At 45.7% G+C, this 121,896-nt stretch overlaps 6 protein-coding genes and 1 non-coding gene across 11 annotated transcripts; all 7 read right to left on the bottom strand.

Annotated features, from left to right (window-relative positions):
- Positions 1–1,295: 1,295 nt before the first annotated feature.
- Positions 1,296–4,442, bottom strand: crebl2 (cAMP responsive element binding protein-like 2). The gene is made up of 3 exons (XM_026327469.1): positions 4,223–4,442; positions 3,398–3,595; positions 1,296–2,785 (listed from the first exon to the last, which is right to left on the bottom strand). Exons 1-3 carry the CDS (start codon positions 4,235–4,237, stop codon positions 2,633–2,635), a joined length of 366 nt encoding a protein of 121 aa, XP_026183254.1. The 5' UTR covers positions 4,238–4,442; the 3' UTR covers positions 1,296–2,632.
- Positions 4,443–4,965: 523 nt separating this feature from the next.
- tbk1 (TANK-binding kinase 1) lies at positions 4,966–13,749 on the bottom strand. 3 transcript variants are annotated; one of them, XM_026327144.1, is made up of 21 exons: positions 13,668–13,749; positions 12,702–12,807; positions 11,630–11,770; positions 11,271–11,400; positions 10,975–11,156; positions 10,719–10,879; positions 10,529–10,639; positions 9,968–10,147; positions 9,380–9,576; positions 9,214–9,272; positions 8,633–8,724; positions 8,420–8,521; positions 8,254–8,332; positions 7,819–7,940; positions 7,663–7,739; positions 7,520–7,559; positions 7,340–7,441; positions 7,163–7,262; positions 6,813–6,913; positions 6,643–6,714; positions 4,966–6,245 (listed from the first exon to the last, which is right to left on the bottom strand). In XM_026327144.1, the coding sequence occupies exons 2-21, from the start codon at positions 12,786–12,788 to the stop codon at positions 6,206–6,208; spliced, it is 2,175 nt and encodes a 724-aa protein (XP_026182929.1). In that variant the 5' UTR covers positions 12,789–12,807; positions 13,668–13,749; the 3' UTR covers positions 4,966–6,205. The 3 variants fall into 3 exon arrangements, with proteins under 3 accessions (XP_026182929.1, XP_026182931.1, XP_026182930.1); XM_026327146.1 differs by having other exon boundaries at positions 11,630–11,767; XM_026327145.1 differs by lacking the exon at positions 13,668–13,749 and adding an exon at positions 13,550–13,568.
- A 497-nt stretch (positions 13,750–14,246) lies between these two features.
- Positions 14,247–41,650, bottom strand: lrp6 (low density lipoprotein receptor-related protein 6). Its single transcript, XM_026326998.1, has 23 exons — positions 41,176–41,650; positions 38,017–38,413; positions 33,379–33,576; positions 32,875–33,071; positions 32,627–32,758; positions 30,394–30,790; positions 29,931–30,102; positions 27,384–27,600; positions 26,479–26,768; positions 26,043–26,269; positions 25,659–25,843; positions 25,019–25,345; positions 24,479–24,681; positions 24,188–24,399; positions 23,030–23,220; positions 21,267–21,476; positions 20,776–20,901; positions 20,451–20,687; positions 19,923–20,033; positions 19,423–19,653; positions 19,209–19,345; positions 18,967–19,064; positions 14,247–17,986 (listed from the first exon to the last, which is right to left on the bottom strand). The coding sequence occupies exons 1-23, from the start codon at positions 41,228–41,230 to the stop codon at positions 17,686–17,688; spliced, it is 4,851 nt and encodes a 1,616-aa protein (XP_026182783.1). The 5' UTR covers positions 41,231–41,650; the 3' UTR covers positions 14,247–17,685.
- A 3,209-nt stretch (positions 41,651–44,859) lies between these two features.
- mansc1 (MANSC domain containing 1) lies at positions 44,860–47,262 on the bottom strand. The gene is made up of 4 exons (XM_033325064.1): positions 47,028–47,262; positions 46,657–46,797; positions 45,309–45,860; positions 44,860–45,080 (listed from the first exon to the last, which is right to left on the bottom strand). The coding sequence occupies exons 1-4, from the start codon at positions 47,260–47,262 to the stop codon at positions 44,860–44,862; spliced, it is 1,149 nt and encodes a 382-aa protein (XP_033180955.1).
- A 2,664-nt stretch (positions 47,263–49,926) lies between these two features.
- Positions 49,927–51,779, bottom strand: c4h11orf98 (chromosome 4 C11orf98 homolog). Its single transcript, XM_026327489.1, has 4 exons — positions 51,694–51,779; positions 51,172–51,296; positions 50,541–50,638; positions 49,927–50,464 (listed from the first exon to the last, which is right to left on the bottom strand). The coding sequence occupies exons 1-4, from the start codon at positions 51,730–51,732 to the stop codon at positions 50,355–50,357; spliced, it is 372 nt and encodes a 123-aa protein (XP_026183274.1). The 5' UTR covers positions 51,733–51,779; the 3' UTR covers positions 49,927–50,354.
- Positions 51,780–53,022: 1,243 nt separating this feature from the next.
- pthlha (parathyroid hormone-like hormone a) lies at positions 53,023–87,241 on the bottom strand. 3 transcript variants are annotated; one of them, XM_026326993.1, is made up of 4 exons: positions 87,122–87,241; positions 57,745–57,866; positions 54,100–54,629; positions 53,023–53,579 (listed from the first exon to the last, which is right to left on the bottom strand). In XM_026326993.1, the coding sequence occupies exons 2-3, from the start codon at positions 57,849–57,851 to the stop codon at positions 54,122–54,124; spliced, it is 615 nt and encodes a 204-aa protein (XP_026182778.1). In that variant the 5' UTR covers positions 57,852–57,866; positions 87,122–87,241; the 3' UTR covers positions 53,023–53,579; positions 54,100–54,121. The 3 variants fall into 3 exon arrangements, with proteins under 3 accessions (XP_026182778.1, XP_026182777.1, XP_026182776.1); XM_026326992.1 differs by lacking the exon at positions 87,122–87,241 and adding an exon at positions 64,776–64,998; XM_026326991.1 differs by lacking the exon at positions 87,122–87,241 and adding an exon at positions 58,090–58,549.
- On the bottom strand, positions 55,551–55,623 carry trnat-ugu (transfer RNA threonine (anticodon UGU)). Its single transcript has one exon. It is a non-coding gene; the product is annotated as a tRNA-Thr (tRNA).
- Positions 87,242–121,896: the final 34,655 nt, after the last annotated feature.

Below are 121,896 nucleotides of genomic sequence, written 5' to 3'. Positions count from 1 at the left end.
CTAGGAGGGTCCCACTAGCTTAGCATTGTTTAGGTCAAAGTCACATGACCAGTAAAACCCCAAGCTTAGCATTGTTTAGGTCAAAGTCACATGACCAGTAAAACCGCAGGTATGAACTTCACCTGAGGTTTGGTGTAAACAAGCTGCTGTGTCCTGTAACCCCAACAATCGCCAGCAGGGGTCACTGTGTGTGAGTTTACACTGGAAAGTTCAGTCTGTCCATTAAAACTGGTTTTCTAAAGTTGTTTTTGGATATAACAAGATATTCCAAGTAAAAGTCCTGCATTCAAATGTTACTGCAGTAAAAGCCCAAAAGTACCATCATCCAAATGTACTTGAAGAATCCAAAGTAAAAGTACTCACTGTGCAGAATGGCCCATTCCACATGAATGGATCTGACATTATTGGATTCTAATTATTGATGATTATTGTGTTGATCACTTTAATGTTGGAGCTGATGTTAACTACCTTATATACTTCTAATTTGAAGTACTTTATATACCGCTGGGTAGCTGACGTTGACTACCTTATATACTTCTAATTTGAAGTACTTTATATACCGCTGGGTAGCTGACGTTAACTACCTTATATACTTCTAATTTGAAGTACTTTATATACCGCCGGGTAGCTGACGTCAACTACCTTATATACTTCTAATTTGAAGTACTTTATATACCGCTGGGTAGCTGACGTTAACTACCTTATATACTTCTAATTTGAAGTACTTTATATACCTCTGGGTAGCTGACGTTAACTACCTTATATACTTCTAATTTGAAGTACTTTATATACCGCCGGGTAGCTGACGTTAACTACCTTATATACTTCTAATTTGAAGTACTTTATATACCGCCGGGTAGCTGACGTTAACTACCTTATATACTTCTAATTTGAAGTACTTTATATACCGCTGGGTAGCTGATGTTAACTACCTTATATACTTCTAATTTGAAGTACTTTATATACTGCTGGGTAGCTGACGTTAACCACCTTATATACTTCTGATTTGAAGTACTTTATATACCGCTGGGTATCTTGGGAATTTCCCCCCAGGGATCAATAAAGTTTGATGATCAGTCTGTATTTTGTTGGATCCATCTGATTCTGAAAAGGAACTAAAGTTATCAGATAAATGTAGAGAAGGAAAAAGTACAAGGTTTGATTCTGACATGTAGTAAAGTCCAAGGAGTACAAAAGTACAAATACTTTAGAACTGAAGTACTTGAGTAAATGAGTTAGGTCTTAGTAAGAATATATTTAGTATCATGTATGTGAGCTAAATAAAAGATCATCAGTCCTGTAGACTCACATTTTTATTTACACTGAGACACAAAAGTTCAGACGGTGAAAATCATCAAAGTGCATCTGCCAAAGTTATGAAAGTGCTTTTTTATGTTTTTTATCACTTCAGTGGGGGAAAAAAGCTAAACAGGTGGTTAGACATGAAATGAAAGGGCAACTTTCATAAAAGAAGCTGCAGGAGGAAGAAAAAACAAAGTTTACATACGAAATAATCAGGAGCTGCTAACATAACATTCATTGTTCACAAATCCAGTCTGGATGATGTGTCCACCTCACTTCTCAACACGACTGAACATGCAACAGAAGAAATGGGTGAAAATGTAGAACTGACAGAACAGCACCACAGGATTTCTTCTCCACCTGGTTTTGGCTTCATCACATGCAAAGCTGTTCTCAGTTTTCTTACACAAACTCCATCCATCAGGTCACTTAGCAATCACTATACACAATAAGTACACAACATGTTTCAGTTTTACCAGCGTTGCACTCTGAACTACATGTTTCACACACTTTGAACATTTTGTCTGCAGATTGCCTCAGAGTTGAATGATAAACTATGAAGTGCTAGTAAAAGTCATAATATATTACATAAATAAAGTGCTTTTCAGGATACTGAAGAGAGAGTCGAGATTAGGAAATGATAGTGGTTTGAAAAATGGGTTATAATGAGCTGAGTTTGCTGTTTGATTGGAAAGTCTTCTGTTTAATGACTTATAATCAATAAAAGACTTAGGTAATTGGAGGGTAATGTGATTGGCTGAAAAGAGTTAGGAATTGGATGATGCACCACTAACTGTGTACAAACAGGAGGCAGTGTGTTTCCAACAGAGTGAACATCCTGTCTCTTTGCATGTTGGTTTCAGGAGTCACATCCTCCAGTTAAACTTTCATTCACATCAGATCAATAATTTAAACTGATCAGCTTCATAGGTTTGACTCAGAAGCTTCAGTGTTTGAAAAACTCAGGGAGTCAGTTTCAGCAGCTGCAGCCGTTATTAAAACATCAAAGGTTCAGATCGGACTCACTACCAGTCCAGCAGACACACTGAGTTAAAGGACTCGGGCCGAACAGATCCTTTAGCAGGACGTGAATAAGTCATGAGAATGTGGCTAAGACAGAAACAACCTCAAACCCCTGATGGAGGCCTGGCAGCTGAATAAAATGTGATGTAGGGGAGGCTGGTCTCACTGGCATCAAGGAAAGTTCGAGGAATTACAGCTGCAGCTTCGTGTGGAACAAGCAGGAAAAAACATGCGAGTCTGCAAATACATTGATGTTCAGTCACAGCAGCAGCTTCACATCATCAGTCTTTGCTCGGCGTCACTCAGACTAACCCTGACTGCCGCTGCTGATGCCGTTCTTGTTCTTCGACGTCTTGGTGCTGCTGCCACCCTGAGGCGTTTTCTGGTCGTCTCCGGTCAGCAGAGCTTTGATCTCTGAGGGGATCTTCCCCTGATCCATGGCCGAACACCACTGCTTGTACTGCAGGAGGAAACAAACGCCACGCTCAGAGTTTAACTCACGGCTGCAAACACGATCTTCCATCATGACTGGGTTCACAGCACATTCATTGTTGCCGTCAGTCTCTGGATGGGACTTGGACTTAGTAACACACACAGAACCAGCTGTGAAATTCAACAGGCTCCTCTCATCAGTTTGAAATATGTGTATTTAAATACACACTGTGTTTGAAGTAAGAAATCTGCTCCGACTCAACCAGCTGCACATTAACATGCATCAGTACTATAAATATCATGGTTCATTCTGCCCAAGGCGTGTTTTCACTCCAACTACATTTTCTGATAAACGACAGTTCACACAGCGGCTTGGTTCAAACGTGAGAGCTGGCACCGGTCCGAGTTTGGGAAAATGAATGTTCCTTAATCAGGTAATTATTTGGTTTTCAACATGTCAGAAAACATTTTAAAATGGAAAAACAGTCTAAAACCATTTGCTGTTATGAAAGACCAAGAAAATATATTCACATTTGAAGCGATTAAAGACTTGTAAACACATGTAGAGGTCTGTTGTGAGAAAACTAAGGTTTTTCTGAGCGAAACCATTTCCTGACCACATGAACAGACGTTTCCTTACCATCTCCAGCTCCTCCCGCAGGGCACAGATAGCCCTCTCCTTACTGGAAACCAGTTCCTCCAGGTACTGGTATCTCAGCTTCTTCCTGGCTCTGCACTCTCTGGCACTCTGACGGCTTCGCTCCAGTTTAGCCTTCAGATCGATTTTTGCAGGTTTACGGCCACGTTTCCCTGGCTTCTTCACTTTGCCAGCCACCATCTGACAACAAGGGAAATATATAAGTCAAACAAGATGGAATCACAAAAAGAAGAGAATGAGGTTTCCCAGCTCTTAGACTTAGTTTGCAGAAATAAATACCACTTTATCAAGCTCCTTCTGTTTAATGACAAATATCACAGAGCATATGACCAGTGCTCGTATTATAGTATTATTATATTGTGATTTGAATATTTTATTACACATCATTTCTTGGACAGTCATGTCTTAGCCTAATCAGCTAACTAGTGTTAGCCTAGTCAGCTAACTAGCTAAGCACTCTTACAGCGAGCACCAACTTGTTTCTGGCTTTTGGTCGACGTGTCCTTTCTGTCAAGAGTTAGAAACGAAGCCACAAAATTGGTAACAGAAATTCTCCACAGGTGAAAAGAAAATTTCAGACCTTTGTTCAATTGGACTTTAACACCTGCAGCTAGCGTTAGCTTGCTAGCATTAGCCACGGTTAGCTCCGTAAAAACATATCATTATACCCATCCAACCAGCCCGAGCCTCGGAAGGTAAAATGTTAAGACAGTTATTAACCTCAATGAATGGGTGTCAATTAACGATAAATAAACAAATTACTGATCGAATTATCGTTCATCGCCAAACAACCGATAGCGTTCTTACCTTGCTGTCATCCATTTTGGCCAAAGCTAACGTGCTAGCTTGCGTTAGCTCCACGCAGCTAACAGCTTTAAGATATAAATAGATATATAACAGATAGAAAAGTAGTTTTTCAGCTACAAAGAAAAGTTAAAGTTAACGAAAAACTAGCGCTAACCGAGCTAATCCCCACTAGTTGAGCTCGTTGTCTTGTTTACATCCCGTTTCCTGTGCGTGTAACGTCATGACGTCAGCCTCGAGTCCCAACGAATCTTTATTGAACTAAAGGAAAGTGACAATGTACAATCGCGAGAGCAAACGGAAAAATAAACAAAAAATCGAATAAAACAAATCACACAAATTAGAATAAATGACCTACAGCCTCATAATTGACTCCTAAAATAAAATGTTGACCGAAGTCAAATTATTACTTGATAATTCAGGGTCTAGAACAGAAAGTGGAAATGACATCTCAATAATTTTAGTTCACTTCATATCACATAATTATAACATATTGCTTTGTAATCCTGACCTAAAAATTTACATTTGAGACTAAAATGCTGAGTTGTGAGTTTTACATAATCTTTATTTATCTTTAATTGTTTTCCTCATACTTTGATTTTATACGGGAAAAACAAACTTGCAGAGAAATACAGTTGGAGTTTTAGCAACTACAAGAACTTTTATTTTCTTAAACTAGGTGAAGCCTGAGGAGACCATGACAGAGGGGAAGGGAATATGAAAGAAATAAACATAACACCTACAGCTTGATATGGCTCTATCATTTATTATTTATTTATTTACAGGCTTTTCAAACATGTGAATGCTGAATTCTGACAAAACATTAACTAAACATCTTCTGAACAAAGATGATAGATTGATATCTTCCTTTAGTCATGAACAAAGAGGTGTTTCTGCACATCTGTGATGTACTAACCAGAGAAAATAAGCATCCAGAAAAAGAACTGACCGTGACGGTTGACCGGCCTCAAAGAACCAAAACTGCTTAATTCTGCTTAGCCCCTTAAATTTCTTCATTCAAATCCAGCACATTACCAGCTAAGTCATATAATTAAGGTATTTTAATGAGATTTTAAATAATAATTAGAGGTTTGGGATATATTATGGTATTTTTAATAGATCATCTGCATAGATCTTTTTAAGGGAAAAAGTCATTAAGGACATTGATGTTATATGTGCTCAATTTTAACAGGTTGTAACTTTAATTTAATAGAAATTTTGAGCTCCTTTTAAGGTGCAAATCAATGGGTACAATCTTAAAATTCCCATAACCGATACAGATACTCCATTAAAAACACCATAATGCATTACAAAAGGACAATCCCTTAAATGACCTTTATTTAACCCTTAATTTACCCCTGTAAACATAAATTTGCCTTGTAAAAACCCTTTTATTACCAAATTAAGATTTTTAAAGACACCCAACAAAATTAAAAATTTATGTTTAAATATGTAGGAAATCCATTATAGATGAGTTAAAAATTTTGAGTTCATTGGGCTATACGTCAAAAAATTAAGGGACAAATGAATGGATTCCTGAAATGTTTTGGTCACAGACCTTTTAGCCTTTAAAAAAACTTTAAAATCCCTTAATGTAATTAATCGAAAAACAGGACCACACATTTTTCCAAATATGAATACGATGTAAGACTAACGTCAACAAAACCCTCTTAATATCTCCTTAAACCGACTTGTGTCTCCTGTGATATTTGGTTCATTTGTCAAAGTCTTGCCGGCTCTGCGGGGACCAAACAACTTATTCAGATCAGTATTTCTCAGGTAACTTAAGGATTAATGAAAGGACATTTTTCACAGCTCCTCAGGTAAAACATTCTGCAGCTGATTCTAATGCCATGGACAGTAAAGGTATGTTGGTTACAGACTCAGAGGCTCGTTCATACAGAACTTCATCTTACAGCCGGACATTATTTACAACATAAAGACAAAATATGTACAAAGGATGCCGCAAGTCTCAGGTTCTGGTTCTTAGCCTCTCAGGCCCCCGTCAAGAGTCAAAGTCCCGAACCTGAAAGACAGAGAGAGGCACAACTTAATGCAGATTAAAGGAATGTTCTGGCGTTTCTCTGCTCTGCTTCATGAAGGAGGAATAAACACAGGACTGTTGAATCAGACAGGTGTTCCTAATAAACTGAACACTTCTCAGTAGTGCACCTTTAATGTGACAGCATCTGTGGTGTCTTCTTCACGTCCCACGTCACATTTCAGTATAAGTGGGGATGGGGATCTTATGATTAACTCCTTTAACATGTCATTCGACACTTCAGCAGGCTGAACTACACGAAGTCGTATGATGTCGTGACGTGTAGTGAAATTATCGTCAACGTACAGACTGTCCAGCGCTTGGACTGTTAAACGGGCACAAAGTTATCACCGCCTGACCCTGAGGTGAGGTGCTGTCTGACCTTTCTAAGAAGTGGTTGTTCTCTGCCAGCTCTTTGACCACACCCTCCATCTCCTCCTTCAGCTTCTTCATCCTGACAAACAGCAGAGTCAGAAACTGGTTTATTAAAGCCTGCAAACGATGATGATGATGATGATGATGATGATGATGATGAGGAAGGCAAACACCTACCCAAGTGTCATCTCCACCAGGGTGTTCTGGCTCAGGTAGGCCTGAGGTTTCAACCCGCTGGACACCAGAGGGAGGACTTTCTGAGGCAGCTGTTCCTGCAGCTGTGACACACACACACACACACACAGCTGTAATTAGCATGGTTCTTCCTCACCAACAATGGGCGGCCCGTCTTTTTCACAAAAACCAGCTCCAGATGCTGAGAACAGTCGTCATCGTTTACAGTCTATGAAGGAACAAAGAGTCCATTGGCCTCTGGTTCCACTGCTCCAAAATCGGCACGTGTCTGTGGTCACCTGACCCTTCGTTCACACCGATGTAAAACGTGTGTTTGTCAGTTTGTTGTTTACCTTGATGGCTCTCTCCATCAGCATGGTCACCTCCTTCTCGATGCTGATCAGCTGACCGGAGGACAGGCCGAGCAGCTGCTTCCTCACGAGGTGAACCTTCCTGAAAACACAACACCTCACTGAGCACCGAGCGCTAACACCGCGAGCCGAGCCCCGTCATCTTCATCAGTACTTTACCTCATCCACTCTTCACTCTTGGAGATGAAGAGACGATACTTCATGGCGCACTCTTCCGTGAACAGAGATCTGGCTTTGCTGGCATGAAGCACCAACTTCTGTCTGTCAAGGAACGAGATTCAGGTCAGAACTTCAAATTAAAAGTCCAGAAACAGCTTCAGAGCCAGTGATAAAACCTACTTGTCAAATTTATGGATCTGTTCCTCGTTGTATGGCAGGCCTAAAACAGAACGTGAGAACAGAAAATGTGACAGTGGGGTTCGACATTTCGTTACCACTTGAAAAATCACGGAGCTGATGTTTACATGTGGCGACAAACTCACGTCTCTCTGCCTTGTCCTTCTTGAACTGCTGGTAGATGGCCGTGATGGCGTCCAGCAGCACTTTGATTTTCTCCACACTGTAGAGACAAGCCACCATCACACACTGGTTTATGACACACACACCACCAGTGGGTTTTCTGTGTGTAAACAACTCACTTCCGGTCCTCGGGGTGCGTCCCCACTTGTTGTGTCCAGGTGTCGGTCAACGGGCCTCCTGGGAGAAATTTACTCTTCATGTCTTGTGTTGCTCGTTCGATGGGCTCCAAAGAGCTGGAGATCTGCACACAAACCCGAAATGATTAGGAGCAACATGGTCGCAGTGCAACAAAATCAGCATGGCAGCTTTGGAAACATTCATCTCGTCCGACACTTCATTCTGCTGCTTTCACTGGCACTAACCGAAGCAGCTGTGACCTTAAACAGGTGTAACAGCCTTTAAAACCAGCTTAAACCACATACTGATACTTGAGGAACCACGTGGAACACCTCAGAACACAGATGCTAAGGGCTTAGGTAGTTTGAGGTAGTTCCTAAGTTAATTCTCTGTGGTCACTATGACGTTTCAGGTTGGGGAGTAAAGCAAGTACTCACTCTGAGAACTTTCTTGTGCATGTCTGAGATCTCGTCGTACTCTGTCGACAGCACGTTGGCCTGCATCAGCACCTCAAACCTGTGGAGCAACACAGACCTGATTATTATATTTCTTCAGCTGAATATCTGACATGTCTGTGACTAACGTGATTAATGCGTCTCTCACAGCTGTTCTGTTTTCTCCAGGATCTGCGTACAGTAGCTACACAGGTGGAAAACCTCCGACTTCTTGTGTTGGATCTCAGAGTAGTCCTCCTTCATCAGCTCTCTGGATACGAACGAGAGGAGAGCATGTTTTCACTGACCTCCAGTTTACACTGCTCCTCACTGGTTTTATAAGACGGTGGTTCGTGTCACAGACCGTCTGACATTTACTTACATTAAACCTCGAACTCCTTTTCGAACCAGCTCCTGATAGACCAGCAGAGACTCAGAGGTTTTCCATAAATGTCCAACGTCACCTGCAAAAGTCTGAGCAGCATCAGAAAAGTCAGCATGTCCGTTCACATATGTATGAATAACAAGTGACACCAAAGAAACAAGCTGCTCCTCCATGTTACAGCGTGTTGGCTGTAGCCAACACATCCTGAGTGTAGATTAGCACCAGACTTGTTGAGTTAAGAAGAAATGAAGAATATCAGACTGATCTGTTACTGACCAGTTGGGTGGAGGGTGAGCAGCTGCAGTTTTTACACCAGTATCTGAGGTCAAATTACAGTATTATCTGTTTATTTACTGATGATTACTGCAAACGTTTCTGGGCTTCAATTAGCACTTTGAATTTGAAGCCACGGCCACATGACAGCTGGAGTTTCCCAGATCACACAGAGCTGGATACATGTCACTTACAAACACAAACATCAGGTTCTGGGATGTGGGTGAAATCCCTGCTGGTTACACAGAAAGTTTCTCTCTTCCCGAATCGGCATTAATGTGACTTTTATTTTGTTAAATCAGCACCTTTGCGTAGCTGGCGTCCAGGTCGAGGTCATAGCGAGGCTGCACTTTAGGTGGACTGGCTGTGAAGACAAAGAAACCCCAAAAAGTTTAAAATATGTTCGAGAGTCTCTTCTTTGACTTGTTTCAAGGCTTCAACTGTTCTGGCGCCCCCTGCAGGTCTACGTACGGTCTTCAAAGATGAGTCCCACGGTGGCGACGGACTCGCGGCTGACGAGCATGATGGGATTGTCTCTGGAGGTCTTGGGGAAGGTCTTGGCCTGGCGGTTGGGGTCAAGGACGAGGCGGCGGCCTTCGTACAGCAGCTCCTGGTTGTGCAGGGGAATGCTGGTCCTGCGGGACAGCAGCTCCTGGAACAGTGCCGCCCTGTGGAGACACGAGGAGCAGCAGGGGAGGGAGTCAGCTTCCTCTCTGGGGATTAACAGGCTTATGCACATAGAAAATGTATCTACAGGCCGAGAAGAGAAAACGACAAAATCCGACCCAGTTCCAAACCAGACGCCAGTCTAAAAAATAAATAAATCACTGTCTTGCTTAACAACACGGCTCGAATCACCTGACGATACTTTAATTCTGGAATGAATGTGCTGTAAAGGTGTGACCTCCTGAAGGCTTCACCTTTTTACAGCACACAACAGAAACAAAACTAAAAGCCTTCACGATTAATCAGAAAGGATGTCAGGTCAAAATCTAAACCAATCAGCTCTGAGGTGAGGAGAGTGCCAGGTCCTTCCCATCATGCCCTTTTTGTTCTTACGTGTTGTACTCGTGGATGTAGACGTGGTGCAGCGTGGCCTGCTGCAGACTGAAGACGTAGACCACGGTCCGGTGCAGGATGTCGTTGGTCTCGGCGAAGAATTGGTCAAAACCCCAACATTTTTCCTGATCCGCTTCCAAAATGTTGGCGAGAACCGGTGTCAGGAGGCTCTGCAGACCCCTGAAACACGAGAATGACACACTCAGCTCACGTGCAATAAGGAAACGTACGTTTGATACGTGGTCCCTTAAAAATAAATGCAGATCAATAAATCGCTGTGGATCCTGGAAGGAACAGTGGAGGCTTTGGTGAGATTTCATTCTAATGACAGCGGTTCTGCTCATCTAACACTGTATAAACGTGTGTTTAGTGGTTTTATAGTTTGAACTCAAATTAAGTGACAACATCATGACGTCAAATTTCACAGATGTCACAACCAACATTTCCCTGCTAAAGAACAGGTCCAGTAAAAACAACTGAACTCTAACACAACGTTCTGTAATTCATGTGATTACAAACGGAGCTGCAGGAGGAGGAACCTGGAGCAGATTTGGTTCTTACTTGGACAGACTGCAGGACACCGGCATCTCTGTGCTCCACTCGATCTTCCCGTTCTCACATTTCTGATGACCGGAGATCGTCCCCGACGGCTTCTCCGTGATGATTTTATACCTGCAGCAAACAAACCGCTGAGTTTAGAGTTTGACTCTTCTCCCACAGAAACAGGCTGAGGTGAGTGTTGTGCTCTCACATGACTTCTTTGTTCCTGCGTGGTCCTTCAAACGGCCTGAAGGGCAGGCTGCCGGTGGCGGCGTGGTAAAACGTGACCCCGATGCTCCACAGATCCACCGTGGCGCCGTATTTCTTCTGGTGGTCTTTTCTCAGCACGGCTCGCTCGTACATGTCAGGGTGCTGCACAGGAAACACGTGAAGAAGAGTGAGCGGCTCCTAGAAACGATTAAAGGCCTTGGACAGAGCAGCAGAGACAGATCGTTGAACGTCCTCACCAAATATTCCTCTGTGCCGTACAGGGACACAAACTGCTCGTCGTCCTCCAGCTCTCTGGCTGCTCCGAAGTCCGTCAGTTTGTAGACGGAGCGTCCGTCCTCTCCGATCACCCTCATGATGTTTCCTGGTTTGATGTCCCGATGGACGATGCCATACTCTCTCAGGTGGTTCATACCTGCCACTGCAGGAGGGACAACAGCCAATCAGAGATCACCTCAGACACAGCAGAGAGAAGTGCAAAGGAAACAATCTGCTTTCTTCTTAAACTGCTTCACAGGGTCAGACTGTTCCTCACCCACATCATGGAGAACTATGAGGAACTCGTCCTCCGGGAGTCCGTAAGCGTTGGACGACTCCTCCAGCACCGTGTAGAGACTTCCACAGGGACAGTACTCCATCACCAGCACCTTGTGTCGGGTGTTGGACTGAGAGGGAGAGGAGGTCAGAACTCTGCTGAGACTTCAGGAAGAACATTACTACTGTTTCTGGCACAAACCATCACACGTCACATTGTTAGACATGAGCATAGTATCAGCTGAACCATGTTTAAAGAAGAGCCTGCATTAACAGCATTAACACTTCTGTCACCGACAAAGCCACAGCAGGACCTTTGTTAAGTCTGGAAAAGTCGTGTGAACCCAGACGGTTTCTGACCTCTTCCTCCACAGCGAAGAGCTTGACGATGTTCTTGTGGTTCAGTTTCTTCAGAACCTCGAACTCTCTCATCTGGACGTCGAGGGGCCTCAAGAAACTCAGGTTGTTAAAGACTTTGACAGCGTACAGGTCGCCCGTCTTCTACACACAGACACACACAGTTTAGTTATACCAAGGTTCATGTGGACTAAATGTCAAATTTGACAATTATGCAGCAGATCTTTTAACAGGCAGTGGTGAGTTTTGAAATTCGATTCTTCAGGCACTTTGGAAAACTAAGAGGATTTTGGTCCTTAAACTCTTTGGGTTTAGACATTTTTACTGTTTCTGTGTAATCCCCAAACTTTCACAAGACGGGGACACTGATCCAATAACCCGTGTACGTGTAGAGACACACCACCCCCTCACAAAAGCCCCTTAAACTGAATCACATGACAGAGCTGAGGTTAATGAGTCATTTGATCCTGAATCCAAACAAAAAGCTCAGGTTCAGACTTATCCTCTCACTTAAAGATTTTTGGGAAATCCCCCCTGAACAGTTCACAACCTGAAGCTTTGAAATCAACTTTAAAACACAAAGTGAGGAAAAAAAAAACTGAACCAAAACCTGAGCTGCAAACGTACAAGATCTGGTTCCAGGCCTTTTTACTCATTAATTTAACCCTGAGGATCCTTCAGAACAAAGCAACATCCAAATCAAACTGACATCCACATTAAAGTCAAATATCTGTGGAGTCTGGTTTATGACAGGCCTCTGACAGTGAGATTCTTGTTGAACAGGTTTGCATTAAAACACATTCAAGTCTGTCTAACCCTCTGGCTGGTTCTGTGTAAATTCACCTGTAAAACCTTTCTGGAGATTCAGCTCAGAAAGACTTTAAAGATAAAGTCACCAAACCAAGGAAATCTGTTTTTCACAGGTTTTTAGTGACCTGACCTGCAGTCCTTTCACTATTTCTATCAGAAGTATCATTTTTGAACCACATTTGGACCAAGTGGTGCCTGAAGTTAGACTTTTGGTAAAACCAGAGCTACAAGACTCGACCTCCTCCTGCAGCTGCTCACTGCGTACCTTGTGTCGCCCGCGGTAAACGTTGGCTGTTGCTCCCTGACCCAGCAGGTCTGAGATGAGCCACAGGTAGTTGGTGGTGCTCTGCATCCTGAGGCTGCAACTGATCCTGAAAACACAGAACAGATCTTCAACAAACCAGCAACAGATCCAGTAACTCATACAGTTCCTGTAGTGACTTGGTTTAACTCCAAATAATAACACGATACTAAACCTGGACCTTCCTGAGCCTGGTCCAGTCCATGTACATGTGGTCCAGAGAAAGCAAATATGTGTGTATATGTATGTGTGTATATTTCGTGTATGTGTGTGTGTGTATATATATATATATATATGTGTGTGTGTGTGTATGTGTGTATATTTCGTGTATGCGTGTACATTTTGTGTAGATATATATATGTATGTGTGTATATTTTGTATATATGTATGTTGCATACGTTTTAGAGACGTAATATATTTGACGTCTGTACGTCATTACGTCACCGGGCGTCGGGAAATTCCCGTTTGAGGCCTGAAACAACAAAAAAGCTGATAAACGCGACTCACCTGGACGATTTTACTGGTTTCAAAGATTTTACTGGGACTGGTTCCGCTGAGTTTAACCCCCTGCTGACATTTAACACCCAAACCTCGAAATAAATCAACCGTCGGGCCTCCGTACCGAACCGAACATCGAACCAGACACACAACCTGCTAACCATACAAACACACGGCGGAATTATCCGGCGGTTCGAGTCTCGAGTGTCAGAACCGAGCCAGAAATCGGCTCCATGTTCGAGCCTGATCCTAATTTCACTTTCTGCCGCCGACACTTACGTCGCACAAACACCAAGCCAGCCGTTCAAACTCACCGCCAACAGCGGGTGTGTCAGCTAAAACCTCGAGCTACAAAACGCCAACCGTGAAAAAGGTCTTATTATTATTTACCTCAAATAAACTTCATTATATGTGTGTTGTTTATTTCCTCACCCTTCCTTCGGCGGCCGAGTCCTCCGCTTCCTGCTGTTCCCTGGTCATGTGACGTGACGGGTCCAACCAGCGCGGAGAAGGCGTCCGCTATGTGACCGTAATACCCAGAAAAGCAGCGGCAGTTAAACAGCGGACACCCGTCAGCAAAATCTAATCATCCACGCTCCTTTTATTTGTCAAACCCTTGTTGATCCTAATTATAGCAGGCTTATACTTATAAACTACTAAAATTACTGTCAGCTGAGAACTGCACTACATTAGTGACATTAGTGTGCTCACTTCGGGCTGTGTTTCGTTATTACGGTAGTTGAAAAGCTGCCTCTTCAGGAAAATTCAGAAAACAATTCAATCTTTAGAAAACACAAATAAGAGATTAAGTGAACAAACTTAAATTATCGTAAAATAAACTAAAATAAAATTGTATTTTTTAATTATATTCTGTTCAATTCTGCTTTGATTATGACTCAGTGTTTTTAAGGGTTAAAATGATTTGTATTAATCAGGAGGAGTGATCACAAAGTTCTTTATATAAACATCAACATTACACTTAAGAACAGCGTTGAAAAGAAACGACCTGCACAAACTAAACGTGACGTCTGGGAATTAAATAATTTTTTCACACTGCTCCTCAGTACAAGTTCAGATTCATGGCGATCAGGACTGAAGATATATTTCTCTGCACCAGTGCTGTCATCCTTGCAGGATTATATGGTAAACCGTAAATAATAATTAGCCTATACATCCCATATCCAAATATCAATCAGCACACAGTCACTGAGGTTTTAAAGTTCACTCACTTTATAATTAACAGAAAGAAAAAACAAAAAAAAACAAAAAAAAAAAATCAGCATTTCATGAGTTAAAACAGCTTATGGTGGCAGGCTGTACAGGTCCATCTGATCCTCTGGTTTACGGGCAAAGCAGTCATCATATAAAAACACAGAGTTAGTGGTTGGTCATCTCCACAAAGCACCATGAGATCAAAACGGACGAAGGACAACATTTAAAAAAAAAAAAAAAAAAGACAAACCTCTCTTTTCTGTTCGAACCTCCGATAAACCTGGAGACAAAAGTGCTTTTTTTAAAAAAATGACAGCCTTTTTCAATCTTTTTACATTTCCACTTTCTTTAAACCTTTTCACCCACATTGCTCAGAATCTGTACAAACAACTCAGCCTCACATTTCTGTGTTTGATTAGTTTCTGACCGACTGCACCTTCTTACCAAAGCTTTACTGGAGTCTGGACGAACATCTTTTGGTAAATTATTCCCACAAATGAGCAGAGCTGGGCGTCAAACCTTGATACAAAAACCTTCTGTTGGACTTCGAAAACTGTAACTGTAAATCTGTGTTTTCAGATCGAACTCTACATCAAAGTTTCAGGTGCCCACTGTGAACTGTACTTGTTAAGAAAAGCTAATCTCATGCTTTGTGTTTGGCCAGCAAAGCTCTTGGACACCTGCTTGTGTATAGAGAACATGGAAAACATGTCAAATTCAGGTTTTTAATGTTAGTATGAATTATGCAATCATCCCCAGCCCTGCAAACCAGCCACTTTTGTTCTTCACCTGCTTTATTTCACTCATTTATTTAGTACCCTTGAACATCTCAGTTCCCTCACATCACTCATCTGCTGATTCTGAACTGACTTAAGTACCTCAGATTATTTCAGTTTGTCAGAAATGCATGGAGGCTGCATGTTTGCCATCACATAACACAAAGTTAAGCAGACGATGCTCAGATGGGAGGAGGGGACAAAGATCATCATTTAGTCTTTAGAAAGTGGAACAAAAGCCCAATCTGAGGGAACAGACGAGGTAAAAAGACGTGAGCGTCATACACGTCATCTGAAGGAACAAATCACCCAAAACACTCCCTGAAACCAGCCAGACCTGATGTTTACAGTCAGAAATCTCCTCTTTACCACCTCAGTCATCATTTTAGACTCTTCTAGTCACAAATCAAACGTCCACCTTACACAAGTTCAGCTGAACAAGTGAAGAAGTTCTGTACCGGAAATCAGCAAAAAAAAAAACAAAACAAAAAAAAACAAAAAAAAAAAAAAAAAACAACAGTCCTGTAAAGTGCAGTTAGAGAATGAGAACGTCTCCCAAAATGTTTTCGTCTGAAGAGGACGTGTGTGTGCGCAGCCGGCCTGAAAACACCTGCGTGTGTGGAGAAGTGATTGTAGCACAGGTAGCTCTCGGCCGGCTGACAGGTGTGCACGAAGCGGCCAGATATTGACGGAGCACGGAGGCAGCAGGAAGCCAGAAATGTGTTTGTGTACTGGACCGAGACCGACTGGACGTCAGGCAGCGTCACTGACATTTAGTGGTTTCTCTTCAGAGAAGTGAGATTTGAATTTTCACTCAGAATCTACACTTCAATCTTCTAAAAGGGGTCGGATTGTTACACTGGGGTCTGTAGCAGGTCTGTTCTGAGAAGGAAGTCTTAAAGTAAAGGACAGTTTGGGGACACATTTGGCCTCTGCACAGCTGGAAATGCTGCAGATGTGTTTGTAAAGCATTCGATTGTCTTCAGATTCATGCTGGTGGTGTTCTTCCTCTTCCGACAAACAAACCCAACGTTTGACGACAGCGAGGGAACAGGAAAACTCTCCTCCGACATCAGACGACAACAGGGTGTGTTAGGAAAGAAAACAACAAAAAAAAAAAAACACACACGTTTGTACTCGTCACGAGAAACTCAAAGACAAGAACAGATTTACAAAGAACCGGCTGCCTCCACTGTGTTCAAACATCAGGTCGACTTGACATGAACAGACACTGAAAACCTGAATATGTTCTTGGATCTGACGGGTCTGAGATTGTCGCTGTACGTTCCGACTGATATTCTGTAGAAAAATATAATGAGGCAATATAAAAAAAGACAGAATGAAAAGTACTGCAAGAACTCAATGGATAGATTTACAATGACTTTCTATATAGCTTATAAATATGTTATCTACACAATATGTGGTACAAAAATACTATATAGCATTTAGTGGGCACTGGTTTTTCCTCTGTCTTTCCCTCAGAGTAACAACAACTACAATAAAAAATGATATGAACATGTAACTGGTCAGGCACAAGGTCGTGTTCTTGCTGGGATACACAGCTTCCTCCACGGGTAGAAAGTGAGAGAAAACCAGTGTGAAGGAGCGGAGGGACAGCCACGACTGCCCCGTGTCGGATCCACTGGACCCAGCTGCAGTCAGAACAAACACGAGCGTAGGTTTTGGTTTAAATCCTGTCTGAGCGTCATCACGTCACACCGTCCTGACCTCTGCTTTAGTGTTTGGTACCGAGGTCCCAAGGGGACACGAGTGGACTTGGGTCCTAATGAGCACGAGAAGAAGAAGAAAGCCGCTGTGCTCGTCTTTGTTGGGTTTTGTAGTGATTCATCAGGCCTGTTGGACACTGGCTGATGAGTATGTGCCGTGAAGTGTTATTGCTTCAGTCCTGGCGTCACGACTCACGCTCGCAGCGAACAGAACAGCAGGCCATCACCTCAGCACCACATTCTGTCCCCAGCCGCTGCCGATCCAATTTATGTGTGTGAGAACGCCGTGCGGCGCCGCAGCTGGGTGGAACCTCGGGGGTGGGGGGGTGGTCCAGCTGTTTTTCATATTTGGCATCAGATAAGTTCATCGTCCCGCTGTTCACGCTCCATCATGTGCTCTTTGTCCTTCAGCCTCCTCGTCTCCTGCGTTAAGGCAACTTATATTTGTGTTGTTTTTAATAAAACCTTTTCTTAGAAAATGTACAAATTTCTTAATACAAACCTCTATGGCATTATCAGTAAACACTGTATAGAAAATATATAAATATGATTTTCTCTTTTTCAATGTACAAATGTTCTGCAGCTTCCGTTTCTCCTTTGTTTCCTTTTTCCTCCTGGACTCGCTCCTCGTCTGTCACATTTAGTAAACGTAAGTCTCGTTCCCATTTTTAACCTCATATATGCACAATTGCTATTTACAGTGAGGGGGCGGAGCTGTGCGGAGGAGGGTGTGGCTCACGAGGAGTCCGTGCAGGGTGACGGCGGCGGCGGGTACAGGTGGTGGGAGTAGCTGCGCTCGGTGTAAGGCGACGGCGGGCAGCTCTCACAGTTCTCCTCCGCCGACAGGTACTGGCTGCGGGGCGTCGGCGGCGGCGGGAAAGGCTCCGAGTCATAGTTGAGGTCGCTGGTGTAGCCCTTGGCGGCGGTGCTGGACTTTAGCGGAGCCCGGCGTCCCGGCGTGTAGTCGCTGTCACACACGTCGGTGCTGCAGGGGGTGGTGGGCGGGGCAAAGTGGCGGTAGGTATAGGGCCGGTAGCTGAGAGAGAGAAAGAGAGAGAGAGGAACGCTTTAGGAGGATTTAAAGAACCACAAACTGTTTAAAAGACAAATATCTGCAGTAAAACCCCCAGTTTGGTTTCAGTGCGTGTTCAGTGAAACACACTCAACATTCACTCAGCTGATTAGAGTTTGTCAAACGAGAGGAGTCAGTCCGACCATCGACTCAGCAGGAAGTGGCCTTCACTGAATGTTGAACTGTTCCTTTAAAGGGGAACAGGAAGTTGTGTGTATGTGCATGTGCGGTTAAAACAGGTCACTAATTCAACATTACCTGCACTGAATGTTGTCAATGTTAAACAACAGCGGTTAGCCTGGTTCTGTCCACAGGGAACAGAACCCTGACTAACAGGTTCTGTCGTAGCTCAAACATCTCAAACCCAAAGACAACAAAGCAGCAGACACGGCAGCTCACAGCTGAACGTGTGTTGTTGAAATCAGCGACGCCCTTTGACACAATTTCCAGGCATGAAGAAACATCTCAGTGTTGTTGTTGCACTTCCTGCGGACTGAACCATGACTGACACTGCTGCAGCTCTCTGGCCCTCACACATCAAACTATGTTCAGTCCCTGCTTCCTGCAGTGGAAATGCAGGTGAAGATGCTGGATCCCTGTAAAAACACTTTTCCTCCATAAGCAGGCGACGGCGACCAACGAGCCGACAGTCGACCTGACGACAGTTTAACATTTCACATGGTTGTGGGGGAGAAAAACTAAGAACTCAAGACTTTGAAAGCAGCTTGTGTTTGAACTCGGAGGGATTGTTGTAAATGTTCATGTGCTGCAGGAATTCCTCCGCTTCACAACATGGCACACTGGGAACCCACAGCGATTACACTCAAAACCAGATTCATTACTCTGGTATTCTCCTAAACACCATGGAGACCAGAGACATTTAGGATTTGAGTGATTCGGTGAGGCAGAGGCTGATGAGCGGAGCTGGCCCTGGGCGAGCGTACCTGTATGAGCGATGTGTGGAGGGGCTGTTGGACGAATAGCCGAACTCCATGGTGTACTGCGAGCGCACCGTGGCAGGAGACGGAGGAGGGTTCAGGATCTGTGGAAACACAAATTACAACAGTTTCTCCTCTGGACAAAAATGAAAAGCAGCAGGACTTTTCCCTGTAATCAAACCAAAATGAAGTCTGGTCACTACAGAACCAGATTCCGTGCAGTAAAAAAGAGGAAGTGCGGCACTCACCGGGGGGAAGTAGGTGCCCTTGGTGCTGGACGAGCTGCTGGACGAGGCTCCGGTGACGTGGGCGCGGTCGTATGGCGGTCCACTGCTCCCACCCATGATGCTGAGGGAGCCGATCACAGACTTCCCTCTGGACATACCTGTGGACAGGACAAATGTCAGTGTGGTGTTTGTTAAAGAGGGCATGGCGAGCGCAGCCTCATGCCGTGCATCTGACCTGGCAGCGAGCTGGACAGCGAGCTCGGGTGTGGCACGTATCCCAGCGGCACCGACGAAGGCCCGTGCACCACGAAGTCAGTGGTGACCGTCTCGCCGTCGTCCTTCATCTGTGGACAGAGGACACGCTGGCACACGAAATACACGGCGCCCACCACGAACAACGCCATGACCACGCCCACGATGGAGCCGATGGTGTTGTTGGGCGGAGGAGGTGGCTCCTCTGTCGGATCTGAAACCACAGAAGAAGAATGATGTTAATGCAAATATGAGCTGCAGCTGAAACTCAAACCTTCATTTGACAAGTTCCTTATTCAAAGGGTCCAAACAGAGACGATTTCTGTTTCTGTCGCTTATGATTCTATGAAGGTTCATAACCCCAGAGGAAAAAACGATGGCATAGGTAATAATACTCAAAACACTATTTATAAAGAAAAAAAAAAAAAAAAAAAGGGAGCTCCAATCAGTTTAAGGCAGGAAGACGAGCAGCGTTTGACTCACAGCAGCCGATTTCATCAGAGTTGTCCGTACAGTCCATGTTGTTGTCGCACTTCTTGTGTTTCCCAATGCACTGACCGTTGGAGCAGGTGAACTGGTCAGGAGGACAGGGCACTGCAAGAAAACATCCAGAATCAACTTCAGACTCCTTCACACACACACACACACACACACACACGCACACACACACCACACACACACACACACACACACACACACACACACACACACACACACACACACACACACACACCACAACACCAACAACACTCTCTGGGCATCGTCACCAGCACTGAATTTCTGACACGTTCCCAGTGTTTCTGCAGCTTTGCATCTTTAATAATCTGTGACAGGTCTTTGCTGCTTTCAGCCTCAGTACCTGCAACTGCCAGAAAAGTTAATATTTCATTTGTAAATTAAACTTTCAGACTAAATTTGCTAATTTTTAAATTAATGCCTGCAAACATTTAGACCATAGGACCTGCAGAAATAATAGTAAATTACTCCGATATCCAAGCTGGGCAGTCTCACCGTCACACTTGTTCTCGTCGGAGCGGTCCTGACAGTTGATCTCCCCGTTGCAGCGGAGGCTCAGGTCGATGCATTGCCGGCTGTCGCACTGGAACTCGGACTTGGAGCATACGGGACAGTTCACCTCGTCGCTGCTGTCATCGCACTCCGGGAAACCGTCGCACCTCCATGCCTTGGGAATACAGTCCACCTCGCCGGACGTGCAAGAGAACTGCTCCGGGGAGCAGGTGGGGGGCTCTGAGGGCGACACACACCGGGACGCTCACACATTCGCCCTGGAAAAGCAGGTTCTGAGCTATAGTAGGTTCTGTTCCACAGCACTCACCTCCACAGGAGAGCTCGTCCTGCAGCAGCACCAGGTGGACGGGACACGAGCAGCGGGTCGTCCCGTCGCCCTTCACGATGCAGATGTGGGAGCAGCCACCGTTGTCCCAAGTGCACGGGTGTTTACCTGGAAGAACAAAGCTCAGGTGAGTCAGAGAGACAGGGTCCTACAAATCCACCTGAGACACCTGGATGATGCACCATTGGCAGGAGGAATCTGTTTTTAATCGGCTTTCATTGTTTACATCAGGTGCAACGTGCCAAATACTGTGGAACCATTTCAGACTCAGTCAGTCAAGCTATTCTTCAATGAACCTCAACGTTCCAGTTTATTTTATATACTTGATTTTATATCCTTATATTTTCATGTGCTGTGTAGTTTGGAAAAACTAAAAGGAGACTTTCATACACGTGGTTTTATGCAAGAAGCAGAAACCCGACTGATAAAAACGTTCAGTGTGTTTGTATGAACAGCTGTGTGTCTGAACTCACTGTACTCCCTCATGTCGAGCTCGTGCACAGCGTGGATGTCACTCAGGTACGCGATCCGCGCCTGGACCTTGGTGCGTCCCTCCCGCGTCGTCTTATCGATTCGTTCGATCATCTGCTGCTGTTTGTCGATCCAGTACAGGTGGTTCCCGAAGACCGTCAGGCCGACCGGCTGCAGGATGTTGGAGTCTGCGATCACGATGCGATTGGCTCCTGGATTTGAAAAACAGCACCAGGGAAAAAGCAAAACAAGGTTGTAGGGCAAAGCCTTCAGGAGCCAAGGTAACAAAACAGGTGAGGAACCAAGGGGTGAGGCAGGGGGAGGCAGGAGGAGTGGACAGGGACACACAAGGTCAGCTCAAGATTATACAAACATAGCACAGCTGGAAACTGCTAGCCTAGCTTAGCACAAAGACTGGAAACAAGTGGAAACCGCTAGCCTAGCTTAGCACAAAGACTGGAAACAAGTGGAAACCGCTAGCCTAGCTTAGCACAAAGACTGGAAACAAGTGGAAACCGCTAGCCTAGCTTAGCACAAAGACTGGAAACAAGTGGAAACCGCTAGCCTAGCTTAGCACAAAGACTGGAAACAAGTGGAAACCGCTAGCCTAGCTTAGCACAAAGACTGGAAACAAGTGGAAACCGCTAGCCTAGCTTAGCACAAAGACTGGAAACAAGTGGAAACCGCTAGCCTAGCTTAGCACAAAGACTGGAAACAAGTGGAAACCGCTAGCCTAGCTTAGCACAAAGACTGGAAACAAGTGGAAACCGCTAGCCTAGCTTAGCACAAAGACTGGAAACAAGTGGAAACCGCTAGCCTAGCTTAGCACAAAGACTGGAAACAAGTGGAAACCGCTATCCTAGCTTAGCACAAAGACTGGAAACAAGTGGAAACAGCTAGCCTAGCTTAGCACAAAGATTGGAAACAAGTGGAAACCGCTAGCCTAGCTTAGCACAAAGACTGGAAACAAGTGGAAACCGCTAGCCTAGCTTAGCACAAATACTGGAAACGGGTGGAAACAGCTAGCCTAGCTTAGCACAAAGATTGGAAACAAGTGGAAACCGCTAGCCTAGCTTAGCACAAAGACTGGAAACAAGTGGAAACTGGCTAGCCTAGCTTAGCACAAAGACTGGAAACAAGTGGAAACCGCTAGCCTAGCTTAGCACAAAGACTGGAAACAAGTGGAAACCGCTAGCCTAGCTTAGCACAAATACTGGAAACGGGTGGAAACAGCTAGCCTAGCTTAGCACAAAGACTGGAAACAAGTGGAAACCGCTAGCCTAGCTTAGCACAAAGACTGGAAACAAGTGGAAACCGCTAGCCTAGCTTAGCACAAAGACTGGAAACAAGTGGAAACCGCTAGCCTAGCTTAGCACAAAGACTGGAAACAAGTGGAAACCGCTAGCCTAGCTTAGCACAAAGACGAAACAAGTGGAAACTGCTAGCCTAGCTTAGCACAAAGACTGGAAACAAGTGGAAACCGCTAGCCTAGCTTAGCACAAAGACTGGAAACAAGTGGAAACCGCTAGCCTAGCTTAGCACAAAGACGAAACAAGTGGAAACCGCTAGCCTAGCTTAGCACAAAGACGAAACAAGTGGAAACTGCTAGCCTGGCTCTGTCCAAAGGGAAAAAACACCTCCCAGCTCCTCTGAAAGTCACTGATGTCAATGAAGTCATGTTGCTTAAGTCTGATTTGCTTAATCTGTACAAAAACAGGGAAAAATTCTTTCTACCTTCAAGCTGCAGTTTTGCCGTCACACTCACCGGAGAGGTCGCTGCTCTCGATGCGGCGCAGGTCCGAGTCCACCCAGAACAATTTCCCCACTTCGTTGTCGATGGCAAGAGCAACGGGCTTCCCCAGACCGCTGAAGAACAACACCTCCCGCTCCGTACCGTCCAACGCCGCGCGCTCGATCTTCGGGGAGCGCTCCAGCAGGTTGGTGAAGTACATGTACCTGCAGGAGCCAAGGAGGAGACGGCGTCAGACCAACCCGCCTGAAAACGCCCTGACTGCTGCTAACCGTCTTCTCATTCATTCACAGTGTCAGTGGATGTTTGTTTCTCGTGTGTTTTCCTCTCCGGGCTCTAAAGGAACCAGAACATCTGCAGACTTCATTTCTCAACCACACAATGACCCAGAGATTACTGCACAAACCCCGGCCTGAAGGAAACCCTGCAATTATGGCTCCAAACAAGCAACTCTGCACCGCCGAGCTTAAAGAGCTTCATGAGCCGGAGAGAAACAACAACAAGAACAAATTACTGTGTGATCAGAAACAAGATGCAGACAAACAAAACGCTCCTCACGTCCTGTTGTCCTCGTCAGGATTTGTCCAGCCTTCAGAGCTACCTGCCCGTGTCTGCAGAGCTCACAGCAACATCTGAAGCTCTTTAATGTTTCCTGGAACTGGATTTAACTCCAGCTTCAATGCTCAATTACAGAGGAAATCTGGCAAAACAGCAAATAAAGTCAATCTTCTGATAAAATGTAACAGCACGCAGCCATGCATCACTCCTGCCTCCCAAAACCTAAATGTGATTAATGTGCACAAGGCAGAGTGTTGGTTTGGACCCAGCAGCAGCTGAATATATCCAGTTAAAATGATCCTGAGCACATTAATCACAGATATACGGGTCATCCCAGGCTGTAACTCTTACAATGAAGACTGCATTCACACCGAGCAGGGGCGTCCAGATACATCTGGCCAGTCATAGAAAGTAATGCTGCACGTATCATCAAGTACTTAAGTCCAACTCTGAGGTATTAGTACTTTACCTGAGTGTTTCCATGTAGTGCTACTTCATCCTTGACTTTTTCCTGCTCTACATTTATCTGATAACTTTAGTTCCTGTTCAGGATCAGATGGATCCAACAAAACACGGTCTGATCATCAAACTGGCTGCTGCTATGAAAACACTGACCCTCTCTCCGGGTTGACCACGATGGCTCTGGGCTTGTCGTGCTCCCCCCTCAGCACCACCCCCACTCTGCTGCCGTCCGTGCGGGTGACATTGATGACGTTGGTGACCTCGCTGGTCCAGTAGATGAAGCGGCTGTAGATGTCGATGCTCAGGTCGTACATCTGCAGGCCCTGAGTGGGTCCGCTCACAGAGCTCGACACCACCGTCATACTCTGAGAGCAGAGACACGGCGTCAGTGGACAAAACAGCTCGATTTGAAACCAACCGCCGCCGCCGCCGACAGACACTGACCTGGTTCCCGTCTTCCTGCGCTCGGCGGATGACGTTCTGCTTGGAGTCGATCCAGTACAGCTGCTTGTCCAGCGGGTCGTAGTCGATGGCGCGGACGTTCCTCAGGCTGTGGATCGGCAGAATGATGTCCGGACTCTGCTGCTCGTCGATCACCATGCGATTAATGGCTGTTTTCTGGCTGAACAGCAGGAACGAAGTAGGAGCTGAAAGAAAGACAAAAACAGAAGAGAAATAAAACATCTGCACGGAGCAACGTCCGACTGACTTCTGGATGTTTTAGACTTTATCTGAAGCCAATTTCATTGCCAGGTGGATCTTTTTAATGGTGCTGTGGCTTCATTCATAATTCTTACTATTTTAGCAACTGTTTCCAAAGTGCGTGTCCGTCCCTTCCCACTAATATCAGAGGGGGGAGGAGCCTGAATAGAATTAACAACCATTTTCTAGTTTGTGCTGAGGAATCAGCAGCAGAATGTGTTTGCTGACGTTACGCAGATCACAAAGCTCTGCTCAGCTCAGGTGGGACCTGGCGCTGCTCACCGCTGCAGGTCTTGTTGTCGTAGTTGAGGGAGAAGTGTGCAGGGCAGCCGCAGACGAAGCTGCTGACGGGGACGGCGAGGCACAGGTGGGAACAGTGTCCGTTGGTGGAGGCGCAGGCGTTCCAGCCTCCCTGCCTGGACGAGTGAAACACCAGGATGTCCATGACGTAGTCCAGGTGGCCCTGGATGACGGTGCGGTTCTGACCGCTCGTCTTGTTGGCGCGCTCGATGCTGCGCTGGCTCCAGTCGGTCCAGTAGATGTAGTCCTGGTACTGGGTGAGGCCGAAAGGGTGCGGGAGGTCGTCGGCTATCACCTCCCTGTCCTGACCTGAAGGGGAAACAGAAAAACAACCGGAGATAAAACCCACAGAAATGTTCCCTTTGAAATCCAAAGCCATGAGAAAATTATCTGAATAAGAAAGTTGAAAGACAAACATCCTGCTGTCTCAGTGACAGCAGGTTGGTTCAGAGGAGTCTAGTGTACACAGGGCGCTGCGGCCGAGCTGCTGAAACTTGTATGAAACACTGACGCGGTGTCGCAGCCAGCCAGGACTATTTTGTGATATCAGAGCAGAACGATTAGCTGATGGGAACATTTACAACGTAAAGACCATCAGTGTGTCAGGAGATGCATTTATTACCCAGCATGTTGGACGACTCGATGAGCGTCGTGTCCAGGTCGGTCCAGTACAGACGGCGTTCTGCATAGTCGATGGTCAGTCCGTTGGCCCGGCCCACGTCTGCCACCAGAGTGATCCTTCCCGTCCCGTCCATCGCTGCCCGGTCGATCTTGGGCTTCCCGCCCCACTCGGTCCAGTACATGTACCTGTGGAGAGTGGACGGGTGACGTTGCTAACTTCCACCTGAAATGCTTTTTCAATACTCCACATGTTGTTTTTGTCTTTAGCAGTGACTGCCTGTCATGGCAGTTCTTTACGTTTCATCTCAGCTTTTCTAGTTTTTCAGGTTTTATTCTGTTTTTCATTCCTTATAAATCCTAATGGAGAATCAGCCCGAGTTCTCACCCTTCAGCAGGATCCAGAGCCAGAGCTCGTGGACTGTCCAGATCCTTCCAGACCAGGACCTGCCGGTGTTGCCCGTCCAGTTTGGCCACCTCGATGCGGTTGGTGCCGGTGTCGGCCCAGTACAGGTTCTTCCCCAGCCAGTCCACTGCCATCCCCTCAGGATAGTCCAGACCGAACTCCACCACGTGTTCCAGTGCACTGCCATTCATAAAGGCCCGACTGATGGTCTGCAGGGGGAGACAAAAGGTCCGATTCAGTCTGGTTATCAGACTCAGCTGCTGCCGACATCTGGGATTTACAACATCTGATCATGTCGGCTCTTTTTTACATAAACGAACAACCATGAGACAAGTTCCATGAATTTTTAAACGACTCTGCTCAGACTGAACCGACATTCACTGACAGATCAATTATTTCCCACCTATCAGAAACCCACCTTCAGAGTGATGTCGGTCCAGTAGATGCGGTTGTCAGTGATGTCGAAGTCGAGCGCTGAGGCCTCCTTGACACCGGTCAGCGGGATGGCCACGTTATTGTTGTTGGTCTCCAGGGAGATGCGGCGGATGTCGGTGTGGCGGGAGAAGAGCAGGAAGGCCTCGGGCACGATGCAGGTCCGCATGTCGGCGATGAGCTCGAGGCCGATGGGACAACCGCACTGAACGCCCAGAGGCTTGTAGAGGCAGAGGTGGCTGCAACCGCCGTTATTCTCTGCACACGGGTTGGTACCTGAGCAGGGAGGCAGAAAGTTAAGTTAATATGGTTCGGGTCAACACTGGCGTCGTTTTCAGGGACCAGCGCGGACATCTGCAGTTTGACTGGAGAACAACAACCTAATACCAGAGGTCAAGTTTAAACAATGAGTACTGTCCTGGTCCTGTTAGCACCGACAGAACAAACAGCAGCTAGAGAGTTTTACGGGGACGTCCTGCTCAGTATGAAGCAGACTGGTGGGGGGCGCTGCGATCCACTGTTAGCTGACTGTGAGCTGCCTCAACTAGCAAAAAATATAAAAACCCCAAACACATAAACAGATAAATTAGTTCAAAGTGGATAAATGAAAAAGGACAGTGCAGCAAAGGTTTGGAGCCTCCTCTCACCTGCCCCTGCTGGAAACATCACGTCTGTGCAGATAAACAGAAAACCAATGGAAAGAGAGCGCAGTGGTTTTTCCCTACTGACTCAGACACGAGCACTTAAAACCAAACTCAAAATTCATCCGGTAAAACCAAAAATGACAATAATAAAGCAGTGAAACATTTTTTAGGCCATAACCGTTTGTTGAAGTTGGAAAATCAAAGCCTGGACCCCTTCCAGCTGGTCTGTAATGCTGTTTGGACTCACCGAAGGACTCGTGCACGTAAGTGGCTTTGAGTCCCATGAGGTCGGGCAGCTGGTCGATGATGAACTCCCTCTCTGCGGTGTGTTTGTGCACGCGCTCGATGCTGCGCCGCTGCCAGTCGGTCCAGTAGATGTAGTCGCCCAGCAGGGTGAACCCAAAGATGTGAGGGAGTTTGTCCTCCACCAGCACCCGCCTCTCTGTCCCGTCCATGTTCATCACCTGGACACAGACAGAGGGTGAGACAGCGTGCACGAGACTGACTGAACCATGGACGTAATGCTAATTAAACCTCGATAATGGCGCCTGGAGCTGGATTCAACGCTGGAATCCAGATGTTAATACCAGGATTCAAAGTATTTAGAGGAAGCAGTGCAGTAAAGTGGAGAAGCAGCAGTGGTGCAATGTGTGATGTGCAGAATAAAAACACAGTGACAGGTATCGTTTCCTGCCCCTCAGCTCCCATCATGCCCGGTGCTGCGGACACACACACACTGATGGAAAGCAGCACATCGCAGCACCGCTAATTAGAAGCAACAGCCGGAGCAAACAAACGATGGCAGCACATGGCCGCCACATTTCCTCCTCCTCCTCCTTCTTCTTCTCCTCTCACACAGTTGGACGTGTCAGAGCTACAGAGCTCCTACAGGCCGGACCCAGAGCTTCAAAACAGCTGATGGAAAAAACATTCAACGACCCGAGTGCTGACTTCAGTCTTTGGGTACGTGCTGTCGTCATTAATTTCAACCCTGAGGAGCCCTCGCCTCTGGTTTTATGTGTTGTGTGTTTTAGTGTTCGTCAAGATATGGTAGATATGTTTTCTTTCATCTAAATGGAGTTAAAATAAGTCAATTAAATGTTCAAACAGCCAAAATATCCCCAAACTTGGCATCTTGTCTGCACACAGCAAGATTCCCGTCATTCATTCATTGATTGATCGATTCACCCCGTCTCTGTGGGAAACTACAATACCATTTTGGACTTTTTTAGACCAAATATCAGATTAAAAATAATCTGCACATTAATCAGCGAGGAAACGGATCCAGACCTGTTTCAGTCCATGTTTCGTTGATATTTTGGTGAAACTGTTGAAATGTGATTCTCATTTGCACAGACTGACGTGTTTCAACATATCTTTTCCCAAACCAGTCAAATTTTCCTTTCGGTGTAAATGTTATCTGTCCTGTGAATGTGGCTCAGGAAAAAAGGAACAGATCCTGGATCTGAACATTTTGTCCGATCTGCAGACACAAAAGCAGACAGAAAAAAGGGAAAATAAAAATTCCATGAAGTTTTGCATGTCTGACTGCTTCCCCCCACGTGAACATGTGTGACGGGCCTGATGGTGACCCACGCAGCGGGACCTGAAGTGTCAACAGTGGAGAAATGTGAGGAATCTACAGCGAGGACACAAACAGAGAAGCCTGTAATCTGCTCGCTCCTGACACTGATCAGCACAGCGTGGAGCGACGCTATTCGCTGCTCCCAGAACAGCCTCTGCCTGGCCGGCCGCCATCTTTGGAAACATCGTCCACACACACACTGCGAGTCGTGTATAAATATAAAATGAAGTTTCCATCCTCAGCGCGGTGGCCTCAGCCAAAAGGTCTCCGCTGGTTTGGGAGTTGTGACCGCAGTGCGGCGACGGTTTCAGATTCTGGGCCTATTCTAAACAGAGCCGACCGCAGCTGGAGTGCAGGCCACAATCGGAACCAGATGTGGGATCTCGCCGCAAAAACCGGGTCCTCAGAGAAAGCTGAAGGAGGGAGGCCCCTCAGCCCCTGCAGCCTCCCAGCCCCACTGAAGGACACCAGGACCAGCACCGCCACCTTCACATTCACAGGGTTTGCCGCCTCTGTGGGGACCGGACAGGCGGTTCGGGTGGGGTGGGGTCGCGCCTCCCCCCAGAGGAGGCCTAGAAAATCAAGCCCCTAAGGACGTGGTTAGATGGCGTGAGGATGCAAACCGCAGAGTAAGAGAAAGCTCGAGCTATATTTTCATCCCTAACTGGACTGTCAGCCCCGTTTAGCCTCCCGATGTTTAACAGTCGTGTTCGCAGCTTTGATGTGGGTTTGAACACATGATGTGGAAAAAGTTTAACAGCTTTGTGAACGACCGAGGACGAAACAGGAAGACGAGCCGCTCAGACTGACAAGTGTCAAACTAGGAAAAAAAAAACACAAACTCATCCCAGAGTATGCAGAGTTTTCTCTTTTCACACACGTGACGAGAAAATATGTGACAATGTTATGAAATATTAGGAGTAAAGCTCTGATATGTTCTTGCCTCGTACCGGCAGCCTGTGTGTTCCGGCCAAACGTGCAGTAAACACTCTGGACTGCTGCTGCTGCAACTTTATTTTGAGGACTGACAGGAAGTATCGACGTGTCTCCGGGCCGTCGTGTTCAGCAGTTAACAGCGAGGAGCCGGCGTGAACGCAGCAGGTGGTCGAGAACGACAATTCCCAGCATTCATTGCGCTCACGAGCGCACACCCACACAATGTCAAAACTCATCTCAGCAGAGCCAGAACAGTAAAAACAAAACACAAACCTCGATCTTATCTGTCTTGGCATCTCCCCAGTAGATTTTGCGTTCGTCATAGTCGAGTGCCAGGCCGTTGGGCCAGCCCAGAGAGGTATTCACCATCACCACTCGCTCCGTGCCATCCAGATCAGCTCGCTCGATCTTTGGCACCTCGCCCCAGTCGGTCCAGTACATGTACCTGAACAGAGAAGAAGGTCAACGCCGCAGGTTTGTGGCATGAATCATCTGCCTGCACTAAAAACAAACAGCAGCTACTTTATCAGACGAGTCTGGCGGTGAAGCCAGGGCTCAGCTCCTTTCCTAATCATCTGATGAGTCTCTTCTCTAATAACGGCCTGAGCCGTCGTCCTACAATCCCAAACCTGAAGAGCTTCTGTTTTCTGACAAATCCTGAATTGTTTCCTGCACTAACCAGTGTTTACAGACAAACGGCTCATTACCAGAATGATCCTGCTGTAACCAGACTCACCCGGCCACTGGGTCCAGTACGATGGCTCTGGGCTCGTCCAGGTCTTCAGATATCAAAATCTTGCGCATGGTGCCGTTGAGCCGTGTCACCTCGATGCGGTCGGTGCCGGTGTCGGTCCAGTAAAGGTTCCGGGCGATCCAGTCCACAGCGATGCCGTCGGGGTGGTTCACCTGAGACGTCACCACGAACTGGGCGTCGCTGCCGTCCGGCAGGGAGCGGCGGATGGCCTTCACGTCATCGTCAGTCCAGTAGATGTACCCTTCCACCGGGTCATAGTCGATGGCGATGGCGTGGCGGATGTCGTCCACCTGCAGGATGATGTCCGTGAAGTCCGGAGTGTCCAGAGAGATTCGCCGCAGGTCTGTTCGCCGAGCCAGCAGCAGCATCTGCGTCGCACCTGAAGAAGAACGGAAAGATGAAGACTCAGAACCAGGTGAGGAAAAAACAGACGGTGCGTTAAAGGCTCAGTTCACCCAAACACATTTTACTGCCAACAGTTTGGACTGTGAGTCAAGACAAACTGAAAACTGCCAGGTAGAATTTCACACTGCAACGACGTTTGTCCAAGACCGTCTGATACCTGGTCACAAGGCATCAGAGCTGGTGGACAGACGAAACCTTCGATGGTTTGGCTTTAAAAACGACCATATGAAATATTATGAGTTTACCTGTGACACATGATTTGGGATTTTTTATGTCATGAAGTTTTAATGCGTCACTTATCATTTCATACATTTCCCCCTGCGGCTTCTCTTGATGGAGCGAGTTACTGTGGACTGGAAGACGTGTGTCACCAACTGGACAAACTGGATAATTTACATCTGAACCTTCAAACCAGCCTTTGAGTTAATGTGTAGCAGAAACACATTCCAGTGTAATCTGTCTGTGCATGTTTGGTCCTCGTGTTCATTTGTTATCTCGTCGTTGTTCACGCCCTCGTTAACAGCAACAGTCTGTGTCTCTGCAGAAACAAACTCTGGACCATCATCAGTTTCTTTAGTAGAACCCTTGTGTTAATGGAAATACTGTTATGGTAAAAAACAAATGGCCATACCACAGAAGCACTGTAACATAAACACAAGAAGTACATGTACAAAAATGAGTAAATAAAGTTAAATACTTCTCAGATTGTCCCTTTAAATCCCTGAATCCAAATCATCCGTTCACTGAGTTCAAACCGTTTTTTGTGGCTGAACAAAAGCAACAAATGAGAAAAGTTTGAACATGCCAGAAAGAGCGTGGTGTGGTCAGCTGGTGGAGAGACGTGGCTGCAGCCAAACTATAAACGTCAACCCCTCCGGTCAGACCGTGGCCACGCTCTCACTCACACACACCCTGGGTTAAGAAACAAACACACGCGGCTGAAATGGTTAAAGTGTGGCAGTGAAAGGAAGCATTGTGTGCAGGGGGGCATGTGATCCCGTCTTTCACTAAAACGTCTCCGCCTCCCGTCCTCCATCGAACCAAAAATGTCAATAAAACAGCCAGACGGAGGGACACGTCCAGGGCTGCCGTTCAAAGAGCCCGCCCGGTGATGGGGTGGGGTTACTATGGCAACCGCAGGTCAGTCCAACATCAGCTTGAGCTGCTCAGACCGCCGGGAGATGACGGCGGCAAAGATGATGATGATGATGATGATGATGAGGGGGAGCAAAGCGAAGCAGACACGTCATCAGACTTTTTAAATTAGAGAAAAAGAAAATGAGGTTTGGTGCCAGTTTGAAACAGACAAAATCTGCTGCAGGAACACGACGCTCACCCACGATAATGAATTCAATCTGGGCGTTTGGGCCAATTCTTCTGAAATGTTACACAAGCAGGACTTTTTGTGTTTTTCTTTTTCTTCATGTAAATAAAAGATAATCTACAACTTTCTACATCTTTCACTGACGCACTTGAGGAAATTTGGGATTTTTTCTGGTTCCACTCGAGTGTTTCCACTCCAGAGGAGATAACCATCAGAATCTGAAGATCCAAATTGGTGTGTCCATAACCAAAACTTTGATCTGGAGCTAAAGGAAACAGACTAGCTTTAGATTCTTGAATCCATGGAAGAGGCTTTGGATTTCCACAAATGTTTCAAAGCAAAAGCCTCCTCCAACAACGAACTTTAAAAGCCTCCATTCCTAAAATTCCAGACATTCAACAATTCTTAGAGCCCAGCAACAAACCTGGACCCTGAACTGAAACTAAAGGGCCACAGATGATTTAGCAACAGAGACCGACCGCTCACCATCTCTGCAGGTCTTCCCGTCCTCCAGCAGCTGGACTCCGGTGGGACAGGCACACTGATAGTAGGGCTTCACCGGAGAGAGGAGGCAGAGGTGGGAACACCCTCCGTTCTTCACTACGCACGGGCTGCTCACTGGTGACAGAACAAACACACTCGAGTTAACTGAAGCTTAAAACCTTGGAATCCAACTCCGGACTACAGCTCTCTGTAGAGCTTTCAAAGCCCTGGGCTCGGACGCCAGAACTCACAGGCGTGTTGTCTCTCGGGGCTGAAGACGTGGATGTCCATGGGGGAGAAGATGTCCGAGTGGACGACGCGCTGCTCGCCTCCGGTCTGTTTCCTGCAGGAGTGGATGGAGTGGGTGGTCCAGTCCGTCCAGAACAGCGTGTCTTCATACAGCGTCAGGGCGAAGGGGTGAGGCAGCTCTCCTTTCACCACCACCTCCCTGAAAACACACAAGACAGGTTTAGGTTTGACCCTCCTCTTGGGGCCTTCAAACCAGGAAGCACCTGATGCCTAACTGAACAACGGGTAACCTGGACGGGTAAGACTTACAGCAGCAGGTCACACAGTAGGAAACATTGGACCAGAACCAGGCCACTATTCATTAAAAACATGTGAGCTCTTGCTTGAAACTCTGCACTGATAACATCACACTGGTTAGCATGCTAGCCTGTAGCGTCCTTGGCCGACTTTGTTTGTTGTTAGTTTAACCAGCGGTAACGATCGCTCTCAGGTGGGGCTGTGTGTACCTGGAGGAGCCGTCCAGGTTGGACCGGTGGATGAAGTTGTGCTTGGCATCGGCCCAGTACAGTTTCTGCTGGCTGTAGTCCAGAGTCAGCCCGTTGGGCCAGTAGATCTCCTTATCGATGATCATGGAGCGATTGGTGCCGTCCATCCCCGCCCGCTCGATCTTTGGGACCTCCCCCCAGTCTGTCCAGTACATGTACCTGAGGACACAGCAAACAAACAGGTATTTATTATTATTCAGGTCTCATTTATCCACAGGTGTAAAGAATGGAGTTAGAAAGTTTATTATTTATTGATTTTACCCAGAAACCCCAGTGGGATCAAAGCTCTCCAAGTTTTAGACGCAACATAAAAACAACAAGAAACCCAAACTAAAATAAACAAGCAGGTGAGCTACCAGGTGTGTGATCACATGACTCTTTCCCAAGACTGGAGTACGATCAGGCACTAACAGGTTTCACAACAAACTTTTCCTCTCACACACGCACACACACTCACCGCGGCGACGGCCGTGGATTCAGACATTTACTGATGCTGCTGTTGCTAGGCGACCGACACGAGAGCTGGTGTTGACGCCGACGCCGGGACGAACAGAGAGAAACGCTGATGTTTCAACTGCAGAAATGGATTTTTATGGTTTTTATTGTTATTGTGTTACTGGAGAACTGATTTGGTTTCCAGCTGCTGCTTCCATTAACATCAAGAGGTAGTCAATACATGTAGGTGACCAACAAAAAGCTTCGCAGGTGAAGACAGGAACAAAAACAGCCTGGTCGCCTGTTGATACCGTGACAAACACTTTCTGTCCATTTTGACACCAACTCATTCCAGCTCGGAATAAACGGAATTCTTCACAAAACAGGACAGAAAACACACAAACCACGAAATGACTTTATAGAAACTTCACTGAGAATCAGCTGCTCACTCACCAGACACCGGTGTGAAACACAAAAGCTGAATTTTGTAGAACCAGTGTCACGCCATGATGGCAAAGCTCGGCCTGAGACGTCCTGCTGATTGAGCCTCAGCCCAAACCGTTTGTGCAATAATCAGCTGTGGGGGTGTTACGGGGGCGGGGGTCACTGCTGAGCAGCTAATTCTCCTCTTTGTTTGCCTTAATTACCATCACAGCTGGACGGCCCCTCTGTCCTCCCCCACCAGCGGGCTCCGTCCTCCCCTCCCCCCACAGCCTCTCATGGGGAGCTTCAAACACAAACAGAGCTGGAGCCCGAGCGAGGTGAAGACCCCGGCAGACATGAAAACCACATCCAGCAGAGGCTGAGGCCGTCGCCAGAGCTGCACATCAGACACCGCAACTGCCCTCCACCCTCAGCGCTGCCACTACAGACCCAAAGTTTGGACCACCCCCATTTCTTCAGCTGTTACTGACATGGAAGCAGCTCAGGTCCAGGGCTGAAGTTGAACTGGTCCAAAGCAAAGTGGTAACGTGCCAGAGGGAAAGCAAAGAAAAGGTGCAACACATTGGTGGGAACTTGTGCAGCAGTGCTGTCTATCCCGACTATATTTGGTTTCAGCCACAGGGTGTTATTCCAGCACACTTACTGAGACCTGGAGAGTTTTCACCTGCACAGGTTGGTTTGTTTGTTGCTTATATTTCAGATGTCACAGGAAACCACAGACATTTTTATAAGAGCTGGGAACTGAGCTGACCCCAAAACCTCTGGCTCTGGTGTTTGTATCTGACTGGTCCAGCTTGACTCAGATCAACATCTGCTCTGCAGGACAGACCTGAAAACTAATTACACATAAACAAACAAGATCATAACAACAAACTTCACCCTAATTTATTCAATCACTAGTATCATTACGTGACACGAGACAGCAAAGCTTCAGAGCGTGTGCTGCAGCTCATTCCAGCAGTGAGGTGTAACTGAAACCAGTTCAGAGCTGGTTAAAGCCAGTCTGTGAGCTCTGGCCCTACAGATGTTGAATCTCCCCAGTTATCAGGAGTGACGGTGTGTAACTTCACGTTCCCGATAAAAAAACGACCCACTGACTGAGCTGCTGGGCCAGTCCACATCATCCCATTGAGTCCAGGACAAAAGCTTGAACTGCCCAGGAGCGACGACTCCACTGCTTCAAACACAGCAGCTGGTTGGGTTTCACTGCAAACAAAGCAAATGAGCAGTAAGCTGTGACTAACGTGCACACCATGACTGAAGGTCCGCTGTCTGCGTCACACAGACACGGAAACTACGCCTCGGCATTCTGCTGGTTCCTACAGGTGTGATCTCTGCACTGCAAACGCTCGTTTCCCAGCCGGAACAATGTGGCCCAGGCCGGGCAGAAAAAAGCAGCAGTGAAATGGCGTGCTCACAGCACACCCCCTCACCACAAGAGCTGCATTGTGTTTGGTACCTGATGCATTAATCATCCCGGTTGAACCGAGTCCAGCTCTGCGTTCCACCGTGGATTTGGAGAACCAGTTTTCCTCGAAGAGACTGAGCCTGCGGACTGACATGACTGACTCCTGAACTGAACCATTTTTAAAACGGTCCCGAAGCTGACGGCTGTTTATGACCAGTCTGAAAATGAGTCTAGTGTTTGCCTTTTTCCATCATGGTAAATGTGGTATCTCATGGTTTTTACTCTCGGCCGCAACACACGATCATCAAAGCGTCTGTTTTGTTCAGGCAGCAGCTCCACAGATACTCACTGACTGCGGAGCGACACAACCTACACGGCTGATTTTTCAACCAACGTTCTTGTAAAATGACTAATGTTCTATCGATAATCCGAATATTTGCAGGCCTGCATGTTTCTCAGGTGTTACTGCACAGACTGCAGAAAAGAAGGCAGAGAGGTTTTCGTCTCCCACAGCCATGGAAGTGTACTGTTGCTGCTGCAGTACCTTCCTCTGGCTCGGTGACCGCTGGAAAAACAAAACAGCTGCTGTGGCAACAATGAGCCTTTGTGAAACGCACGCAACTAAACAAAACAGCAGAAAACAGAACGTATGCAACCCATTTCATGCCTCAGCGACGGGCCTCGGTTTGTGCTGCACTCATGCTAATGAGACGGAGGACGGACACACAGCGGGGGATGCGAGGCAGAGGCCGGAGGAGGAGCTGGCACCTCAACAAAGTGAAGAAGGTCAAACACCGTTTCTTCAGCTTCACCGTCGTTCTGTAACCTCACTAACAGGTGCAAATATGAAGTCACCTGGACTGACACGCAGCTCACTGTAGACCATTCGGGTGACATCATCAGTGCTACGTGGACCCAGGACCGGGGACAGCGTTCCCACTTTGAGCTGCAGAGACTCCTCCATGGCTGCTGTTGGAAACCACTACTGGCTTCTTCTGACCTTGGCCAGGCGGCAGGGGGGGGGGCTCATTGATGGAGCGGACTTTACCAAAACAAGGTAGAGAAGCTGGAATAACAACAGAAGGACTGTAGGTAGCACAGAGTCCTGGGGGGGTCGTATAGCTGAGAGACACCTGGGCCTGGATTTGGGTACCAAATCAAATGCACCTTTAAATTCTTTATATTACCAATATCCCCTTATTGACCCTTTAAAGACTCAAAGACACACAGGAAGGCTCAGAGCTTTATGTAGGAGGTAACGGCTGACACTGAGCTTTAGTGAAAGACTCAACATGAACGTGCTCGCGTTTGTTTCATATCGGACTAAACGCCAAAACAAGGCTGAGAAAAACAAGCGCACAGCTCGGAACAAACTATCCGGGTGACATCAGCCGCCGGCTCGGTGTGACTTTTATCTGCGATACCGTGGTGGATCAAACACTGAGGAGGGAGAGTTTCCATGAATAGCAGCCCAGGAGAGAAGAGGAAGAAAGAGCGCCAGCCTCAAATTTAAATAAAACTAATGAATACATTACAGGCCTCTTTTATCTGAGTCCTAATGGATTTCCACCCTAGTCCGACGGGGCCCGACGCCGATGAAGGACAGGAAGAGGAGTGTGTGCTGTGGACGCTGAGCACAGTGTGACGGTCTCCAGCAGGTGGAACCAAGCCTGAAATAAACATCACCTACTCCCCATTTTACTCCTGAGAAAACTGTTCAGCAGCACGTTCCCCTGCCTGCAGGGGGTTTATGGGTAACTGTCATCAACTCATCTAACCATGTTCACACAGAACAGCACAACACACACAGCAAACTACAGCCCCGTCCAGGTGGCTGAACACAACCTGAACATTACCACCTGCTGGGACTCGCTGACTTAGCAAGCTTTTGTATCGGCAGCATTAGTTTGCATGTCGATCCATCCAAGGGCCATGCTGCCCCTGCAGCCAACCTCAGTGTTTATCATCCCTCCCTCTCGAGCCGATACCAGACATTCCTGAGCTGCAGACACCGAGCTCCTCGTCCTCACAACACAGGAGAAAAATCCCAACACTGCCGCTGTTCAGCTTCCAGAAGGATCCTGTGGACAACGGCCGCCCTGCAACCCAATCTGATCCAGGACGAGCTCCAAACAAAGCAGCAGAAACACACCCTCCTCCTCTTGTTCAGGAGTCAGAGCCTGAAGCTGCGTTCAGGACATTTTCTTTCAGTATTCTCACAGATCTGACCGGCACAGGCGGCTCCACCACAGACACACACAGAAAACGGGGGTTTCACATGAAAACAACTAACTGCTGGGAGTCGGACTCACCCTCGTTCCGGATCCAGAGCGATGGCTCTCGGCTGGTCCAGCTCCTGCCAGAACAAAACTTTCCTCAAGGACCCGTCCAGTTCTGCCACCTCGATCCGATTGGTTTCTGAGTCCGTCCAATAAAGTTTACTCGCTAACCAATCACAGGCCAGGCCATCTGGAGAGGCCAGACCCGGGACCACCGTCTGGACCGTGCTGGCCCCCGACTGGTTAAACACTGTGCGTTTGATGGCCTCCTCACTCACATCGCTCCAGTAGATGAGGCCCTTGGAGTAAACGTAGTCCACAGCGGCGGCGTCCTCCAGCCCTCCCACCACCACGGTGGCATTGGCCTTTTCATGTGCCGCATCCACGAGCCGAAGATCCCGCCGGTTCGCATAGAGTAGCAAAGGCACGCCTGGAAGAGACAGAAAAACATAATTTACACAATGGATCATACGGCAAAGTTCCCTACTTGAACTGTGAAAACCCTTAAAAACACCTTTAAATGGTGGAAAACCCTTAAAACACACCACTTAACCTGTGGAAACCCTTAATATAGACCATTTACAGAAAACCCTTAAAACACAACATTTAAACTGGAAACCCTTAATATACACCACTTAAACTGCAAGAAAACCCTTAAAACACATTTAAATGGTGTAAACCCTTAAAATACACCATTTAAACGGTGTAAACCCGTAAAATACGCCAACTTTAACTGCATGAAAACCTTTAAAACACCATTTAAACAGAAGAAAACACAAAAATACACAATGTAATCCGTGGAAACCCTTAAAATACACCATTTAAAGTGTGAAACACACCATTTAATTGTAGTTTTTTAGGTGGAAAATAAACAGACTAAAAAGACTAAATCAGACAGAACTCTCACTTTATCTGCTGTTATATATTATTTATATAACCTTAATATTTACTCCAATTCTTTTACAATCAGCTTTATTTATTAAAAAGCCTTAAAATTAAACTCCGAAAATCCTATAATCTAATTCTTGATATGTTTTCTGCCCCTTTGCTTTTGTCATGTTCGTCTGGTTTCTGGGTGAAAACAGCAGCTCTGTTAAAGCTGAAGACAAACAAATGAATGAAGTTTATCCTGGATCTTTGTCATTCGTACTGGGACCAGTCCGTCCCTCCATTGATCCATCCTGTAGAGCTCCATCTGTAGAGTCGCTCCCCTGTCCCAGGACCAGGGCAGAATCCTTACTGCTCATCCAGGATCTGAGGGAGCCTCCTGTCCAGCTCCGTGACATGAGGCTGGCGGCCTGAATCCGCTTTAAGAAAAAGCCCGTAGTCAGTGTGGACTCGGGTCTGGGTGACGTGATGCTGAGGAGGAAAGATCAGCCGCAGACTCTCTGCTGGATCTTGGATCTTGGCCTAAACCACAATTTGACACATCCAGAGCTACACCCCGCCGTGGGATCAGAGAGGGGGCCGCCGCGAGCCCCCCAGTCGGCCTGCTTTCACTGCACTCCACAGGAACTTCCCTTTCCAAATATTTACTGAATCACAGCATCAAAAACCTCAAAGTCAGGTCCTTCCAGGCTGTTTACAGCCCAAACTGTGCCAGGAGGAAACATCCGCAAATCTGATTCTCACCACTCTTTGAATTCACACACATTACTGGTTTAATCAGAGGCACCGACCTGAAGGACTTTCTGATTAACCCTGTCCTCACTGTGGGGGGGTCACATTCAGCCAGTTTCAGCTTGATAAATCTCTGCAGAAACGTTTGTCGTCGAGTTATCAGGAGCCTGTTTACGCCTGATTCTCAGGAGGCTCCACTAAACAGTGAAGGACGGACCCAACACGGACTCGTTCGGCCACGGAGCTTCATGAATCCTTGGAACTGGATCCATCTGGCACCAATCCCTGGCTAATGATCTATTATCTATCTACATCTATTAATTAGCTGGCAATAGCCAGTACACACGTACACACAAGTTCAACCAAACCCTGATTATTTTCTATCAATAAACTGAATCTCTGGAATCAGCTCAGACAAAACGACTCCCTGATGTTCTTCACTTCAAAAACACTTAATAAAAACAACAGAAGAAGTAACTAACAATGACTCCTGCTCCTTATTGTCTTACTGATTATCAATATTAGTATTGTCTTATTGATTAGTATCGTCTTATTGATTAGTATCATTATTACTATCGTCTTATTGATTAGTCTTGTCTTATTGATTAGTATCGTTATTAGTACTGTCTTTTTCATCTCGTTCCCTCACAGGATCAGTGAAGACGCAAACAACTATAATGTTTGAAACCTGGAACTGGACATTTGGTGACAAACCATGAATCAATGATCAGATCAATAACATGTTTTAATCTGAGCTCTGGTCCACATTGTTACTTTCTGACAGAACTGATCTTATTGTGTTTGTGTCTCTGACAATCTGATCAGCATCAGCTCAGGGTGATTGATCATCGACAACAAACATGAGGATTTTCTACTGATTTATCATGTGAAGCTGCCACCAATAATCAATAATCCTCAGCTGTCAAAACTCATCAAACAGAGCTGGTCTCCACTTCTGCCCGAGTCCTTCCAGGCTCATGTCCGGTTCTTTCTCTGGACAGAACCAGGGACAGACAGAAACAAGTTCGGAGTTTTTAATCCAACCCTGCGTTTCTGGCTCCGACAGTCCAGTCAAACCAAGAAACCGGGTTTTTAATGGAGCAGTGCGGGACCTGAGGCACATGGCCGCAGCCCAACAGGAAGCAGGACCGTGCCGAGATTTGTGCAGGTAAAGGTGAATCAGACCAGGCTAGCTAGCAGGCAGCTAGCGTAGCATTTGTTGTGCTAACTGCGGCGGCTCCGTCGACCCGAGGCTCCTCCGAGCCCGTTTCAAAACCCAAACTTGCTTCAAAAACCAAGCCCTCTCTGAAAAGGCCGGACGGTTGCGGGGAGTCCAGCTAACCCGGGCTCCGTGCGGTTTCCCTGCTCCGTCAGCACCGGGAGGGGAAGCACGCACAGCCGCCTGCTAACGTTAGCTTGGATCCGAGCGGAGCCAGCCCCGGACCGCGGGCCCGGGCCGGGACACAGCTCCACGTACCCCCCGCTAAAGCCGCTTCCCCCGACACTTTTCTCCACCCGCGCCGCTCACGGGACGGAAAACCGAAGCCAGGCCCAGTTTGGACGGAAACTCACCTCGGACGAGGAGACAAAAACTCCACAACAACAGGCTCCGCAGCGCGACTCCCATCTTTCTCCCGTTTCGTGGCCCAGCCGCCGCTTCGCCTCAGCGCCGGCTTCCCATCGCTGCGGCCGCTTCCTTGGGCAGAAAATGCGGGTTCAAACACGAAAGTCCGGCTGTGATTCCGCTGCGGTTTGCGTTAAACGATCCCCGCATCCATCCTGGCTGCTCGCTAACTGCGTCGGATCAACTCTCGGTCTCACATTGTCCTGCGGGATCCGCCGTCTCCTTCCGCTGCGAGGAAGCTGCTCCCCCCGCCTCCGCCTCCGCCTCCGCCGCGCTGCTTCTATTGTTGTTCTGATTTCACGCTCCCGAGCCAAACACAACGTCGAGCAGGGAAAACGCCCCGCTGCCCGCACGGTACACTGCTGCCGGGCCCGAGGACAGCACAGGCCGCGGCCCAGAGCGGCACCAAGCCCCGGGAGCCGAAGTTCAGCCGCACATTCCTGCGGGACTACTTTATCACAGCAGCCCGCACAGCCTGACCGGGAGGAAGTACAAGTACTGATAGTACTGATACTGCTTTGTAGAAGTACTGATACTGCTTTGTAGAAGTACTGATACTGTTCTATAAAAGTACTGATACTGCTTTATAGAAGTACTGATACTGTTCTGTAAAAGCACTGATACTGCTCTGTAAAAATACTGATACTGCTCTGTAAAAGTACTGATACTGCTTTGTAAAAGTACTGATACCGCACTGTAAAAGTACTGATACTGCACTGTTAAAGTACTGATACTGCTCTATAAAAGTACTGATACTGTTCTGTAAAAGTACTGATATTGCTCTGTAAAAGTACTGATACTGCTCTGTAAAAGTACTGATACTGCTCTATAAAAATACTGATACTGCTCTGTAAAAGTACTGATACTGCTTTGTAAAAGTACTGATACTGCTCTATAAAAGTACTGATACTGCTTTGTAAAAGTACTGATACTGCTCTATAAAAGTACTGATACTGCACTGTAAAAGTACTGATACTACACTGTTAAAGTACTGATACTGCTCTATAAAAGTACTGATATTGCTCTGTAAAAGCACTGATACTGCTCTGTAAAAATACTGATACTGCTCTGTAAAAGTACTGATACTGCTTTGTAAAAGTACTGATACCGCACTGTAAAAGTACTGATACTGCACTGTTAAAGTACTGATACTGCTCTATAAATGTACTGATATTGTTCTGTAAAAGTACTGATATTGCTCTGTAAAAGTACTGATACTGCTCTGTAAAAGTACTGATACTGCTCTATAAAAATACTGATACTGCTCTGTAAAAGTACTGATACTGCTTTGTAAAAGTACTGATACTGCTCTATAAAAGTACTGATACTGCACTGTAAAAGTACTGATACTACACTGTTAAAGTACTGATACTGCTCTATAAAAGTACTGATATTGCTCTGTAAAAGTACTGATACTGCTCTGTAGAGGTACTGATACTACACTGTTAAAGTACTGATACTGCTCTATAAAAGTACTGATACTGCTCTGTAAAAGTACTGATCTGTAAAAGTACTGATACTGCTCTGTAAAAATACTGATATTGCTCTGTAAAAGTACTGATATTACTCTGTAAAAGTACTGATACTGCTCTATAAAAGTACTGATATTACTCTGTAAAAGTACTGATACTGCTCTATAAAACTACTGATATTGCTCTGTAAAATTACTGATACTGCTCTGTAAAAGTATTGATACTGCACTGTAAGAGTATTGATCTGTAAAAGTACAGATACTGGATTGAAAGCACCGGTTGTAAACGTGGTTTCATCCTGGACCTTACACAAACCTTTCCATCACACTGCAGCTGATGAGGCCCCAGAGAAACTAGAGCTAAATATTAGATATTAGAAACATGTGGTCAGGAAACAAAGAACTGGACAAACGAAAATGTCGACCTGAGGATGGAGAAAGTCAGACCTGCAGGAGGTAGTGCTTTCTAAAACCCTCAACGACGTTTTGAGACCAGATTGAGTTCAGGGTTTGTTGGGAGCTCAGGAAAACAGAAACACATTGAAAAATCTTTTTTTTTTTTAATTTTGACAAGACCAAAACATCAAATTCCAAACTTATGCAAAAGCATCACTTCACAAAACAAGACCAAACTATTTCCATCCATGGAATTTACTAGAGTAAAAATCAAAGAGCAGTGAAAGTGCAGCTTCATCGGGCCGACGCCGCCACCTGCTGCTGGGCCGCCGCCGCAGCAGCTGCAGTACAAACATCATAGGAAAAGGTGCGATCGATCAAAAACACTGTCCGATTCAAAAAGAAGCAGGTCGTAGTTATCAAAAAACGCAGGTGACAGTAGTGCAGCAATTTTCAAAGATTTGCATCGTGTCGTTCTCTCCACACAAAACAAGAAAAAAACAGCACAGTGGCCGAGCGAGGAGGTAAAAAGACATGCAGGTGTCTATTCACACAGGGTCGGGTCACCCCGGGGTCACGAGGCCTCGACAGGCCCCGTGTACGTGTGTGTGTGTGTCCCTGTGTGTGTGTGTCCCTGTGTGTGTGTGTCCCTGTGTGTGTCCCTGTGTGTGTGTCCTTGTGTGTGTGTGTGTCTGTGTGTGTGTGTCCCTGTGTGTGTGTCCTTGTGTGTGTGTGTCTGTGTGTGTCCCTGGGTGTGTGTGTCCCTGTGTGTATGTCCTTGTGTGTGTGTCCCTGTGTGTGTCTTTGTGTGTGTGTGTATCTGTGTGTGTCCCTGGGTGTGTGTGTCACTGTGTGTGTCCCTGGGTGTGTGTGTATGTGTCCCTGTGTCTATGTGTGTCCCTGTGTGTGTGTGTCCACACTCGTCTCACAGTCCAGCTCCAGGTCAGACGCTTCCTGAGTTTGGGGAATAAAAATATTGCTGTTTGTTCCTGTTTTTCCGTCGACAGCTGGAGTTTTCGGGCCTGGTCATTTCAGGCCATTGAGACGTTTGAAACTCACTTTCTGGTTCAAGCTTCAAAACAACTGTCAGGAATAAAATGTGACTAAAAGCAAATTCAGACAAAATCAGGTTTTGAAACTGAAAACTGTCAAAAATGAGAAACTGCTGCCAAAGGTTCAGAGAATTTTAAGAAGGAAATGACGTGAAGCTGAGATGAATCGAAGACGTTGTTCAGAAAAGTACCAGCTGTGTCCTTAATAACAGCTTGTTGTTCGATGCACAAGAAAAATATCAGCAGAGTCTCATTTCTGAGATAAGTGTTTAAAAATGTAAAAAAGCTCAGACTGATATCTGGAGAAGTTTAGGATTTAAAATAAAGGTGTGATCTGAATGATGTTTTAGGAAACATGGAATCATTCTGAGGCAAATCTGAAATTTTCAGGTGAGAATCTAAAGACGAGACTCAGCAGCTCTGGCCCACACAGCAAGTCAAATGGTTTCTCATGTACAAGACAAAGAGTCGGACGTTTCAGTTTGACATGCTCATGTGTGGGCCAGAGTGCGTTCTCCTTCGTTTACTGCAGGGCAACAAACAAACAAACAAACGCTCAAGGTTTGGGCACTAAGTTAGAGCCGTGCGGATGCACACCCTCGGACCAATCAGAATGCAGGATTTTGGTGTTATCGTGTGACTGTGATGTTTACAAATTAATGGGATCCACTGAACGTTAAATGAACTGACTGCTAATTGTCCTGAAAATCCCCTCACACCTCGTAGTGCAGGTCATTGAGCTCCAGTCTCGTGTAATGGCGCCTGTCGAACGACTCCATCGCCTTACGGCCGCCCACGGCCAGAGCCAGCGTGAGCACAGCGAGCCCCAGCACCATGAATGCCACCACGCCGCTCTTCACCGCCCCCTGCGCCGCGAACGCCTTCCCCCTGGTCATACTTGAGTTCTGGAGGGCGTGGTCAGCCTGGACGGCATCTTTGGGGACGATGACCAGACTCGATGCTGGAGTCGTCCTCGTGGTGGAGGGTTCAGTGGTGGTGGTGGTGGTAGGAAGAGTTGTAGTAGTTGTAGTAGTTGTAGTAGTGGTAGTAGTAGTAGTAGTAGTAGTAGTAGTGGTGGTGGTGGTGGTGGTGGTGGGAGTTGTAGTAGGTGGACGAGTAGGAGTAGTAGTAGTAGTAGTTTTAGTAGTAGTAGGAGTAGTACTTTTAGTAGTCGTGGCAGTAGTCGAAGTAGTGGTGGTAGTAGCTGTGGTAGTTGCAGTCCTCGGCTGTGGTTTGCCAGTGGTTTTATATTCAGCCTCTTTGATCGCCGTGGCAACAGGAAGTGATGTGGTGGAGCGTGGAGGCGGCCGGGTGGTGGTGGTGGTGGTGACAGGATGTGGTTTGACCTTCTTGGTGGTTTTATTTGGCTTTTTGCTGGTTTTGTTTGTTTTTTTCGTCACGGTGGTCGTCGCAGTAGAAGCTGCGGGGGTGGTGGTGGTGGCGGAGGGGGCCGCGGTCACCGCCGGCGTCGGGGCGATGATGATGATGGCTGGAGGGGCTGAGGCGGTGGCTGGTGGCGGTGTGGTGGCTGTGGTGGTGGTTGGTGGTGAGGGTGTGGTGGGCTGTGTGGGTGCTGTGGTGGTGGGTGCTGCTGTGGTGGTGGGTGCTGCTGTCGTACTGTGGGTGGTGGTGGTCCTTGGCTGAGGGGTGCCAGGTCTAGTTGGGGCTCGTGTGGTGGTGGTGACAGGCCTCACTGTGGTCGGATGAACTAAACCTGTGCAGGAGAAGAGATGAAGCACAGGAAGTAGTTTGTTATTCAGGCAGCAGGGGGCAGCAGAGCGACACCTCCACCCTGGACTAACTGACAAACACAAATACAAACATGGCAGCTCTTCCTGTCCGTGAGCTCTAGGACTCAGTTCAAGACTTTACTGCCTGTTTTGAAGCCTGTCCTGATTTAATCTGTGATCTGGGCCTCGCTAACATTTCCACTGTCTCGACATTCGATTTTTTACTGGGAAGCACCTTGCGCCTTTATTTTGAAAGGTGCACACACACAAAAAAAATCTCCTACCAGACTGAACCTGGACTATCAGGTACCTCAGGTTTCAATGTTCTTATAGGAAGTGGTCTTACACCTTTCATTAGGGTTTTTAGGAAAACTTAATGTGAACACAAACAGTAAATGTGGATAAGGCTGTAAGGAACGTTGTCCAAAGTTTAGGAGAAAAACAGCCTGAACTTTATTCCAACTCAGTTAAATAAAAATGAACTGAGCAGAAAACCATCAGGCAGCACAGTTTGTGTCAGAGCTGCTAGAAATGTGCCAGAAAAACCAAAACTAGAAGCTAAAAGAGGCTAAAAAAGTTTTGTTGGATTGTGAGCGAGGCCCTTTTCACATTACACAAGAACATATTCATTATTATTTAAGAGAACCGGACTTATGAGAAACTGGCTGTGAATGAAAATGAACTGGTTTTAATTTGAGCCAGTGAAGTGGACTGGGCTGAAGTCAAAGAACAGTCCGACCCTAATGCAGCAGAGAAGAGGAGCAGCTGTGATGGATTTACCTTTGTAGATGTCGTACGTGTTGATGCCGCTCTGGGCCTTCATCAGAGGACAGTCCTGCTCCGTCTGACAGTGGAACAGGAAGCAGTTATCGTCACCGGCGTGTTTGTTGGCATTGAACACGGCCATGTTGCACTTGGCGCCTTTGGAAACACAGAACCAAGACAAAGAAGAACTTTAGTAGATAATTAGAACTTCAGTTTTTAACACGGTGCAGGTCTACGGACCAATAAGCTAAACCAGGTTCTGGAGTCACCACATTGTTGCTGTCAGTCTCTGGATGGGATTTAGACTCACAGTCCTGGCAGATCACAGTTTCTTAGGCTAAGTGTGTTATGGTGAACTGAAATGACTGCGAGTGTCCAGTATCCACCTGGTTTGACTTCCTCTGAGCAGCAGGCGAGGACACAGTCCCGCTCGGACCGGACCACCCGGGCATCCATGGCGGTCGTCGCTTTGTTTAAGGCCAGTCTGACGTTGACTATAACGTTCTGGTGTTGTCTGGAGAAGCACGTCTCTGGTTCCACAGCTGACACAAGATGTGATGTCATCGTCACCATCATGGCGGCGGCGGTGGAGACGAGCAGCGTCCACGTGGGTGGAGACATGGCTGCAGCAGATCTACACCTTCTGATCAGAAATGTCTCGGTGTCCACAGGAGGAGGATCCACTCAGATGATCTGCAGGACAAAAACACTTTTTACTTTACACCAAAGGGTTTAAAGGGTCACAGCCTGTTCCAAAGGGAAGGACCTGTTAGAGTCCTCCAACCGGCCCCGGGGGGCGACAGACTTCTCCGTTTACAGACTGTGGGACCAGCTGGACTTTACAGCTCCGGTCGCCACCACATCGACATGAAGTGACAAAAACCTGAATGGGACATCATGTGTAGTCCAGCAGGTAGAAACCAGGCTCACACCTGCTGAAGGTCGATGTCTGATTGTCGATGCCGTCAGGAAAATGTGCGGAGAAGTCAGAAACTCAGGACTCCCAGCAGCTTGTTCAAAACAGTGAAGGACAGAAAACGTGTCCAGAACGCTGCTGGACTCTGATTAGGGGTCTGATTAAACACTGACACACACCGACAGAAAACCTCACGTCACAGCATTAGAGACTGCAGACTGTAGACCAGGTTCCAAAGAAAACAACATGAAGCCGTTTGTTCAACCTGATCAAAACCTGATCAGAGTCTCAGTGACAGCTCCTGTGCTGACCCCGAGGCCCAGATCTGTCTAAAGCGACGACGACAGAACAAAAAGGGGATGAAATTAGAAACGGAGAGCGAAAATAGAAATCTAAAAATGGAAGCAGTTCTTGAAGGGGCCGACAGACGAGCTTCCTTTTTTAGATTCCTGTCGCAGTCGTGATTTAAACTCCTAAAATATGTTCAAACTGAGTTTACAACAATCCAACATTTTCAATTTCGTTCCAAACCTTAAATGTGGAATTTAGCCAGAACTATTTCCTCCAATCTCTGGGTCTTGGTGGACACACGAAGTCAGATTTCTGAGGAAAAAGCCAAATGTCTTTCCCCGGACCTCAGTTGGACCAGTCCTCCATCAGACGTCGACTGGTTCTTAGGGTCACAGTCCACAGAGCTGGACTTTAGCCCGGCTCCAGCAGGGGACAGGGAGGGATTAGTTCACCTTATCTCCTTTATGACCCACTATCACTGGACTCAGACCAGCTGCACCCAGATCCTGCCTGTGGCCCAGTCTGACCCAGCTGAGGTGACAAAGTCCTAAATATTAAACACACTGAGCTGCTGTGAAATGAATTAATCAATTAACTAATGAATTAATAGAAACACTTCAGACTTTTTACTTTTCAATGATGAAACATGAAACGTCGATTTAACTGGAACCGAAATGTTCGTCTCGGCGGCGCGAACCGGAGGCGAAGACGCGTCCGAACCTTAAAACTGAGCTGCGGTTCGGGGATCCCGGGGCACCGGGTTCTGTTAGCTGTTTGTGGCTAATACGAACTTCGGCCAAAAGCGAAGCTAAAGCCGCTTCGTGTTTAGTGTGAACGGCGGCTCTTTAAACCGGAATCAGCAGCGAAGGCCACACACACATCTGTAACGCACATCTGTATCCTAAACGTCCAGAACATTTGATCTGGACCTGTTCGCTGCTGGACCTGCTGCGAACATGTCGTGGTTTTAACTGGGCCCATGTTCGCAGATAATTCAGCCCGAACTGGGACACACAGGACCCTGGTTTAATCCGGGTCATGGTGGTTTTTGTTTCCCCTGCTCCACATCGGTACCTGGATTTCCACTGAGGACGCGGATTAAGTGTGCGCGGCGTCCAGCATCCCTCCGTCGGCCGCGGGGCAGTCTGAGGACTCGGTGTTGGACTGGAAACCGGAACCCCACCAGCAGCGGCTCAGTCAAACCAGTTCAGTCCCAGTAAGCAACAAGGAGCTTCGTCCATCCCGAGAGGACATGTCGGTATGAAAACAGCTGCCGGTGTTTTCCGCCTGAGCCAAATAGAAATAAACGTCAAATGTCTTTAAGAAACCGCCAGAACCGGAGACACGTTCGGCTCCGAGGAAAAAGGGATCGGATCTTCGGGGACCGGGATTCTGAAGCGCATCACAGCGCGGCTGGTGCGGGAGATGCGCCGCTCTCCGGAGTCTGACCCATTTTAGTCTTTGTCTTCTGGTAGGGGGGGGGAGGGACGGAGCTGCGTCCCAAAACAGGTCTAATTCTCAGACCCGCTTCCGACGCACAGACCCAGAACAAACAGGAACCGCAGAAAAACAGACCCAGTTCCCTTGAAAACGGGTCTCATGAAGAAAAACCGTATTATTGTCAGTTCATCAATAATTGAAGACGCAGAAGAAGAAGAAAGAAAAATGTGTCAGATGAAAATAAAGTCACGTGTCAGCTGCTTTAACACATTTATGCATATTATCAATTATCAGTTATCAATGATCAATTATTATCAAACATCAGTTAAATGTTGTCAATTATGTTATAAAAGACCAAACATGATCGAATATGATCAATTATCAAATTGAATTATTATATATATATTTTATATTTGGGTGTGTGACACTAAAAACAACTGAAATCTAAATTCAGTCTAGATTTTATTAGAAAATCTCAACTTTCATCCTTTATCAATATTTAACCTGTTTGGATTTTAAAGTCCATATCAAGTCAACAGAATATTCATCCGCCGTAGAAAATAGTCCCCAACAATATTTGCACCTGATAGTTAGAAACTGCAGTGAAACCTTGAAAAACAACAACTGTACTTTCAGAATAAGAGCAGGACACTTTATCTTTTTAATCTGCATCAATGTGGTCACACTGAAACAAAGGGCAGGGGGTGAAAGGTCAGGGGTCATCTGCGGTTTCAGAAACCTGAATGTGGTGGAGCTGCAGGATCTATTTTACGTGTGTGTCAGTGAAAACCACAGACAGATATTTACTGATGTCAGTGACTCTTCGCTTCTTCAGTGTGAATTTTAACTCTGGATCTTAAAATCACTGCAAATCATTTCAAGCAGAATCTTTCCTGCGTCAGTTTCTCTTCCTGTAAAATCAAACACTCACATCTCAAATACTCTGCACCTTTGAACATCTGGTCACAGCTTCACCAGCTGTGACCAGATGTTTTTGATTGTACTTTTATAAGTGACGTTATTTCTCTCAGTTTGTGAGCTCACGATGAAACAGCCCGACGTCTCTTCACTCCACATCTGCCATCTCCACGTCCTCCTGGGATCCAGCTGTCTTCTTCCTCCTGCTCGGAGCTGACGCCGAGTCCTGCTTCTTTGGCGGCGCCGCCGTCGACTCGACTGAGCGGAAAGACCGAGACTTTAGAGAAGCACAACGACAGACACCGCAGACGTAACAAAGACGAGGCTCAGGTACCTTCCATCCCGGCCTTCTCCTGCTGCAGGTGCTGCAGCTGCTTCAGCAGCTTCCTCCTCTTCTTCCCGGACAGAGTGATGTTGGCCCGGGGACTCGACCTGGGGGGAAGAGCACAGACTCAGCGTCTCCACGGTAACCACCTTTCACATCTCAGTCGGTGATTTGTTAAAAACGGTTCAAGCACAATGAGGAATGAGGATTAGTGGTTAGCACTGTGGCCTCACAGCAAGAAGGTTCCTGGGTTGAAACCCATCAGGGGCCTTTCTGTGTGGAGTCTGCATGTTCTCCCTGTGCTTGCGTGGGTTTTCTCCAGGTACTCTGGTTTCCTCCCACAGTCCAAAAACATGTATGTCAGGTTGATTGGTGACTCTAAATTGCCCATAGGAGTGAGTGTGAGTGTGTGAGGTTGTTTGTCTCTATGTGGCCCTGTGATGGACTGGGGACCTGTCCAGGGTGGACCCTGCCTTTCACCCAGAGAGAGCTGGGATAGGCTCCAGCAGGTCCCTGGGACCCTAAATAGGGGATCAATGAACTCATGTTCGTTTTCTTTCTGACCCAGTAAAAGGCTGCAAAGACCTTCCAGGCTTTTTAGATGAGAGGTGGCTCAAATCTGACCCGTTCGCTCACTGACCTTCTCTTCTTCAGGTGATGGGCGGTGATCAGACCCTGGTCGACCACGGCTCCGACTATCTGACGTTTCTTCTTCTTCTCTCGGCTCAGAACCCGCCGCCTCTTGAACAGCTTCTTCCCCAGCTCCTGCACAAAGCACCAAACAACCCAGATGTTCACAGCTGGCTCACACTCAGGTAAAGGTCCAAATGAAGCAACAGAGGACAAACTGGGAGCAGCTGGATCCGAACTTTATCAGTCCGCTCCAGGAATCACGTGAGGACCCTCTGGAGGGGCCTGGACCCCGGGTCGGGAACCCCCGGACTAAACTACCAGCTGCCTTTAACTGCATGGAGACGATGGTACTCGTGTACTTGTACCACAGATACTCTGAAAACACTTCTGTACTCGAACCATCTTTGTTCTGATCGCTAAAGAGCCCGACCGGAACCGGAACCAGCTGCTCGTGCTAACGTTAGCCGCTAACTACAACACATAAACGTTCTGATTCACTGGTTCTGATTCTAGACCCGAAGTTTCTTACAGTTTTTGGTCTGTTGATCTTTCCCCCTGGAGGAGACATGCTGACCCTCGCACATGCGCAAAAAACTTCTTCTTCTTCTAAGTCTTTTCTTCTTCTTCTTCGCCCAATTTAACGGCGGTTGGCAACCAGCTTTAGGTGCATTAGCGCCACCTTTTGTTGTAAAGTTATTAATTTTATTTCCGCTGTTTTTAATATTTCTGACGTGTTTTAAAGACACGTGTTCTTAACATATGTCATATTTTTATTCACCTTTACATCAGTCAGAGCATATTAAGACTGATATCTGTTCGGAATATTTCTGCCGTACAGACCTGGGTGACCTCCAGGTGAAGCATCGTCACCACTAACCGGTAAAATTCAGTGTCTGTGTTACTCTGAGAAACGAAACGCTGTTTGTTTTAAACTGGAAACATCTGGAAACAAAGATGCAGCAAACAACCAGTGATCAGATCAACACAAAGGTCAAATCAAGACAAAGCAGAATCTGGTCAGAAGCTGACACCTGGTGGCCACGTGTTGTTACTACAACTCCATCTACTTTTGGACTTTACTTTTATTCCAGCATGTTTATGTTGGACCTGTCCAGGGTGTACCCCTGCCTTCCACCCGAGAGAGAGCTGGGATAGGCTCCAGCAGATCCCCGTGCCCCTGAGCCAGGAAAAGCGGGTATAGAAGATGGATGGATGGATGTTTATGTTGGTGAATCTAGAAGTAAATGCAGTTTTTTTACAAGTAAACTACATATTTACTGTGTGTGACGTCACATTTATAACCAGAGAATATTAACATTCACCCTGTGGTGTTTCTACCATTACTGACTGAAACTGCTCCTGGTTCTGGTCTTTCCCAGGCTGTTGGCCTCCTTCAGCTCATTTCTCCTGGATCAGCCACCACTCAGGTCCTGTGGCAGCGTTTGTTCAGATCCTGAGAGTCTGGGATCACTTTTACATGTTTCAGGAAGTATTTCTGGTGATTATTCAGGTTTTTCTATTTTGGCTCTGGAAGAGTCTGAACTTTTCATTAGATTTGAAGCCAGAATGAAAATTAAACCAAATGCTGAACAAGAAGAGAGAGGACGCCAGAATCTGGTCCCATTAGGTTATGGAAAAGTTCCTGGTAAGATTTCCAGTATGTTTTCTGCAAAATCTGCCAAACGTTCTGTAACAGATCTCCTGGTGAGGAGCGTGTGCAGCTTTGAGTACCTGATGAGTTGTTTCCACCATCCAGATGTGCAATGGTCACTGAAGTGAATGTTCTTATTCCCAGTAACAGGACAGAGACACGAGAGACACAGGAGACCGAGAGCAGTTACTGTTTAATCCGTTCAGTACAGGCTGTTTATCTCAGTGCAAGTGGCAAAAACAACAACATGGAGCCGTGTTTGGTTTATGTACAGATGTGAGTCTGGCGATGGGAAGCAGAGCAGGCCGTGGAGGCACCAGGAGGGTGGAACGTCCCGAGAGCAGCAGCAGAAAAGAGAACGGTGTGAAACGCAGACAGAGTGACGACCGTTGTTCTTCATTTCAATCAACCACAAAAACAATGAACAAAATTAATGGTATAGATATTTCTATTTATATATCTAAAGTGCATTATGGTACAAAAATATAGAGGGTCAGCAGCACCTCGATACATTTACAAAATAAATACACCATTCAGACAAAATAAATTACTGCAAAAATCTGACATAACTGGATAAAAAAAGAAACAAGCAGGGATTCACAAAGATTAAAATCCGGGGTTTTGAATCATATTCTGCCATCTGTTCTGCTAGATTTAGAATATTTACAGACAATAAATATTTTCCACTTTCTTTCCAAACAGTCAGTATTACAGGAGACTGTAACATGAGTATTTAGGAGTCCGCTCCAACTGTCCGCAGGTTTCTGAAACACAGAGGAGAAACAGGTCAGTTGCTTTTCCTGCCGTTCACAGTGGGAGGGACATGAAAGCTGCAGTGGGACCAGTCCGTCTGTTTCTAACGTTAAAGTCCTCCCATCAGTGATTTTGTCGGTTCAGTCGCAGCTGCACCTTTAAACCAAACTCCACTGGCATTTTCCATGTTTCTGAGATTCCTTCTCATAAACCAGTGACTTGACTTGCATAATGGTCTAAAACCACAGCCCTGTTGTCAGAGACGACTCAGAAATGTACTTTGATTCTTCTTTCCATTTTTACATATTTGGAAAACCAGACTATATTTTATTGGTCTCTACTTTTACACTTTTGTATTTTTACGTATGTTAGGCTCAAACTGGGTAAAGAACCAGTGAAACAGCTGGAAACATCTGACTGTACCTGCGGGTCAGAACCGTCTCAGAACCCTGCAGGAACCGAACTAATGAAACAGAATTTGCAGCGTTCTGACTGATCATGTGACCTCATCACTGCGACATGTGGACTCACCTTTGTCAGAGACTGACAGCGTTTAAAGCAGCGCCCTCTGCAGGCCAAGCAGAGACCTCCACTCCGGGTGGAGTCCACTCCCGGGTTCATTGTCCAGGCTCCACACCAACGAACGCGCCCTCCTCTTCCTCTTCTCTCCTTCCCGCCTCTTCCCGGACCTCCCTTTCTTCTTCTTCTTGCTGGGAGTTTTGAGGACGCTCCCGTTATATGTCTCGGACTTGTTGGTCTCCTGCGGCAGGTTGGTACCCTGCTCCTCCTCCAACCTGAAGCTGATGGGGATGTTCTTGGTTCCCCCAGGGGGTTTGGAGTGCAGGGTGCTGCCGGTGGTGCTCAGGTTGATGCCCAGGCTGACCCCTGGCAGCCCGACGCCACTGCTGCTTCCACCTCCGCCGGTGGTCCGGACAGGAAGCTCACGGATGTCCGCGGTGTGGACTTCGTCCAAAAGCTCCTGCAGCCACATGCGGCGCTTAAAGTCCTGCAGCGTCCGGCCTTTGTCGTGCATCAGCTGAGCGTGGGTCACGGACCGTTTTCTGCAAGAAATCACACAAGACTGGATTCAGCTCCTGCACGTGTGTCGTACATTTACTTCCTACTGACACTGTTTTCACTGAGGTGTGTAGAAGCACTACAAAGGTTATGTGTTTATTTAGACATACGATTTATTGTGGGACCTTTTGTAACGGGGCCTGTGCACGGAGCATCTGGAGTTCCTGCAGTCAGCAGCAGAGGGCAGCACGAGCAAAAGAACGAGTGAAAGCTGCAGCAAAAATGAGGAGTTTTCAGAAGAATGTTTGCTCCTTCCTGGTGTTTTGTGTTCTCTCAAACACCTTCTTGTTTCTTACATGTAGATAAAGTCAGAGCTCCCTGCTGAGCTTCCTCTCACGCCCTTGTTTCTCCTCAGTTAAATAGGTTAAAGAAACCTTGGCCCTGCTGCATCCCTGCAGTCAAATGATTCATGGAACCGCAGGAGCCGACTCTGGTTCCAGGGCTGTTAAAACTGATACAGAGGATCTGGGTCCTGCCTGAGGAGCTCCAGATGACTTTTCTCTCTTTTCCTTTTCACAGGAAAATGCCAGGTTTCCTTTTCATTCTTCATTATTACGACCATGGCACTGGTGAGCAAAGCAAAACCTTTGGCCCTTTACTTTTCATTAATAATGATGTTAACTGACAGATTCATGGCACTCGGGGCCAGGAGGGTAAAGAGCCAATTAGCTGTGCTCCAACAGAAAAAAAGAGGTGGTGATTTTTGAATTTCAAATGAAACTGACTCCAAACACATCACACAGCAAAATCTGTTACTTTAACTATTGTTTTCACACTTTTAATCTGTATCTGGCTCCAAACCCGGATAAGTCAGGGAGAAACATCAGTCCTGCTCATTTTAAGGTGTTAAGACGTCATCAGGATCCAGACTGGACGGACGGGTGGGAATTTCTTAAAATACATCAAGGCCCCAGTGAGATTTGAACTCACGACCCCTGGTTTACAAGACCAGTGCTCTAACCCCTGAGCTATGAAGCCCTGCATGAGTCACCACCACCCCCACCCAGAGTGAGGCCACTGGTCAGGCCCTGATGCACCGTCTTCATCTGTCAGAGGTGACAAATCTGTTTGTTTTAGGGACAGAGCTTCAAACCCTCATGACGACGCTGCAGCGACACCTGGAACTACGATGGCATCGAACCGCTGGGGTCTGACGTGAACGTGGTCACCGGTGTGACCTCGCTAACCCTGGCGCCACGTCACGAGGAGCAGCTCGCGGTGCTGCTACCCCAGCTGAGCTGAACAAACGTGATGTAGAAAACAGATCAGCGGGAGTGAAAGATGCTCCCCCTGCACTCAGAGGTGTTGTGTTACTCAGAGTCTTAACTCTTAGACAAACAAAGAGGCAGGGGGCACGGCCCGGAGCCTGGGAACAGCCGAAGCCCGGCCAGGTGTCCGAGCACACAAAGAGCCGCTCGGTTGTTTCCCATGATGCAGTGCTCCTCCCTCTGCAGAGGTCCATTTATCTGTAGCTGCAGGTTCACGTATGGAGGCTTCAGAGCGAAACGCTCATCTCTCCCACACTCAAAGTCTAATAATAATATCCTGAACAAAAGTGGCCTCCCAGACACAGAGGGAGCCCTGAGAGCGGCTCTTGTTTATACGCATACAGATATTTCCTGTAAATCTCAGGCCTGACGAGAAGAAAACACAGAGCGGCTTTGAAAACCGATCTCTGTGTTTTTACCTTTAATGAAGCTCACATCAAACCTCTGCAGCCGCAGGCAGGAGGGAAACGGCGCTCACACATCCTGAGGTGGCAGCGCTCCAACGCCCCCGGCCCACCTGACGCTCGCTGTTCCAGTCTGTGTCCAGCACGACCCGCTGGTGGATCTGAGCTCACAACAAGCTCCAGTTACTGCTGTCTGATGGGGCGGCTCAGAACCACCATCCCTCCCATAAAACTCATCACATAAAGGCTAAGTGGAAATTTCCGAACCAGTAAAGTACCAAACTTCTTTGATCAGATCCTGATTTAAATTGAAATTTCAGCTGGACCAATCAAATGTCAGGAAACAGTGAATCACTTAGATCACCAGGTGAAGCCCTCAAATGTCCAGAGTCCACAACAAATCCTCAGAACCCACAAACATGAAACTGTGTAAAATGATCTTGAGGCCAAATCATTTCCTTTCTATCTGCTACTGGTACCAGACGGGTCTGCAGGGAGTCCCAGCCCGGTCTGACCTCTAAGAGCTTGTCAACACGAGTAAAAAACAACCACAGGGCTCTTCCTACTGAGGAGGGTCAGAGGTCAGGCTGACCTGCCTGAAACCCTGCCCAGCACCGGGCCCCACACACTGACTGCAAAGTGCTGCAGTTCCCGATCACCTAAACCTGGACAACACACGCTCTGATTCACTGTAAAGACTCTTCCTGCAGCAGCCGCACTCCAAACACTCTGCCGCCCCCGAAATGCATTTCAGATGTGATCTCTGTCCCCTGAGACTCAGCCCAGCCTGCTGTTACAGCATCTTCCCTCTGCTTCATTAAAAACTGATTACATCCAAAAACTGCCTCGGCCATATCATCTTTCCAGAGGAAAAAGTCTCGAAGTGTGTTTAGCATTCTGGCTTAAGAACTTAAAAGAACATTTCTCCTGCTTGGCATCAAACACCTCAGCAGGAGCAGCAAGTTTGGTTTGGTCCACGGCCGAGCCAAACATCAGCATTATTCATTTCCCCCCTTTGCAAAGACTTAAAGTCTTTGTTCAGAGATGCTGGGCAGGAGGCGGCGGGTGTTCGAAAGCTACGAGGACAGTGGTCGGGGCAGTGGGAACTCCCGTCCAGGTCCCGGCAGATCGAAGCCTGTGAGTCCGGAAAGAAGCAGCAGCAGCAGAGAACAGGAGCGGAGGCGTTTCAGTTCGTCGCACAGAGACGCTCTCTGCTTTAGGTAAACACACAGGTGGGCCAGGGCTAACCAAACAGCTGCCGGCACATTTTCCAGCCTGCGCTCTCCCACCGTGCAGGCGGAGAGCGCAGGCTGGAGTAAATGAAACTTACAACTATCAAATCAAAAAGATCATGTGTACGTTTGATCCACAGGCTTTCAGGAGGGGCGAAAGTTAGAAGGCTGAGAAGTGAAAACAATCAGACTTACATTCTGCTGCTCAGGGCATCCATCGGCCGTCCGTCGTGGGGCACCGGGGAGCAGAGCAGGAAAAGAGCGAAGCACCACTGCTGCAGGACTCTCCTGGAGCAGAACATCGCGGAGGCAAGTTTCTGCAAAGAAACAAACAAGAACAACCACGGCTGAGTTCTACCTGAACAAGCTGTGTGGGAGCTGCTCTCGGCCCCACTTGTTGAAACGATTAACACTCATTCACTTCACCCTGCGGACGAGACGAGGCGGCTGCAGAAAGCTGCCCAGCATGTTTCAGAGCAAATTCCAAATTAGCCACAACAAAGGGTGGGGGGAGAAGAAGACTAGTTAATGGGAACTTACTTTCCCAGGGCAGAGTCTGTGCCACACGAAAAAAGATAAAGTCTCACAGAAAATAAATTCACTTATGTCCTTTCTCAAAGTTTCCAGTCTGACTTTCCACCTCAAATGAAAAACGTCTCAGGAGCCAATCCAGGTGAAGACACCTTCAGAACAGAAAAAAAGCCCAGGAACCAACAGACATCCAGCAGTTCGTCAGGAGCTTTTCCTGTGAGTTCCCCAGTTTACTAAGTCCTCGGGGGGCGGGCCGGCCGCGGGTGGCGGGCAGCGTTACAGGGATGGCGGGTCAGGCAGCTGCTCTGCGGCTGCTGCAGGTCGCTCTGATGGGAACGCTGGCTGCATGCTGAGTGCAGAGCAGGTCACAGGGAAGGGGAGGACTCCTCCACAGAGGAGGGCCTCCAGGACGGCTCTGCCCACCGAGTCTGCTGAGAGCTGGCAGGAAGGTGGCGCTGGAGCAGCACAGTGAGTCAGCCCTCAGCTGGATCTACGGGGGTCAGGCAGCGCCAAAAAACAACTGTCTGTCCTCTCATCTGCTGGTATGCAGTCTGTAGGCTGGAAAACAGCTGTGTATTATCATGGACACATCTGCTTTAGGTTAGACACTTAAATCATTGTGATTGTTATAATAATTCTTATTTTTCACTTTCTTGTAACTGTGAGCTGCATTGTGGGAGTTACAGTGAAACATAAAAATATTATGTTCTAAAGACGACACAAAGAAAAGCAAAACTGATAAATACCATCCTGACTGGAGAAAAAAAGGTCGTCATGTCTAAAGCGACACCAGGAGCCACCTGGTGTTTACGTACGACACAGTTTGGACCATGGGCTGAAACCGAGTGCTGAAGTTTCACCAAAGCTAAAAAAATGACAGCAGTTTTTCAGTCCAGCGGTTTGCAGTGGTCATGTTAACATCAAGGTGTGGAAATGTCCAATGGAATATCCAAGAAAAGTGAATTTAACTAAAAGTACCACGGCTGACCTCCATAGGCCCAATAACCAATAAGAATCTGTCAATAAGGAACCAATAAGAATCTGTCAGTATGGAACCAATAAGAATCTGTCAATAAGGAACCAATAAGAATCTGTCAGTAAGGAACCAATAAGAATCTGTCAGTAAGGAACCAATAAGAATCTGTCAATAAGGAACCAATAAGAATCTGTCAATAAGGAACCAATAAGAATCTGTCAGTAAGGAACCAATAAGAATCTGTCAATAAGGAACCAATAAGAATCTGTCAATAAGGAACCAATAAGAATCTGTCAATAAGGAACCAATAAGAATCTGTCAGTAAGGAACCAATAAGAATCTGTCAATAAGGAACCAATAAGAATCTGTCAATAAGGAACCAATAAGAATCTGTCAATAAGGAACCAATAAGAATCTGTCAATAAGGAACCAATAAGAATCTGTCAATAAGGAACCAATAAGAATCTGTCAATAAGGAACCAATAAGAATCTGTCAATAAGGAACCAATAAGAATCTGTCAGTAAGGAACCAATAAGAATCTGTCAATAAGGAACCAATAAGAATCTGTCAGTAAGGAACCAATAAGAATCTGTCAGTAAGGAACCAATAAGAATCTGTCAGTAAGGAACCAATAAGAATCTGTCAATAAGGAACCAATAAGAATCTGTCAATAAGGAACCAATGTGAATCTGATTCATTTCACTGTAAATGCGGTTCTGACTGTAAACCTGCCAACAGGCTGCTGTCACTTGCTCTTGTCGTGATGATGAGCTTTTAATCATCTTCAGTTTTTAACCCAGATTTCCATGTGCCGGTTTACAGGAATCTGATGTGATCTAATCGGATCATGCTCAGTCAGTCGAGCTGGAAACTTTCCTCCTGTGGATCAAACGGCTTCACACTTAAAAGCCTCAGACCACCAACACTGTCACTGCTCTGTGGCTCAGCCGGCGCTTATGTAACCTCCTCTGCTGCTGCTTTTATTAGCTGCTGCTGAAACTCTTCCCTGGTGAGTTTATTAACCTGAAACAGAAAGAATCAGTTTCCCGATCTGTCGTCACCGAGGTCCAGATTTAGTTCCGATACACGTTAGTAACACACGTGTATTTTGGAAACTGTATATATGGACATTTACAAAGGTTTGAGTACCGTGGAAGTTGGCGTTAAACTCAACTACAATGGACGGGACACTGGGATGCACCAGGTACAATGCATCCTGGGTGTTTTTCACCTTTTGGGAATAAGACGTCCTTTGACAGTTTTGTCCAGTCACAGAACAGTTAAGTCCAGTTAAGAACATTTTCTGGATGTTTGACACATAAAGGCCCGAGCAGTGAAATGTTCCTTTAATCTGAACTAATTGTTTCTATTAGACCAGCACTCATGCCCTGAGGTGACATGTTGACGTCGCCTGTGTTGCTCCGTCACCCGAAGGTTTTTCAGTTTATTATTAGAAATGATGAGGAACAGCAGACAGAATCTCCACGTTTGGTAGTTTTGGCTTCAAAAGCAATGAATTAAAGCAGCTGCCAATTAATTTTCATCCAATCAACCAATTGATTAGCTGGTTCAGTAATCAAGATATGTTATAATATCCCAAGTGGTCTCATCCAGGATCCATAAAACCACAAGTCCAGCTGTGGGTTCAAAGCCAAGGAGTGAATGACCTCGACAGGTTGTACTGACAATGAGGCATTTTGCTGCAAGAATCGGAGACAAACAAAGAAAACAGCTGCCATCAGAATAGACTGAAAAGTAATCACATAAAAATCCACACAGAGTGGCGTTAAGTAACACAAATGAGTTTCCTGAGTTAACCCCACACATGGGAGCCGGGTCTGCCCTCCACAGAGCAAATAACAGTAAGTCAGACAAACACTGCGGGCAGCAGCGCCGTTCCCCTGCACCGCTCTGACTGACACGTGTTGAAATCCCAGCAATGTGTTCCAGCTGTCGCCTCTTACAATTAACAACAGATCTGTGAGAGAGAGGCAGCCCAGCACACACTGGGCAGGACCCCCCAAAAATAGTGTGGAAATCTTTGTGGGGAGAAATGTTTACACAAGTATGTGGCATCCATATTTGACATGTTGGAGCTGAGATTTATATGTAATTGTACATTGTTTTAGGTCCCGGTACCATATGAGCACCGGGTTTGAAGCCTGTTTAGAAACTACAGATGTGTGATTAATGGTACTGATATTTTTGTTTACTTGATGCCGACTTCACAGAAAGATGTTTCCTGGTTTGGAGCATGGATTGGTTTTCAACTGGACTCAGTCTGAGACCTTGGGGGGGGGGGCAGTCACACCAACAATAGCATCTGAGGCTGCTGCACCAACACCACCTGCTCTATGAAAACTACTTATAAATAATTAAACCTGCACTAACTATGTTCCTGGGTACATTGGCCCAGTGTTCAGTTTTAGCTCTGGGTTTGGTCTCCACCACCTTCTGAGGGAAATCTCTGGTTCTTTAGCTGCTAAATGCTCCATTGTGATCAGCCTGGACACTGATCACTGAGCTAAAAGAAGCTGAAAATATGCAGCAGAGTTGAAACGTTATTGTCTGTGCAGCATTAAAGGCAGAGGGTTCGCCCACTTCCAAACGCTTAGGTAACGTTACGGACGGCCTGCTCCACAAACGGCTCCCGAGAACCTTGTCAGGTAATGACAACTATACTTCTTGGGGGATCCTAAACAGTTATCAGCTTGGACTCTGACTCCACACTCTCAACTGGCTGAGTAGAGTCAGACTGTGTTTTCAATTTACTCAATTATCTGAAATATTCTGTCTTGGCGACTGTGGTCTATGGATGCGTCCTTGATTTCTACCCAGCATCAGCAGCTTCACTCTAAAGGTCACTGTGTGAACATGAAAAGCACACAATGAACACATTATTGAAAACCTGCACGCTGCCAACATCCAATCTGGATGAGGTGATGCAACACTCACTTCCTTCATTAATGATCAAAACCAGAATCTGCTGCTCCTGCCCAGTCATCGTTCCGCGATGGTGAGTGATCAGTGCCAGGGAGAATCATGGGAGTAGTTTTCCCCCCAGTTTGTCTGCAAATTGGTCAAGTTCCTTCCAGTTTATGAGGTCCTCTGGTTGGAGTCGCTTCAGGAACACGAAGTCCAGGGAGGTTTTTGGAGAACAAATGTAACACTACCTGTCTGTGACTCTCCACCTCCTCCTGGAAAGAAAGATCTCATGTGCTTCAGCCCAGTGAAGCTACTTTACCTGCACATAAACAGGTACAAGAAAAAAGTCTCTTCCTGGCAGCGGGCGGCATGTGGGTTCGGGGCCAGGAAAGCTGGTTTAGATTCATAGAAAATTGCTGCGCTTTGGCAGAGCACGACATACACAAAACAAACGTCCGCTTTTAATCTCTGTGACCGCACCCCCCACCTCTCCTGCCTCCCTGCTTTTGAAAACAATTCTCAACACAAAGGCACGCACTGTTAGCCCCCACCTCCGTTAGTGGTCCAGGCTCTGCCACCCGCTCCGTCCTGAGGGCCCCACACCGACACCACCAGGTCCCAGCTTCCAATTACAGCGCGTGCTCACTGCTCACTATGTCATGCAGAATCAGACCTTTTCTAGGCCTTTAAGCGTCATCAATACTGTATGGATTCAGGCTGGGGCCTTTAGGATGGATAGAACAAGACTTGAGGACTGGGACAGTTCTGGGACTCATTGAAAACAAACTGCCTGGTGTTACAGCATGGGGTGTTTGCAGCGCCAGATGTGTCATTTTTGTGAAATTTATCATTAAATGCTGTGCAATCCCAAACTAACATGACTGTCACTGTTATCATTGCTAACCCTAATCACAAACAGGAAACAAACGAGTGAGCTGAACCAGACCAGGCTTGTAAATATGAAGTGAATGTTGGAGTCCTCCGGCAGCCGAACACAATGTGCCTGAGGTTGATGGATGACGATGATTGAGGGATGATGAAGAGTGTGAGATGTGTCGCTCGCTCCCCTCTCAGGGGTGGCCTTCCCGTCTCTGGGTTTACCCTTTGGCTAACCTCCGGTCCTCCTCCTCCGCGGCCCCCGGCCTCGCTCGGCGGTGACATAATTTAACGGAGGAATTCAGGAAAGTATTTTTTTGGAGCAAGACGAAGAGAAACTCTCAGTGCCATAAAGAAAAACTGGGTTTCTCTGCTTCAGCCTCCCTCCCTACACCACAGGAACCCCAAGACCATCTGACAGTTTTCTCTTTTTAAGGCTGACAGAAGTGTGGCCTTAATGTTTTAAAGCAGATCAGACAGAGTAAAAACAGATTAGCACATTAACTGACTGAACATCATTTGGAACAGTGTTATTATATGATGATGCTATGTCACTCCCAGTGTTAGTCCTGTGATTAGGGCTGCAATGAATGATTATTAGATCATTAGAGCTGCCATGAAGATCAAATCAACACTTGTCTGGACTTCAGACAATATTTACCATCGTTGCTTGAAGCTAAATGGCAGTTTTCATTGATGTGTCTTCTAAATCACCAAAATATCACGTGTCAGCGTAAGAAACTAAACTGGACCAGCGATCAGGAGAGTTCTCCTTTCCACAGTTAGCGCAGCATGAAGCTGAACCAGCTGCACCGAGAGGAAGGCGAGAGGCGCCTGCAGTCTGAGTCTCTGGGTGACTTTTGCACATGTCACCAGATGGGTGCACATAATCTGCTGGTGTGTCACTCTTGGATCCCACCAGGCAATCACGTTCCTGCGCCCAATTACATCTGATTATGGTTAATGCTGCAGTGCCAGCAGACGGCATTAGAACATGGAGAGGCACAGAAAGTGGTTTTAAGCAGTTCTGACTTTATAAACAGGCCCAGGCTCAGGATTCAATTCACCTTGAAAAGGAGACAGAGGAGGAATCAGTTCTCAGAGTTACAGACAAGCTGCAGCACCGAGCCTCCTCCTGTGTTTGAGACGTTCGCTAAGACGTGATGAAAGTGTAAAACCACAAACCTTCCTCATTTTTAGTTTGGGCTGCACTGCAGGACCACTGCACAACTACAAGGTTTTAGAGGAACCCCTGAAGCACCACGAGAAGAGGTTTGATCCAGCAAACAAAAACAGGAAAATGATGCTTGACATGCTTGGAAACTGAAGAACTTCGAATCAAACTATTTGCAGAGTTTAATAACAGCATTAGCCTGATGTAGCTAACAATACTGACCTCAGGGACAATGGGCAGTTTGTCAGCAAGTTCTTTTTAGTTATGACATTATCTGTCTTTGAAAAGCTCATTATAAAAAGTATATAATGACACCAAATGGCTGCTAAAGGTGCTAACATCCTTAAACTGACTGCTTTGATGGACATGGACATTTATATGGGTCAGACAGACATTGGCTACAATGCTTTTCTATTTTATCTGTGCTATTTTAGGTCTATTGGACCAGTCAGACAACATCATGTCGTCACCTTCACTTTTCTTATTTATTTATTATTGTGTCTGGGTTTCCAGGGTCAGCTTGGGACCACAACTGTCCATGTGACCTGCAGCTTCTTTTACCAGTCTGGCCTCAAATTAAGACATGGGTGTCTGCTTTTAAAGAAAATATATGACATTTAGAAAAAAATAAAACTAAAAATGTTTTCTGTTTTTGGATCCAGTCCTCAACCACACAGTTTATACTTATGTAAAAACATACAAGCAACAAAACAAGTGTGTATCACACTGCAGCATGAGCTCACCTGTCTCAGTTACTGGCTTCTTCCAGATACTGTGAATCCAATGAAGCGTAGTCAAAAATAATCACACCTTCCTCGCTCCTCTTGTCAGAAGTTACGTTCCTGCAGAGACACAGGTCCTCTGGGGTCCTGGAGGCTGCTGCAGTCTCGGCACTCTGGCTGTGAAGGTTCGAAAAGCTTTTTAAATAAGGTAAAGCCCGCCTGCTGACATCACACACCGGTCATCGCCACCTCACCGTAGTAGAAGAATCCACGGAGCTGCACATGTAATTAGACGGATGAACTTACTCACTCTATCTGTTTTTCCCTCCCTCCCACATCCCTGTTCCTTCCCTCACAGACACACAAACACACCACAACTGTAGTTCCCAATGCACAGTCAGAACTAATGTCAAAGTGAGGGAGTGCTGCTGCGTTCGCTCCCTGGCTGGAGAAGGTCCAGTTGTGGTTTTGCGGTTGCTTTGCTGTCAGTGCTACAGATTGAACGTCCTTGCAGAGTTTTTCACTCTTCTGCACGTCACTGAGGCATGGCAATAAAACCTACAAGTTAAATTCAAGCATACAATGTTGTTTCTACACCTACCTAAACTTTACTTGGGCATATTAATGCCATCATTTCAAAGCCAATTGTGAAAACAGTCTTCAGACAGAGCTGTTTATGTTGGTGTTGTCTCTGTTTTTGTCTCAATTTAATTCTACTGTATTAAGTAATGACCCCCTGCTGCCAGACCTGAGTTAGGCTGAGCGGAGGTGGGAGGAGGGAGAGTAAAGAAAAACCTCTCCAAAACATGGTAGTAGTGGTTTTGTTCGTCACGCCTATGCCTGCTTGCGTAGCATCCCTCCTAATCTCCAACACGAAAACACGGCACTCCAGTTTCCAGTCGTGCCATCTGGTCTGAGGTTCTCTATGTTTAGCAGAGGGTCGTGGTTTTTGGTTGTGAACGCTGGGTCAAATACTCCTGCATGAGTGGGAGCCAGACGTTGCCTGGCTGCCGTTTCCAGTGTGAAGCCTCGCAGAAGAAAACTGAAGCTCCAAAACTCACAGGATGAAAACTGAAGCCTCGTACATGTCGAGCTGCTGAAGTTGGTTTGAACTGATCTGACGTGTCTGAGACACATAAGGCCAAGACTTAATCGCAATCAGGTTACAGAGTAAAGAGTACGGTTCAAACTGTCAATGGCAGAAAAAAATCAAAAATCAGATTACAGCACATCCACACAAACATTTCAGGTGTCTGATAAATATGCTTTAAATTATAGTGACAACAAGACTGGAGGTTCAGGCTTCGTTTCCATGGACAACACAGAGGATGGTGCTGATCCAGAAATAAGATTCAGGAAGGCCAGTCAGAGTTTAGCTGCACGGAGGGTTTTACAACTGAAGAAGCATTTTATCTTTTCATCTTAACGACTGCCACCCAGCCAGCTGAAATCTGGTGATCAACCATTAACCCCGGCAGCACACTGACAGATGACATTGTGTTTTGGCCTCTGGAACCAGCTGTTGTCAGAGTGTGAGGTCAAACCTGGGGGTTACTTCACACACCCTGAACAGATCTGGTACCTGACTTTTAAAAAGTTAAAGGAATAATTCACAAGTCAGCCCTTCATGTGTCAAACAGTCCTCCAACACTGAGGCCTAAAATGTTCATGGACCCAGGAGCTGTTAAAGCCAGACTGACTGCAAACCCCTGAAACAGGGAAGTGGAATTAAGATGAGAACTAACATGCACATTTTAATGCTGAACGATGGAGACAGTAATGAAGCCCAGCACAAATGATTAGTTTAGTGGCTCAAATGAAGTAAAGTGAAGGTAAACATCAACCTGAGAAAGTACAAGCTGACCCCGGGAATCAAAACAATCTTTCAGGGACAAACGTGTCGTCGTCTGACGTCCACTGCTATCTGCCAAATGTCAAAGTGCCTGCTCACCGTCTCTTCTTCCTCCTCCTGCCCTTCAGCTCGCCCCCGTCGTCTTAGTGGAGCATGAACCTACAGTGAGCAAACACTGACTCACCTAATCACCAATGAGCTTCTGTACGTTTACCCACAATTCCTCTGCAGCCCAGGAGCTCTGACATGTTTCCCACAGTGGAAGCAAATATTGTGCAGGTAGTGACACATCTCTGGTTCCAGACCAGCCACAGACGGTCGACCAAATCAGGTTATTCAGCCAGTGGATTCATTTTTCATCCCTTCATGGAAGAAATCATGATATGCTGTCAGAGAATTAAATATAAGATTTAAAGAAGCATTTAGTCATAAACGTTTCACAATAAAGTCAAAAATGTACAGTGCAGGTTTTCAGTCTTTGAATAATAAAGTTTAAGATCTGTGTGAGAGTAATGTCAGTATTAATAAAGCCAAAAGCATGAATACAAACATGACATTGTTCTGATAATATCATTTAGAATGTATGAGAAAACAAGACAATATTTGAGAATGAATCCAAACATTTCTGAATCGTGCCGATTTCATTTATTTTGGAACAAATGACGTGGCTGATAGACTGAAAGCCATTTATGAAGTGGACAACATCCACATTATTCAGGGTTTTAGGGTAAAAATTTCAAAGTAAAATCACAGATGTCAGATAGAAGTTACACAGCCAGAGCTGAAGCATTCAAACCACATTAAAGACTAATAATGGTTCTGCTAAATCCATCCCATCAGGAGCAGAATTTAGTAGATTTTCTCCACACTCTAAATTTACTGTTTGGATTCACTGATTATGAAGGAATTCTTCCTCTTAGGTTTACTTTCCATTAGTTTTCTGACCAAAAATCCATTTAATCTGAGGCTGATCTGACAGATTAGGAAACTGTGAGAACACACACCTGTGGACTCTACTGGGTTTGTAGTCTTTGTGTTCACATGTAATCTACCATCTAATCACCACATACGCTTTGTTCCATGACTTTAACCCAAAAATATTCTAAAGGGTGGCTCTAATGCTGGAACTGTTTTTGTCTTGGAAAACATTAGTCATCAGTGAACCCGTATTAAATTATTACTCTAATTAAATGTCCGGCTGATGTCTGATGTCGTGAATATCAAAGAGCAGACTAAAGATAGGAAGCAAACTAACAAGATAACCTGAAGGAGAATTCTCATTAGGGCGACTCTGCCCTGAATGTTCTGCTCTGCTGCTGCTACAGGCTCAACGTGGTTTTCATTTACAGGCTTTCTGCCTTCTGAAGACACCAAGAGATGAAAATGGAGCTGGAAAGTGTTTCCACATGGCTAAGTGTCGTGTTTATTGTGGAGATGTAAAGCTGAGAGTCAGATACAGACAGTGCATTAATACATATACAGCTTCTTCTTCTAATGAATCTCTTTTTGAAGTGCGTTCGTTGTCGTCACCCCCTGATAAACTGAATCACATCCAGACGCTCCGGACTAATCCACGTCTTTGGATGTCAACATTAAAACTTCGCCTCAAACGTAGAAAAGACGCAAACAAAGAGAAACAGGAGTTTATTAACATGCGCATGTCTTGGTGTGGCTGGAGGTGGGATGAAAAGAGATGCACAGACCTATCACATGACCTGTCACATGACCTGTGACCTGACCTGCGACAGACCAGGTGAGCTGGATTCTCCTCGACTGACTCCGCCTCCGGGCTCGTGCAGGTAGAAGAGGGCTAAAACTACGCAGGCAGTAAGCTCACAAAACTAAATCGTATTTGGTGCTGTCTGGGTCAAGCACCCAAAACTGAAACCCTGAAAGTCCTTTGTCTGCTAAACCGAAAACCAACAAAAACCCGCATCTGTTGAAACAGCCTCACTTTACACTGGTCTGCAGCATCTGTTTGAAAACACAAAAACAAAGACTTACTTTAAGACTTACTTTAACTCTAAAACGTCACCTGCAGGCCAACAGCCGACCTAAAGACTGTTTATCCATTATTTTATTATTTTTCCAGTGAGTCTCTTCCAGAACGTTTTCTGCTGAGTTAAGGGACCTTTGACTTTGAGCTTGAGCTTGAGCGTAGTATTAAGCCTGAGAAGAAGTTAGTCAGACTGGGTCGATGGTTCGACCATCAAGACGTTCAACACTTTAAATCTTTGAAAGTCTCCAACAAAAATGTTGTATCAGCCGCAGACCAGTTTGGTTTTGGTGCCGCCATGTTTCTGTCCGTCCCGGAAACTCGTCCCATCCCCTAATGTTCCATTGACATGAGCAGAAAGAATCGATTTGTTCCAACAAGGGAGAAACGATGGGATCAAGTGTTTCCATGGCCAATATTTTCCTATTGATCGGATTATTAAAGGTTTACACCACTCCTCTCGTTCCCATTGGAAAGTCCTTGTGATCGGACCGGGCCTGTCTGAGGTGGTCACAATCTGCATGATTGATTCCAGTCATTAGTGGAATATTGGCGTCCATGTGAACGCAGCTATAGGTCTTCTAATTGTGAAAGGTGAAGAACGTAGAAGTGGTTACGAGTGAGCGTGTGGTATTACAGAGCTGCCTGACTTCTCTTTCTCTTCCCAGAATCCCCTCCCCGACTCAGGGAGCGTATATTACTGTCCTGATCCCTCTGTCTGCGCTCCCATGTTCCCTGTTATGGTTTCAATTTGAAACTGAATTTGATTTTACTTACATTTCATGCTGAAAATAGTTTTTAAAACAAAAACACAAAGAACAACTCAAGAAAAGACCCACGAGTTCTTCATCCTGCGGAATCACAACATATCAAATGACAGCTGACATCCCTTCATCATCCACCAGTGCTGAGCCGTCAAGAAACCTCTTTCACCACTGTGACAGTGATGGCGGCCCCCGCTGCAGGCTGCAGTCTGGGGGGCCTCATGATCCTCTGGATATGCAAATGAGCGGGAAGATTACGAACCCAAAAACAGGCAGAAGAACAGACGCTTTTCGTCTGCTGATGTTTTTTGTATGATCAGATTCAGACACTAAATTTATTCAAGTTGAGAATTTGTTTGTGGAGGTCGGAGCCATCGGTTCATCAGAAAGTGAGGGTTATTTAAACATCTGTATCTCAGTAAAAGAAAATCACATCTGTATGGGCAGCAGAAAAGTGTGACTGCAGAGTAAAATAACTTGTAGGAGCAGCTGCAGAACTGGGAGAAGAGTTGATGTCAGCGGTCTCTGTGGTCTGATCTGAGCAGTGGACGTCGACCTGATAATGACCTGATGGCGGCGCTAAAGTCAGAGGCTCAGCAGAATTACCACAGTAGATCCAGAGGGGAACATGAACGTTAACATTTCATCCAAGGGCTGCAACTGATTGACCTTATCGATCAATGTGCCACTGAAGATGTAGTCGGAAATATCTAAGAAAAAACCCGCTAATCACAGCTGGAGGGTTACATGATGTCTTCAGATCTTGTTTGGTTCGACCTAAAGTCATGATGTGACAATGAAAAGCAGCAAATCTCCTCTGGGAGCATGAAATGTGCAGAAAAAAGCGACTGACAGCTTCAAACTAAAGTCAGATGGTCACCGGTGTGACCTGGATTCATCCTCTGGGGAACACGAAAATCTGGAACCACGGCTGTTGAGAGGTTTCTGAACCAACACTGTCGCCTCTACAGCCACGCTGCTTCACCTCAGCTGTCACTGTTGGGTTGGTCCAATTAGACACAGCAACAAGCAGCAGTGTTCTATAGAGCTATTTATAGTAACATGAGATGTCAGATTTGCTTCGTGTGGCGGAAAGTCAACTTGGAAATGAAGCTGACTGGTGAAGCCAGGCAGACGGCTCCACTGCAGCACAATCTTACACTTTATTGGCTCTCGAGCCGCTCTGCCGTGCACAACCTCCTACACCAACACATCCATCTCGCGGCCTGGCTCTGACGCAGCTTCCGGCAGTCTCATCAACACACATCTGTATTCTGGACCCCGCCGTCACCGTCCTTCATCCCCGTTCTGAACTGGAAAAAAGTGACAGTGTTGGCGCCGTCCTCTGCAGCACTTTGCCTGGCGTGGCCCATGTTGCAGTGGAAGAAACGCGGCTGGAATTACAGATTCGCAGGCGAGCTTAATCTCTGAGGACACCTTTGCACATGGAAAATACAGTACAGCAGCCACAAGAAAAACAACTCCTCACACATTCACAGTAAATATTAGAGAGGAAGGCTGAATCAGAGAATCTGCATCCACAAGAAACAGAGCCGAGCTGACTAACTGCACAACTTTGGGAGTGGCAGTTTGTTCTGGTGCATTGAAACTCTGCAATTTAGAAAAACTAAAGTCCAAGCCCTCAACCCCAGTGTGAGTGGGCGGGGAAGGTCAGGTGACTGGACAAACATATGTAGATAACGTTTCCCTTCAGTTTTGGCTCCCAGTTTGTTTCAGGATTGATTTATTTTTATTTTTATTATTTTCCTTCTGTAAAGTATTTACTGTTTTGTAAAAGGTGCCACAGAAGTCAAGTTTACCGCCAGAATGTAAGTTTGTCCCAGTAAAAAGTACAAAGGACCCGGACCCGGACCAGGCCTGACCAGTTTAACTGGCTGTACATGTACTCATGTACTCCGACATGTTGCTGAGCAGCTGCAGTGACAAGCCGCCAGTGAGGGTGGTAGAAATGTTTAAATATGTCTTTTTCTATTTCTAGCAGAGGCGGGGAAAAGGCAATTTGTAGAAAATAGGTTTTGTTTAAAGTTTGACAAATGGGTTCAACAAATCAATATGTTCACCGCAGGTATTTATTTATTCATATGTGGTTTATTAGAGTGCTGGGATTTGCTAACTTGTCATTAGTGACATTTCTGTGCAGTGGAAAGTTTGCTCATTAACACGCTGAGCGTCCACATTACAGCCGTTAGCTCGTCTCACACTCTGACCTCGAGGGATTGGGGGGAGCTGAACAAGCTGTGTAAAAATGGGGGTAAATCCCCCGGGGCCAGACGAGGCTGATTGGATAATGCTATAATAACAGAGCAGACTGAGAGTCATGGTGGAGGAACACCGCAGTCAGACTGATCTGAGCCCAGCCACCGCCGTGGTTTTGTCTCTTCACAGCTCCACACACGCTCAGCTCGCCGCTCACAGGCTTTCTGGCTTTTCCCCTCGGAGGAGTAACACCGTGACGCAGGACTCCTCCCGCCCTGCGGGGTTTGTCCCAGAGTAGCAGAGAACCTCGAGGCTGAAGTCCACCCCAAACGTCACGCTGGGCCAGAGTTAGAAAGAGCTTTCTATTATTGGAGCTGCTCAGTGTGTCAGTGGGACAATGCACAAGGTTGGAGGCTCTCAGTCATTTCAGTTTATTTTTAGTGTTTCCACACTTCGAAGGTTTTAAACAGTCACATTAAGTCATTGCAGGAGATGAGGTCAGAGGTCAAACTGTGAAAAGAGTAGAAGCTAGATGCATGATGTGAGGAAGGTCACGGCCTCCTCATCGCTCCACACACACTTCTGATGACAAATGACTCACTCACTAAGTTTCCACTGCACTTTAACCATACACCAACTTATCCAGCTCAGCAGAGGAAAAACCTCTTTACGATACGTGGAGAGTTGAACCCAACAGTCTGCCTGTGCCGTACGATGGAGCCCACATCGGTGGTAAAAAGCTCTCAGTGACAAGCGACAAGGCCGACTTTGTGAGAATGAGCTCATGCTGGTTCAGCGCCCAGACAAGCAGCCCCCTGCTACGACTCATTTACTCAACCACAAGTAAGTCCTCATGATTCTCTACGTAATGATCGATGAAAGGTCAGGAGTAGGCTGAGTGGCGCCTGTTCTGAGGCCGAGGTGAGTACTTACATTCCTGATTGGCCGTGGCAGCTCACGGTACGCTGCACACCATTGTGTGCTGTTGGCGTGAGCGCTCAGCGTGCAGGTGTGTTGGATAATGACCGAACCAACGTCATTCTCCGCAGGTTTGATAAAATGTGCTTTGGCACAGGGTTGTGTTCTTCTGTCATTGTTAGTGATGATGATTAGGTTTATAGGACTGTGTCTACACCAGCAAACAGAAACCAGATCCTCTAAACACTGACGGTCAGGGCCACGATGAGGACAACACATCTACTGTATATACTTGGAAATGAAAGTTGAATTATTTTAAAGAGAGAATGTGAGATTACAAGATTAAGTTGAACATTTGATGTGATGTTTCAACACAGAGTTGAATTTTAGACTAAAAGTTTATGTTGTTTTTACTGTTTATATTTTCATGTTCTATGAAAAGTCCAATTTGAAACCATTTGCAGGAAATTATGAGCAGATTCTCACACGGGGGCAGCCCTGTGGACCCGCCGGTTACTGAGCATCATGATTTTACTGTCAGTAGAGAGGCGTTTATTATTTAGGACCTTTACTTTTATGATCCTGGTTTGGGACAATATGTGAGCCCTGTTCACTGTTTTAATGCAGAAATAATTGAAAACATTAAAAAAGAACTTTTCTGGGTCACTGCTAATGAACATAAAACTACCAACGCCCTCTGGTCAGTTTGGCATGACAGTGCATGGAAAACAAGACCCTGAGACACCCTGAGCATTGGCTCCAGTCCCCCGAAATCCCTAGATGTCAGGGTTAGCGTTGGGCCCTCAGGGGCCCCGGTCTTATTGAGGCCCTCCTGTTTTCTCCAGCTGGAGGCCCACACTGGCCAGACTCTCTGTTTCTGCTCCCAGCAGCGCCCACTGCTCCTAAACCTCAGGCACTGCCAAGCGGCGGCTGCCAACATACACAGAGCAGAGGTCTGAGTCCGCTTGGTCTCTGCTCACTGTAAACACCACCCAGCTGGAACGCCAGCGGGGGCGGCTCTCCGTTTGACAAAAGCGGGATTCCACAAGCTGCTAAATATGTCTGCCTGTTCTGTTTTGGAGGCAGTGTGATGTCATCAAACTGTCTGTGGGCTCAGATGCTCTGACTGGCTGCTGAAGGCGTGGGAGGATTGGTGGAGGCCGCTGTATCATCAGTCCTCCGTGTTCTTCTTCTGCAGTGTCCTGTGGACATTTTCCTGAACCAGTTTCTGATTTAGTTGAATTATTCTCAGGCTGAGCATTAGCTACGCCTGTTCTCCTGAATGTCCCTGCTGCTCAGACTGCTGATCACAGAGTGACGGGTGAATATCCACATGTGACGGGGGGCTATTAAAAGCAGCAGTGGGCGTTGTGTTGTGGATAATGTCTGTGGTGTTGCTCTAAACCCAGAGAGCTTCATGTGTTATGATACCAAAGTAGAAAGGAATACAGTCCTGGCTCACGTCAGAGGCCTCAGAGTAAGCCGGGGCTTACCAACACTGCCAAAGCGTCTGCCAGCACAGCTCTGTGGTCGCACTGCAAACTCAACACGGTTTATACGACACAGACTCAGACCAGATCGACACAGAGACGTGTTACCCTCCACAACCGCCTGATTCAACAGCAGGTCAGGCTCTTCAGGCTCACACCGTCCCTTTAAGAGACAACAGCAGCAGTTCGAAAGAACCGAGCCGAGACCGGTACCATGTCACTGATCAGTCCAGGTGTGAGCAGGTAGCAGCTGCAGATGTTGCTCAGTGTTGTTGTTCTACAGAAGCACGATAGGTCACAGGTGACTTCCTTGTTTACATTAGTGAATGCTTTCTGATTGGACGCTGCCACAGGTGTAACCTGCAGAGTCCTAGTTTTAGATCTGTTTAGATCTGTGCCACAGTGGGCAGCAGGGGTGGACTATGTTGGTCAATCAATTTTAACATTGATGGGCAATTTAAACACTTTTCTCTATAATATTATTATTTTTAATATTTTTACATTCAAAGAGATTCTGGTCCTTTCTAACAAATAATCTAAGGATTTGATTTTCACACTGTAAAGACTCTTCCACCTGAAAATCCTGTTTAAATTCTACTGATATATATGCGTAGTACAGTGGAGCAGTGGTGTAGCACTGTTGCCTCACAGCAGGAAGGTTGCGGGTTTGAAGCCCAGGCTCTTCTATCTTGAGTCTGCTTGTTTTCGGTGTGCTTGTAAGTGCAGTTTTGCTTGAGTCCACATACTTGGATCTCTGTCCAGAGTTTTAAGCTTTGGCAGAAGCAGTAAATGTGTTTTCCCCCTGTTTGTTGTGTTAGTTTGTCTTTAGACTAAAATGGTCTGTTCTTGCTGAGGGAACACAGTGTTACAGCTTCACCGACTGTTTGTGCTGAATACTAATAATTCCATAATCCTACAATGATTCACGGCTGCCTGATTTACTACAGGGTCTTTATTAGAACTGGATGTTTCAAAAGTTTCAGAACGGCCGTTGTGACTTTTTTCTTTCTTGCTTTTGAATCATTGCATTTCAGTGGACGCTCACATCTATTAGCTCATGTTTGAGGTCACTGAACATGCAGCACTTTAAGGTGATGACTGACTTAAACAAAAGACCACTTGATGGAGGGCTCCAACAATCAGCTGGTCGGTCATGTTTCTGCATGAGGTTCAGCTCCTGCAAAAACCCTTTGATAAGCCTTTTTTGGATTTTATCACATATCAATAATCTGCTCCATGTGGACTGAATGCTGCTTCTGTTTGCTGGCAGTTAAACAAATGAACAACAGTAATGTGTGCTGTAACAGTATATACAGCCATAGATTTTGGCACCAACAGAACCTCGTAAAGTGAAGCTGCTGAAGCACATATGAAGTTCATTTAGCTGTAAAAGAAACTGTGCTTGATGCCCTTTTAAAAGAGGTTTATCATAATGATTCTACAGCTACAGCTTTAATCCTGACTTCAGTTTAAATTCCTCACACAGAATTTGTCAAACTGCCTGTGGGACTTTCAGCAGCGTCTGGACCCCCCAGACCTCAGCTGTAGGAGAGGCTGCTGGGAAATCTGCCAGCTGGAGGCAACAGCAGCTTCTCAGGAGGTCTGAGAGACGACAGCTCCCAGCCAGGAGTCTGCGGAGGCAAAAGGCAGCACTGCCCCCCCCATGACTCTCTGCTACCTACAGCCCTTCTGTTGTTATTCCAGCTTCTCTACCCTGTGTTGGCAAAGTCCGCTCTGTAAATGAGCCCTGCCTGCCACCTAGCCAAGGTTAGAAGAAGCGTTTTTCCAATGGTCAGTAGTGGTTTCCAAAAGCAGCCATGGAGGAGCTCTCTGTAGCCCAAAGTGCGACTGGCCTCCCTCAGACAAACACAACCCACAACATGCGTCCCCTGCATCTGTGACCAAACCTTTCATAAGCTCATTTCAGGTGTTGGTGCCAGTCAACATCCCCATCTTCATGATGCCACCTTGAAGTTAAACTAGCCTTTGTCTCCTCATCCAACCAATCTGTCAGTGTCAGCCTCACACAGAAATCTCTAACCTGGCAAACTCGTCACTCCCGCAGAGCCGGGACCCATTAGTCAGCTAACTTTAGCTTTGGATTGGAGGCTGCTTTTGTACAGTGTCCCAACCAGGCACCTGAAGTTGAAGTCGTAGGTTCAGGAAACTGGACCAGATGGGAGGGTCAAAGAAGGAGGGGCTTATGATGAGAGTTTGATTGGAGTCATTAGACCTTCCAGAGGCTGAGCAGCTTTGAGGTCAGGGGATGCCCATGAGGGTCCTCACAAACACAGCTCTACAAATGTGTGTGTGGTTTGGACACAGGGAGGAGTGTGTAATCACTATCAGCAGTGACATCACTCCATCCTGGCTATTTACATCAGAGATGTGTGTGATGATCCTTGGCGGTGTGGTTGACATGGGGTTGGCGGTGGTGGTGGGGACAGCAGCCTGGAGACGCCTCAATGGGATGACGTCATGCTGGTCCCACGATGCAGCTTGTTGATCATCAGGGCGCCGCCGCTTCTTCTTCACTGATCCTCTGATGTGCAGCTGAGTCCTGCAGCTCCAACAGCCCCACGTCTTTCCTATTGCCAGAAAATGCTTGTGATAGTGTAGAGCACGTAAAAACGTGCATCTTTTGAGAAAAGCTTTACTTATTGATGAGTTAAAAAGTTCAGACTTTTTCAGACTCCATTTTGTCCCGACTGTCCCATGTCACACAGATACCTGTCCTGTCTCAGCCCTGCAGACACACCAGGGTGGATTTGCCAAAGCACAGTTCAGGAGGCAACATCCACAATGACGTTCTGCACTGTTGCTACATGAAACATTTAACAGCTTCACATTGTTCCCACTAAGTTCACATCTGCTGCAGATTCTTCCTCTCTGAACCTTCCTGTCCTGTGGAGGTCACAAACGGCCTCCCTGATGACTTCTCGCCGCTTTTCTCCGCAGACTTTTCTTCGTATCTCTGCGCCGCTTCGCTCTGACTCTGCTTCGCTGCTGGAAGTGTTGGGATTGGCTCTGACAACGCTCAAATGGGTGTGGGTCCAAAAAAACAAGAAGAGAAGTGAAATGTCCTGACACAGTTAGAGAAACGCTGACATTTCAAAGATTGTTTGCAGGTTGTAGTTTTACTGTAATTTGCAGGGAGGCCAAAACACTCGCGACCGTCTGAGCAGGATCCTGGTTTAAAGAAGGCCAGATCACTTACTTCAGTGAAAACAAAAATTCCTTCAGTAAAACGTATCAGTCCAGTGGTTTTCTTCGCTTGTTTATGGTGAAGTTTTATATTTCTGAAGTAGAAAAGTGTGTATGTCAGATTCACACTCCACTACTCTGGAGACATGTTCATTAATGGTGAAAATCTTTTCACAGAACAAAACACCATGAAATACAAAGTGAACTGTCAGTGTGAGAAAACTGACGGTTTCACTCTGATTTCAATGAAAATACAGTAAAAGAATGAGGCTAATAATCGTCGTTTGCTGTGAATGAGACGACGAACAAGAGGACAGGTGAGAAGTGTTTGCTTGGACAGGGTTCATATTAGACCCACTCTAGTGGGTTCATGATTTTGCTGTAAACTCCTCCTGAATGAAGATGAGAATATTTGCTCAGGATGGGAACAAGCTTCTTCTTGCTCAACTAACAACTTAAAAGTCACGTCCCATTAAAAGCCGCTTGATCTCGTCCTCCACAATAATGTGGAGCAGATCTGTGGAGCCGGAGCTGGCACCGAGCGGCTGAGCTGTTTTCACTGCACACACATTCCTGACAATAATGCGAACTCACTGCAGCCTCGCAGTCTAATGTTGAAACTGCTTATCTTTAAAGCAGAGCCACAGACCGCACACTTTCCGGCCCTCAACACTCATCGTCCCTGAACGAAGCTGCTATTGATCTGCAGCCAGTCGGCCTGTTTTCTCTCCACACACACCGTTCCTGCACTGAGCCGTGCTGCAGCTCATCGACGACATGCTCCGATTATCAGCATTGTTCAGATTCTCCTGTGTACTGACTATTATTCTCTCTTACCAACAGAAAAACATAACAATACTAATAAATTAAAATGAATAAATGAATAATATGACTTTAAAATGATAAAGCAAAGAAATTTTGATGGATGTCTTCAAAACAAAAGTCCTTTGTCGTTTAATTTCTTCATTAAACAGTTTCACTCACTTTTCTTTAAACGTTTTTTACACAAAAATCTAAATTCTGTTTCAAATCCTTCAGAAGGAACAAACATCTGAGGAAACACTTTTTAATTTTTATAACAGTCAAAAATCCTCAGAATAACAAGTGTCAGCGTCCTGACGGCCTCTGGGTAAATTCCTCACATTGTGATGGGTTGTGAAATGTTTTGCCCTGGAATCAACCTGCACGTTTCCAGTCAGGAGGGTGAAACTTCCTGTCCGCTCCTTTGTGAGTCCTAGATAAAGATTTACTGGTGGCGACACCAAATTCTGTCCAGAGTCACACAGCAGAATAAAAACACCTCGGCTTATCAGCTGCACCTGCTTTTCACACTTCGCTACAGAAACAACATTTCTCATGCACCGCACCAAGTAAGGAAGCAGGTTAAATATTAGGCTGCAGGTAATCTGACTGAAATCATTCTGAATAGACATTTCAACTTAATTCTTTATGACTTTAACCATCAAGACCATCACCAAGCTTTAATCAACAAAAACATCCACAGACCAGTTTGGTTTTATAATTATTATTCCAACAAGAGAGAAACGATGGGATCGAGTGGATATGGACGCAGCCTCTGACCACCAGAAACTAATAACCTTCATCATGTTGCACCTGAATATGCACCATGGTGGTGCTTTGAGCTAAAGGCTAACATCAGCTTGTTTGGCAGGTGTGACATTTACTATGTTTGCTGTCGTATTTAGCATGTTAGCATGCTAACGTGCGCTAATTAGCACTGAAGACATAGTCCAGCTGAGGCTGATGGGAATGTTCACTATCATCTGCAGGTATCTGGTCACATTCAAGTTTGGACCTGATGATGGCACTGGAGGATCAGCACAGTTACACAGCTCATCCTGAGGGGAACATGAACATCATAATCTGTCCAACAGCAGCTGAGATATTTCAGTCTGGACCACAGTGGTGGCAGCTGCTCCCACGACCAAATCAAAGACCATATGGACTGTTTGATAAATGTCACCTGTGCAGAGCTCAGGCCTGACCTGAGGTCCAGAGACATTTGGTTTACTGGCTCGCTGTCTCGTGAACCTTATCGAAGGAGCACAGTCAGCAGCTGAAACAGGGTCAGTGTAAGGCTGAACGCTGCTCAGAGCTTTGCTCCAGTTCTCTTTTTCCACCAAACACTGACGCTCAGGTGCTCCGCTCGGTCCCTGCTGCCAGAGGCTCCAGTTAACTACATAATTGGATTGGCTGCAGCATGTGATTGAATCCTGTTAACCTATTTCCTCGGCTTGCAGCAGGCAGCAGGCTCCACCCTGCAACGCATCAAACCACAGTGAGCTTCAAGGCTGAAAGTCCACACCGTCAGCCTCGCCAGGGATTATGGGTCATTACGAGCCGCTCGTCCCTCAGTTCTCCAAACAAACTCTTTAATAAGATCAGATTCTTGACTGAGTTCAGTTTACTGGGCTGAACTCTGACGAGGTTTTTAGTTATAAAAATCAATGAAATGTCACTTTTTAAGTTTGTTATTCATCATGAATAGTTGCTGATTATGTTGCTGTTAATCGGCTAATGAAGTCGGTGAAAGCTGCAGCAGCAGAACATGTGGCCTGTACTGAAGGTGGGCACTAAACGTACGTTCTCCTGTATCCACGCGTGTGTTTGTGAAGTACACACTGTTTGCCTGTGTGTATTTATTTGTACATATAGACTGTGGCAGGTGCTGTGGATTCCCGTCAGAGGAGGTGGAGCTGGTGGTTGTGTGGGGGAGTGAAAGCCGCTGTGGTTTGGGGTCTCGCGGCTCAGACCACCGTCAGTTTGTGCTGTGGCCTCGGCTGCAGGTTGTACTGAGCTCGCTCTGAAGGCGCTCTCAGTCTGCACACAGTCATCAGAGCTGACGGGTTAATGATGGGGCTCAGCCAACAAACAGCAACACAGCAGCAGCACTTTTGTACAGGAGAGAAAACTCAGGATTCTCAGCTTATTACAGATGTCTGAGTATTTGTGATTCCTCTGCTTCCTTATCGAGGTGCTCCAGCTGTGAAGTGCTGGGACTATAGCTGAGTATATTCTACTGGTGGGCTTTCTACTTTTATCCAAATTAATTGTGAAGTCTGGAGTGGGCCAAACAAATAATTACAGAATTTTGAGCCATTCTAGCCCACGGCTGTATGGGCAGCAGCATATCTGGGCTCTTCCCACTTTGGTTCAGACTGAAATATTCCAACAACTATTGGCTTCATCGTGATGAAATGTTCACGTTCCCCTCAAAATCGTGTATCCAGTACTTTGGTTTATCAGCTTGGAAACAAATAAACAGTCTTTATAGAAACAGCAGTGAGCCTGACACTGATCCTTGGAACAATAATTTAGGGACCTGATACGAAAACAGTGTTATATGTGACTTTTTCTTGCAGTTTCCTTAAGCACAAATTCAGACTGCAGAAAGACCAGTGTGCAGAGGCTCTTGGAGGTATCGGTGTGTGCAGAGCCTCCGTTCAAACATTTAGATTTCAGTGCAGGTGCAGCGGTGGGGGGGTAAGAGCCTGGCACTGTGCTCTTCATTTCAGTGAGACCATGTGGGGGGAAATGCCCCATTTGTAAAGTGACCATCAGTCATAGTGACAGGCCTGAGATACTGAGTGAGGCCATTCAGGCCACGAGCAACACACACCAACTCTGTCTGAAGCAGTTATGCATAAACAGCCAAGGCTGCCCCCCACACACTGCCCTGAAAACACACACACTCCAAGCTCTGTTTACATAAAGCTGTTAGCATTCAAAGTCCTGCACTCAGAATTTTACTGATGATACTACCATCAAAATAAAAATATGTATTTTAGACACTGATCCATTTCCACAAACAAACCTGAACCTGCTCTAAAGACAAAAATATACTGACTCAAACCAGGATGCATGAGCAAGAACATCCATTACTATCTATCTTCTTATCGAGGGAGCCAATCCCAGCATGCAGTGGCTGAAGAAAGGCCCTAGCTCCACCAGGGTTCAGACCTGCTGCTGCACCACATTCAAACTACTCTTCCCTAAATATGAACTTGGCACAGTGGACTCAGCAGGAATCATGGGCCAAAACACGGACTTATTCCAACCTCCTAAGAACTACACAGCATCAAAAGACCCATTTTTGTTGGAGCTTTCATATCAAAATCCTTAATTTGAGGAATATGTGTGGAATCCAGCCGCTTTCAGCTCAGTAGGTGCAGATTTCTGCCCAAGACAAATTTTCTTGGTAGTTTTACATCCTGGCTGCACCATAATCACAAAATAGAGCATGTCAAGTGTTGTTTTTAATCTCATTTATGACCGTTCACTTGGGGAGGAATCCATATTAGTGACTGTGAGTCATGTTGCTGTTGTGGTGTTGTGGTTACAGGCACAGGGCAAAGCTGTCGCCTCCATGGGTGTGTTTGGTCGCACTCAGGAAACCGGCCAGGCTCAGAGTCATTTAAAGCAGTGTGTAAAACACTAAACGAGCTCTGGTTTAACAAATCGCTGCAGGCTGCTGATGGCTACCGAGAGGAAGAGAGGGGGAGGACGACGAAGGAGGAGAGTTACTCCTGAACTCTCTCACCTCTTCATCACTGCTCACAAAGTCTGACAAAACCAGTCAACACACTTGTAGTACTGTCTGAAACATGTCACAAATGTTGGTGTGCTCTTCTTCAGAAACACTGGGAAAACTAATCCTCTTGAATGAAATCTATGAAGACGTTTGACTGCACTACCACAGGTTGACTCTGATCCTGGAGTCTAACTTGTTATTTAACACAAGTTAATAACGTCTTTAGACATGATCCCGACTTTGAAATTTCCACGAAGCGGCTCTTTCAGTAATGAGCACTGTAGTAATTCCATTATAACGTTCATGTTCATGTCTGGAGCTGACTCTGGAGCGTTGGAGCTCGATGCTGATGTTTCTGCCCGTCAGGTCACAGTTTCAGCAGCAGGTCTCTGGAAACCAGAGCTCTGCATTGAAACTAAGCCACTCTGCACCGCAGACCAGGCGACTGTGTGACTGTGGTTAGGCACCTTAAGAAGAGGATGATAAATTGCTTTTTAATTGCTTCTAAACGTGTAGCGGGGCTTGGCCGGCCGCCCTCGCTGCTGATTGCTCTGTGGAGTGGAGCAGCTGCTGCAGAGCTCAGTGCTGAGGCTGCAGGTTAGAAAGTCAGAGCAGAGGAGAGGCCTGCATGGATACCACTCAAACCGCTCTGTTTGTCATGCTATTATGGCAACTTAGCATGTCGCATTTCCACAACTCCCTGCCCCTAATTATACTATTCACTGCCAAACATTTAACATTATTTCATAACATGGCATGACCGCACATAAAAATCATGTTTTCTGAAACCTAAACTCCACCCGAAACATAGAAATGCACCCAAACATGCCAAAAACAATCAAATCAAAAATAGCAAGCTGGACTTTGGAAGTTCACTCATCTCCGCAGAACATCCTGAGGCCTGATTGGCCCGCTATACACTCAAAAAAGGGCCGAGACGACTTTTCCTCCTAAGGCGGCTTAGGTCCTTAGCTGTCTGCAGGAAGATGCTGCACATGTTTTACCAAACTATGGCAGCAAGTGTGCTGTTTTATGCTGCAGAGTCCATCCTGAAATACACAGATCTTCCCCTTCACAACATCCTGCAGAGGTCACTGGTTAGAGTAAGTGGTTTGGGCAGTTTGGACTACGCTGACTGTGCTGATGAAGGGCACCAACATTTGGTTTGTCACGGTGTATTCAGCTATTTACCTGTGTAAAATGCAAGAAACAAAAATAAAATAATGAGAAGCCCTCTGCTCGTCAGCCCTCACCAGCAGTGTTGGCCCTCTCTGGTATGTAAACAGTGTTTTAGTCAGCGGCCACAGTGATCAGAGTTTCCAGGGCTTGCTGGGGAGAGCCTTGGGAGAGTGGTGTCTGAGCAGATGACTAATAAAGGTGTCATTAAGACTGTTGATTTTCTCAGGCAGCAGCCACTCAGGCCCAGGTAGACCTTGGCAGGGTGTTTATAGTCTGGGGCGTGGGCGGGGTGGGGAGGCACATCCTTGACTTTTTTAGAGGTCGGGGAGTGTCCGACACCGGGTCCAGGTGTCAGTCAGTAGGTCGGTCGGTAGGTAAAGCCTGGTGTGTGTCGGCCTCTCAGACTTTCAGTAATTATGTTATGTTCGGGGGGAAAAAGTGAGCGCTTGTTCCTGGATGAAGAGCGAAGCATCTCCCTGAAGGGTGGACCCCGCCAAGGCTCTCATCTCTGATTGGCTGCCGGCTGCCCAGATGAGATGATTCAGCTCCGATCCCTCTCACCCTGCTGATTAACTGAATTTCTATGCAATTAGTCGAGTAACAAGCGACTGCAGGGCGTGGGCGGCATGTGAGGGGATGTTTGGATGACATTAGCGATCGGCCGGACAATGAGGTTAGAGCCTCGACTGGGGGAATAAACCGAGGCGAGGGCGAGCAGACGAACTGACCGCAGCTGTCAACATCAACTCATTCTGAGGTCTTGAATAAATCAAATCAGAACAAGGAATGAATTGTAAAGTCGGGCATTGTTACGGAGGAATTTGTTGTAGCCTGGAGTCATTTAATGAACTCTCCACAAATAAGTCATTTGTTATGTTTGGTAAGTTTTATTATACTGGATAGTTTTTACATTTCAGAGGCCTGACAGTCCTGACAGCAGCTCCTACAGGCCTAAATGTTCATTACACAGAAAAATATAAACATGTCGACCTGAACGAGGAACTTTGAAGTCAGAATTATAAGGACTTCACTACCTGCAGGCGACTGAACCTGATGCTGAGACACTTCCACTTCCTGTGAACCAGCGGTGAGAGAGAGCGACGTCTTAAAGTGAAAGTGAAGCACATTTTTGTCTTCTGGGCCCAGGTTGCATGTGGACATTTAGTTGACGCGTCACGTCACTGAATGCCATGCCAAGAGGCCCGGCCACCCCTGCAGCCGACCACAGGGCCACGTTTGAACTCCAGGCCACACCTACACCGCTCTTATTCATCTGCTCTGACCTGTGACAATTTTCCTCCCTGTCGACAGAAAGATCAGCTCAAAATCTGGGAGATCTCAGGTACAAATGAAGCACGCTGTCACGGATCTTTCCCTTCACCGCACTTCATATTTTGGCTAATTTGTCTGCACTTCTGCTCAGGCCCATTTGAGCTGAGAAAGTGTGATGTAATGGCTGAATAAAGACGGAGTGATTCACCTGGAGCTGAGCGCTTAACAAACTTGTATTTTCTTAGCTGCAGATTCCAGCAGTTGTAAATAGTGTTTGCAGAATGACTAACATTCAGTATTGGAGCAGTCAGTCAGCTCATTGATGAAACAGTGAGAGACTCCAGATACTGAACCAGAGTAAATGATGGAAAGTATGCGAGTCAACACTTGAACTGTGGAGGAAAGCCAGAGAGAAGTTCACGCACTGACTTCTGATCAGCCACTGCACATTTATTTCTGCAGCATTTTACAGAACAAAACTGGCAAAGCAAGAACTGCTCTATCCTTCACTACAGGCCTGAACCTAATGATTCCTGTCATTATCATTAATCACCTTGTTTTCCAACAGTCCAAACACGGCGCAGAAATAACCCTGTGCACCGCGGACTGCTCTAACATCCAAACAGGTTCTAAACCGGAACGGGACACAAATATTTCAATAACAATTTTCCATAAAAATGAGGTGAACAGCTACGAAAAGCAGGGATAACAAAGTCACACAGATTACCCAAACAGACTCACTAACCATCAGCTAACCTTTAGTTTACCTTCAGCTAACACATCGTGCACATGGCAGCTGGTACCAGCCAGCCCCGTCACCTAATCCAGGTCTTAAGAAATCCACAAATGTTTGGCAATATTTCCTCAATCGGTACCCCCAGGTTGGGAACATCCTGACAGATCCAATATTTAACTTTCCTTACAAAATAATAATCTAATCAACACATGAATATTTAGTTTTGTCCACAGCAGCTGACTTATGTTTAAAAAACCAGACTGAACTGACCCAAATGATTTTACACTTTTCAATTATCATTGTGACCACAGCATCAAACACACAATCATTCACAACTAATAAGAATTCCATTCACAGATCTGATATCACAGAACCCGGTAGATAAATCCAGGAACATAAATTGTTCTTCTGCGAGCAGCAAAATGTTTCTGAACATGTTGCAGCTCTGATTCTCTGCTGAAGCTACAGGAGTAAACACAGAACCTTAACTGAACCATATAGTACCGTTAAAGAACGCAGGGTGGTCCTGACAAGAACCAGAGGAACACTTTGTCTGAGGTGGTTTTGGTGCCGATCCTCTCATCACAGTTTGGCTAACAAGGTGACTGAGGGGCCGATCTCTCAAAAAAGCCCTTTACACATTCCAACATTATGATTATGGAAAATAAACTGGAGCCATTCTTTTAACCTTGTCCCTTCATGAAGACTTCAGTTTTTCTTTCCCTTCTTCCAAACATGGCATCGGGCCTGCAGGCTCTCTGCTCCCACCGGCTGCTGGGCCTTGGAGCTCGGAGGTATCCTGCGGTTTGCCCAGTTGTGAGCTCACTTTTTATTTACTTACTCTCCCCCTCCAACAGGGCGTCTGGGTATGAAGGCCAGGTGAGGAGGTTAACCTGACGTCTGAGAGGAGTGTACAGGCACTTTCAGTCCCAGTCAGACCAGACTTAGGGGACTATAGCTGTAAGTGCGAGGGATTAACACTCCTACACCAACATGTTAATGGTCTGCAGTTGTGGATCATAGATTTGCCATCAGCCATTACTGTAGCTATGGAGAATTCAGGCGGGATATAATGAGAGGCATTTGTTTGGGTCTAAAAGGAACAGTCTATTAAAGCAGGGCTCGTAAATACTCCCGTGTCCACACCTCCTGAAAAACACAGGCCGAGGCTGACAGAAGATAATAAGCAGTAGTGGAGTCGGTTTTTAATAACGTGACCTCCCTCGTCTCCGTTCTTTTCCACTCGCGGCCTCAGAACCTGCTGCTGCTGCTGCAGAGTCCTGGCTCACGGCTTCAGGTTGTAAAAGTCAGACAGCTCTTAAAAATGTGGAGGAGGAATGTCTGATGGGTCCAGAAGTGATTAAAGAAGTCCTCATCATCCCGCCTGACTTCATATCTCCATAGGAAAGAGTGTAAATGTGGAGCAACAGTAAAAAGTACATGAACTTCAGAACAGTTTTTACAGTATTTCCACTTTTAGAAGGAAATATAGTAATATTTGACTCGGCCACATTTAACTACACCACAGCCACATGCCCAGGTAACTGGGAGGTGAACGTGCAGGTCAGAGACATAAAAATCAAATGTACAAACTTCCACACCATCATGTTCCTCTTCTCTAGAGAAATCTGCATTAGCACTGAACGTTGGCACTGGAAGTAGATCATCCATATGTCCCAGGAACTTAAGAGGTTTTGTGTAATTGACCTGATGCCACATGAACTGTTGTGTTTAAAGTTGGACTATGACTGTTTTCATAGTTAACGGAAATGGCATGAAATCAGAAGCAAAAGAGTCAGATTTCCAGAGTCACACCTGACACACTGACGTGAGATGCTTCTCATCCAGGATCAAGACTGAACCGTGGACGAGAGCTCATAAAAACAAAAATTACGGAAAGTTCGAACATAAAATGTTATTTTTTAAACTCCAAAATAAGTGAGTGAAACAGACCTTGAGTTGAGATTATTTTATCCACTGAACACGGTGTTTTTTTTGCTTCTGAACAACTGACTATTGTTTTCTATGAAGCTTTGAAGTTTACAAGTAAAATCCAAATGAAAACAGCCAAACCTGCCTGTTGCTGACCAGCAGTGCAGTGAGGGTTGAAACAACTAAGGGCCTACACACATTCATGAAAATGGTTCTAAAAACATCTGAGACATGGTCTGATAGGAGAAACCTCACCTGTGTGTGCTTGTGCTAGGACCCGGCTAACATCCTGAAGTAACTTCCAGTGGTTCCCTTCTGTGACTCGGTCATAAACACACCAACACGCCTGAAGTCCCGGTTCACGGTGGATGACATATCTGCATTTAAACACTTGCATGGACTCACAGCTGTGCCGTGTTTACAGATGGTTTCCTAGCAACGTCCTCAGCGAGATGCACATGCATCCTGGGTAAGAAACAGCAGAATGAGCCTGTGTGGACAGTAACATGACCAGGACTTGTTGTACAGTAAACAGACACACACCCAGCTCACTGGCAGGTAGATCACCTGTCGTCCAAATGCAGAGCTCAGAGTAGTATAGTATAAGTATAGTAGTATAGTATAGTATAGTATCGCATAGTATAGCATAGTGTAGTACAGTATAGTATAGTAAGACCTGACGTCCCACACAAGGCCACAGAGAACAGGATTATACCCACCCAGGGGGGTTAGAGGCGTTTAGCTTCTCTTTGGTGCAGACGCTCTGGATCAAACATGTTTATGGACTCACCTCATTCATGAGAAAACAGCACAGTATAAAAATGTAGTACAGAGATTTCTATTAAAGGGGCGAGGGAGCACCAACTAACAAACTGGATGAGCTTCATTCAAAGCTCCCATTAAAAAGATAAATATGTTATTTATTAAGATAAATATATAATCTCTAACTCAAAAAATATACAAAGGACTAATACCTAGCTCTACAGAACGAGGTGGATTTATGGATATATATGGTATAAATCAAACACAAAATTAGCTCTAAATAAAAAGCCAATATTGTACTTGTTCTTTTCTAAGCTGATGGAAATGCCTTGTCCTCAGTTTTAGTATTTGATTTTTAATCTAAGCTCCTTTTCAACTGATCTGAGCACATGAAAATAAAAGCTGTAGAGACAAACTTCTCCTTCACACAGTCACTACTTTAACTTCACGTCTTTATGTGCTGCAGACTTTTCCTGTGTTATTGCCCTGATGTAAAGGACTGGAGCACTTGTGCTCCCTGTGGGGCACATTTCCAGCTTTCAGTGTGAAAAACAAGCTGAGCTGAAAGCACTGGTGTCTTCATGCTCAGTAGCTGCTCTCTTGTTTATAGCTGAACGGTGGCTGCTTTTTCACAGGCTTGGAGGTTTATAATAAAATTCAAATTATGGTAAGGCAAATGTTTACAGAACATAGCAGGGACTTCACAGATCCTGACAGTCTATATTTATCCAGACTTCATCAAACATCTGGATCTGGCACAGCAGCACAGAGGCTGTAAACCTACAGTAGGTGCTACTGTACGGCCTCCACTTATTAGCCCTTGTCTTGTTTCTGAGGCTTGGAGCGAATTAGTCGACCACATAGTAAAAAAAGAGGAGTAGTCGTGTCGAGCGGCTCCCTCTGGTCTGAAAATCCCCTGGCAGGCAGCGGTGCGGTGGCTGACGCGTCGGCTTCAGCGCAGGATGGCTTCGTCTGAAACAACATAAACACCCCAGAAAAATGGGCCACAATCAAACTCACACTCTGCTCCAGTAATAACCCTCAGCCCACAAGACAAGAGGATTGTGGTGATAATTTCTGCACCATGGAAGACGTTAGTCACTTCACAGCTGACACAGTCCAAACAGGCGTCCTCAGGTTTGGTGGATCTCAGCCACTGACTAGAAAACGCCTGCAGCGTTCAGGCCTCAACCGACAGCATACACGTCTACATGTGGAGATAAAGTGCAAAATCTGAATTTAAGGCTGCACTTACATCTCAGCCGATGCTTTCCCTCCTCTGACTCAGACCTGAAGTTCAAACACACCAAATCAGATGTTCTCAGATCAGATCTGGGCCACTTACATATGTGGTCCTAGATCCGATTCCTATCTGATGTGTGAGTGTGCGAGCGCCGTCAGAACGGTCAGATCAGAATCGATGTGGTTGTTCTAACGTCTCCCTCCTCTGCACACGTCGCCTGTCGTCATCATTCAGTTTGGGCCCGAGCGAGAAAATCAGCATCTGATAAAAACGATCAGGACAAACAAAAAGGGGTTCATAAAGGACCACAGGAAGGTGCTACTGAAGTCAAACATACACTAAAAACTTACCACAAGCTCTTTGACCCTTGACCCATGTCTTCATCAAATACAACTGGAATCAGTGACGTTCTGGAGTTCTTGATATGCTGCTAACAGACAGACAAAACCAACAAAAACAACTCCTCAGGGAAGGTAATTGAAAACAGCAAAATCTGAATCCAGTTCTGATTTAAGATGCTGTGCAATTGGGAAAGTAATTTCAGTAATGTTGTAAATCTGTGCTCATTTACCCAAAGTTTCAGATGTGGTCCAGCTGATTGCTGCTGGCTTTTATTTAAATAAAAACCATCTATAAACTTTCTAGCATGTCAATGAAAACTGGGAAATGAAAAATCTGTGTGGCCTCAATCTGTCCGTCCGTCACTGCGACTTTACTGTCCCGTCTTTGAATGTCTCTGAAAGAGGAATGTGCCGTTTGTACGAGCAGGCTGGAGTGGAATGAGACGAAGAAAAGAAGAGGTGGAGTTCATCTTCAGGCATGTGGCTGATAAAACGTCAGGCTCTGATGGAACTTTGTTTAAACTGGTGCCAAATTACAGGAGGTGGTTTTTTTATAGACAACACATTGTCAACACTTACAGCAAACCAGGACATTACTTCACTGTTTGGACTCATGGATGTTCAAGTATGCAGACTAGTTTCCATCAGGAGAGCAACAACAGACGCCTGAAACATACAGTACATACCAAAGGTCGGTCAGGAGCCTAATTCACATCGAATAAATTAAACTGAACTTTATAAATTTGCTGAGAAACTCACAGAAACATTTAGGCCTGTGAATTATTCTAATGATCAAATCTCAAGAACGTGCACGTCCATCATGAACAGACCTGACACTGAAGAGACCAAGACCTTTAGGACAAGAACATGAAGGCTTTTCAGCATGAAGCCGGTCTGAGTCTGACGGTGAGAGTCACCGTTTAATGAGCGACAACATCCTCCTCTGTGGTGGACTCGGTTTCCTCAGAGGTCAGTTCTGTCACTTCGCCGCTGGTGTCAAAGTTCACCAGAGCTGAACCCCACAGAAAACTTTCTCTGATTTGATGGAAAGGAACTCGTTCTGCAGTGAAGCTTTGCCAGGTTTAAATGTGACCAGGCATTAAATGAGGTTTTGGCCGCAGTTTCAGCTGAGACAGTTGAGTTACCCACAATTTTTCATGCATGTGTTGACTTTAAAATTCCTTCTTTTTTGTATATAAATAAATAATCTTCCCCATGCTGAGTTTTCACTGACCTGAGCCAGTCTTTGCTGTTATTACACATATTTATTTCATCATCCTGAAAATGAGATGTCCTTTTGGAAACCTACTTGCTGAGTCTGGAATAACTAACAGCCCCCCTGCCCTCGGTGGACAACTGATGTGATGAGGCTGATGGTGTTACCCTCTGTGGCGCAGCAATTTACAACTCCAGTTGCTGATTTTTATTTCTTTTTATATCCAAAGGCTCCTTTTTCCTTCAGATGGACAAAACTCTCACTGTGTCAGCCACATGCCAGCTAAAAAACCCCTCTGCTTCTTTCCTTTAACTCTATATGACATGTTTAAAGTATCAACTCCTTTAACCTAACTCCCTTGTTCATACCAATTGACTTAGGAGAAGAAGAAAATGCAATTTGGCCTCTTTCTTTTTTCCCTTATTTGGGAGTCTCTATGGAAACTGAGTTTTGTTGATGGGGCGTGTTGACAGGCGGCTTCTTGAGCCAAATACTAAGAAATCCACACAGTCCCTCATGAGGGCAATGCATGCAGGGAAAATCCTGTATGAAAGTCTCATCCTCAGTTTAAGACCTGCTCTCTTTGTGCTTCACCATATAAAATGTTGTTTATTATGCTGTTCAAAAAGAGAAGCTAAAAAATGTTAGAACCTGCTGATTTTTCCCCACAGCACATGACGTTTCATGTAACTCTGTAAAATCAACTTTGCGTGCTTTATCTGAAGAGTGTGGAGGATTTTCAGAAGTTAAGACTGTCTTGATTTTCATTTCCTTTGCACCCGTCTGATGCCTTGGTGGCACGTGCCAACAGATCCAGATATTTCAGGGATTTTGTTGTCTTGTGTGTCAAAGTGACTCAGCTGCAGCTGCCAGGATCTCCATCTTCACCGGGACTACACAGCACGATCAGGACCCGAGCAGTGATGCAGTGATTGTTCCAGCGTCTCCCAAACCCACGGGAATCACTGTTGGTGTCGGCCATACTGTTCACCTGTGTGGTTACAGTCGACCTGAGCAGCATCGCTGATTCACAGTCATCACAGACAATCATGTAACTTTATTGGAGCTGCATCAAAAGGTCCAGTTTGCTTTGTATTTTTGTTTTTATTTCTCTAACATGGTCCTGTAGCTCCGGAGCTCTTCTCTCACCACTGGACTTCACTTTGAGAAGTGAACATTTGTGTCGTCTCCTTACAGGTCCACCTGTAATCTGTAGCTGCCCCTCAGGTTATGATCCAGAGGTGGCTGCAGCGCTGGGTGGAGAATGTGCTGGTCGGGGAGATGACGGAGCAGAAATGGACACCAGGCTGCTGGAGGGTGGAGCTATTTGCAGCAGCTGCAGGTTTAGGTTACAGGGAGGAATCCAGACCTTTAGGCCCTGAGCCTTGACTCAAAGAGAAAAGTCTTGACTTGCACTCAGGAAACAATTAGACTCATTTCCTTCTTTATTGGTGGTCTGGATCTGTCAAGATGGTAATGGAAGGTCTGTATCAGCTTTTCTCCAAAAATGCATGTCATCAAAAAGGAGCTTTGAGGTCTTCCATCAGCCTGAGGTCCACTGTAGAAGACAGAAGAAACCTTATTATTGACGATTTTAAAATATGGATCCACTGACGCTCTCAGAGTTGTCTGATCAGTGCCAACACCTGATGTTGATCCTCTGCAAGGGTAACCCCTTCAGCAGCTGCACTACATGGCCAAAGGTATGTGGATGTGCAGAAGCATTCTGGCCATGTGGTGCTAAATGCTCCTGGGCCCAGTTTGTGTGGCAGGCATTGGATCTGCTGCATAGTCCAGAGCATCGCTGAGCTCCAGTACTGTTGATCTGATGGTTGGAGACAGATATGAATCGAAACAATAAACACTGTCAGTCTCTGCACTGCTCAGAGTATGAAAACCACACTGATGATTAAATGCTAGTAAATACAACCCTGCAACTGGCAACAGGAACTGGACACATTAACAACATGTTAGGAAAACAAAAATCACATTAATAACCGAGTCCAACCAAAATAACTGGCAGCCTGACAGGCTGATATCAGCTACAGACAACAAAGTGTTGTATATATGTAATATGTGAGCTGAGGAGAAGAAAGAGCAGCACGTGCTGGACAGAGCGATGAAAATGGGAACCTTACTGAGAATGTTTATGTCTGTGGCTGACGTGTCATTATTGGACTTTTTAAACTCAAACATTAATATCGGTATCAACCTCAAAAATCCTGTATCAGTTGGGCTGTGATGAAAAATTCTAATAAACAGCAGATGCATTTAGTGGTTTCAGAGTGTTTGCAGCAGCCAGGCCTTGACTGAAGGTTTGGTGAGTGGCACAGTTTCTGAGTTCCTGAGTGAAAGTCCAAGCGCAGCCCTGTAGCACCTACCTGCAGTCCAGCCTCGAGCAGAGTGACACAATAATTATTTATCGCTGTTTCTCGTCAGCCGGCGCCGTCTGCGTTTGGACTGAGAAAAGCAGCAGCCCAGTCTGCGTCCTCGCCTGAACCGAACTGACCGGTCCAACATCCTGACTGGACCCTGGGCTCACACAGACCAGGCCTCACCTCCATCTACAGGGTCTGTGGCGCTGTTAGTCTGAGCCCTGTCTATCATCAGGGCTCCATCTGCACCAGTCAAACATATAAAAGAAACAAAAATCCTGCAGTCTCCAGCCAGTGTGGGTGATTTTATGCTTTTAAATAAGTTGCAGAAAATGTTTCAGCAGCTTAGGTTAACAAGTTTCTGTCTAATGAGAAAATGTTGAAACTCAGCTGCTGACACCCGGGTCTGAACCAAAACTACCACAAAACGATGCTCTGAGCTCTGGTACTGATCTTTAGAAAGTCTGGGCTCCATTTGTGATGTTTACATGGAGCCTAAATCTTTATTTTACACCAGTCTGAAGAAATCTCCTTCCTGTTCCTGTAGCTGCCTCGACCATTGAACTACCTTTGTATGTCCTCACACCATTAAACAAAATTTTATGGGTGAAGTTTGTCTTTGTTGTACAAGAAGCTACAGTTTCAAAACGTTGCTCAGTTGCCTTTAATCTGGTAACATCAGCTAACCCTGACAACCTTCACAGAAATAAAAGTAGGTCTACAACCTACAGAAGGGAGATCAGGTTAGAACCAAACTACAGGCTGGACAGTCAGACACCGTGAGCCCAGCCTTCAAAAAGAAGAAGACCAGGACCAACATCAGCTCAACCAGTCCTCCTGAGGTGGGTCAGGTCCAGCTCCAAGACCGTTTGGACTGTCCTCAGCGGTTCAGGTTAACCAAAAAGAAGCAGTTAATCAAATAACCACAAAGTCAGCAGGGGACCTTGGTGGCCACTGAACAAAAGGATGGATTTACAAGAGATAATTTCAAGGACATACAAAGACACAAGAGGTAAAGTGATTTGTAAATTGTACCGAGACACAGATGATTATTTTTATCACTTTTGTGTCTGTTACACTGATGTGAATTGTCACACAGCATTTCAGAAACAACACAACTCTGTACGAAGCATCACGACAGGCCCTAGCAACACTCATGTTTAACTCACAAACACATATTTACCTGCCAGGTTAATGTGTGTTTTGTGTCTGTATCATGGTTGAAAATCTGCACACAGATGATGATTCTGTCACTGAATGTCTGTGCTGCTGTTTCTTACTTAGTGTGGTGTCGAGACGCCAGCGGGTCAGATTTTTGGAGATACTTGTTGCTCGCATGACAACAGAAACATGCTAATACTAACATCTGCTAATGCAAAAAATCTGCAACCGCTCAGACTTGTCCTATATTTAGCCGGCTCTGATGCTTTAGACACACAGATATCATTTTCCAGGACAGTAAATTTGCCTGAGGCTCCAACTGTACAGAGCAGAGGTATTTATTATAACAGGGAGGAGTGATTTACAGTTCGAAACTCTCTGATAGTTTCCTAATTTGATTTTCAGCAGAATATTCCAGCTCTTTCCCCATGTGTATCAATTTAACTGTCATTACGCTTCATGTCTCCAGAAAAACAATATGGATTCTTATTCAGGGCGAGCGGGGACTCTGTTGTTCTCACTCTGTGAATTTGGGCCTTCACATTAAACACATGAAAAATAACTGTCCTGCATTTGTTTAAAACCTGATTAACTTGTAGTGTCTGCTCTTTCACATATGAAGAAAATGAAGCGCAGGTTGGGTCATGGCTGTTTTTCTTCTGATGGTAAAACCATGCTGTGTGCGGCGGGTAATAGATATGCAAGTGCAGCTACACGTCTCCTTGTTGTGACTCTGTGGTTGTAAATTGTTTTAAAACGTCTGGAGGAAGGGCAGTGAACGCACCAGGAGGAGGAAGGAAGCTTGTTCAGCGTTTCTCCATCTGTCCCTCAGAGGCTGAGAGGTGGGAGTCCTCATTACAGAGGAAAACCTGCTGCATGCATTCAACCTTAAAGGCTCATTCCGCATCTTTACCACAGAGTATTATTGTTTTGACTACCGCTGTAAGAACCGACTGCCATCTGAATATCCAGGAGAGCTATGGTTTGGTTCCATCAACTTTTACTGAGTCCACTAACATCCTTCGAACTGTGCAAACAGAAAGCCCAGTAGACACAACAGAAAATTAGTCCTCAGGTCCACAAACTTTAAAGGAGCAGTCTAGTCAATTTCTACATTAAGAGTAATTGACCAAACCGTCCACATAACTTCTGCAACTCTGAGACAGTTTCTTTAAAAAATGAATAATATCAGAGACAAGATCTGCCCAATAACATGAACACAAGGCGTGAGAGTTCTGTAAATACACCAGACACCTGGGATATGAGCAGCTGACTTCACATGCTGTAAGAAGTTCTGGCTGTTCAGTGACATTTTTAACAAATCTTCAGGCCTGGGTTTTGGAACTGTAGGAACATGTCTCCCAGTGCAGTGGTGTGTGTCGCTGATGTGGTTTTAATCATTTCTGAACAACAGTGGGGGTCTAGAAGACGGACGGACACACTGACAGACATTCACTGAGTAGAGACAACTCACTGCTGGATTTAGCCTCTGTGGGGGAGACTTGACCGGACTGATCCTTTTGCTGTCAAACTCAAACTCATTTAAAACTTTAAAACTGTCCAAGTTTCCCACAATCAGCAACACAAAACACTGAAAAACATTTTATTTTACTGTAAAATGGATGTATTGATGTAGCTGTACTCTGACTTTTCTCTTTTTCCTCCAAATGCAGTGATAACATGTCACTGCAAATCCACAAGCCTTTCAAAGTTTCTTTATTTCTTCCACTGCAGGTCAGCGAGGAAAAACCAGTGGACCTCTGGGAGAGCTCCCTGAATTCGTAGGGAATTGAAACATTAGATTATCTTTCGATAAACTTGTGGATTTTGTCCCTTAGGCTGGAACAATGAGCTCTTTATGTCCCCTTCTTGAATTAGCCTTAGAAAAATGCAGCAGCCTGCTGCTTTCTCTTCAGGAAATCCTACCGATGAGTATTTATTTATCATCTCGGCTGTATTGATCATTATCTTATCAGCAAACAGCCGATCTCTCCTGTGAACAGACGCCAACGCCCTGAAGAAAATCCCCTTGAAAGTGCGGATGCCTGGTTTTCCTCCTCGCTCAGATGGAAAGATGCTTCCCGTCCCCGCAGGACGAAGCAGATGTGAAGCCAGGCTGCAGTATTGATTTCAGCCTCCATCTGTTGTGCGTTTTCTCAGCACTTTTCGCTTTTTTCCGTGCACTTTCTATTGTGAATTACTCCCTTTGTTGTGTCTTATTTTCCCATTCACACTGAGGCCTTTTCCATGAGTCACTCAAAGTGCTCTGTGCTGCGATCCAGGCCCAAAGCATTACTGCAGACAGACCCTTTTTTATGGTTTTCTCATCAATAAATGGCTTTTGTCTCCGGACACTGTGCGATTTTAATTTTAGTACTAAACAGGAACTGCTATAAATGTTATTGCTTGCAGACAAGCATTCTCCAAAACTCTATTTTCACAGTCAAATTCAGAAATGACGCAGCAGAGGCCCGCTGCATGTAAGCACGGCTCCTTTGCTGCTTTTACACAACCAACGAAATGTAAACAGGTGGAACCTTTCCATCGAGAGGTTTGTGGTGGATCCTAGAGATGGTCTGTGGTGTGGTGGCTGAGATCCAGGCTGAGATCCTGCAGTGAGCCCAGCAGCTATGAGCAGCTTCTGAGAGACCGACCCAATGACGGGGGGGCTCTTGTTTGCTGAAGGAGATTTTGAAGTAAAGCCATGTCAGGCCTCTGTGTGGTCATTTCTTTGATTGCTACGCACAGTTTCTGTTCCATTTTTGTAATGGCCTCTGACCTGGATCTGAACCATATGGAAATCAAATGAGTTCCCAGTGTCAGTTAATGAATAAAATCTATTCTGCTCTGTTTAAAACATGGAAAACAAATTGTGTACCCAAAGGCCGTGCTCATATAGAGACATAATACATTATTACAATATGTTCACATGCAGGAGATCCATGTTAAACGCACACTGTGGTGCTGCAGACTTTGTGGATTATAGAAAACATTTCCCTGAGCTCGTCTCCGTGTGAACAGATTTGACAGAGACAGAGAACGGCTCCCGAGGGACACATTGATCTGGAAAGTTTAGTCGGAGGCTCTCGAATGTTTATCTTCTGGTGTCAGATGTTAAACAGAGGAACATGTCAGTTCACACACACTGTGGTCAAACACACATTCCCACAGCCCACATGTTACACTGTCCCTGCTCCCACGACACCACAGCACAGTCTGGGAGTCAGATGATGGTGCTGGGTGCAGGGTGGGGGGTTTTCTGGTTGGTGGGTGGATCTACTGGGGATGGAGGAGCCTCTGGGCTCTGCCAGCAGATGAAAACACCCATCTGCTTTAAGTTTTACCAAGCATTTCTCACAATTACATTGTCTCGCTGTGCAGAGCTGGAGGGTTTGGGGACTGGGGGTGGTAACTGGGAAAGGTGGGTGGTGGAAGGTGGTATCTGTGCACAGACTGATACCAAAAAACTATTAAAGATGTCCTGAAGTAGACGAGGATTTGGTCCCTTAGCTATAAATGTCATAGTGGCCCTTTGGCAGTGGCTGCTAAGGTTTCAGGCAATTCAAAGCCACTTTTCCTCTTTCTTTTTCAACACAGACATGCTAAAAATAAAAATGGCCTTTTTAAAGAGTGTGGCTTTTAATGGCAGCATGTAAAAATCTGCTATGTGTTAACAGCTTCACTGAGGCAAACCAAAAGACATGCCATAGCAGCCTCAAAACAAATTGAGATGGCAAATGACGAGGCAAGCTTTGGCTGGAGAAGGTGGCTTTCTTTCTTTTTCTTTCTTTCTGTGTTTGATCAGGACAGTGAAGGTGACGCCCTGAGACTCAGGCACACGACGCAACCACTGGACAGACCATGGCTTTTTAAAAGATAACAGGAACCTTTACAAACGAAGACAAACACATGGTCTTTTCTCTGTGATACTGGATTCAGGCAGTCACAGCAGTGGAGAACTACAAATGTAACAAAACTATTTATCTTGTTGTACTGGCCAAAAAATTCAGTGCATGAATTCTTATCATTCATAGCTTCAGGACCTTTGGAGCTTTTACTTCTGATACTTCAAGTTACATTCAAGTTCTGTGGTGAAGACTGTGGTGTTGTGGTTTCTGCACATCTTCCATCCACAAATCAACATTTTCTGTAGTTCACCATGATGGACACGGGCCTTTATAAAGCTCCGACAAAGTAACGTAAGTTCCATGAGAAAGAAAGATGGTGGCCAGAGGTGCATCACAGGGTGGGATGAAGAAGATTCGGGCTGGCAGGCGTTGCCAGGCTCTGAGACAATCAGGGAAGGTAAGGCACAGAAATCCGGATTGAGGCGCAGCCAGCTGGCACTTGTTGATGTATTCGGCAGCACGGCGCTGCCTCCGATTATACCCCCTCTCATTTTCCCACTGGGTCTAATAGTTGAATGTGGACTAGTGGAGCTTCAAGCTGCAGTTAGGTCAGACAGTGAACTCATATGGAGCTGTCTGATGGAATAAATCACAGAACCCAGTTCTTTTCTTTCAACTGCTGCAGCTCAGAGAGGCCTGAGCACAGACCCGTCACTCAGTATGTCTCACTCAACTTTAAATCCGATCTGGCACCACCACCCCAGACAGGAGAGCAGCTCCAGTAACATGTGTCCAGTGTTAAGGACGGCTGGGACAGGCCTTACTTTACTGCTAAATAGCAACATGCTAATATGCCAAGCTAAGAAAGAGAACAGTGACTTCACAGTGCTGCCTGTGTGGTTGCAAACGGGTTATATTAAGATCAATCGATCCTTTTTTTAATAGATTTTTTTCTGTCGTTTGCTTCACTGGTTTCATTTCACTGCTGTATCTTTGTTTCCAGTCAGTCTCAGAAAAACCAACATGCCAAAAGTGTGTAAATGGTGCCTTAAACTGTCTTTGGTGACGGTGAGGTTCCTGAAACAGAGCAGGCTGGATAATGAGGAGCTGCTGTTTTGTTCTCTGCAGGGGAACCTGATGGAATCAGCCCCTGAGCTCTGCTCTGTTGTGGTCTCTCTGCGCTCAGCTCAGAGGAATGCCCATTACCTTGTGGTCTCAATCAGAGCAAAGGCAGCCAGGTATCCCATCAGCCACCATGGCTGCTGGTGGGAAAGTGCAGCATGCTTGTGATGAACATGAAGACTTTCCTGTGTGGGCCTCTGTAGCTGCAGGGCTTCCACTGTGCCTGACGCACGATGCTGTATTTCAGTGTTTCACTGCAGGCCGGCCATCTATTTTTAATCTGCTCTGGTCCAAATATGAGGCTTTCACTCTTTTGCCCTGGATCAAACAATGAGTAAGAAATGTAAAAATGTAAAAGCTTTGTTTGGTTTGTGGTCTGTGGAGCCCCTTGCGGCATGTATCGTGTTATTTCCGGAGCTGGAAGCAGTACGAGTGGATATTTTGGATGTCTCATACAGCGCCCGCCACCGCCCACGCCTTCAGCAGGGATGCAGGCGGCGTCTCATTTGATGTTGTGGCTGACAGCAGCCATGATGCAACTGTCGCTGCACAAGGGTGTGTCCTCTTCAGCCCACCAGCTGACGCATTTAGCTGGGAAAACCTCTTCCAAATTCCCAGAGCTCCCAGTGTGCCAGGCCGGGCCTGGATGGCCTCCAAAACTGTGTGGGTCCTGACTCTGTCTGTGGTCAACAGGATTACAAACCACATGTGTATGTTTGTAGTGTTATTGGTCCTGCTGTAGTTTGTGCTTTCTGAATGTCAGATCACAGTTTCTTGTGTTCAGCAGCAAAGATCCACATTTCAATGAGTGAGACTGTCAGAGTCGAAGAGAAGACCAGAGTACAGGCCAAAGTATGAATCCAAAGAGTTTGTTGTCACTGGAACTCACTGTCTCGGGGAAGCCTTAACATCCCAAGTTGAATCTCTTTTTAGATTTACTATCCATTCATTTTCATATTCAACACGTTTACTGTCTCTTAGTAAATCTACAGCTCTGATGTACTGTACATCATATTATTTGGACTGTTTTATTATGTTGATATTTTTAATTTATCATTTATCTCTTTCATTATGATTTTGTTTTTTTTGCGTGAACAGTGAGGAAACACTCAGGGTATGTGGTGTCCAGTCTATAAGCTCCAGTATCTGATAACTGACTCTATCCTGGTATCTGATTTGATTTGATTTCTTTACCTGGTGGAAACAGGCTTTTAAAAACACTTCTTTTCTATCAGGAACTGCAGAGAAACTTCTGAAGGTCCGACGTGAACTAACTGCACACAGGGCTGGTCTTTAAATTGATGTTTGTGGGATGAATTGAAGACCGTACGTGTAATGACCCTCAGGAGTGCTGTGGTTTTGTGTTTAATTCCATTCTGTGGCTTTGTCATGTCATCGTAGCGGTATTCTTAAGTGCTAAGTAGACAACATTTGAATTGAAATGACTCCTCGTGGTCGTAAAAGAGATGCTGAGCCGCTGCCACGCCTCTTCAGAAAAACTCAATGAAGCACAAATTGCTGTGAGGTAGAAACAGCTTGTAAAAAACAGGAAAAGACATCCAGTGTATGCTCTACAAAGCTGAAAACAGCAACACCCAGTGTCGCCCTGATGACTCCTGGAGGAAAATATGTTCATTACAGCCCATCGGAGAAATCAGGCTGGTGCTACTGGATCCTTAGAAAGTATATCGCCTATTCACAGCGTGGCATCAGCTCAAGTCTTATTAAATGCTCAACTTGAAGATCACCTATAAATGTACAGTAATGTTTTAGAGACAGTTTCCGATTCGATATTCCAGCTGTGGCTCCGAGCCAGAGGAGTTCAGGCTTCATACTGTTTTAAAACATTCCAGACAGTGGAGTAAGAGTAAATATCCTGGGAATGTTTCAGTGTTTTCCAGACCTCCACACATGCTTGATGTCCGACTACACAAGCTGACCAAATGCAGAAGCAGTGTTGGAGGAATGTCTGGACATTATTCCACTGAAAATGAAAAACTTGAATCTGTCTCCACTAGGCGAGGCTTTGTCCTCTGTTAGTATGAGGTTTGATTTGGGTTGAAATAAATGGTGCATTTGCAGCCGTTGTGCTGCAGTTTGTTGTCTGTTCTTTCCAGTGAAAAATGTCATCAGTGTCAGACACCTCAATATCTCCAACACAAAGTCGGATGGAGACATGATTGTTTTTTTCCTAGTTGGCTGCTTGTAATGAAGGAATTTAAATGATACGATGTGAAGGCAGCACACAGGACTGAGGACGGGCAGATATCAGTGAAGTCAGAGTGACATCCATCCACCAGGACCAAGACACAGGCTGCATCCACATCTCAGCTGCACTGACTCAGTGCCCTGGTCTGTTAGTTTGTTTGTCCAGGAAACTCAGCAGGACCCTGACCTGCTAAGATTTAATCAGCCGTGGTCGCCGTTACAGAGGATGGGTTATTATCAGTCTGAGCTCCTTCCTGCTGGGATTATATTAACGCCACACTGTCTTCTGGGTTGATGAGAATGTTTTTTAGAATCAAATAAGTTCATGACGAAGGCAGATGAGTTTAGACTGAATGTCCCTGAAAACAGTTTTTTCATATTGTCATCACTTTCTTGTTTCTTTCCTTTTTTAATTGTATTTTCTTTGTTTTTTAGCTCTTTCTTTCGCGTTTCAATCATTTCCTTGATTGCCTTTTCCTTCCTTGTCCTTGTTTCCTTGGTTATTTCTTTCCTTCCTTCATGCTTTCCATGTTCCCTTACTTTCTTTATGTCTGAATCACATGATATTGTGCTTTAGCCACAAGGTCTACTAGCAGAGTTTAATACAACAGATGGGATGACGTTTTTATCACTTTAAAGTTTCTTATTTCCCCCTAAAAGCCGATGAATCGTAGTTGTAGAAGTTCTGCTTCTTCTCCTGGTGTCTCCCTATAGGCTCCATCTGGGCTGTTTCCCCACAGCTTTTAGAAGAATTTATAGCAGCACCCTCACATCTGTAAATAACCAAGCAGTCTAATTACAGAGAGCCCTCCTGAAAGAAACAAATTCTTCTCGGTCTTGGAGAGTTTCAGTCCCAAGGAGGCTCCTCTATTCATCAGCCTGTAAATCAGCTGGAGCTCGACTTCCTGTCCCTATGGCGGGCCTCGGGCTCTCTGAATCACCGCGAGCTATGAGCATTCGAGCCACGGGGGAGTCCAGGTATGTTTGCATATCTCGCAATGCTGGACACACTAGAATCTGTGCAGAGATGTTTCACTCAATATTTGTGCCCCGTGAAATGAAGGAGAGTAAAAACGCCCAGTACGGACAGATAAGACGCCGACTGTGAGGATTTTTCTGACTGAGTGTGAAACATGTGGCTGCAGTGTTTAGAAGAAACTGTTTGAAGACTTTTCAAACGCTGACCAAGAAGATTACTTACATCAAGAAATACTAATCAGAAAGACATTTCCTTTTTTACCTCAGTGGAAAGAAGAGAGCCCCTTGTGTTCACCAAGAAATCCAGGAAATGGGATGTGAGAGTACTGTGATCTTTTGCTGCAGTAACAGTCGAAATATAATAATAAAATCTGTTCCAAGTCCTGCATTCCAAATGTTACTGCAGTAAAAGTCCAAAAGTCTAATCAACATCCTGCAGCCAACAGCTGTCAATCCACCAGATGTTCTCATGAACCCTCTGAAGCCTGATCAGGCTTCTCCCCTCTCGGCAGTGAAAACATAAAATCCCTGCAGCCTCACCTGAGCAGGTAATACCCCCATTTGATTCATCCCTGCTAATGGTTTGTCTTCTGTGGTGGAACACGCCCTGAATCAAACCGCCTGCAGGTAATTGCTGAGCTGTCAGGTTGAAGTCTTTGATCCTCAGGGAAGCGTTTGTTTCGCTGATCGGCGTCATTGTTCAGCGCCAAGCACGACATAATGACAGGGAGGCCGACACATCCTGCAGGCGAACACTGGCTGTTTATGATAGTTAAGACAATTACAGCGAAGCATTAGGCTGCACAGAGTGGGAGCATTGTCTCAGGGTGGAAGGAAACCTGGTTCCAGACCAAATTCTCTGTTCCAGCCTGTGACTATTAACAGTGAGGAGGGACTGTGTGGGACCAGGCCGTCACATTCTCTGAGCCTGTGGAAAAATCTACTAAATGTCCCAACAAAGACTCTTGACGCTGCACAACTTGAAGAGCTCGGACATCAGTCAACAGCAGCATGTACCAGTCCTTCTCAGAAGGTTCTTTCTGCCTCCAGGGTGACAACACAGAGTCACAGAGTCTCTCATAATCGCAGCCAAACAACAGAGCAGTGAAATCAATCAGTAGATCCAGTAGTTGATGCTGTTTCACTACCTGCCATGTTAACACTGATTACCTGTGTTTTCCTCTTAGACTGCCTCACTTGAACCTCTTCTATTTATTTTATAATGCTGAATGTAGCCTGTGTAATACCAGGAAATATTCAATCACCCTTAATTCTTCTTTCCAAGGTGACAAATCCTACAATGCCCAGGATGCATTGCATCCAGTGCATCCGAATGTCCCATCCATAGTAGTTTGTTTAACACCAACTTCCGTTTGATGAGAGACGAGCTGTAATGTGATGGAACAGACAGCAGCCGGAAACAGCAGAAAACCTGACGCCGTGTGACACTGTGCAGTTTCCCATCATGCCTGGAGGTCACAGTCCTGACACATTTCCGCGTCGTCCGGGGGCTGACTCACATCAGATCCTCTGCTCCTCAAACACGTCACTCCCGACTCTGTGACATCATCCTCAAACATCTATCATTTCCTTTATCTTCTTCTCTGGCTGAATTTAGCACCAGGCAGCTATTTCTGCTCCATGACCTCCTCCGAGCTGCTATTGTTCCTCCGTACTGAATATGACAGCAGTGAAAAAGTGAGGAGACCTCAACAAAGTGACACTGGAGCTGGAAAAACACATAAAGAGCAGAGTAATTTAGTGTGCAGGCAGCTCTGGCAGCTTTTATTTCCTCACATGGAGGCTTTTTATGACCTCTGTCATTTTGGTCTGCGGCGGTGTGCCTGTGGTCATTCAATGTCTTCCTCCACTTATCCTCCATAATTCATCACTTACAGGCCTGACAGACGCACAGAGAAGACAAACACTGCAAAGTGCTTTTTATGGCAGGAAACTGAAACGTACATACGTGTGAACGTTGAGACATGATGCTGGACATCAGCCTCCCAACAACTCTGACAAAGACGCTGGTTACAGGCTCAGATTGGTTGGCCCAAGGAAATCACACTGACAGCACTGCAGACCACCGTTTTCAAGATGAACTTACCTTTTTAACTGTTTAAACTTCAGTGACAGTGTCTGCAGTCAGGAGTCTCTACTAGCATTTCCATATTGCACTAGGTCAAAGTTGGACTCCATTAAATTTCAGAGACTGTTTGTCCTCCACCTTTGGTCTAATTTTATTCAAATGTGTGATTCAAACAACTGAACTAACCTGCAGCTCAGGACAATGTGACACAGAGCAGCTGCTCAGAAACACAGGCAGATTTACTGTCAGTCCAAACCACAAGAATAAATGTGAGTTTTCATTGATGTCTCCCACACACACACACACACACACACACACACAGCAATACCTGCAGACAGGTATGAACCACATGAAAGTGATCCTGCTTACTGGTAACAGAGTCATTAAAGCTCGCCCTGAGGCTTCACCTCCAACAGGAATGCGCGCACACACACGCACACGCACACACACACACAGCTCTAAATATTTACAGGAGGAAACTGCAGCGACGTGAAGTGTGAGCGCAGTGGCTCTGTGTGGTCTGAACACATCACAAGGCTCATACCTGTCCGCCCCGGCGCGCTGTAATGCATGTTTTGGGTGTCTGTGGGCGACACCGCAGCACGTCGACATGAGCAAATGGGTGTTTGTTGCACAACACAGGACGCACATTCATTTACATGAAGTCAGCAGCAACTCCTTCTGCTGCTGAATCCATGTGTTAAACCAGGAATTAAAATAACTGCAGATGTTCCTGTTCTGACTTAATATTTTAATCATTTTAGTTTTGTTAAATTGTTAAATGATTTTTTAGTGAAAGTAAAAATCAGATGCACAAGATTGTCACATTTAAGAAGGGAAAAAATCTATTTCAATTTGATTTTACTTCTTTGCTCCGTTGTCTCTGTAGATGCTGGGTCAGGGTTAGGGGTTAATCTTTGTTGTTCCTGCTGTCGCACTGTCGTCCTAACTGCTGCGTTGCTGCGGTTGGAGGTTTCCACACTGAGCGTCTCTGCTTTGCGTGAAATCTAATGAAGCAGGAACTAGTACCAGAGAAAATGTGACCTCAGACTTCAATCATGCATCAGATTTTAGAGGATTTTTGTGTTTCTGTTGCAGCCTCTGAACATTTTCTGCAGAAACTTCTCTCTGAGCAGGATCCAGCACAAAGCAAACAGGGAGTTGTTTCAGCGCGTGTCTGATTATCTCTGTGAAATCATTTCGAAACATCATGTAAACTCAATTTTAAGCAAGAAACTGTATGAGACGTCCTGCTGCAGGCGGGGAAGAGTTTTCTATGTCATTGACTCCAGAAGTTCAACACAGCCTGTTCCACATGTTTTAAATGAGAGGGCAGCTCCTCCACCTCCTGTGTACTTGCATGATTTTATTTATTCCCTCAGCATTAACTCAGCACAGACTGGGTGTATTTTATTCTGAAAAACTTCCAGTGGGCTGTAAAATCGGACAGCCTGGCAGACGAGACCTCACTCGGTTTATTTTGTTGGAGTCCTTGAAAGGATTTTAAAACATTTCCTCCTGAACAGTTTAGTATTTTCAGTCTCCAGAGGAAAAAATCCAGTCAGTTTGTGATGGAGGAGGCTGCTGAGTGTTTGTATCACTCAGAGAAAATACCTCGACACTGATTGAGCATGTCTTAAAATAACTGAACGCAGAGGGAGCGTCAATTAATTTTTCCACACCACCCCTGAACAAAACTTTCCAGGAATTATGTAATTTCATCTGAAGGCCCAGAAAGCACGGGCTCACCTCTGCACAGTGCCCCCTGATGGAGGAAGAGCCAAACAACAGGCAGGAGTCTGAAAGATGAGAAAGATGCTTCCTGTAGATGTGGTGTGTTGTCTTCAGTTGGTTGAGGGGTCAATAAACCAGGAAAGACCTGAGACACCAGCTCTGAAGCCCAAAAACACATCATTGCTCAGTTTTAGTAGATCTCTGACTGATTCTGCTGCTCTGACCTGGCTGATTATTTGAAGGCTGATTATTTTGAAAAGGCAGTTTTTTCTCTCCTATCACCTAAACCTGCATAATATACCTGCCGGTCTCCATGGCGACAGGCCAGCTGTCACACAGTCCATGTTCAGACCTGTGGGTTTTACAGGTGAATGCACGTAGCACTGTTCTGAGACCTGCCCTCACACAGGAAGTGACTAACAGCTGGTTTTCCCTGAAGCCTCCGGCGGACTCAGCGTTGGGTGTCAGCATGATGGCTGGACCCCACAAAGAAAGGCTGATAAGAAGTCAGTCTCAGACTTTGACAAGTTTCCTCTTTGGAAACCGAAGGTGCAGCAGGATGATGATGGGCTGAGAAATAAAAGGTTTTTGTTGTCATGGACTTTCTGTTAATATTTGCTTAGTATTTCGTGTTTACAGGTTTTTACTTCATGTAAACATGCAAAACAATATTTTTAGGTTTAAAACTAAAGAAAGGACCAATTCAAACAAACAATAAAATAAACTGTGTTCATCAGACTCTTCACATGTAAAATGCACTAATGCAGGAGTTAGTCTGTTATTTATTCTTAAGTTAGAGATAAATCAGTAAATGTTCTGTAAAACAGAACAATGTGCAGCAGTGAAAATAGCAGAATATCTTTGAAATGGAGGAAGTTGAAGCTTAAATTGAAAACCATTGAAAACCTATTAACCTATTTTCCACCAGTGCCTGGAACTGAATCCAACAATATTAATGACTTTTTGGAAACGATTGACTATGACACATTTACATCAACATTTATCAGTGCATTGAATTTTAACATTTGCTTTTTGTTTGTTTACGCTGTCGTTCTCTGTGCTGGCGATGCTCTTATGTCCTGCAGGATTTTTCAATCTTGACTCGTAGTTGTTCTTTGTGAGCAGTGGTTCTTTTTTCCTTTCAGCAAATCAGCAGTGAGTCCTGAGCAGCAGCGTCACTTTTCTGCTCATCACAAACACACGTCCAGCGTGCAGAGAAATGTGGGCGTAAGCTGAGTTCACTTCTGCACCACTTCACCTAGTTTCTGAGCCTGGAGCAGGACACAATGAGGCCTCTGTTGAGAGGGCTAATTCTTTGGAAAATGGCTGTGACCACACCTCGGCCTCCTCTGACAGCCCCATTAAAAGTGACGTGGGTGAGCTGAGCACAGGAACGACCCGAGTTCACACTGAGACCTTTCACCAGAGGATGTTCCTCTCTGGGGACACGTTACTGACACATGTCCACATCTGTGGGACAGTCCAGTGTGCCCGCTAACTCATTACGTAACTGCTAAATGAAGAAAGTGGCTGAGGGAAATTGAGATTTATTTCAGCGGTGGAGTTGGCTGTGTGTTTTGGACCGCAGGCTTATTTTCTAAACATGACGGCTGCATGTTGGTCAGGGGGAGGTGAACAGCAGGCTTTTGTGGCCGGCCGCGGGGCTAAGTGTGTTTAGACTTGTGGTTTGAAAAAGAGGACGGAGGTGCACGAACAATACGAGCCGACCACGTCCCTGTTTTCTACAGAAATCAAAGACATGTCTGCACGACGACACTACCAATCACAAGCCTTTATTCTGACAAATTAGGTAATAAAATATGTTTAAACAGGCTGGAAATACTTAAACTACGAGCAGCACAATTTCATGTTTTAGGGTGTTTACACTCCAAGGCTGCATGGACTCATTAATCTACATCATTTTACGTCATCAACCAGCTAAAGATGGCAAGATGAATTTTACCATCATCTCAGGCTGAAGATGGTTGTTCTCCATTGCTATGAGCAGAGAGAAGCTGGTGGAGCAATGGAAACAGAGACCAGTCCACTCTTTCTTTCTGGAGCTGGTTTTTGGAAAACGACGGGCCTCCCATTGTTGGTGAGGAAGAACCAGGTGAGCCAGGTCAGCGGTGTGGCTCCCTGCTTGGACAACAATGCAGGTCTATGGCACAAACCCATAAGCTGAACCAGGTTCTGGATTGACACACATTACACTGAGGACGCCACATTCATTGGTGCTGTCGGTCTCTGGATGGGATCTGGGCTACACAAAATACACAAAATGTAATGTTCCTGCAGCAAACATCTTCCCACTCTGCCCCTTTCAGCATCTGTATATCTCTTCTGTCTATCACTGGGTGATTACGTGAATTCCTCACATAGTTTTCCTTCTCTTTAACCATTTTGTTCACCTCGTAAATTCACTTCAAACACCTTCCCGACAGAGGAGGAGCAGGACACACACATTCCTCCAGACAAACTTTCTATTTTTAGGATCTGAACCGCAGGAGATGTTAAGGGGAAAGGGTCATCCTCCTCCCTGCTGCCCAGATGTGTTTCCCCTCCACAGTCCAAACACAGGAGGTCAGCAGCTCCTGTCTTCTGTTTGGAGAAATGTGTCCTCACCTCACACACCTGTTTGTTTAACCACGGCCCCTCAAGACCAGACCAGTGACAAATGAAAACCACCCTTCAGGTTGTAATGGTCTCAAATAAACTTGGAGGCATCTGTAGGTGTTACAGCAGCTGAAGAGCTGATTTATCTCACTTTAAGATACTGCAGGCATCCACAGGGGGGATTTTATTACTGATCAGTTTATTAAACCTACATTTCTTAATAATACGTTAAAAGAAGTGCTCTGTGTCTGTTTTCTGTGATTCGGCGTCAGTCCATTGTTTTAAATCTCTAGTGTCCATTTACTGTTGTGACAGTATGTGGCTCTGTCTGTCACACAGACCGGCAGCTTAAATTATTTTCTTTTATTTCTAACTAATGTGCTAAAGCTCAGAATGTGAAGAACAAAATGTCGAGATTCTTGGCATCTGAGCTGTTTTATTAATGTCCCTGTTCCCACAGCCCAGAGAAACCTGATCACTTCATTGTTACTGAGAAATGATGATTGTCAGCTGCTTGATCTTAAGAGCCTCCTGCTCTGTATCAGTGAAATCTCTCCATCTGTCCACACATCCATTCAGGACTCACACATCTCACTTCACAGTCAAAATGTCTCAACCTGAGCTGAGTGGGAATAAAAACAGCAGCACAGTTTCCACTTCCTGCTCAGGTCACCACACCTGGACGGTTCTACAGATCTAACTGTGTCGCAGATTAACGTCTGAGCAGTGAGGATGATGATGATGTGGTTTCACTGTCAGGATAAAGTGACACTCCACCAAGTAATAAATGTGACACAATTTCAAGGATCAGGAGCCTCTAAACAAACTGCTGAAGATCCAGTCTGAATCCTCAGCGTAATGTGTGTGAATCCAGAACCTGGTTTAGCTTTTTGGTCTCTGACCTCCATTAACTTCCAAAAACACAGCTGTGGAGCAGTGGAAACAGAGCAGATCAGTCGACAGCCACATATTTTGTTTTTCCATATGTCATTGCACAGTTTTGATGTCTTTAGTTTTCATCTATGTTGTAGAAGATAAAGTAAACAAAGAAAAAGCACTGAATCCTGGCCTTTCTTATGGTGCCACAGGTCAGAACTTCACCTTCACCTTAGGAAGGCTCAGAAACTAGAGAAGAAGAGTTTGTGTCTACAGTCTCACACGTTTAGTTTTTATACTGAGGGGATTTTCTTATTACTGGGATGTAGATGAATCATTGTGGAGTCCTGTATTATTTCTGTGGAAACAGCAAGGGAAACTTTTCCATCCTCGACTTGTCAAAAAAGTTTTGAATAAACCGTAACTCAGCCTTCATAACATTATTGCATAACCACAACAAACAAAGAGCTCGATGCAAAGGCTGTCTGAGATTTGCCTGAAGTGAAGGTGTTAGGTAACCGGTTCCTGACAAGCGTTTTGGGTATCAGTGCACATGTTCTGTCACCATGTCATTTCTGAATCCATCACCAAGCTTCTGCGCCATGTGCAGGCTGCGGCAGAAGGCCAGCTGCCGCCATGGGGAAATGTTAGTGCCGGAGTCGAGCCGTGTGCCTGCTGGTGTCAGACAGACGTTAACCGGAGACCGAGCAGCAGACGCTGTGAAAAGGTCATTACGTCATCAGATCAAGAAACGTCCTGCAGCTTCTCAAACCGGCGTCAGGTGACGAACATGTGGACGCCACATCTGCTCAGCAAAATGCTCCAGAAGGAAAATATCTGCCGTCTGATCTTATCACATAGTTTATTCTCTCAGATGACACTCTATCAAACGCTTTGGTTTAAGAAACTGTTTTTGCCTTTGGTAACAGACTGTATTCACTTTTTGCACACTGTGTGTGTGTGTGTGTTTATAATTCTGATATTCAGTCACAAAATGTTTTATTTTATAATATTAACTTTCTTGAACTGTGTAAATGTTCCTCTATCATCAGGAGGCGTCCGATGGTCCCAGACTGAGCCTGCGGCCTGACACTGAGCCCAGACCTGCCGCAGAGTCCTAAAGAACTGGGTTCAGGGCTGGAGAAGCAGGAGTCCTGGAGTCAGTCTGGGATAACATGAAGAGACAGACACTGGGACAACCTAACTGCAGAGCACCTGGACTAACTGTGTGCAGGTGGATACTGATCTGGTTCAGGCTTTTTCTCTTTACTGCACTTTGGATGAAGCTCACTGAGGAAATAAAAACTGCTGATAACTTTATTTGTACTGAGTGTATGTATTTATTTATGAATGCAGTAAATCTTCTGCATGAAGCTGCAAATGAGGCAAAAACCAAGATCGCAGCAACACAGTCAGAGCTCCAAAAACCAGACTCATACTGTAAAAAAGACTGACTCTTCCATTAAGTGCAGGTCTTGATCAGTTTCACTGTGTGTGACTTCTGGGTGGTATAATAAACAGTGACACAGCTTCCTGTGTGTCTTGGGGCTGGGAACTTTCTGTTTTCGACTCTCCTGTGAGGGGCAGGTAGCCCACAAAGCTGCAGGACGGAGCCACATTTAAGTTTCCAATCACTGGTCTTTGTTTGGACTCATACTTCCTGGTGTGGCTTTTCCAAATAAATGGAATTTGTGGAAAGCACCTCGGACGTCTGCACCAACCGGAAAATTCTTCAGAGACAGGACGTTTGGAGTTTTGTTTATCAGCTTTGAGCAGATGTGAAAGGAGATGGAGATACTCTCGTCTGAGCTGGAGGAAAAGGTTCAGCTCTTTCTGAATAAAGTAGTGAAAACTTCCAAGCGCCATCAGCTGCACTGAAGTTCCTAAAGGATTTCAGACAGAAAATGTGGCTTCTGGTCTCACAGGAAGTTTGGCACATTTTAAGCAGCTTTAAAACCTCTGAGGACGACCCCAATTACACAAACAGGTGGGAGGTTCATTTAAAGTGAGTTGTTGGTGTCTTGGTGGAAAATGTGTCTCAGGACTCTTTACTCTGCTGTTCATGCACAAAATGCTCCACAATCCTGTGTCACGGCCTCTTTCCCTCCTACTTCTTCAACTGAAGTTTAATTCCTGAAATGCAAGCGCTGCTGTCACATGTCACAACATTATCGTGGCACATTTTAAGCAGAACAAATGGATCTGTGCTCCTTTGATTAAATAAGATCAGTTATCGAGGTGGACGTCTGTTTATTTTTTTCAAGAGAAAAAGAAAAGACTGTGGACAGAAAAGAAAAGCAAAGGAGGATGCACAAACAGGAGGAACAGAGGACTCCATGTTTGTCTTCATGTCCCTCCACCGGGTCAGTTTCAGACGTCATCAACAAGTAAAAACAGAAGTTAGATGCCAAATCATCTGTCAGCTGCAGAACTGCAGAGCCTTCTGTGTAAAACAGTGAGCCGTGTAAACCAAAAGCCTCCCAGACATTCACTAAAACAGAGTCCAGAGATGTGAGGCGGTGGAAAGGTGCACAGTGTTATTCATTCTCCTCCTGTTGACGTTAACGCAGAAGCTTTTAGCATTTGGATAAAAATGTGAAATCAATCATAGGTGGAGGTAGAGAACTGGAGCTGGACTCTACTTTCCACCACGTTAAAATGTCCAGGCTGATGTTTGTGCTGTTCGTGAGGATAAACAGTGATGAGCAGTAAAACGACTGTTTCTAATTTATGAGCTGTAGTTTCTCTGGTTTCTCACACTTTTCTTCACACTGACACTTGATGCAACATGACAAAGCCACAGCAGAAGAAACCAAACGCTGGGACTTAGATACCGCTCCACCCGTCTGAGCAAAAATAGCAAAGCTCCTCAAAGACGAACATTTGTCTCTCAAATTGAAGCCTGATTGTGGTGTGTGGGAATATTTGTGGGAATATGCAGATGTTAACAGCTGCAGCATCAGGGGTTAAAATCTGAATTTCCCATGTGTGAATCTCAGACATGAGAGAGTGAGTAGCTTTGATACGATCACTATTGCAACTCTTGCCGTGTACTGATCTGCGATGGGCCCCCACCCTGTGATGGTGTGTAAGATCAATAAGGCAACACCCTGCGGGCAAACATGTGGCCCCTGCCCCTCGGCCTTCAGGGGCCCGAGTGCTCCGTGCTGACCCCTGCGCCGTGAAGGTGAGCCTGTGGTGTTTGGCAGCGCAGACAGAAATCAAGCCCTTCCATTTATTAGTTCTCAGAGGCCGTGTTGTTGTAGGGATCAGAGATGAAGAAGGAGTCGGGATGAATGCGATGAAAAGACAAACAGTCGACGGCTGTGGAGAATGTAAATGCACCACCGGGTATCATTTCCACTACTTCAAAGACTCCACACACACCGGCTGCAGTCAACACACTCTGCCTCCCTGCCCTTACAACGACTCACAATCCACTAAAGCTCATTTCTACCGAGGTTTCTATGGATTTCACATAGACTGTGACTGTGGTTGCTTCCTTGTCAGATAATTTATCAGGAAACACTGAGAACAGACCTGATAGCTGGTCTGGTTTGGTTTGGACCTGCAGGAGTTGAAGTTTTCCAAACTGAGATTTAAATGTGCATGTGGATCTCAGACAGTTTTACTTGTAAACCCCAGCTCTGCAGCCTGGTGCTCTATTAAATCCTCTGCTGCTATGTAATAGCGTACAAACCCAGTCTAAATAAACCCCAGATTCCCACAATGCCACTGCAGCAGCTTTTGCATTAGCACCTTTTCAGTTTGTAATTTCGAAGAATGTTCTGGTCCATCCACCTGAATATTCCCAGACCTGCAGATGGAGAGGAGAGGGGCCGGGTTTGTGCAGGGTCACATCTGCTTCAAAGATGAGACGTTGAAGGATCATTTCAACGAGTTTTCTTTACTCATTTTGACCCTTTGGGTGCACAGACTGTGTGGGTGTCTCTGCCTGCTGCAGAGCTGACTGAAGGCATGAAGCAGGAAAACAAATAAATAAATAAACACACCTGCAGCTCCCTACTTGGCTCATATTAAACACCAGAAGATTTCTGACATTACAGGCTGATTTGAAGCAGTGACTGATGGATATGCAAACACACACACACACTCCTCCTCCTGATTTACCACCAGTGGATAAGAGATGTCTGACATTCTTCCTCTCTGCTGTCTTTAAACATCTCTCAGCCTGTGTGGTCCAGCTCCAAGGGCGACGTTACGTCAGTGAGTCCGACTGGGAGGCATCATCCCCTTTGAACCAGCCTCACCTCAGCAGCAGATAAGAAATACAGTACATGAGCTCAGTATCATCCATTGAAACTCAAAGCGATACTGTTTCCTGAGTGGGTTTATCAGAAACCAAAACCAGGAGCTAAAAGAGGCTGAAAAACTGCAGACATGGTCAGAAAGGTCTTACGGTTTGGACACCATAAGCAACAACTTTCAGTCACTGATCGAGCAATGATTTAAAACTAGTGTGACCTAATGAGGTGCAGGCCTATGAAAACCTATAAATGCATTCTTTGCATGTTTTTCATTCCACTTGAGTGGAAATATTCTCTCAAATTTACACCTGGTTTGGGGGGGGGGGTAATTCCAGCTGCCAGCTCCTCTGTTCCCTCTGACTCAGTGGAAACAATGCGAGAGCCCTCTGCAGGCCGCCGCCACTCTGCTAATGATGTGTGCACTCAGTGGGCTGAAGCGAAGTGAGGAGTCGTGTGGAAAAAGGATGTAAGATGCTGGAGGGGAGTGGGCCATGAATACACTTTTGAGAAGTTTTCATAATGGCTGCAGTGATTCAGGGCTAAATTCAGCTCAGGGAAGTCGCTCCAGCTTCAGGGCGGGGTTTCTGTCCTCATAAGTGGTATTATTTAGCCGGTGATGTCAGTAAATTGGCGAGTCGCTGGTGGCCTCGCTGTTCCAAACTGACACAGGAGTACAGTAAGTACATTGATGCACAGAGCGGTTCATGGAGCCAAGAGTTGGACTCACGATCTCAGAATCCCATCAGAAGCTCACATTTCACTACTTTACTCATTCAGCAATGCAGCATCTTCACGTGCGTCTGGGTGCAGCTTTACTACAGAAGACCACAGTTTCAGTTTGAAAAGCTGATTCTCTCTCTGCAACAGCCCAGTCACAGCCACACAAACAGCCATTGGTCTCTTCTGGTACTGCAATAACTTTCAGGGCAATGACGAGATAAAGTCAGTCATTCGGATGATAAAAGAAACACATGCGAAACAGCATGAGTCCATGTTTGGATCATCTATCAGCTACAAAACACAAACTGTTACCAAGAAAACAGAAATGTTGTGCAGGCCTCTGTGTTCTTAATGCACAGATAATATTCATGGTAAATAGAAATATAAGTGAGGTTCAATGTGACAATGAAGTACTGTTCCCCTATATCCTGAACCAGACATTTGTAGGGACATGTATCGCTCAGAGGATCAGCTTTTGTAGCCCTGCAGGCCCAGATGACCCACATCAGCTGATGATGCTCCCATGACAACCAGGTGAGTCTTCAGGGCAATTAGTGGTGACGTCCCATGTGACTACAGTGTGAACCAGTGAGACTCTTCAAACTAGACTTTGACTCAGGGTCGTGCACTTCATGCATGTAAACAACACTTTGGTTCATTTCTTTTAAAAGTGTGAGGCAGAGGTTTAAACGTCGGGTATGAAAACAGCTGTCAGATTCATGCAGGCTCAGCATTCGTCTTTCTGTGGCAGAGGTAACACCCAGCAGTCCGGCCGTCCGGTCACAGCGGTATCGAGCTTTTGTTTTGTCTTGAAAACACTTCAGCGCTGGGTCTCTGACTCTCAGATTAGCTGCTGCCAGAAAAAAATTGAAGCACGTCATGTGTGGAGGTGAGCGCGGCAGCCACTTTCTCGGATTTAGTTTCATTATTTGCACTGAGCTTGGTGGGACATCAGGATGAGGACTTCAGACTGAGGAGGTCAGTGTCATTTCAGGATTTCTGCACCATTTGTACGACAGTGATCCCCCAACTCCATGTTTCACTGTGGGCGTCCCAGACAACCCCTGATCCACACTCACTCTGTTTTCATCTGAACAAAGTGTTTCAGGAGGAGAAAACCCACACAGACACAGGGACAACATGCAGACTCCACACAGAAAGACCCTGGGTCTACCTGGGTTCAGATCCACAACCTGCTGCTGGGAGGAGACGGTGTGACTACACTCCACATGCTGGCCCATACAAATTCAGATCATGTCATGTTTTAATAACATTGCAGGAGTATAAACTGATTTTTTATGAATCTGTGAGTGGATCTATCTTATCATATCTATAATATTAAAGCAGCTGGGAAATGTACAGTCGTTTTGCTGCAGAGATTAAAAAAACTTGGCTTCAGTGCACATGAACATGAAATTGGATTATAGCAGAATGTCTTCAGCCAATATTTTCCCTTTCTGGTAAATTACCTTCAGCCGCTGCAGAGTTCAACAACCAGATCTCAGATAAGCCCACAAAGTGATGTTGAACAACACTCTTTGGGAATTTGAGGCACCGTGTTTCTGATTCCTCCACAAGCGTGTCTTTGAGTCCACAGTGCATGGGAACCATTACAGAGTAACGTATACAGAGTAAATATATAGAGCTGAGTGTAAATTGTCAGCTGGCTGCAGCTCTAAGTAATCAGACGGGAACTTTGGAGCTGATGTGACCTGATACCTGTGTAATTTAGCTCTTGGTTGTGTGTAATAATCCATTTCACGGTTTATGTTTTAAGTGGAGAATTAAGTAATTCTTGCTTTCTCGCTGCAGTGACTGTTTGTTCAGCAGTTCTGGGGTCAGGGCTTTGCTGCGTGTGGTCATTTTCTCCACCGTTTATAAAACTCCTCGTATAAATCGCTCTTTGAAGCCTCCTTTTCCTTCCACAGAGGAACATTTCTCTGGATCCGGTTTATAAAGCAGCTCTCCAGCTTCTTTTGAACAAACTTGAGCCCAGGATTGGAGCGAGATCTCTACTTGTGTCGTGTGAAGTTGGACATTCCCTGGGAGGTTGTCAGAGGAGGAAGAGGGAGTCAGCCTTTTCCACGAGAGCCAAAGCAAACATTTCCTTTATTGAGGAACAGTATCTGCTGATGTGAGTTCTGTCTGTTGCTCTGCTATAAAGAGCCACTGTCTGAATCAAAGAGGTATTGATGCAGAAGCTCAAACCACTGGCTTGGACAAGTTTTGGCCCTTTGTGCTACTGATAATTAATCATGGAAATGCATTAAAAAAAAAAAAGGGGAAATCCCTCCAGAATTTGTACCGGAGCAAGTTTACAGCTGAAAGAAAGAATGCTGTTTGTGTCCGCATCCAAACCTTCCACGCACTGAACTAAAGGAAATTTCAGTCTTTTTACAACCTGGATCTTATTCTGTATTTTGGCCTTTAACCCTCTACTGGATTTGATACCAGTCTACGTACAAACTTTATAGCTGAGCTCTGAGGAAAATGATGTGATTTACTGTTACAAAACGCTGCAAGAGGCAGCAGTTTAAAGGATAATTTAAAAACCAAAGCTCCCATGAGACTTTGACAGCAGGCCAGCAGCTAAAATTGGATAAAAGTACGTTACTGATGAACATTAATAAAATAACTGATAAAAATATAATTTTTATCATTTAGTCATTGTTTGAAAATGTCAACCAGTCTCTAAAATGTGAGGATTAACCTGCAGATGAATTTAGAACATCTGTAAGTTTGTTGCAGGCCTAACCATAAAATAAATAAATGAAGTGGTTCTTTACAGTGTGAGTGCTGTATTCCCGTCACTGAGACTTAAATTGTGTAAAAACGTTTATTTTCAGTGTATTTTGGAGTAAGAACCGCTCATTTCTGTGACTCATCTTTAAAAGAAATTGATGATTAAAGGATAAACTAACACTGTGAAGAGTTTCTGCTTTTCTTTGTCTTAAATTGCACTGAACCAAATCTCTTTGGACAAAACAAGACATTTGGCGACATTAGCTTGTCACTGTTTTGACATTTAAAAGACCTATAACTAATCCATTCACCAACAGAATGATCAATAATGAACATTTAGGTTTGTGAACTTGAGGGTCATGTCTCAAATATTCCCTAAGGCGAAAATTACATTTTTAACCAAATAATCACTAAACTATGGGCAGGTTCACCCTGAGTGAGAAGGTCAGGTCCCTGCTTTGAGGGTATTTTCATATCAAGTAAAACGTTGTCACATTTCATTAGTTGAGTCCACACTTCTGTTCATCTATGAATGTGTTCAGGGAATGGGAACAGGATGTGTTTTAACATGAAAATCTGCCTCTTTTTAAAAAGTAGCCTCAGCTGTGTCATCACTTTCTGCTAAAGCTCCTCTGCTCTCAGCTCCGATCGAAGCACCTGGAACCGCTTCAAGGACTCCAGGGTGGTTCTCCAAAACCAATAAACAATCCGATTCTTAGGTGAGCAGTCCAAGTGCTCATCAATCTGCAAGGTTAAGGGCATGTTACAGTGCAGTCCACACCCAGATCATCTCTGCCCTCTGGGCTCTGGCTGCACACCGGCCAAGCTGGCTTCATTTCACAGCACACAGGCACAAAGCATTGACATCACCCCTTATTTCCCAAACATGTTGGCAACCGCAGTGCTGGAAAATGAGATAAACTTTAATAAACAACTTGTCTCTGAGGACTTTCAGTGCAGACGGGACATTTAGCTGGGCAGCTGTACAGCGTGTTTATCATTACACTATTAAAGGATTAATGCTCAAGTCCAAATTTAAATGTGAGATTTTCACATCAAACCAAGAACGTAGTTGAAGTTTGTGCTGCTTCTTGCACACAGACACGATGACTGGGGTCCACTCATGTGGTGTGAACACCACTTGGTCAAGTTTTCCTCTTGAAAACAGGCACATTTAAGATAATTAGTTGTGAAGGCCCACTTCAGCTGTTCTGAGTCGTCCTGAAAAATGAAGACCAGTCTTTGAAACTTGACTTTCAAACACAATCAGCAGGAAGTTTCTATGACCATGGCCTGTGTTCTACCCTGTGACAGACACACGATTTGAATGAAATTTAAAAATGCAGGAAATATTCACACTTCTCATTTCTGTGTTGAAGGTTGAAGGTTTACACCTGCATCCAATCAGTTCAGTTTGCCACAGGTGGTCTCCTGGGTAAAAACAGGAAGCAGCTGCCAGAGAGAAGGATCTGCCTTCAGAGTTTGATTTTTAATAAATCTGCAAACAGAAAACATGTTTTCACTTATGGGCTATTCAGCCTGGACTGATGAAATATGATCCGTGTGCACAAAGTGAAGGGGTTTGAATAGTACAGTTCAATTTCTGTACAGTTCAATATACAGTGTCCCTGTAGCTACAGGGTGTACTTGTTGGTACTAGAGTGTCCCTAGAGGTCCAGTCGGTCCCTGTTGCGGCCATAAGAGTATCTCTACAAGTCCTGAGTGTCCCTATAGGTCCTGAGCGTACCTTTCGGAGCCAGAGCGTCCCTGTAGGGCCAGAGTGTTTCTACTGGGCCAGAGTGTCCATGTCGGTGCCACAGTGTTCGTAAGTCCAGAGTCTGTTGGAGACCTGCAGCTCTGACACTGTCACTGTCGGTCACGCTGAGTCATGCCGCCTTCAGTAATTCAGCCGTTACTTTCGCATCAGAAACACACGCTGTATAGCTCAGTTGTGTTTGCCCCTGAGTAAATTATACATGTGCAGTATTCATGCTGTGGTTAACCAGCAATGTAAAATCATTTTCTACCCAAAACCACTATGTGTCTGTGCCTCTGCAGCCCATCTCCCAGACTCTGCCCTCACACTGTAAATATGCAGCACAGTTATTGTGCAGAGTGTCTAACAGCCCCATCACTTTGTGACCGGCCAGGGGTGTTTTTCTGGGTATTTGAAGCTCAGGAACGCCTGTCAGCTTCTCAGATTTGCATAAATGAGCCGCCAGCTGACTGGCCAAGGCACAAGGCTGCTCATCATCAGGTTTGGCTGAGCAGCATGTGGCTTCAATACAGACGCTCAATTAGAAACCAGAGTGCGTTTGAGGTCTGAGGACTCCATACTCACCAGAAAACCAAACTGCAGGTTTGTTTAAAGGACCCACAGTGAGGACGAACAGCCGATATACTTCCAAATCAGCCAATGTCAGGTTGAAACTAGACATTTCAAATAAAGGCAGTAGTGTAATGCAAAGTAAAAGCACAGATTCTCTGCCATAAAGCTACTTTTATTTATGCTTAAAGGATGAAGACGGTGGTTTTCTGTCTGTTTTATTGAGGCCAAATCCCATCCAGAGACTGACAGTACAGAACGTGGCATACCGTTATGTGTGTGCATCCAGAACCTGGTTTAGCTTATTGGTCTGTGCCGTAGACCTCCACTATTGTCCAAAAACTATTAAAACAAAGCAGGGAGCCATAAACACCTGACTTTCTGAGGTCTGTTATAATTTTCTACAGCAAAAATGTGAAAACTTGAAATTTATCCAGGAGTAAGCAAAGTGCTTTGCCAACAGTCATCACGATGGCTTCTCATAAACTGATAATATCCACCGATTACAGTGGGATGCCACTCCTATCTGATTTTTAATCAAACACATGGACTGATATAAGCTGCTCTCTGCACTTGGAGAGGACACTGCTGCTGTGCAAATAACCTGAGGTGGAAGCTGGAGGAGCTGGACAGCAGCCAGTCGCTCGATGTGCTGACGGCGTGTTTCGTGGCCTCTCTCTTGGCCTCTGGGTCTGGAGCACATTACACGAGCTAAGCCCTAAAGCCGGCTGATCAGTGCCTAGAGTTCCCTTCCCAGGACAGAAAGTCAGTGTATCACAGATTGGACAGATCAACCCAGAAACCTCCCCATCGCAACCCCACCCCCATACATAAACATACACACACCCAGCAGCCAAGTGCACCTGCGGGATCTCACACACATGCATCAACCCACACACAGCTCGGCTGAAACGTTTCAGCATCCAGAGGGTTTAACCAGGGCTGTCAGTGCACAGATGTTTCAGCTCAGGCTCAGGTGGTTCATTTCTCTCCACCACTGAGGGTCAGTCACCGCAGCACCAACAGGTGACCCTCTGTTACCTGTGAGCAGAGGCGTTTTCAGACCTGCCTCTCTGGAAACATTACAACATTCAGTCCCACAAGCTTAACTAGCAAAGACTAAATGCACACATTTCCACAACTGGACACAAATAAACCTACAAACTGCACAAGTGATCAAAGAGATTTAGAAACACGATGAATAGAGCTGTGCTGACAGTATCGAGAAAAGGAAAGGACACAGGTCAAATCCCTCCATGTTTCAGTCTTTGTAGATCATCTCCTGTGTCTGGCTGCATCGGTAACTCCACTGAAAAGTCTCTACACTCAGAAGGTTTAGAGACAAAAAACTAACCACTGCTGCCATTAATGTGAAATAAAACTTTGACCTTTAAATTAAACAGCTGGTTTATTTTTCTTTGGTTGATCTCTTCCTCCAGTTAAGACCCACTAAATCTAGGCTTCTTGTGATAAACCTACATCAGCTGGAGTCCGTGCTGAAGGCTCTCACTGTAACATGGCCCATTCTCACAGGAGCACCGGCAGCTACTGTCAACAGGTCTAAGCTAAGCTAAATCCTTCTCTCTTTGTTGTACTGCTGGTATGCGCTGACATCTGGCTCAGTTCAACCCGCTAGAAAGGTTGGTGGGAGCGACTCAAGCCACTGCTCACCTCCCACGGGTCTTAAGCCCAGCTGAGCAGCCACAGGTGCACAAAGTCCTGCAGTGGCCCTCCAACAACAAATACCCAGATTAGATAGGACTAAAGCAAAAGGGCTACGAACAGGCTTTAATGTTGAAATAATGTGCTATATCTGCAGTATGAAATGGATTTGTAGGATCTGTCAGCTTGTAAAGCGCATTCAAGGAAGGTCAAAGATCACAGAAATCCACAAACACCATCAGTAACTCAGCTGTGTGTTGTTCCTGTCAGTGAATAACAGTCAGCTTTCCTCTGTATGACCAGTGTGCAGAACTATTTGGAAACTTAATGGGAAAAAAGCAGAATTTCCAGTGGAACTCCAACCAGGCCACCATGAGGACTAAAACCTTCCTCAATGATCAGTAGCATCTAGAACAAAGAAAATCCAACGCTCATCCATTAGAGCTCATCTCTCGTTAAGCGGAAGTTGGCGTTAAATGAACTACAATGGATAGGACATTGGGATGCACTGAACGCAATGCATCCTGGGTATTGTAGGATTTTCACCTCAGGAGCTTTCTCCAGTCACGAGTAGGGCTGGGTATTGTTCAAAAATTTCCAATACCGATACCTTGACTTTGATACCGGTTCCTGAACGATACTTTTTTCGATACCAATTTAATGAAATACATTTTAACAAAAGTACATTTCGCATTACCTCAGAGAAACTTGGTTTTATTTTTTTCAGGTTGTTGACTTTTTTA

Source organism: Mastacembelus armatus, chromosome 23, assembly GCF_900324485.2.
Source record: "Mastacembelus armatus chromosome 23, fMasArm1.2, whole genome shotgun sequence".
Classification (NCBI taxonomy): domain Eukaryota; kingdom Metazoa; phylum Chordata; class Actinopteri; order Synbranchiformes; family Mastacembelidae; genus Mastacembelus; species Mastacembelus armatus.
This window is presented reverse-complemented; position numbering and strand designations above follow the sequence as displayed.

Excerpts from the sequence above, each read along its gene's own strand:
- mansc1 (XM_033325064.1), bottom strand. The coding sequence starts at position 47,262 with ATGTCTCCACCCACGTGGACGCTGCTCGTCTCCACCGCCGCCGCCATG. Across the intron at positions 46,798-47,027 it reads CTCAGAGGAAGTCAAACCAG|GCGCCAAGTGCAACATGGCC; the intron begins GTGGATACTGGA and ends GTGTTTCCAAAG. Across the intron at positions 45,081-45,308 it reads TACTGCCACGACTACTAAAA|ATGCCGTCCAGGCTGACCAC; the intron begins GTACTACTCCTA and ends TCGTCCCCAAAG.
- crebl2 (XM_026327469.1), bottom strand. Across the intron at positions 2,786-3,397 it reads TGCGGGAGGAGCTGGAGATG|TACAAGCAGTGGTGTTCGGC; the intron begins GTAAGGAAACGT and ends TTCCTCCTGCAG.
- tbk1 (XM_026327144.1), bottom strand. The coding sequence starts at position 12,788 with ATGCAGAGCACCACCAACTACCTGTGGCTCATCTCAGACCTGCTGGGT. Across the intron at positions 10,880-10,974 it reads ACGGCACAGAGGAATATTTG|CACCCTGACATGTACGAGCG; the intron begins GTGAGGACGTTC and ends TTTCCTGTGCAG. Across the intron at positions 7,740-7,818 it reads ACGCACCCCGAGGACCGGAA|TGTGGAGAAAATCAAAGTGC; the intron begins GTGAGTTGTTTA and ends TTGTCTCTACAG.
- pthlha (XM_026326993.1), bottom strand. The coding sequence starts at position 57,851 with ATGTTCTGCTCCAGGAGAGTCCTGCAGCAGTGGTGCTTCGCTCTTTTC. Across the intron at positions 54,630-57,744 it reads GATGCCCTGAGCAGCAGAAT|AAAACGGTCCGTGACCCACG; the intron begins GTAAGTCTGATT and ends GATTTCTTGCAG.
- c4h11orf98 (XM_026327489.1), bottom strand. The coding sequence starts at position 51,732 with ATGTCTCCTCCAGGGGGAAAGATCAACAGACCAAAAACT. Across the intron at positions 51,297-51,693 it reads AGATCAACAGACCAAAAACT|GAGCTGGGGAAGAAGCTGTT; the intron begins GTAAGAAACTTC and ends TGCTTTGTGCAG. Across the intron at positions 50,639-51,171 it reads CATCACCTGAAGAAGAGAAG|GTCGAGTCCCCGGGCCAACA; the intron begins GTCAGTGAGCGA and ends TCTTCCCCCCAG.
- lrp6 (XM_026326998.1), bottom strand. The coding sequence starts at position 41,230 with ATGGGAGTCGCGCTGCGGAGCCTGTTGTTGTGGAGTTTTTGTCTCCTC. Across the intron at positions 30,103-30,393 it reads GTACTGGACCCAGTGGCCGG|GTACATGTACTGGACCGACT; the intron begins GTGAGTCTGGTT and ends TTCTCTGTTCAG. Across the intron at positions 20,902-21,266 it reads GCTCGACATGAGGGAGTACA|GTAAACACCCGTGCACTTGG; the intron begins GTGAGTTCAGAC and ends TTGTTCTTCCAG.